Genomic DNA, 144,179 nt, shown 5'->3' on the forward strand with positions numbered 1-144,179 from the left:
AACATCGGGGAGGAGCACTACAAAAAGGGAAGAAGGGTAGCCCTGGGTATGGGATGTTCTGGTGGGGTCGAATGGAAAGGAGGGAGACCAAGATACCAGGTTGAGGAAGTACTGTGTGACAGTGTTTGTCCGAAACTGTGGTGTAGAATGTTACAGGTAAGATGTTGGATTGTGAGAGATTGGTGTAAGGTGGGAGTGAGGATTAGCAAAAGAGTAGGTGAGAGTGAAAAGAGTGCAAAGGAGAGTGAAAGGGGTGATTGTGAGGAGAGGAGGTGTGGAGAGTAGTATAAAGGGGAGCAGTGTAGAGAGGAGAGTGGAGGGTAGTGAAGAGAGGAGAGAGGAGTAGAGAGGAGAGGAGACTAGAGGGTGAAAGAGTAGGGCGTAAAGTAGTGAGAGATTGCATGCCCATCAAAGTGACAGGAGGAGGAGGAGTATAGAGTGAGTAGATGAGAGCGAGGGAGATCGAGAGAGAGAGAGACAGAGAGAGAAAGAGAGAGATAAAGAGAGAGAGAGAGAGAAAGAGAGAGAGAGAGAGAGAGAGAGAGAGAGAGAGAGAGAGATGTGAGGATCCTGAGGGCATCCGCACTTCTCTTCCCAATATATCCTCCACTCAGGGAGCCAGGGAAAGTCCACCGCTGTTGGATCTTGACCCTGGGGGTGGATATGCAAAGGAGGATCACCTGGGTGGAGGAGACTTGGGGCTTGGGGAGGAGGCACCCTTGGGTGAGACACAGTATCCCCCATTTCCCTTTTCTAGTGAACCTAATGTCCCCCAGGATTTTGTAGGTTACTATCAGTACCTTCCCTATTCTGTGCCTAAATTATGTCTCAGTAAACTCCACTCAGATACTGGGAAGAGTAAGAGATACAACAGAGTCACACATCCTCTCTTTTGAGATTCTTACTCACATGAACACCACTTAGGTACTGAGACAAAGAGGCCACCATTAATACAGAAGACAGACTGGAAGAAGAAACATGATCGGTTTACTTGTTGGACTCATTATCTTGGAGCCGGGTACTTTAAAAGAGGATCAGCTGAGAAGCTGGAAGAGAGGCAAGAACAGAACGAACCAGAGTTCCAGGGCAGAAGTTGTGGCGTTAAGAAGGCACCTTCCCAAGATACTGATAGGTATAGAGAGCATGATCCGGTGCTTCGAGCAAGAGGGGCTTGTTTGCAGTCTGAGGCGGTGCTGGGAAAGCAGTGCGGCATGGAGCAAAGGTACTGAGAGTGGTGGATAGACTCCCAAATGCTCACATATGCAGGACCACTGAATGCAGTCCACCGGAGCTTTGAGATATCCAGTGGGGAAGCGAGGAAGCCCTGGATGAGGTTGTAGGACAGAAGGAGCAAGTGCAATCATACCACGAGCAGTGAGATTTCTCCAGAAAGCCCCAGAAAGTGGAAAGCAGACCATGAGAAGACCAGTGAGTCCGCCTGGGAGAAAAGAGGGCCCCAGACACAGTAGATGGGAGGCTTAGTGCCAAAGCCATTACCATTTGAATATCTGAATTAAAAATAAGCAGGCATTCTCAAGAGTCAAATGTGAAAATGAAATTAACACAATGAGAAGTTGAATCAACAAGCATTGCCAAAAGTCAAATGCTAAAATGTAATTAACACAATGAGGAGTTGAATCAACAAGCATTGTCAGAAGTCAAATGTAAAAACATAAATAACACAGTGAGAAGTTGAATCAGCAAGCATTGCCCAGAGCAAAGAAAAGTTGTGAAGAATAACTGTAATAGTAATCAAGGAAGGTCTACAAGAGAAACTTGGTGATAGGGTGCCAGATGTTTTGATCCAGAAATCTGAAATAAAGAATATGTTTCCTAGCAGGAGAGTGTACCGGGAAGCTTATAATGGTGTGCACAAAAGAACTACAAAAGTCTGCATGCAAGGGAAACCTGATGAAAGGGTGCCATGTGCTTTGATCAAGGAACTTGAAACAAAGAATATGTTTCCTAGCAGAAGAGGGTACTGGGAAGCTTATAATGGATTGATCTAAAGAACTATACAAGAGGGCGCTAGAGTGCCGACCATGATGGCGGCTCTTCTGTGAGCTTCAACAGAGCTCCCGATAAATCCTGCTAAAAAGAACGTTCCGAGGTGCCAGGCGGCCTCAAGAAGTGGGATCGTGGCAGCCACCATGTCCCCTGCTTTCTGAATGCTGCAGCGGAGCGGGGTGTCCCCTTCGCCAGTGAGAGTGAATTCAGGGGTATCTTGAAGAGACGTGAGGCCTGGCCCTGCATCCCTCCCCCTGCCGGGGCTTGCGCTACCAGCGCGGGTGGCAACGGAGAGGAGGCACCTCCTGGTGTACCAGTTGGGGAGAGCAGCGCCTGCTTTCTGTGACAGAGACCCAGTGAAAAATTTCAGCGAGCCGGCGAGCTCTGGGCCCCACCAGTGTTCGCCAATGGACACCGCGCAATGTGCTTGGATGGTGCTGCGGCAGGGAGGTCTCATGTCCTTGCGCCCCGAGGGGGCTTCCATCCTGAGCGCCGCCTGCTACTGGAGGGCGTGCAGCCTCGCAGTGGGCGCCAGGCGGGGGCTGGCCCAAGCGGCTCTGTGTCCCACCCCCATATCTTGGAGTGCCAGGCAGCGGGACACCAACACGCAGCCGGGAGGCTGGCCCGCCCACCAGGCAACAACCACCAGAGGACCCGGGCCAAGCAGCACTATAACATGGCAACGGGTCGCCTGAGCAGAAGAGAAGGGCCTGTGGCCCTAACCACTGAACAACTGGGCACCCTGCACACCAGCCATTACATCAGCTCTGCATCAGCCAACAGAGCTCCCAGAGCCAGAGGGCAGAGACAGATCCTACAGTGTCAGGTGAGCGAACTGTGCGCTTCCAACCGCCTCCTTACACCCCCCTCTCACCCTGTCTGTGTGGGCCCCCCGGAATTTCCCGGGGCACGGCACTGTCACAACAGTTTCAAAGATTGGTGCACCCAACCCCCAAGACCATCTAGACAGCTCTGAAAGACATAGACACTATAGAAAAAAATTTAAATAAACAGATTTGTTGTGAGTCCCTCATGCCCCCAGGCCTGTATTGCAGACTGCACCCCAAGGCAACTAACCACCCTGTCGACAGAAGTGGGCTCTGAACTAGCAGCGTATGCGGGGCACACCTTCCCCAGAGGCGGAGCTGCGGGGTCCCTACAATCCACCAAAAGCCCCCTGGTGCTTTCTCCTGATGAGCCGCCCCCCCTACTGGGGCACCGACCAACAACTGAGGCACATCCAGAGGCCTCGCATGACCACCCCGTTAAACCCACATTAGCAACTATAAGAAGTTCCTGCAGTCCAAGCAGCCACACGGCACCCCACCTTGTGGACTCAGAGACATAGGAGATCTGAAGTGAGAGAGAGCCTACGCTTTGCCCTGTCCCGGCCAACATCACAACAGGGAGTGGGACAGAGGGAAGCTCAGTATATCAGCCCCAGGATAAACGAGGGATGACGCCTAGGCCCTGCAGATCAGCGGGACCCCTTACCATCTTAAGGCACCACATGGGTCCACAAAAGTCGTCCCGAAAACAATTGCCAACTTACAGTAACAGTCCGCTCTTGTGGTCCGGGAGTCCTGACCCCCGGCAGACGCTCCACAGCGGGGCTTCTCTCCTTCTCACAGACACCTACCAGCGCCCAGCAAGACACCCAGGTGGCGGGATCCCTACGCCAAACCAAGGCACCAATAGCTAACTAGTACAACAGACCAGCTATCCACCTGAACAGGACCTAATAGGTTCTTCCTGTCCACCCGGACCGCACCTGAAGCGCTTCCGGTGGGTGTACGCATACTCAAGATGGGGAAAAAAGGACACATCTCAGAGAAAATTAAACTTCAAACTCAGAGCAGTCTGTAAAACCCCCAAAGCAAACAACCAAATGGAACTCCCCTCCTCAGAAATAGAACACGAGGACGAGTCGGCCCAGACTGTAGACATCCGTGAAATCCTACTCGACTTGAAGGTCGGAATTGGCAATTCAAACAGCAAGCTAGACACACTGTCATCAAAGGTCGACTTGTTACAACATCGTCTTGATAAAAACAGTGACAGATCAGCTGGACCCCTTACCATCTTAAGGCACCACATGGGTCCACAAAAGTCGCCCCGAAAACAATCGCCAACTTACATTAACAGACCGCTCTGGTGGTCCGGGAGTCCTGACCCCCGGCAGACGCTCCACAGTGGGGCTTCCCTCCTTCTCACAGACACCTACCAGCGCCCAGCAAGACACCTAGGTGGCGGGATCCCTACGCCAACCAAGGCACCAATAGCTAACAGTACAACAGACCAGCTATCCACCTGAACAGGACCTAATAGGTTCTTCCTGTCCACCCGGACCGCACCTGAAGCGCTTCCGGTGGGTGTACGCATACTCAAGATGGGGAAAAAAGGACACATCTCAGAGAAAATTAAACTTCAAACTTGGAGCAGTCTGTAAAACCCCCAAAGCAAACAACCAAATGGAACTCCGCTCCTCAGAAATAGAACAGGAGGACGAGTCGGCCCAGACTGTAGACATCCGTGAAATCCTACTCGACTTGAAGGTCAGAATTGGCAATTTAAACAGCAAGCTAGACACACTGTCATCAAAGGTCGACTTGTTACAACATTGTCTTGTTAACAAAACATTGACAGGCTAGACACCGTGGAGCAAAGGGTCTGCGACCTTGAAGATGGCTCCACCTCGCTTGCCACCAGAGTGTCTTTGTTAGAAACCCAAATGAAAGCAGTAATCGCCAAAAATGAAGACCTTGAAAGCCGCTCAAGACGCAATAACATCAGGCTGGTCAGGGTGAGGGAGAAGCAGATCCCAGGGAAAATGGAAGACTTTGTTGAGAAGATATGTACAGACCTCTTCGGAGCCACAGCTCTGTCTCAAATATTCGTAGTCGAAAGAGCGCACAGTCCCATCCAATCAGCCCATCCCAGGCACTGCCCCTCGGTCGATCATCACCAGAATCCTCAATTATTAAGATCGGGACACAATCCTCAAACTCGCAGGGGAGAAGGGAGAACTGCAATACGACGGCGAAAATATTCAACTTTATCCTGACTTCTCCCCAGCCGTCCAAGCCTTGAAGAGATCCTTCTCCAGAGCCCAAAGACGCCTACTAGAAAACCAACTGTCTTACTCTATGCTATTCCCAGCAAAACTACGGGTCCAACACAACGGAAAAGCCTAATTCTTCAATTCTCCAGAGGAGGCAAACTCCTTCCTGGACGGGATCGGTTGTAGACCCCCTGAAAATCTACCACGTCTACCTAGAAGAGACCGCTGTCATGATGCCTACCCCCGGGCATCCGGACCAGGCCCATCAGTCCTGGGAGCACGCATCTAGATGCTTAGAAAAAGCCCAGCAGCCTCGGCTAGGGGCTCTCTGGGTTCAGTCCTGACCAGTAATGACACATCTCGAGAGCGCACGATCGGCCACGATCGTCCGGGGAGGGGATTTAAATACAGCACTCGATCCCCAAAAAGACAAATCTTGAGGCCAAGCAGTCCCCCCTCCAAAGCAAGTATGCAAGTCATTTAGATCTGCAACGCCTACAACCTCATCAACATCTGGAGGCACGAACACTGGGAGACCCGTGAATATTCCTTTCACTCGTGTGTTCACAACACAAGCTCATGGCTGGATTACCTGCTGGTGTCTTCTCAAAGTCAATTCCACTGCGGACAGAGTCATATCCTGCCGAGGACCCTCTCCGACCACTCTGCAGCCACCCTCCAATGCACAGCAATAGACAACAAGAAAGGCAGCTCACACTGGAGATTCAAACCAGGTTCTCTCCGAGAACAGGTCTTCACAGATGAACTCCGATCAGAGATAAGTGCCTTCATTGAAATAAACCAAGATTCGGTGGCATCGGCTGGTACCCTATGGGAGACCCTGAAATGCTATGTAATGGGAGTATGCTTGGCAAAGGAGAACGGGATACTGAAGCTGATCAGGAGAGAGCTGGACACGAGCAAAGCCAGGCTGAAGGAGCTCGAAGTGGAATGTGCAAAGATAAACGAGGATCAGTACAAGGCGGCCCTCAAGGCAGAGCTAGTAACATTTCTAACTAGAGGACGCAATGTACGTCAATACGGCGAAGGTCAGAGGCCCGGGGCACTCCTGGCACGACTGGTGGCAGCAGAAAGGAAACCAACCCTAGTAGAGAGGATCCGGGACCAACATGGCACTTTAGTACACACCGAAGACAAAATCTCTGAAACCTTCCGTGCATAATATCAAAAGCTCTACAAAGCCGACTCCACCGCCGACCCAGCAGACCTAGCTCAATATCTTGAAAATATTGAATTGTATTGGGTAAGCGCCGAGCTGTGGGAACCGCTCAACAGGCACATCACGCTAGAAGAAATTCTTGAAGCAATAAAAGAGCCCCCTAACATCAAAGTTCCAGGGCCCGACGGCCTAATTGCTGAATTTTACAAACACTTCGCCCATCTGCTGGCACCGCTCTTGCTGCAAATTTACGAAGAGGCACTTGATACAGGAATATTGCCATCAACCCTATGTGTGGCAAACGTCATCCTACTACACAAGCCCGGGAAACCACAGGAAGACTGCCTCGTACAGACCAATCTCTTTAATTAACCTAGATAACAAAATATCAATGCCTGCCTTAGTGCTGGCTGACCAGGCAGGCTTCATTACCGGCCGCAACACCACTTTTCTTTGGTGTAAGGAGGATGTTCGGAGTCATGGAAGCTGTTAGGCAGAATCCTGTGCAGATCCCTTAGGGAGCACTACACCAGATTAGGACTACAGGTGAGAGCAATGAATCCCCTTTAGGATCAGTTTGTACCACAAAGATTTAGTTGGTAGCTGTGGCTGAGCAGTCAGACCTATCTCAAGAGGGAGATGAGCAGTATTCAAGGTTTACACAATAGGCCTTCAGTATTCTGGCACAAGGAAACACTGACCAAAGCTTTGTATTAAAAAGTAGTTATACATTTATTTTATACACTTCTAGATAAACACATTTATCACAGTTCTTAAAGCAAGTTAAATAAGTCAGAGGAAAAATATACACACTCCCTAGTTACATTGTAGACCCAGTGAACCAGAGTGAAAACTGAGCAAAACTGCACAGTGTAAACCACACACAAGGGATGCTCTATCAATATCTCACAAGGGAGGGAAAGCACAAGTTATATAGAAATAGTTTCTTACACACCCTAGCAACACTTCTCCTAAATTTGTGAACCAGATTAAGCAGGACAGTGCATCAGTATAGGCAATACCTAAATGAAAACTGAGCAAAATGGCATTTCACAAGGTTTAGAAAGGTGAAGAAAAGGGTAGTTATAAGAAGTAGGTGCATCAACACAGTTCTTGTTGAGAATCAATCTAAAGAAGGCAGATCTAACAAATGTAGCCAGAGTCAGTAGGCCTGTTCCAGAGTCAGTGGTACAGGGCAAGGGCCCAGGAGCGAAATGTTCTTGTAGCTGCAGTCAAATCTTTGGTTAACAATTTTGAAAAGGTGGATGCAGAAGTTGAAAGACAATGTTAAGAGAGAGGGGCGGCCAACCCAATAGGTAGGTAAAGGATTTAAAACACCTTTAGTGCTACCGCGAAGAAAGGGCGGTCTGGCAGAACAATGTACCTTTAAAATGAAGAAGTGGCTCCTGCGGTGGCAGGTGTTCCTGGTAGTTCCTGCAGTTTGGGTGATCCAGCAGAGGAAGAGAGGCTCTTGTCATGGAGGAAGGTTCGATTTACTGCACTACTCAGGGATGAAACAAGCCGCGGTGCTGCCCGACGAATAAAAGGTACGCTCCTTTAAATCGCGGTCCGGGTGGACTGGTGCCTGGCTATCTGGCCTCCGAGTACAGGAATGGGAGATTCGACCAAGGCAGGTCCGGGAAGGCGATTGGCAAACTGGTTGGCCCCACCAGCTGAAGGGAAGAAGGCTCTTGCAGGTGAAAATCTTCTCTCGTCCGGTGGAGAAAAGTGGTGAGACGCTGCAGCAGGGCTTCACCAGTGGTTAAGTCGTTGCAGATGTCTTCGGCTTCTCTCCTCTTCGGCTTCTTAGTTCCAGTGGGATGTCTTGCCCTTCCAGTCCTCAGGACCCTGCTTTTATGCAAAAAGATCCACAGTCATACAGCCTAGCTGTCACTCACACAGTGGAGTGGTCATCTTGGCGGGAGACCCTCCAGCCTATCAGGATAGAGTGCGACATGGGTTGCGGAGGCAACCCTGTCCAGGGGTCCTCCTCCCACTCCCACACAATGGACCCACCCCAGACTCAGTGGTGCCGAAAGGAGGGTTTCTCGGCAGAAGCCCGCCAAAAGGACGAACAAAGGATCCTCGACCTGGGTTAGGAGTTTAGAGAAAGACACGAAAAAGAAGTTAGATTAAAGTTCTGGCAAATAAAACCTACCGAAGTAAAGTTAATATTAAAATACACCGGCGGTATGTTAGAGGCTGTCAGAAAAAGTGGTAGCCTCGAACAATAAGAAAATCCCATAGGAAAATATTTGCGTTTGAATATTTTTGGTAGTAACCACTGCCACCAGCCAGAAACTTTTCAGAGAGGGACTGTACGGTACCCTCTCGAAAATGAACATAAGGGAAAAACTATTAACCCTTCCCAGTACCTCCATAGTAAGATGGTTTGTACTGGTTTAGTTCATATAAATTGACTAGTAAAGTCAATTGGGACTTTACATGCCCTGGGAGACAGTAGTCAGTCCCAGGGTATGGAGTCTATGTTTGGGGGTCGCTGCAACACCCCTGGGTCACTGTACGGAGGGTGCTGTGTAACACATGTGAATAAAGATGGTTCCTATGGAGTGGAGAGAAACTCCATAGGCATTAAACATACAAATAGCCTAGAACACGCATAGCAAAAAGGCTTAAGAGTGTGAAAAAGAGTCTCACTCTTAGCAGGAGAAAAAAACAAACCCTTCAAATCCAGCAAAGCTGCTGGGGGACTCTATAGGTAAGGGAAATTAGCCATAAGATGAGAATTCTTCCTAACAGAAGCGCTCGACCCTGAGTGCCAAGCGGCAGCAGTCCTACTCGATGCCGAAAAGGCCTTTGACTCCATCGAATGGCCCTTCCTATTCGCTATACTGAGACACATGGGCCACGGCAGCTACTTCCTTAAGTTGATTGCGCTCCTGTACAAGCTCCCGGCTTCCAATATCATCTTGGGGAACACCAGGTCAGCCGACATAAAATTACAGAGGTGGACAAGACAAGGTTGTCCGCTGTCGGCTGTCCTGTTCGCGCTGATAATGGAACCCCTGGCATCAGAGCTCCGAGCCAACCACATGGACAGAGGTTTGTCTCTTCGACCCCACAAATTAGTAATCTCCCTGTACGCAGACGACGTGGCCCTCTTCATTAGCAACCCAGCAGAGAACCTAAACCCGATAATGAGAGCAGTAATCAAATTGGATGACCTCTCAGGGTTAAAGATCAGCCACTCAAAATCCGTCATCTTCCCCCTAACCGCAAACACCAAACAATTTGCTGATGACTTTGGGTTCCATTGGCAACGCTCGAAATTGCAATACCTAGGTATTCTCCTGTCTAGATATCACTAAGACATCATGCTGGACAATTACGAAAAAACTGTTGAACAATTACGATGCTCCCTGGTTAAAATTGTGTTGCTGCCCAAACTGCTCTATTTATTTGTAAACATCCCTATTCTATTAACACAACAATTCCTCCACCATATCCAGAGTATGATTCTCGACCTACTGTGGGCTGGCAAGGTGGCAAGAGTAGCCTACACTACGCTCATTCAACCCCTGGCAAAGGGGGGCTTGCACTCCCAGACATGGAACATTATTACTGGGCCAATCAGGCTCAATTCCTTGGACATTGGTACGCTACTTGCTTTATTACACCCCACGTCCAGGTCTCCTCAAAGCAATCATCTTTGGTCAGCTACAAGCTCTGCGCAATACATTAAACATTGTACAGGTCACTTATGCCATCTGGAAGAAAATTGCGCGAAAATGCAACATTCAATCCAGGTTCTCCCCCGCTACTCCCAGCAAGATTCATCCCTGGAATTCCCCTAACCACTGAGAGGATTTACCTACAATGGACAGACACAATGCAAATTAAAACACTAAGCGACCTTTTCCCCGAAGGCACATTTCTAACTCCACAACAAGCCAGAGACAAGGGAAGCAACAACACCCTGGACTTGTTTATCTACTTACGATTACGCCATGCACTCCAGTCCAGCTTCACCACTTTTCCAAGACAACCACCTACATGGCAACTACTCCAAGTGGTGATACAATCACAGGGCGAAGGCAAGCTGGTCTCCAATATATACAAGACACTACAGGCTGACAGGACCCCCCCTCTCATAAATCCTAGAAGGAGATGGGAGAAAGCCTTGAAGTCCTCATTTGCAGGTGACGACTGGTCCTACATTCTGAGACAAACCCAGAAGGTGTCACTCAACACTAGCTATAAACTAATACATTTTAACTTCCTGCACCGGTGTGTACCACACGCCAATGAGACTCCACGCACAACGTTCGACAATATTGGATACGTGTGACCAATATGGAGCACCAGAAGCGGACGTTTTGCACCTGGCCTGGACCTGCCCACCCATTTCCCATTTCTGGAGCCAAGTATTCAAAAGGACCTCTGCAATCATCAGGGAACATCTGAACCCCGAACCCACCCTGTCACTCCTTGCCTTAACAAGACACCTTCTGTCATCTGTACGCAGGTTAACTGGCCTACTACTGGTCCTGGCACGGAGGAGGATAGCTGTTCCTGGGGCCGTGGACACCCGTCAACCCTGCAGAGATGGCTAAAGGATGTGCCCCATTGCCGTGATGTAGAAACAGACTTCATAAAGAACTTGCCACTTAATGCCAGACCCCCAGACATCTGGGGCCCATACATCTCATACCTACTCTCAACTATGGACACGTCCCCTTCTCAATCCCAGTCTCCAAATATAGACTCCAGAGGGCGTTGGCGATAAATGGAACCACACTGACTATGTATAATCTGTTGATATATAAATCCAATGGACAATGGCAGACCTGGGACTGGGTGTGGGGGGAGGGAACTGGCGCGGGAGTTTGGAAATATTCCCATGACCGGTGCATGTTTTTGTGTTCTGTTGTAATAAAAGACCAAAAATAAAGGTTTTTAAGAAAAGGACTATACAATCTGCATGTAAGAGAAACCTGGTGAAAGGGCCCGTGGTGCTTTGATCAAGAACACTTGAAACAGAGAATATGTTTCCTAGCAGTAGAGTGTGCTGGGAAGCTTATGACGGAATGTACAAAAGAACTCTGTTGGTCTTGCAAGTGAAAACTACTTAACAAGTGAATGATGACAAATCAAGTGATGATAAAGCTTCAAACGCACTTGAAAGGATATTAAATCCAGTCCCACTGTGAATTTGAAGCTCTGGCAAGATATCAATGAAACAGATGCAAGTAAGTTATGTCGGTTGCGTGTCCTGTAATGGTGACCATGTCATCCGACAACTGCGTTAACACCGAATACACCCACTTAAGGTAAAGCCACATTGGGACTGAATAAAGGAAACATCTGTGAATTGAAATTGATGAACTGAATTTTCTAAACTTTGTAAATTGGTGAAAGGTATCCACAACCCAGAGAGCTGAAAAGCATTGAATATCCTAAAGAATTGTGTTATTTTGAAACAGTGGAAATATTGGAAGACTTGAAAGCATGGGGAAGGGAACCCCTCTTTTGAAAAGTGAACTATTGAACCTTGGCGAAGGGAAATCCCTTTTCCATCTAAGAGATGGAGTAAGCTCGGAACTTTTACTTTGAGCACTTCTCATTTGATGCTGACATCCCTGAACATTGTACACAATTAGGTGTGAGGGCAAGTATATGTTTTGGACACAGACAGACATTTGATTTGGACATCCTGACCCAGATTATCCTTAGTTTTATTTAGGTTGTGAAATCCCATTTTAGCATTGGGCAAGTTAGGCCTTTCTCCCATCCTCCCTTTTTAGTTAATAGAAGTGTGTATCACAAAAATTCCATTCAGTTGTCTGTGTCTACTTCATGATGCCTTCACAGAGAGAGAGAAAGAGAAAGAGAGAGAGAGAGAAGTACATGAGAGAGGTGAAGGATCAGTAAAGTAACATCAGGGACAGGAACGCAAGGACATGGAAAGCCGAATGCCAACAACTGGGTGGTTAAAAAGGCACCAGACCATCTTGAAGAACCAAACATTACGGGAATGCTTGGATAGGTTTTCCCCATAGGAAAACCACAGGGAAGTGAGAGAGAACGCTGATGCCTTTCATCCACCACTCTAGTCAGAATATAGAAAGAAGGTGTTACTGCTCTCTAGTTACCAACGCAAGAAACAGGGACACCTGGCCTTCGGGGGTGGGAAGCCTATGAGAGACGAGAGAGGGGTGGCCATTAGCATGTCATAATGTATTCACATATTCATCCGTTCAAAATCACTTGAGTGCTGTTTAATAAAAACCCTTCTACCATCTTCTGGCGTCTGGATATTCTAGCCATCTGTGACACTTAGTAGAAAGAAGGGTGGAGCTCAGTGTGGATAGTTACGACAGAGTCATTTGTGTCACCTGAATGAATTGTGTGTTGGCCACGAATGCTGTAGCATAACTTACTGTGATAACTTGTGTGTATCAAGCTCTGTTTGCCTAGCTTGGGATGAGAGGTTATGGGTGATTGATAGGCCGGTTAGTGCCATCCATCAGAGATAGAGTGGTGTGGAAAGAGGAGCTTTGTGACATTGCAAGAAGGTGTTTCTTGAAGAGGAGATTTTTGCAGTATTTTCCGTAGTGGGTGAGGCTGGTGCACAGTGTGATTTCATGGGAACATAGTTACAAATGTAAAGAGCACTCCCAGAGAAGGATTGTCTAAGCATTCAGTGTCTTTTGAAGGAAGGGATTTTGAGACAAAACCCGTCCTTGCCGAGTAGTTTCTGAGAGCCTCCGGAGACAGTGCTTTCATCCTTGAAAAACACAGGAGTGCTTTGTAGGTTTCACAGGAAGTAACTGGAACTTCTATATGTAGCCAGTGTGTAGGGAATGGGGGATGTGATCATATTGGTTTGTGCCTGAGATCAGTTGTGCAGCTCCATTGTGTACCACGTTCGGCTAGACCAATCAAGACAGCATTTTCATAGTCCAGTTTTGATGATCACGTGTAAGTTGCCCACACATGGCTGCTGTGGATATTGTGAGATGATCCATGAATACAATTTTGAATTCTACCAAGGCTGCTTCCCGTGATATAAACACCCCTTATTATACAATCCCACCCGAACATTCTGGGACAAGAAACAGGCTGTGTTTGAGATTAATATTCGCTTTGTATTAGAATAGTGTATCAAAACCAAAACGTGTCACCTAACTTCATACCAGGGAAGTCCCCAACATTGTTCTACTTTTTACTGATAGCTTGTCTTGCAGACAAATAGCCTGCTTGTAAAGGTCTTGATAATGTATACAATTCACAACCTCCACCCATACAAATCAAATCTATATTTAAATATATTACTAAATAATAATATGGTGTTCAGTTTCAACATTGCCGCTTATCAGCCTGGGTGAGTTAATGATTTCCATAATAAATAAATAAATACTAAAAACCCTTCTGTTCACATAATTGGCCGCCGTCTAATGCTTGCCTAAACACATGGACAATGGCCTCCTTTGCAAAAGACACTGGCAGCCTCTTTACTTGGAATGTACAACTATGATATCTTATGTATTACACAGTATGTCTGACATGTAACTGGTCTTGTAACAGTGCCTTGATGCCTTCGGGCCTAGCGCGCTTTTGTAAATGTAAAAATAAATAAATAAACAATAAGCAGTTGAACGAATCTTTGCTTTTTTTGTATAACAGATGATTTAACAGATTATATTTTCTCTGACATCAATGACGACAAGTGTTGGTGTCAAAGAAAGTTTTTCAATAAGCATTCAATTGTTTTCATTTTCCCTAAGCCATATGACAAATATTGGTGTCAAAGAAACTCAGCATAAACAAAAACAAACATAAACAAATATATTCACTAACAAAAAACATTGTTAAAGGGGCGTTATGGTCAAATTGCACTAGCAAAAACCTATGAAATTCACTGGAAAAATGTTGTTACAGGGACGTTATGGTTACAGGTAAAACCGAAAAACCCCATAAATTCACCCGTTATGGTAAGCTAAGCAACCATAACTCGCGTTACCACTGTGCACTGCAAGGACTAACACCCATGACATCAAAGATGACATCACAAATGTCATTGATGGCATGACTGATGACATCACATGTGCATCTAGTTTTCATTAAAAGCCTCCACAAGGGATTGGCATTGTACTGTTGGAAGAAAACTATCCGAGATCATTGGAAGAACTATTAGGACATAAACAGTTCATTAACCAATGCATTTCTATAAACAGCATTGCATTACAGCGTTCTTTCCAGTACATGAACCAACTCATGTACAAACGTAGGCACTGTCTGCAGCATGCATCATACAGGTGCACTATTCAAAATCTTCCCATGTTGGACAGTGAAATGATGAATGATTTTGTTTCAAAGTTTTGTGTACTGTACAACATGTACTAAGTAGCTAAGAATGCCTCACTTACTACATAATGGTACTACTATACACAAAATATAAAGAGACGACAACGCATACAAATATGAGCATCTACAAGGACAGTACAATTAGCAAAACAGTACCAGTACTACCAGAAAGTGTTCATACCCTAACTGATTATCTTCATGCACAGAAATGCTTGCTGGTTTTCAGGCTTACTTCTTCCCCTATGTATATGTATCATATCATGTGCCTGAACCCAAAGGAAAGTAGTGTGAGACCATATGAGAAGGGTAAGGTCAACAAATATAGTACCTTTTCAATTTTTAGTTCCTGACTCCCAGTGAAGAAAAGCACCCGGTGTATATATGGCACTGAACAAAAAAAGAGGGAGCCACGCATGTGATGTCATCAGTCATGTCATCAATGACATTTGTGATGTCATCTTTGATGTCTTGGGTGTTAGTCCTTGCAGTGCACAGTGGTACGTGAGTTATGGTTGCTTAACTTACCATAACTGGCGAATTTCTGGGTTTTCGGTTTTACCTGTAACCATAACGTCCCTGTAACAACATTTTTCCATTGAATTTCATAGGAGTTTGCTAGTGCAACTTAACCATAACGTCCCTTTAACAAGGTGTTTTGTTAGTGAATTTCATAGATTTTTATTAGGGCACTATAAACATAACAGTGCTTTAACATAGTGCATTTAACAATGATGCTATGTAGCAATATTTTGTGTGGCTCATTATGATACAAAGCTCCTTTCAGAGTGTCACAATGTAAGTGCCAATGAAGGAAGGTAGTGTGACGTGTATCGTATATACCCACCACACAATTCTATGCTAAATGGAAGGAACCGTGGTACTGTGGAAAACACTGCAGTGGAAACAGGTAGAAATGTGTGGCTGTTGAAACATATGGTTCTGCGTGTTGCAGTTCATTTTGAACAGCGCAAGTGCGCAACAGCAAGCACAAACATTATTCCTAAGATTAAGGACAAAGGGCTCCTGGTCAAGACCCTGTTCTGCCCAGGAAGGCTAAACTGTCATAGACACAATCGAAAGGGTTGGGAAAAAGGAATACATGCAGACCCACCACAGGTCTATGTCAAAACGGTAATTTCACATCAAATAAGGAACATACCCCTTCTGTTGTTTCAAAATTTTCATTGTGATTGGAAACACATCTGTGGCAAGTGTCCATTCAGAGACGCAACACGGAACAACAAGATAATATAGATACAAATACACATAGATTGCATCCAATATAGTCCCAAGGTTCAGTGTCTGGGCTACAGTACAAACATTGTGACACATACATTTCCTACTGTCGATATATACAGCGACAGGGGTTATAGCAATTGCACTAGTTCAAGCATAACAAAATACAAAAATACATGGTGACAAAGCATACAGTGAGTTTTTTTACAACACTGGGGCTCGAAGAGTCATAGTCTACACCAAGATGTTTTGGCCCTGGTGGGGTTCGGATGTTAGCCTTTCTTATGGGGCCTTCATCAGGACTGGATGACTGAGGTGTCAGGTGTTCTGCGTGTGCTGCCAAAGAGAAATGAGGCAAAATGAGGAGAAATCCTAGAACGGTGGGAATGCATGAGAATGACGCTAATTCATAGAACAATTAATGTAATGGTTCTGGCCATCGGTCTAAGTGCAATGGGCAGAGCTTACCATGTCTGTTGAAGACTCGTACCCGGGAAGAGAAGGCACCCTGGATCAGTTGGGTGATGTGTGGGTCACTGTACCGTAGACAGAATCAATCTGTAAAGAACATCTCTGTATTAGTATATCAGAGTGAGGATGTGATCAATGGATACATGATTGTAATACATGATTTTGACAGACATGGTTGCTCTTCGACTAGCAGACGGAATCTCTCAGCTGACTGCGGAGTCCGTACCAACTTTCTCCACAATAATCAGCAGCCAGGTAATGATGCTTATACTTATAAAGAGGCACACATTCTTTTGTAAATCACGCAAGTGTTCCCAAAATGGCAGCATCCAGATAAACCATTTCACCCATGCTTGCCTTGCAGGTTAGCAATCAGCATTTTCGGAAGATTCCTGACACGGATTCGGCTGCAACTGTTGAAACACAAACCATGCCAGGTAGGTTTGATGAATAGTTTATTCAATATCTTCTCATATGCAGGACACAAACATAAAGACCCCAACCATCTCTGCAGCCCACAACCAACTGCTGTTAACTAAGCAATAACAATGCTGGGGATTCCATACTCTAGAATCATCTGACCTCATATCTACAGCAGATAGGAACTTGCATGGGAGATGTTTACAATCATAATATATAAAAATGCAAAGCATATATACAACACAAACAAAATCAAACTTTGGTTATCTGTTACTCTAATGTAATTGCAAAAATTTACAGAAAACAGTGTGAAAAGTAAAAAAAAAATAAAAAATAAATCTATATTAAACATCGCCCTATGTAACCAATGCACAACAGTTAATTGACATAAGCTTCATCATCTTAGCAACTCTGGACATATTCCATATTTGTCCACTTTCTAGTCTCACAGCATTCTCAAATACTTGGCAACTCTAACCGGATCTGAATAAAGAGGCTCACCCTTTCTGGGAATCACAGCCCTCCTTATCCTGATGAGATCCCCTACTTCAACAATCGTCCTTTTTCTAGGAAACCTCTCATTAGTCTTTTTGACCCATTTATCTTTTCGGACATCCATCCTTTTTCTCACATCATCCACTACATTGTCCTTTTCTCTCGCCCTACCCAGCCATGCTGGAGACAATAAGGTATTACCCTTTCGACCTCTCATCAATTCAAATGGACTGATTCCTGTTTCAATACATGGTGCCACGCGCAAAGCATATAAGCGTTCTTTTACAGCAACTTTCCTATCCATGCCACATGCACTTGCCCCTCTAATTCCTTCCATAATGCACCTGTTTACTCTCTCAATCATGCCATTTCCTTGGGGATAATAGAGCGCAGTCCTTTTGTGCTTTATTCCGCACTTGTTCAAATACTCATGAATTAATCTCCCAGTGAACTGTGGACCATTGTCCATAAGAATACTCCTAGGCAGGCCTTCCCTCAAATACACTTTCCAAGAATCTCACAACATTCTGGCCTGTTACTTCCCTCAGCACTTTGAACTCCGTCCACCTCGAAAATGCATCTACCAAGGCAATCACAAATCTTCCTCGCCATATCAACTGGGCCTAGCACATCTATTGTAAGATCCTGCCATACCCCATTGGGTGCATGTACTTTCGTCACTGGCTGGGCCCAGTTGACAAATTGTCCCCTGATTTAATACAATCAGCGCATTCTCCAACTCTTCTCTCAATTTCTCGTTCAAGCCCTGGCCACCAGTAATCAGCTTTTATTATTTCTTTGGTTTTGTATACTCCAATATGGCCTTGATGAGCATTTTTTATCAATCTCTCCCTTAAACATCCAGGAACAACCAACTTGTCCCACCGGGACAATAACCCATCCTTCACTGATAACTCAAACCTCACCTTCCATAGTGGTCTCTCTTCACCAGATAACAGCCTCTTCTCCGGCCAATCCTCTCTGACAAAACTCGTTATGCGCTTCCACATTTCATTTGACTCCAACACATGAAGCCATTCCTCTCTCGGTATAACACCTTCTACGGTTGCAAAAAACATATTCCCTACCTCCACAAACTTGTCATATTCATCTACGTTAGCCTCTTCTATTCTTACTCTGGGTGCATGATCGGCTTGCACATTCTCTTTTCCCGATACTACCTCTATGATAAATTTGTGACATTGTAGCCTGGTTACCCAGCAGGCAACTCTCCTCGAGACTTTATCAAGGCCCTTGCTTTCAATTATTGCCTTGAGGGGCGTATGGTCGGTTCTCAGGATAAATTCCTGACCCCACACAAAGTTTTTGAGTTTCTCTATGCCCCAATGACATGCCAAAGCCTCCTTTTCCAAAACTGAATAGTTGGGTCCAGCACCTTTCAACATGCGGGAGGCATGCATCACAACTGCTTCAATACCATCTGCTCCCAACTGGGACATCACAACACCTATTCCCATATCGTTTGCATCTACAGAGAGAATGGTCTTCTTTCTGGTATCATACATAGCTAAGGGTTTTGCCATGTCAATTTTCATTTTAATTTCACTGAATTCCTTCTCATATTCTTCGTCCCATTCAAATTCTACTCCCCTTTTAACAATGCCCTTTGTCTAGTCACACTGTCGGCATAGTTTTCTACAAAACGATGATAAAATTCAATTGTACCCATAAAAGATCTCAATTCTGCTTTATTCCTCGGCGATTGCATTCTCACAATCCCATCCACTAAGTCTCTTTTTGGTCTTAACCCATCCTCTGATATTTCATGACCCAAATATTCTACCACTCGGGTCGAGAAACACATTTTTTCCCTCTCAACGTTATACCTCTTCCTTTGAAAATCTCCAGCACCACCTCAACTCTTTCTTTGAATTCCTCCTCACTCTTCCCACATATCAATACATCGTTTTGAAAACACCATACACCACACACATCTTTCAGAAGCTTATCCATAACTTTTTGAAAAACAGAGGAAGCTGATATCAAACCAAATGGTATGCTGCGAAATTGACAGATCCCTTCATACGTAATAAAAGCTGTAAGCTTGCGAGACGCCACATCCAAATTTATCTGGTGATAGGCACTTGCCATATCTAATTTTGCAAAGAACTTTGCATTTCCAATTTGACTTAATAACTCCCCCATATTTGGAAGAGGGTGTCAATCCACTATCACACACTGATTCAGTTCCCTCAAGTCAACACAAACTCTCATATCGCCATTCCCCTTTTTCACCACTACCACTGGGGAGATCCACTCCACAGCTTTAGCAGGCTCAATAATGCCTGCTTTTTCTAACTTCCTTAGCTCCTCACGCACTGCATTCCGTATTGACATTGGCACAGGTCTGAGTTTGGCCGCAACCGATACACTACCATCTTTCACAACAATTTTGTGCACCATCTCCTTGAGACATCCCACACCTTTGTTAAAAACTTCTGGGCATTCCAGAATTGTATAATTTCCTTCACAGACAATTATATCCGTTTCTGATGTCACATTCAACACTTGTTCTTTACTATTGGGGTCTAATCTGATGCTCAGACCCCTCTGCTCCTTCCAACCAAGTAAAGTTTCACCTTCTTTAGTGACGTAAATTTTTCCACTTGTCATCCTATCTTTAAACTTAAATTAAGCATTACAGCATCCCAACACATCTATTCTGCTGCCATTGTACCCACCAGGGTTCTTATCTGAGGGCTTCAAATCTTTCATACGGCCACAAATTATGTTTTCATCCACTGCCCTGGACATTAGTGTGATTATCGAACATGAATCCGCCAGCATTTTCACCTGATGACTATTTATTTCAACCCACACAGAAGGATGTTCAGACTCATCAACTCCAGTACATTTTACCATATTCACCGTAACAATCTCATTCTCTGATATTTCACCTTCCTCCGATGACATTACCTCACACTCATAAACCAACATGGTGCCTCTTCCTCCACCAATGCGGTAATTCTTACAACAGTTTTCAAAATGTCCCCATCTCTTGCAAATACTACAATTGGCTTGTCTCCCGGGACATATAGGAGACATAGATATATGGTGTGCACTTCCACACCGGAAACATAACCTATCATCCCTCTTGACACCTCCCTGCACACCATCCTTCTGGGCGAGTTTATTCCCCAGCTGACTCCCCCCGCCCTTGCCCTGGTTAACCTCATAACGCTTGGCAGGTCTGGGCTTCTGTTTCTTTTTGTCCTTCATGCCATCTTTCTTTTTGTCGCCCACTCTCAGCACCTCAATTGACTGAGAGGGCTTGGTCTCTTTAATCGATAATTTGGCTACACACTGTAAGGTATGCTCAATTATCTTGGCTAGGCCCACAACTTCATCCAAATTTGGATCGTCCTTTAGCCACACTTCCTCACGGATTTTGTTGTTGGCACAATGCAACATGAATTGATCCCTTATGTGCTCCTCCAATGTTCCGCCAAATTTGCAGTTTATGGATAGGTGTCAGAGCGGTAATATAGTCTTCTACAGACTCCCCTTCATGTTGGAACCTCATGCCGAAATGGTACCGTTCAAGCACAGTGCTTATTTTTGACTCAAAGTGTTTATCCAACTTTGCTAGCGCCTCATCAAAATCATTCGCCCCACCTTCCATATCGAGTTCCACTGTGACTGGAAGTGTATCATAAATCCTTTGGCCTTCATAGCCAATGAAGTGCATTAGTATTGCTACTTTTCGTTCCACCAACATTCCGTTACCACATGTAGCTTTGACATAATGGAGAAACCCCTTCTTCCAGGGGACCCATTTAATCCTAGGAGGGCCTGGTGTAAGCAAAAATATTTGGGGCCCGGGGACACCAGACAAAGCCATTTTTCTCTGCGCAGTACTTCTTTCCACCTATTCCACACAAATGTTGTTTAAATTGCTGAGGGTTTACTGGATGTCAGCAAATGCAGGCACAACGTAGCTTCACTTCTTCAATGCACCAAATATGCACTCATTCCATGAATTCTACAAATATGTGATGTCTCATTCACCCTCACCTGTGCCTTGGATGAGAGTCTGCATGCCCTGCAACATACGTAACACACGCGCCAATACCGCCTTCCCAATCGGGCCCTGGACGGGTAAACAAACAAAACCGATCCTCCTAATGCAGGAGTACTTCCTGGTTCCTGGAGCAGGACGCGATCACGTGCCGCGGCCGGCAAATCAACGTAGCTCCTGCACGTGACAACGGTCACGGAGGTGGGCAGAGACACTTTCGTGCCCGTCGGGCAGCTTCCTAGCCAACGTGACTTCGGGTACCCACCCGCTTCAACACCCCCCTCTCGGGTGATGGAGGGAGGGGCAATCGCCCACGGGAGCGCCTCTACCCAATCCGCAACTCCGATGGACTCGGGGAAAGAGGGGGAGGTGATCGCTCACGGCGGCACCCCTCACAGGTCCGCAGCTTCCATCCAAGTCTACCTTTCCGCTGGCAGAGCAGGAGGGCAATCACTTACGGGGGGCCTCCGCTCCACTGCTCCTTTGCTGGTACGCGTACATGTCTTCAACAGACACGGTAAACTCTGCCCATTGCACTTAGACAGATGGCCAGAACCATTACATTAATTGTTCTATGAATTAGCGTCATTCTCATGCATTCCCACCCTTCTAGGATTTCTCCTCATTTTTTATTTTTTCTTTGGCAGCACACGCAGAACATCTGACACCTCAGTCATCCAGTCCTGATGAAGGCCCCATAAGAAAGGCTCGCATCCGAACCCCACAAGGGCCAAAACACGTTGGTGTAGACTATGACTCTTTGAGTCCCAGTGTTGTAAAAAACTCACTGTATGCTTTGTCACCATGTAATTTTGTATTTTGTTATGCTTAAACTAGTGCAATTGCTATAACCCATGTCGCTGTATATATCAACAGTAGGAAATGTATGTGTTACAGTGTTTGTACTGTAGCCCAGACACTGAACCTTGGGACTATATTGGATGCAATCTATGTGTATTTGTATCTATATTATCTTGTCGTTCCGTGTTGAGTCTCTGAATGGACACTTGTCCACAGATGAGTTTCCAATCACAATGAAAATTATGAAACAGAAGGGGTATGTTCCTTAGTTGATGTGAAATTACCGTTTTGACATACTTAGACCTGTGGTGGGTTTGCATGTTATGTAACGTTACAAAATCTGCCTGGATGTTTGCTTTTATTGGAAAGCACGTCCAGTGGAAACTGCAGTGAAACATTGCATGAGTTATGCATGCACATTCATGCACATAAGCACCCATCACCACAAAAGAAAGGTATGAACAGATTTTTTGCAGTATGTTCACAACTCTGTTATAAGTGGCTCTGCGCACGATATCTGCCTCTAAGCGTCCACTAGGTGTTTAAAAAGCATACTGATGTTCCTCCCATCTCCTTCCATAAAATGGCAATTTGTTCGTATGTGCGTGCAACGTTTTCATTTACCCATATCATGCACTATATTAGCGAAACAGGAACTCTGGTCTTTCCTTCCGACAATGCTATGAAAAATTGTTCCCCACGAATCCAACTATTACATAACTTGTAAAAAGAAGGCATTGAAGCCACCACTAAATGTATCTTAGCAACCTACAGTCACTTTCCAAAAGGTCAGTGTCTGCACGACTGTGGTGCTGTGTACGCTGCACTGTTGCCACAGGCTCTTTTTAAATCTGCCAGCTTCCACTCTGCGCCCTCAGCAACTCATCCGTAAGAGGAGTGCACAACTTGTCCTTGGCCTGAACGCCAGGGATCGTATCTCTGGTAGACTAAAATGTCTGCAATACCTCACAGTGGCTGTGAACAATAAACCAAAAGCCCTGTGCATTATGCAGAAGGCCTTCTGGTCCCTGGACCTCAATACCTTGCACTCTGACTTCCTAAATATCTGCTTGCTCCAGCTCTTCCCTCATCCGCCTCGTACTCCCTCAGGGCCAGTTGCTTGTACACGCAACCACATGGTGGTAGATGTGTTTCTTCTGCTGAGGCCTCCCTGTGGAACACGCTCTCTGTCTCCCTGGACCTTGAGGAGAAGCATCATAGGGTCTGAAAGCACCAGAAAACCTTTCCATGTGCTTCTTATTTTTCCCCTCCTCTCCCCTACTCACTTTCTGGCAGAAAAGTATTGTGCACTGCTTTTCTACCCACCCTATAATCTGTGCCCCCGGCCACCTCCCTCCCCACAGTTCCACCCCTCCACTGGCTTTCTACCAACCCTCATACTTGGGGACTGTTTTCTATAACCCTAACAGTGCAGCCACCACTTCATGTCTACACTTATCCTTGCACTTGCCAGCACCAGCCATAGTTGCATGTGTATATATTTTTCATTGTTCCCATGTACTGCACTTTGCCCTCCCCCTTCCCATTCACTTGCGCACTGTCATTATCAGTTGTCCTAGAGGAATCAATGTCTCTGTGTGGCCTCCGTTCCGCCTCCTTTCCTCGACGCACCTTCACACACTTGTATGTAGGCGTGATACAAATGGCACAAAATACAATAGCATATCATATTATATAACACACACACTGCATTCATAACAACATGGTGCCTGCCACATACCTTGTAAACTTCCGAATATGTTCTTCCCACTGTAATGCATGCACTACAAATGTCGGAAAAGTGAACGCACAAAAGCAACAGGGAATATTTATTAGCAGCGTTAAGCAAGTGCGTGCAGTGCATGCATACAAACATGATGCATGCCCCTTACCTTGCACACTTTCACCATAGCCTCCTACATTTATCGGTACAAACAAACCTTTTGTCACAGTGTTTATGTACACACCACAACCAGCCACCACATTGCCCAACTGCTTAGCCTCCACATGGCCAATGCCATAGGTGCCATCCTAAAAAGAGCCGGAAATGCCACATCTAATCCTCAAAGTGTCCCGGAATCTGCAGCATTACCGTGCTAGAAACTGGAGGTAGTCTCGGTTCAGAGGGTGTTGGGGGGGAGAGTAATGTGAAACAGGGGTGGGAATTGTGTCTTTAGGATTGTCTCTAAAAACACTTATATTGTTTTTTTCTTTTTTCGAGTTTTTGTTATGTACGTGCATTCATACCATTTTTTTTTCTTATTTTTCTCTCTTTTGCTCACTGTCTGTTTGCTTCTGCTCCTCACATTTTTCTCGACTGAAGATGAACGCTTATACATTTCTACAGAATTCTCTGCAACGCTTCGTTCAGAGTGGCAAACAGAACAGCATTGTCAATGGAGGCCATTTTTTGAAACCACTGAAAATCTAGATGGCTAATAATCCTTTCATAGTCTGTGCCGAACATCCCAGCACTGCACATAAAGTCGCACATGCTTCTTTTTATCCAACATCTCCCAACCTCTCGCTGTGCAAAATTTACACCGGCATTCTCCCAATTGTCATCTTGGTGTCATCGATGAGAAAATCACTTTTGCAGTAGGAAACATCTTCATCACAGCTGTCATCAACTTCTTTAAGTAAGCCAGCAAACGAGAGCACGACATGTGCACCAAATGTAGTCCTCCAAAATGCACGACCACCACATCTACAGTACCATCAGAGGCCACACATTTGCAAAGGAGTTTCATGCACCCCAAACCCCACTCATAAACTTTGCCCCAAAAAGCCTGCACTCCTTCCAACTGAAAGTCAGTATTGAAGCCTCTTTTCACAGCATACCTGTGCAGATCGTGCACAAAGGTATCACCGACTATCAGTACTCGCCATCTGTCCATCTCTGCCAACCTCACAGCATCGAACTTTGGGTGAATATGTCACCGCCACTTCCGGTCAACCACACCCTCGAATCCTCATTAGAGAATCTCCACAGTTCCATTTGCAAAGCCTCCATGCTCAGAAGGCCATGATGTGGCACGTGCGCATTTCCAGCTACAGCTAGGGCCACGCCCCAGTAAAGCAGACACAATACTCCTTCCCTTTGCACTCGAACTTTCCAACACTAACTCAGTGCCGCCTATTGGCGAATATACAATATCAAAAACGCCTGCACCAATCACATACTGAACCTCGGCTTTGCACACTATCATTTCTGTACAGAACTCCATATTTCCTGTTAAACACTCTGAGAGCACGTTCCCTTTCCTTCCAAAGCCCCTGCACCAGAAACGTTTCCTATAGGATGCCCTATTTCAGCATCCACAATGATCCTGCGGCGCACCCTGCACACCTTTCGTCATGCACACAACAGTCCACCCTTGCCCACACCCAGCACAACACTATGAATCCCCATGCATGCGACCATATGGGCAGCTAACATTGTGCATAAACTTAACATAAGTAACGGCACTGAAACCCAACTCCCTCACACCATAAAACACCCATTCACGAAAACAGGTCACTATTAGCAGCATCCACAAACATACCACAGCCTTCATCACCCCTACCCGCTGCCATTCACAAAATAGTGTGTCACTACCAACCTAACCACAACATTTTCACAACATTGGCCCTACTTCAACAAATCTGCACACAGCATAGTATAGAACCCATACAAACTACACTTCAACCATATCCTCTGCCATACTGCCAGTATGCACACAGTGCACCCTGTACCCACACTGCGTGACTTTTCATTGCACGATCTGCAATCACACATCGAAAACTTGTGCTACCAGCGACCTCACCTGCATAACCAAACACACACCTGCCAGCTCACCTCTGCTGCTCTATGGGGTCTTAAATGTACTACACAACTATCCTTTAAAGGTCACCATTCTCTACCGCATACACAGTCAAAATTGCAGTAGTGGCGTGCGTTTCCTCAAGTGCTAGGCTCTTCAATACATGGCCTACGGCCTTCGGCCACGCATTGGCCCTACGTCAACAAATCTGCACACAACATAGTAAAGAACCCATACAACCTACACTTCAACCATCCCCTCTGCCATACTGCCAGTATGCACACACTGCACCCAGTGCCTACACTGCATTACTTTTCATTGCACCATCTCCAATCACACATCCAAAACTTTACCATGGTCTACCAGCGCCCTCGCCTGCAGAACCAAACATACACACCTACCAGCTCACTTCTGCTGCTCTATGGCTTCTGAAATGTACTTCACAACCATTCTTTACAGGTCATCACCCTCTACCCGATACACAGTCAAAATTGCATTAGTGGCATGGGTTTCGTCAAGTGCTAGGCTCTTCAATGCCTGGCCTGCGGCCTTTGGCCATGCATTGGCCCTACTTCAACAAATCTGTACACAACATACTAAAGCGTGGGTTTCCTCAAGTGCTAGGCTCTTCACTACATGGCCTACGGACTACAGCCTTCGGCCATGCATTGGCCCTACGTCAACAAATCTGCACACAACATAGTAAAGAACCCATACAAGCTACACTTCAACCATACCCTCTGCCATACTGCCAGTCTGCACACACTGCACCCAGTGCCCACACTGCAAGATTTTTCATTGCACAATCTCCAATCACACATCCAGCGCCCTCACCTGCGGAACCAAACATACACACCTACCAGGTCACCACCCTCTACTCGATACAAAGTCAAAATTGCATTAGGGGCATGGGTTTCCTCAAGTGCTAGGCTCTTCAATGCATGGCCTACGGCCTTCGGCCATAGGCTATGCCTTGAACACAGGCACCGCAATGTAATTCCACCATGCACGTGACCATATCACCAACTACACCTATCCACATACACACCACTACCAGCAGGACTCTTACGCTCTCTTGTAGATGCACCCACCAATCGCATACTGAACCTCTCTGCAATGCACCCAATCACGAAAACAGGTTGCGATCTGGACAATCCACAAACATAGCACAGCCTCCACCACCCGTCCCCACACCCATTCCCTAAGTATTGTGTCACTATCAACCTAACCGCAACTTTTTCACCACATTGGCCCAACTTCAACAATTCAGCACACACCATAGTAACCAAGCACAGTCAAGGAGCACTTCTACCATATCATCTTCCATACTAACAGTATGCAAACCCATCACCAAGTTCCCACACTGCAGTACTTTTCACAGCACCATCGCCAAGTACACATCAAAAACTGTACTATGTTATAACTGTGTGCTCACCTGCAAAACCAAAACATTTACGCATGGCAGCTCACTTCCCCTGTTCTATTGCGTCTGAAATATGCTCTACACCCACAATTTACAGGTCACCACCCGCTAACTGCTGCACAATCCAAAATGCAGTACTGCCGGGTGTGTCGGAAACTCCTAGCCTCTTGAGGGCATGGCCTTTGGCCTACGGCCTTCGGCCATGCACCCAACAGTCTAGGCCTTCAACACTCTCACTGCTACAGAATGGCACCATCCATTGCACCATGTCACCAACTTCGACTATCCACATACACAGCACTACCACCAGCACTCCTACCCAACCTGTGCACTGCCATGTAACTATGTAGCAACAAATTGCAGCAGTTACCATAATATCGAAAGAAAACACTCTCTCCTGTACCCCTCTGCACTTTCATTCACATACTATGGCCGTCCCCACTTCCATTCACAAACTATTGTGTCACTGCCAAACTACCCACAATCGGTTTGCAACCTATGTCATGTGCACTTCATTCCCTTTCTAAAATAGCTATACCACCACTCACCACGGATAGAGGGCTGCGCAAACAAGTGCGGCCCAAGCTATCGGGCCATTACGACACCTGCCTCCAATCACCAAACAAAGTACTCACCTGTCTAGCTACCTGAGACTTGATGCAGTATGTGCAAAAACTGCAGGCACTTTTCTGTCTTCTTCCACCTACCTACCTATGTCACATGAACCACTTCTCACTCCCCCACCCGTTACCTCCCTTATTGCCACCAACACATGCCATACGGTACATTTTCCAGACCCTTCCGTCACTGCACTGTCCTACGATACACCATGCGCCTTTCCCAAAATATGTTGACGCATACCACGCTTCCCTCCAGCCAACTACCAGCCACGTCCAAACATCTCTGACAGCACGCCGTACCGCCAGCCAATGACACTTCTGTCCATGGAGTGAACAGCGAAATGGGTCCGCAGAGCAGACCCAGATATCACTAGTTTTTTTGTTTGGGACGTACATTTCAGTTCTTTGCAACAAAAGTACCAATCGGATTTCAACCAAACACACAAAATCTGTCAAGCTGTTCGGGCTGTAGCCAAAGTTTATCCCCATTCAGTCTATGGAAAAAGAAAATGTTTGGGACCCCCTATAACTTTGCCTCCCCCTCATGAAACCTCGCCCAACTTTCCGAAGCCTTCGTACCTAGGTACAAATTTGGAAATGCACTCCAGAAAGCAGCTTAGAGAGCATAATGTCCCCACAGCAATGAGAAGAAACACCATAGCATTCCTGTCAACAAAATATACTTTATTGTAATGTGCTGTGGAAAAAGGGAAGCAACAAGAAGACGACGCGTTTCGCGGTTCACTCACCGCTTGATCACGTTAGGGGATTAGACACAAAAAAGAGATTTGTTGTAAGCACAAATACCTCTATGGTCACAGACTGAGGGAGAGTATCTTACTTCAGGTGTTCTTCTCACTTGAAATAATGTTCAATTTTTATACAATGGACCCTCGGTATCTCGGGTCCTCTGCAATACCTCTTATGGGAGACCAAAGAAAGTGAAACTCCTTCCAGAATACAGTGGCTGTATGCATCAGATCCACCGGAACAGTCGGACGCTCTCCTCACCCTCCTATGAGGGGAACTAATCCGTCTGTAAGCGCGGCTGGTCCTGCTACACACACAGACACCAGCGCTTCACAATGCTGAGTAGCCTTGGTCTTGCCGGAGCATGGAACGTGGCTCTAAAATGGAAAAATTAGATGCCATGCCACACTTCTAATAGTGGGCGGGTGCAAGCTCCAACGCTGTTCTTCCCTCGGTGTGAATAATATTTGCGAAGCCTTCAAAACCTAGGTACAAATTTGAAAATGCACTCCAGAAACCACCTTAGAGAGCATAATGTTCTTGCAGCAACGAGAAGAAACACCACAGCATTCCTGGCAACAAAATATCCTTTATTGTAATGTGCTGTGGAAAAAGGAAAGCAACAAGAAAACAACGCATTTCGCAGTTCACACACCGCTTGATCACGTTAGGGGATTAGACACAAAAGAGAGACTTTTTGTAAGCACAAATAACTCGATGGTCATAGACTGAGGGAGAGTATCCTACTTTAGGTCAAGTACATTTTCAGGATGAAATGTCAGGCATCTTGTAATGTATTAGTTGCCACCAGTTACAATACTTTCTGACTTGCGTATGCCACACTTTTGAATGACCCAATGGAGATACCACTGATTTGATTTCACAGGAGACTGTCAAAGTTAGTATCAAGTAATCATTGAAGATAATTTAAAGATGTATAGGTTGGTGGGTGGTTTTAATAAATAAAAGAAAAGTAACGTGTAAGGAACCACTATGATAGCCCAGGGGTAACTGATCAGGCTGCACTAATGAAAATCTACTTAAAATAAATGGAACACTTCAGCAGCCCATGCTTAATAGTCACATGGATATAAAGTTAAAACCCACAACCAACACTATCTAATAATGTCCTCAACAATATCCGAGAAACATTCTCTGTATTGCATCAATCAGAAAAAAGTGTGTGCCTGGTATGCAATGTCTGACCATATCCTATACATCAACAAATATAATACCTTAGGATATTTAGAGCTACTGTAAACACTTATTCATGTTCAAATATGCAAAGCAGCATTCAATTGAAATATGCAATTTCATGCATATACAACTGCAATTAGAGTAAAGTACATAGTGCCTGAATCTGTGCAAACTGCTTTTATGATAAAGTGCAAGTGCATGCACAATTGCCAATATAAAGTGCCTAATGCATAACTGTAGTAATAAATCCATAAAGCTATATATAACAATGTCTAAGACTGCAATATTGTAGCATATTTATAAATCTCTAAAAGGAACTGTCCATAGTCAATGTGTTTAAGTAAAAAGTAATCTGTGGTCTTTGTGTCAAATACAGTTCATAATAGAACCTCCCTATGGAACAAGAACATTTAAAAACTTCATATGAGTTAGGTAACAAAGGGCTAGTGAATCTAATCAAAATCTTAGAACCACCCCGAACTCTTAGTCAAATAATACCTAACTGACATATGAGAAAAGCAATCAAACAACACACAGAAATGATAATTAACAATATGAAAAACCACTATCATAATGAAAAATGGGGTTATATAGACAAGGTGAAACCTATTAAGAATTGCAGGAGAGAATTTTGAGTAAAATTAGCGTCCAAATGCCATGATTATATTCATTGAAGAAAAACAGTTTAATATAATGATGGGCTGCCAGTATTTGAAAAGATCTTAAAAACAATAGGCCAGTTAATCTTAAGTGCCCAGAAAGGTGTAAAGTTCCTCATCTAAGTTGTGTCCTCTTGGTGTTTTAGTTTCCAAATCCAGGATTTATTTGTTTTCTAGTTGTCTAAGTGAAAGCTCCTGGTTCCCTCCTCTGGGATGTTTAGGAACTGTGTGAATGCCAAAATAGGAGAAACAGTCCAGCTTCCCTCCATGTATTGTTTGAAAATGTAGTGCCATGGGATATGTCGGGTCCACGTTCCTAATAGCACAGATATGTTGGAGCACTCTAAGCTTTAATTTGCCTATAGTGCTCCCAACATACCGTTTGTCACATGGACAAGTCAAGACGTATACAACATCTACAAATGTGAATAAATAAATACTCAGTATCATACGTGATACGTGACCTTATTGTGATTTTCTTTGCCAAAATGGGATGCAAGTAATTCGAAGTGTTAATGGCATACTGGCAAGCCTTACATTTCATACATTTGTAAAAACCACTTGTTTTCGTATTGAGCCAACTTTTGCATTGTGGCATTACCATCACACTCATGAAACTGGACACTAGATTGTCTTTAAGCGAAGTACATCGCCGAAATGTAATGCTCATTTTGTCACCCAGCATTTTCCCCAAATGTTCATCTAACTGAAGAACATGCCAATGTTTTCGCATTATCCGTTTAATATACTGTGATCCCTTTCCAAAGGTCAAGATAAGCAGGTTCCATGCAATAATGTCGCCACAAAAATCTCGCCATGCAAAAATATCGCAGAAAAATGGCAGTTTTTTGTGGCGACATTATTGCATGGAACATGCGGAGGACAACCCCCAAATGTATTTATTTTTTTATTTTTATTTATTTCTTTTTTGCCCCTGTCCCCATATATATAGTCACCCATATAATATCACCACAACCTTTTCCCGGCGATATTATTTACGGCTAACATATATATGGGGATAATATTACCTGATACTGATAAGCAGTGTCTCACTAGTGGTTGGAGCGGCTAAGGGCACTACATTGGATACTACCTTTGTCCCGTGCTTTATTATAAGCTCTTTCGAGTATCTTCTTCGGGTAGCCACGTTGCTGAAACCTCAGAACCATGCGTGCAGATTCCATATCTAAGATTTACATTTTTGAACAATTTCTTCTTATGCGGATGAACTCCCCATAAGGTATGTTCCACTTTAGGGCTGTCGGATGGTTACTCATCGCATGTAGGGGTATGTTACAACTGGTGGGCTTTCTGTAAAGTTCAGTAACCAGTTCTCCTTCAGCCACTGTCACAAGAATATCTAGATAAAAGATAGCAGTCTTGCGTTGGCTCTCTGTGAATTTAAGATTTAACTGGTTTGCATTAAGTATTTGTACAAAGTCCAGCCATTCAGTGCTTGTCCCATCCCAGATAATAAATAAATCATCAATATAACGCAGCCAACGTACAATTTTGGCTGTGTGGTTAGTACTATGTGGGTGCCATGCCACAAACTCCTCCCACCAGCCCATCATTAAATTGGTGTAAGCGGGAGCAAAAGTAGTGCCCATGGCTGTTCTCTGAAGCTGTACATAGAATTCTTTGTTGAACAGAAAACAATTTTTAGTCAGAGATTGATCATGTCCAATATCATCTTCCCATGTCATAGAAAGTTCATGGATATAGTATGGAGGAAGTACTCACACGCTCATAGAACATCGGTGTGTTTGATTGAAGTGTAGAGAGACACTACATCCAAAGTAGTCAGCAAAAAGGTTGTTTCCCATGGTATGCAATCTATTTTGTTCAGGAAGTCTTTGGTTTCTCTCAAGTATGATGGAAGAGTAGTCACAAAGGACACCAGTCTCATCCACGAACTTTGAAGTGCTCTCACATAAAGCTCCACAAAGTGTCACGATTGGTTGCCGTGGAGGTATTGTCATACTTTTGTGCACGTTAGGCAAAAAAATAGATAGTCGGCATAACTGGGAATTTAGGATGTAGGAATTTGCAAATTTCATCATCAAGCAATCCTTTCTCTTTACATGTAGTTAAAAGCTTGAAAAGTTTGACATTTATTCTTACTGTAGGTTCTTCTTCTAGTTTGGCATAACAGGCTTTGTCTGTTAGTTGTCTTTCAGCCTCTTTCATGTAATCCAACCATTTCATTATGACTATATTCGTCCCTTTGTCTAAGGGTTTTATAATACAGTCATCAAGATTATGCAGTTGTTTAAGAATACTCTGTTCATGTAAGGTAAGATAGTTGTTTGTTGAAACTTTTTTCTTTCTCATTTTTATCAAATCACTTATTACCAAATCCTGGAAGGCTTCGATATGACCTCCTGGGTTAAACATAGGGTTAAATCTAGATTTCGATTTGAGTTTACTAGTGCCTGGCCAGTCCATGTGTATATTCATCGAATGCCAGTCCAGATCTCTGATATCTTCATTCTCCCGACACTCTAGTTCTAGACTAATGAGGTTACCAAATGTTTTCATATCCTCTATGGGAACAGGCATGTACACCTGCAGAGATTCCTTTGTGCTGTGCTTGGGTGGATTCATGACAAAGGCTTTCTTCAGCCAAACTTTGCGCATGTATTTATCAAAGTCAATGCGAGGTTCTACATAATTATAGAGAGACGTGGGAAAAAACTGAGACCCAATTTCAGTACTTTGAGTTGGTCTGGGGAAAGGAGGCGAGATGAAAGATGGATTACGAACGTGTCTGGCAGCTCCATAGCTGTTTCTATGATGTTTTCTTTCCAGAGCGTGTTTTCCTTGCAGATTTGTCCATGTCGCCAGTGTCTGAAGCAGTTGCCCCTCCTTGTTTTTTCCCCCCTCTTTGTCCCGTGGATCTTCCCCGTCCTCTGCCTCTTGGTTTTTTGTTGCTGTTGTTTCTTACATCCATACCCAACAGTCCCGTCTCCTGTAAAGAAATGTAACTTCCATGGAAGCTGCTCACTTTCACTTTCCGTGGTATCTACCTCTGAGGATGATTGATCAGTGGGTATTTCAGCCACTGAATTTTGTGGACCGATGGGGAGCTTGAGTCTTAGGGTGTCAAAACGTTTAGCAAAAGTAAACACCCTCCCCTTCTCGTAATCGTCCTTGTCCCGTATAAATTTACATTGTTTCCTTAGTTTGATATCATCCTCAAACGTCGTGTATCCTTTTTCCATACTGATACGAATAGATTTACATTCTTCACTGGGATTAATGGACTGTAACTGATCTTCAACTTCCTGTATCTTGGACAGTATCTTCTGTTTGTCTGTCCTGGCATATTTAATTAAAATGTTCAAAAAGTTTACAGAATACACATTACTGGATTCTCCCTATTCTTGCAACATTACAGGATCTTGTTCTTCAAATGTTGGTGTGGCGAGAATACGTAAACCTCTAGGGATTTTGTATTAGTATTTGTTTATTATTTGTATCGTGCACCAAACCCTGGAATAGTTACAGGACGAGTTACAATGCGGACTCTGGTTACAGATGGGTCAGTACACAATTAAATGGCAGTAAGACGGTTATGCAGGAGTCAGAAAGGTGGTAGTGATAGCCTTTGGGTGGGAAGGTTTGTTGTGATTCTCCCCACATCTATGTAATTCTGCAATGAGAATTCTTTCCACCACTTACTGATCTCACGCCGTTGCAGCTTTTCCAATTCTCTCAGTAATCTTACTTCATTGTTGGATTGGTTGTCCCCTTGGTTTGTCCCCTTGGTTTGCTAACATTCTTGATAGTTTGCTTTTCACAAAATAGAGAAACAGCTTGTTCCCTACAAGCACTCTCTTTATCCACCTGTGACATCATGTTGAATATGCAGAGGGTTGTCCGGATCAGATGTTCTTCTCACTTGAAACAATGTTCGTTTTTTATACAGTGGACCCTCGGTATCTGAGGTCCTCTGCAATGGCTCTTATGGGAGACCAAAGAAAGTGAAACTCCTTCCAGAATCCAGTGGCTGTATGCATCAGATCCACCGCAACAGTTGGACGCTCTCCTCACCCTCTTATGAGGGGAACTAACCCGTCCGTAAGCGCGGCTGGTCCTGCTACATACACAGGCACCAGCGCTTCACAATGCTGAGTAGCCTTGGTCTCACTGGAGCGTGGAATGCGGCTCTAAAATGGATAAAGTAGATGCTGTGCCACGCTTCAAAAAGTGGGCGGGTGCAAGCTCCAACGCCGTTCTTCCCTCGGCATGAAACATATTTGCAAAGCCTTCGTACCTAGGTACAAATTTGGAAATGCACTCCAGAAAGCAGCTTAGAGAGCATAATGTCCTTGCAGCAACGAGAAGAAACACCATAGCATTCCTGGCAACAAAATATCCTTTATTGTAATGTGCCATGCAAAAAGGAAAGCAACAAGAAGACGACGCGTTTCGCGGTTCACACACCGCTTGATCACGTTAGGGGATTAGACACAAAAAAGAGACTTTTTGTATGTATGTATGTATGTATTTAGTTTTATATAGCGCCGGTAGCCCGCAGGCATCAGGGCGCTTGTACATAAAACACTGCTGCTACAAGACCAAAGACAAACAACACGTAAGGGACGAACAAATGGTACAGCTAGCTAAGAAGCTTCACGAATTCTAACTAAGGACCTGCGTCTATGGTCACAGTCTGAGGGAGAGTATCTTATTTTAGGTCAGGTACATTTTCAGGATGAAATGTCAGACATCTAGTAATGAATTAGTTACCACCAGTTACAATCATTTCTCACTTGCGTATGGCACACTTTTGAATTACCTAATGGAGATACCACTGTGTTGAATTCACAGGAGATTGTCAAGGTTAGTATCAAGTAATTATTACAAATAATTTGAAGATGTATAGGTGGGTGTGCGGTTTTAACAAATAAAAGAAAAGTAACGTGTAAGGAACCACTCTGATAGCCCTGGCGTAACTGATCATGCTGCACTAATGGCAATCCACTAAAAATAAATGGAAAACTTTAGGAGTCCACACTTAATAGTCTCATGGATATAAAGTTAAAAACCGCAACAAACACTATCTAATAATGTCATCAACAATCTCTGAGAAACATTCTCTATATTGCATCAAACAGAAAAAGGTGTGTGCCTGGTACGCAATGTCTGACCATATCCTATACATCAACAAATATAATACCTTAGGATATTTAGAGCTACTGTAAACACTTATTCATGTGCAAATATGCAAAGCAGCATTCAATTGAAATATGCAATTTCATGCATATACAACTGCAATTAGAGTAAAGTACATAGTGCATATATACCACATTCAAATTACATTTTTTCATTTACACACTATTCTCATATATGTATCTCATGCTGTTGGTTTCTAGTGTATGTACGTACGATGCACACCCTGGTGGGTTGCATTATGTATCTTTAGGCTTGGGTTTAAGAAAGCTGTGAATTAATTTTGAAGAACACAAAATGTTGATCACACATCAGAGGAACATGACATTATGGATTTCTGAATGTACAGGAACTATCCTCTCCCTGTTCCACATCACATTGTTATTCCCCTTAAGGAAGGACTCTTATCTTTCTGCTCAATGTCATTAGAGAGACTTAAATGTTCATTTTAAATTGCATACTTTTCTAGTGAATGGAAGTGGACATGCTAATCTCCCTCTAAACCCACTAGAATGAGGTGGGTCTCATAGAATTTCTCTGTTTAAATGGCTATGGCTTCCACAGGTCCAAATGTATTAACCCACTGTAAAGCTGTTTAATGTTGTATATCAGTCCACAGGCTCCAGTCTCAGAATACACATGTGAAAATACAGGATTTAATTTAGTTAGCTACTGTTAGAAGACAACACACATTATGGGCAGAATAGTTTAAAACAGTTCTCCATTTGCTTTGAATATGCTCTGAAAGGAATATCTATTCCACACTGAAAATTGCTACAAAGTTCTGTTTTAAATTAGTCCCTCAGTGACTTCCCCTTCCATTCCCACCCCTTCAGTGGGCCTAATGATAAAGGATTCTTGAGGACTTATATTGCATGGGGCATTTATACTCACTTCTTGGTGTTTCTGTTAAGGTGCAGAACCAGCATGCCACCTCATAGCTCCAGGCAGCATCCACCCAGTCAGCTATGTTCCCAGTCTGTACTTACAAACCGTCTCAGGGAATCAGATCCTGTTTAGGAAAAGTTCTATGTCGGACTTCCTCTGGACAAGGTTATTGGAGCCCTCCCATCATTTCAAGATATTATCCTACTTCAGTACTTATCCTTGTGCAGGTTTTCCCTGTCTGTAGACTTTCCAAAATCACATAGATCTCTCCACTTTTTATGGATTTGATCTTATATAGAATCTAAATGTTCCCACACAGTGTCATCTGGCATCATGAATTCCGATTGGTTGAGTCTTCTCATTGGTTCCCTTAAGAGTTTGTCACTTCCAGAAAAAATGCACCCTTCATAGATAGGCCCAACACGTTTAGACATGTGACAATGTGTGGTTCTGTTTAATATTGTACTCAAATTGATATTTCTTCTATCCCGTCCTTGGTTCATAGATTTTCAGAATCACCAATCAAACCAGGATTCAGGCAAATGTCCCTATGGAATAAAAGATGACAAATTTGTAATTGTTTATTTGTAGAGTGCTTATACACAAGTGAAGTGCTTCAAAGTTATTTAAATTATGTTAATTATCATTTATTGATATATATTAATATGTATTGTTTATACTCATTTTGTGGGCTGAGCTTCTCATAGACCAGAACTTTCTTTGCTTCCTCAGTAGACCAAATCATTGTGTAGTTATAATGAAAGATGTGCTTTTCATTATGGTGAAAATATGAAATTACCATGGGTTTCATTCCATTGATTTTGTACATGGAGGCCTCATTTAAGCTTAATTATTCACTTGAACAGAGCTTTTTGGCTCTCTGGGGTTAGACGTCATCCATTAGTCCTGCACAGATGTATTTTATGGCTGAAGTAAAGTTCAGAAAAGATCAAACCAAAATGGAACATGTAGTTTGATCTATTAAGTGGAAAATCAGAACCCCTCAGAACATCATGCGCCCTCTCCCCTCAAGCACTGGAGAGAGGTTGCATGATGCTCATGGCACAGGCCCACAGCGTCAAAATGAGTATCTTGGAATGTGTAATTCATTGTTTTTGTTTCTCTTTTTTCAGTGTTCTTTTGCTGCTGTGAGTGCAGTCCACCAATGTATGTGTTTTTGAACGAGGAATGAAAGACTTGACTTTAGCAGGTGACTTCCAGATGTTTGATTTTAAATAGCAAATTTGAACCTAGGCCCTCCTGTTATTGATTTACCTAAGAACAAGCACAGCAAATAACTTATCTATTGGCCAAACTATCTATAATACAAATAAATACAATGTATGCATTATTTCTAAAATTCTAAAATATAAGTCTTAGTTACTTACCTGTAACTGTATTTTTCCAGCATTGGTATCTTTCATAGATTCACATGCTTGAATATTCCCCGTCGTCAGACTGGGAATCCTCGGTGATAAATTAAATAATAATAATAATTAAAAAAATATATATTTTTTTTAATATATATATATATATATATATATATATATATATATATATATATATATATATATATATATACACTGCCACCTAGCAGTGCATGTACATAGCCCATTATAGCCTATGAGCCACTTCATTGTGTAGTCCCTCCACCTCACTTTGGTCCTTATGGCCCCAGCCAATGAGGTGGCAGGGCTTAAGCTCCGCCCCCGGCAGCCATCTTCAGATTTTGAACCGTATAGATTACAGTATGATGGATGCCGAGCATAGGAGCAGCCTCTCAGGGGAGGCGGGCGGGCGCATGTGAATCTATGAAAGATACCAATGCTGGAGAAATACAGTTACAGGTAAGTAACTAAGACTTCTCCAGCATTGGATCTTTCATAGATTCAGATGCTTGAATAGAATACCAAGCAGTTAAAACATGCCACCATTATGAACAGATATGCATAATTACAGAAAAACATATTTCTGATCAAACCTTTACCATGCAGCAACACAACGGTTACATATTTCGGGAAAGGTGGGAAAGGAGGCTGGTCCTACCTTATACAAAGAGATGGCGGAGCACTGCCTGTCCAACTGCAGTTTCTTTGTTGGTATCTTCAGTCAGGCAGTAGTGTTTCGTGAAAGTATGCAGAGTGCTCCACGTGGCAGCTCTGCATATGTCTTTCAAGGCCACCCCTGCGTGGAATGCTGTTGACGCCGCCCTTCCTCTGGTGGAGTGCGCAGACGGCGGTCTAGTTAAAGGGTCGCCTTTCAACTGATGACAGTGGGTGATGCAGGACGATACCCAGCGTGCCAGGCTTTGTTTGGATATATGTTGGCCCTTGGTACGGCCAGAGAAGGAAATGAATAGCCGGTTTGAGGAGCGGAACTCCTTGGTTCTTTGCAAGTAAAACTTCAACACCCTAGAAACGTCTAGAGAGTGTAATGTCCTTTCCGCTTCCGAAGCGTGATTCTGGAAGAAGGTTGGTAAAACAATGCGCTCAGTGAACGACATCTCCGAAAGTACCTTGGGGAGGAACTTCGGGTGAGGCCTTAAGATGACGCGGTCCTTCTGGAACAAGGTAAAAGGAGGTTCCGAAGACAAAGCTTGCAACTCACTGATCCTTCTGGCTGATGTGATGGCTACCAGGAAGGATGTCTTCCAGGACAAGAATTTCATATCGCATCTATGTATGGGCTCGAAGGGAGGTTGCATGAGGGCTGTTAAGATGGTGTTGAGGCTCCAGTCCGGAACTGGTGTAGGTGTAGGCGGATAAGTACGCATCAGTCCTTTCAGGAAGATCTTGATCGCTGGTAAGGAGAGTAAGGCTTGCGTCTCCGCGGTTACTGTGTAGGCCGCTATGGCTGACAGATAGACCTTGATAGAGGACAGTGAGAGCCCTGACTTAGCCAGGTGCAACAAGTAGGGCAGAATCTGATCAACCGAGGCCAAGAGGGGATCGATCGCAGAGGTCTCGCACCATTTGGAAAACCTGGTCCATTTCCTGGTGTAGGTAAGTTGCGTGGATGGGGCTCTAGAGGCCCTGATGATATCCCAGCATTCTGATGGTAACTTTAGGTGCATCAGTTTGCGCTGCTCAGGAACCATGCTTTGAGAGACAGGCTCCTCGGGTCGTGGTGGAGGACCTTGCAGTTCTGTTGTGTCAGTAGATATTGATGTGATTTGAGACGAATCGGGGTTTTGCAGGATAGATGTCTCAGCGTCGGGTACCAGACTTGCCGTGCCCAATCGGGTGCAATAAGAATCAAGGAACAATCCTGTTCTTTCACCCTGCGAAGTACCCTCGACATGAGGGGAATGGGTGGGAAGACGTAGAGGAGCTTCCCCGACCAATCCACTGAGAACGCGTCTCCCAGCGATTGGTGCTCGGGGTATCTTGACGCAAATATCTTGCATTTTTTGTTGTTCCTGGTGGCAAAAAGGTCGATCTGCGGATGGCCCCATAAGGCAAATATCCGTCGGGTTTCTCTGTCGTCCAACTCCCACTCGTGTGACGCTGTGTATTCTCTGCTTAATCTGTCCGCTAGGACATTGTCCACTCCTGGAAGGTGCTCTGCCCTGATCTGTATCCCGTAGCGCAAGGCCCATGCCCATAGCTGTTGGGCTTCTTGCGACAGGATCTGAGACCTCGTGCCTCCCTGCTTGTTTGTATAGTGCATGGAGGTCGTGTTGTCTGTCTGGACTGTAAGAACTTGACCAGCTATAACCGGTAGGAAGGCTTTCAGCGCCAACCTTACGGCCCTGAGCTCCAACACGTTGATGTGGAGCTGGGACTCTTGTGCCGACCAGGATCCCTTGGTTTGGAGGTCCGCAAGATGTGCGCCACAGCCTGATAAGGAAGCGTCCGTCCGCAGCAGGAGGGTCGATGTCGGTGCTTGAAACGGCATTCCCTGTAGAAGATTCCTCGGAGCGTTCCACCATCGAAGGGCCTTGTGCAACGTCGATGGAATCTGGACAATGTCTTCCCAGCATCCGAAAGCTTGTTTCCATTGGTGGTCCAGAGCTTCCTGAACCGGCCTCATGCGAAGCCTGCAGTTCGGTATGAGGAATATGCATGATGACATCATGCCCAATAGGGATTTGTAAGAGCGTACAGATGTTGTCTCTTTCTGTAGGAAGTTCGAAGTTAAGCGTAGAATCGCTGCTATTCTCTCTGTGGATGGTCTCACTCTGGGAATGCTGGAGTCGAGCTCGGCTCCCAGGAAGAGAGCTACCTTGCTGGGAACGAGGCAGGACTTCATCTGGTTGATGGAGAAACCTAATTCTTTTAGGAGGTTGACCGTCCTCGACACTGCCGAACGAGCCTTTGCAGCTGAACTTGCCTTTATCAGCCAATCGTCCAGGTATGGAAAAACGTCCGTTCCTGCTCTCCTGAGACTTGCCGCTACCGGTGCCAGGCATTTCGTGAAAACTCTTGGCGCTGATTTTAGACCGAACGGAAGCACTTGAAACTGAAAGTGGAGCCCTCCCACTGTGAACCTGAGGAACTGCCTGTGTGCTGGATGGATCGGAATGTGGAAGTATGCATCCTCCAAGTCTAAAGTGGCCAAGAAGTCGTGCTTGTTTAACCAAGGTAGCACCCCTTGTAGAGCTACCATCTTGAAAGTTATGCACTTGATGAACTTGTTGAGAGCCCTCAGGTCCAAGATGGGCCTCCATTGACCGTTTTTCTTTCTGACGAGGAAGAATCGGGAGTAGAAACCTTTTCCCCTCTGAGAATAGGGTACTGGTTCTACTGCTGCCTTCTGGAGCAGTTTTTTCACTTCGGACATGACCTGTCCTAGCATATGCACTCTGCGGGGAGTTGGAGGCAGGGAAGGAGGTTGGTCCAGAAATTCCAAGGTGTGACCCTTTCGGATCACCTGTAACACCCATTTGTCCGATGTAATTGACCGCCAGCGCTGGAAAAACTGGCTCACCCTTCCCCCCACCGGGGTGTGGCGAAGGGAGGGGGGAGATTGGTCGTCAGTTCTGCTTGCCTTGTGACTTCCCTTGGGCGGAGCCACGTCTGCCTCTATGGGCGTATCTGTTTGATGACTGATATTTATTGCCTTGGTACGTGCCGCCTTGTGCTTTTTGACCATAGGAGGAACGACTGTATCCCCTGAACTTGGAAGATGAACCTCTAAAGGGACGAAAAGACCGGTGGTCCTTACTTTTGTCCTTTAAAGAACTGATGGCTCTGGCTGTGTCAGTGTCTGTCTTGATTGCCTTCAAATGGTCGTCTATCTTTTTCCCAAAGAGATCTTGGCCGTCAAATGGCATGTCTAGTATCTGCGCCTGAACTTCAGGTCTAAAGTTAGTAGCCTTCATCCAGGCCTGCCTTCTGAGCACTGTGCCGTGCGCCATCTGCCTGAAGCCTGATTCGGCCACATCAACTGCTGCGTCGATCATGTGATCCGATGTTGCTTCACCATCCGCGATTATGGATTTTGTCTCCTCCTGGAGCTCCGGTGGTAATTGTTTCGCCAAGTTAGACATGCGGAGCCAAAGCTCGCGACGATCGAATCTTGCGGTCATGGCCAGTGCATTACCCGCTCTGATTGTAAGTGATGCAGAAGATGATACTTTCCTGCCCATGGCTTCCAATTTACATCCGTCCTTATCCGGTGGTGCCGACAACGGTGAGGAGGGGTTGGCGAGTTTCTTTCTGGCCGCCACTGTAATAACTGAGTCCGGTTTAGTATGACCCCTTAAACAAAGCGGTGCTGAATCCGGAGCTTTATATTTCTTTTCTGGCCTGGACACCAACGCCGGAGTCGATAAGGGTGTAGATAGGATCTTGGATCCGGAATCCCAGATGGTATCGAGGAGGGGAATTGTGGTCACTGTCCTCCTTCGTTTGTCCCTGTGCTCATAGAGCACTGATTGCCTTTCCTCCGAAGAAACCTGAATTTTAAACAGTTCTGCGGCTTTACCTATTATGGTATGGAAAGAGACGAGATCATCCGGTGGTGAGGCCTTGCCCGGCGAGTCTCTCCTCCTGGGCTTCTCGACGACGTAGTCATCCCAATCACTGGGTGCGTCTGGCTCCTGAGTAATTTCTCCTTCTTCTGGTTCCGAAAATTCACCAAAAGGATCCTCCTGCCAGTCTGATACCGAGATGGTGGACGGTACCATGGTGGGATCTACGTCCGGAGATCGCGGTCTGTGCGATGACTGTGGTGACGGGACTCTTGTAGGTGAAGCACTGTGGGTGCTGCTCCTCGGTCTTTGAACAGGTGATCTCATCCGTTTTTGCGGTCTACTCCTGTAAGAAGAGCAACCCGATGTGCCTCGAATCGGGGATGACTCTCTAGGAATGGGATTAATCAGAATTTGCTTCTCCCTTTGCCGTTTGTAAAATTCTTCTACAATCCTCTGCACGGATAACATGAGCACCGGGTCATGAGGATATTCGGATTCTCCCGTGGACGGGTGCCAAGGAGGGCTGTATTGTTTCAGTAAGGGACCGATGGACTCTTCCACCACTTCCGCATCGGAGAATTCTTCCTGAAGAATTATATCCGGAAGTTCTGCCATGTTCCCCAAAGGTGAAAATTGCTGCACCAGAGGTTCAGTTGCAGTATTCTTCTCAATGATATTGCAAGAGTGAGAGGCAGTAATTCCTCTGTAACTGCCGAAATTTGCGGTGCCTCTGAAGGCGTTATGGATGATGTTATTCTCGTCGACGACTGAGATTTTCCCGTCGACGAGGGCTTCGCCGCCGACTGAGATTTTCCCGTCGACGACTGAGATTGTCCCGTCGACGAAGGCTTCGCTGTCGACTGAGATTTTCCCGTCGACGACTGAGATTTTCCAGTCGATGAGGGATTCGTCGTCGACGACTGACATTTCCCCGTCGACGAGGGCTTCGTTGACGAATGTGGAGTGTGTTCCGTGGACGACTGCGTCATGGACGAATGCTTCGTGGACGAGTGGTGTTTCTTGCTCGTCGACGATTGCTTCGCGGTCGATATGTCCGATGACGATGATCTAACTGTCGACGATGTCTTAAGCGTCGTCGATGCTGGTTTCGTCGACGGTATGGCCGATGACGGGCCTTTACCTTTCCCTTCATTCGTGGGCGGTTTAACCGTCGACGACTGCCCCCCCCCGTTTTTTGCAAACTCCTCCTTACCTCTGGAGGCAGATTTTGCTGACTTTTTCTGGCTTGACAGGTCAGCTGGAGGCAGAAAGGGTATCAATTCCAGCTTCCTCTTTTTGGATTTGGGAGAGGAACTCCTTTCCACTGAAGAGGCCCTTCTCTTTGAAGTTTGCCTCTCAGATGGAGTGCTGGATTGGACAGGAGCTGTTCTGACAGACTCTTCGTCCGAAGATTGATCCCTGGATTCCAGGTATGAAAGGAGTCTTCTATGCCTGTCATGAAGGGTCTTGGTGGAAAAGGTTTTACAAATCTCGCATTTTTTAATGTCATGTGGGTACAGACAATAAATGCAATGCTCGTGGGGGTCCTTGTAGTAAACCAATTTCTTCTTGCACCTCGTGCAGTCCCTGAACAGGGAAGGCTTCCTGACAGCCTGAGGTGCCTCCATTTCTGAAGAGAAGTTCAGTCGACGATTTTGAGAGGAAAACAACAAGTTTTGCCACCAAGGTTAATTGGAAAGAAAGCCCCTAAGAAGGGGAACAAGATGGAATATATTTTACAAATATATTCCACACAAAAGTAGAAAGAATTTGAAAAAAGCTCAGAGAGCTTGAGGATTCCCTGTGTCTGATAGACTGCGGTGAAAAATCTGAAGATGGCTGCCGGGGGCGGAGCTTAAGCCCTGCCACCTCATTGGCTGGGGCCATAAGGACCAAAGTGAGGTGGAGGGACTACACAATGAAGTGGCTCATAGGCTATAATGGGCTATGTACATGCACTGCTAGGTGGCAGTGTATATATATATATATATATATATATATATTTTTTTTTTTTTTTTTTTTATAAATTTTTTTAATTATTATTATTATTTAATTTATCACCGAGGATTCCCAGTCTGACGACGGGGAATATTCAAGCATCTGAATCTATGAAAGATCCAATGCTGGAGAATCTTATATTCCTCGTGTGTTTAAAAGCACAGAGGCCTTAATTTATAGATGCACCACAACCATTTCTGCAATGTGACATTTATATGGAAAAATGGCACACTACATATTGGCTTATGAAAATAAAGATTATTTCAATTCATTCTCGGTTGCCACATGATTGTAACAAGCTGCACATTTCAATACTACAGACCGGCCTTCATTTATGAGACATTAGGCCTCATTACGAGTGTGACGGTCCGGAAATAAGGGTGCCAGTTGCCCTGTACTGGCACCCTTTGCGGACAGCCACATTCCAACTCTGCCTTCCTGGGCCATTGCACCCAGCAGGACTGACCTGCCGGGTGCAACGGCCCGGTAGGTTGCGTTGTCAAGGAATCACTGGCATTGTTAGCAATGGTGCCAGTGCTTTGGTGTCCCCAATCCCGCGGTTCCTATGGGACTCTACGGGAATGGGTACTGACACTTTCCTCCGCCTCATTTCCCGGCCCACCGGGACTTGTAATGTCCCAGTAGCACTGGGATCTGAGGCGGCAGAGTGGTGTTACAAATTCAGCGACAACCTGCCGGTAGCAACGGTGGGTTACCGTTAAATTGTAAAATTTCTCGCATTATGTGCAGATGTAGAATACCACGCCTTGGTGCCTATTTCTTCACGTTCATCAAGCGTGGGATCCTCGAGTCTTAAATAAATGTTTGTTGTAGGTTCCATACCATTTGTATGGAATGGCAGATTATATAAAGAAATATCAGTATGGACTTCACAATTTCAGAACCATTTTTGGGGAAAAAAGCATGTTGTATATGAATGCAGTAAGGCACTGCCCCAAAGTCTTGCGTTTAGGTTCAGCAAACTGGATGCCATTTTTTTTAAAAATGTTCCTATATCTCCCCTGGAAACATTCAGTCAAAGAGGGGGTTAACATCTATGCAGGGTTCATAGTTTTCTTATTATTACTTGTGTGTCCTTTTTATTTACGGTCCCACGTCGAATTCCTTATTTCCTTTTTGAGAGGGTGTTGGTACCCTCTCCATCTCACCCTCTTTCTCCCGAGACTATGAATAACCTCAAGTTATTTAACTAAGAGAGAATGGGAGAAAGGCTGGTTTCATATGAAATATTGACACAGAGGAAATGTAATTTTGTTCATCCTACTCTATCCTTTAATAATATAGAATTTAATTTGAACAACAATATAAACCACACAATCTGTTATGTAACAATAACATTCAAACATTCCCCCTTTCATCTAAACCTCTTTGCTTACCATTCTAACACCGATTCCTTTTTATCCAGAGATCATGTTATCCATAGGATCAGACAGTTACTAGATTTGACTAACAACTGTTCATGGATGACAAGTTTGGAGCTGGTTCACCCATCATGCCTCTGTCTATTGCCCTTTCGGGATTTTCATTCTGTAGGCAGCCTCTGCCCATTCCACTTTTGGGATTTGTATTCTGTAGGCAACCAGAGATATGTATATTCTCAAAAGCGCCCGTACAGAAAGTCAGAAATGCCTGCTCCTAGATTGGTTCCTCTGGAAATTATAGATATGAACTCAGTCACCTACCTCATATTCTTTCTTTGATTTATTTAAGCCAAAATAGGTTTTAATACTTACCACACATTTTCCAAGTTTCATTGAACATAAGCAAATGCATGTTAAAGGTGTTTCTGAAGATTTTATACATATTCAGGAGAAGAAAAGGGATCGATCAATGTCTGTTCCTGTGTTCGATATAAGAGATATTGAGGCAATACCATTTGTCAACTGGTCATGAGTTCAAAAGGAGACCTCCTAGAAACAGAAGTAGAGGTAGACTTCAGAGCCATTGGGACTACTGGTAATCACAAATACCAACTGGGTCCAGAATCCACCACAGACGTCCAGGTCGTAGGCAATATTTAACTTTCTTTTGACTCCCTGAATTTCCAACATCTTAGTCATTATCTCACCAATTAAATTACTTCCCCAGTCAGACTCGATCTTTGGAGGAAGGACGAAACATGAAAAATGTTGGTTGATTAGTAAAGTGTCAGCAGTCTCTGCCTTGCAATTTGGGTGGAAGACATGTTTGTTTCTTTGTTTGTTTTAATATTTATAATGCGTGCAAGACCCGGGGGTATCAGGGCGCAGAAGGCAAAAGAGGGTTGATCAGCTTCGGTTACATTGCTTTAAAGTAACATAGATTATATACACATTAAGGCATTAAGGGTTGTTCAGCTTCGGTTACATTGCTGTAGAGTAGCATACATTGTATACATAATTAAGTCAGGTTACATCAAGAAAACAAATATATACAGGGTATACAGATATGGCAAGTAGTGTTGTCTGAATGCAGTAATGTGTCACTGTCATTTTCCTTGATCCAGTGGATAAGGTTGGATCAAAAGCGAAGGTAGGGTAGGTCTTCTCTTAGTGTCGGTGGGAGCGAGTTCCAGTATTGGGCAGCTTTGACCGGAAAACTGCTTCCACCAGTCTTCATGCGATCAAATGTAGGCACTAGTAGGAGGCTGGCGTTGGCTGTTCTCAAAGGGCGAATGGAGGATTGTCTGGAGAATCTGGCAATGAGGTATTGTGGGGCAGAATGGTGTAGGCATTTATCTGTCAGGTATGCTGTTTTGAGAAGAATTTTATCTTTTGTAGAGAGCCAGTTGTTGAATCTTCTGAAGTCAGATATGTGGGCTTTCTTGGGGATGCTTAGGGATGCTCTCAGGGCATTATTCTGAAGAATCTTATTGGTAATGTATTAATTACTCCCCACATATAAAGCATTACAATAATCCAATGTGGATAAGACAAGGGCTCTTGCTAAGGTAAAGCAGTTATTAGGTGAGAGGAAGGGCTTGGCTGCTCTGATTAGCTTGCAGGTGTAGACTGTAGCTGAGGCCATATAGTTGACTTGTTTTTTGAAGTTTAAAGTAGAGTCTAGATTGGTTACTGTGATATCATCGTTGTCTATTTTAAAATTTGAGTAGAGATGGCCTAGTTTGTGGAGATTAGCAGCGGTGCCGAGAATTAGGAGTTCCATTTTGTCATCATTCAGACATAGACCATGAGAGGCCATCCATGCCTAGATGATGAGGTACACTCTATTCACGAAGGCCAAATCCTTGTTGTAATCTCCCGTCAACGGGATGAGGATCTGTCTATCATCCACATAGTTAGTGCAGGTGATACCCAGGCCATCTAGATCCTCAAAAAGGGCTTTGTAAAGATGTTGTACAGAGTAGGATAAACGCAGGAGCCCTGGGGCACACTGCAGGTGACGGGTATGGGGTCAGCGGCTGCTGAGGGTGAGAAGACCCGCATTGTTCTATTGTCAAGGAACCATTGAATCCATCCTATAGCTTCTTGTGAGAAGTGAGCAGCAGAGTCCAAATGGTTGCAGAGAATCTTATGGTCGACCAAATCGAAAGCCGCTGAGAGATCAAGTAGCAGTAATAGTGCTGTTTTAGCATTGTCTCTCAAGGCATCTATTTGTGCTTTGAGGTCGATGAGCGCAGTTTCCGTTCCATGTTGTGGTCTAAAACCTGACTGACACACTCCTAGGAGATGGCTGCATTCCAGATATTGTTGGATTTGGAGGTACACCAGCTTGTCTAAGATTTTAAGCAGGAACAGAACTGTGGTAATGGGGTGACAGTTTGTGGGTATGGAGGGGTCAAGTGTTTGTTTTTTGAGGAGTGGGAGGACCCATGACTGTTTCAGGTTGTGAGGAATGGTGCCAGTGGAGAAGGAAGCATTTATAAGTTTGGTAATAAATGGGGAGAGGTCACGTGCAGCATCTTTTATGATTTGTGCTGGGCAAGGGTCACCGTGGCAATTAGATGGTTTGAGGGTAAGGATGACTTTTTCAACTTCAAGGATGGATACTTTTACAAGGAGGAATGGTAGGCAGGGTGGTCAGGGGACGTGTGCAGAGATTTTGTTTGGATTAGGGGCGAGGAGGAGGGTTTCTTTTTTATTATTAATCTTGGCTTGGAGTGTCGATATTCTGCTAGGTAGGGTGTTCTAAATACTGGTGCACCAACTTTTGTCTTTAAGGCAAGTATCTGGGGCTTGGATAGGCATTTCTATCTCTTTGAGAATAGTGAACAATTCCTTAGTATTAGAGTTGGCTTGGTTATGCGTAGGTTGTATGATTCTTGTTTGGCAAGGATAATCTGTTTTTTGTAAAGGGAAGCTAGATTGTTAAGGATGTTTTTGTTGGTGTCAAATGGCTCTAGTCTCCAGATTTGTTCGCATTTACATTTCTCCAGTCTGATTGCTTTCAGGTGGGGAGAGAACCAAGTATTCACATGTTTTTTTGGTTTACTCTTTCTGACTTTCAATGGTGCTATGGTGTCTAGGGCAGATAGCATTGCTTTGTTGTACTCTTCTACAAAGATGAATGGGTCTGTGAGGGCAGGAAGAGAGTTCAAGCTGGGTAGAATCAGGGGGATGAGTTTATCGGTTGTAATATTTTTTTTGTTTTTAGTGGGAATGGCAGGAGCTATGCTATCGGTTTGTAGGGGGGCTGTCACCTCTAGAGAGAAGGAGATCAGGTGGTGGTCAGTCCAGGGCAACGGTGTTGAGGAGGTGATGAAGGTCTGGCAGTTGTACTCTGCTATCCAGTCGAGGGTACTACCTTTAGTATGGGTTGCACCTGTTACATTTTGGGTGAACCCTAATTCCTCAAGGGAATCATTGATCTGCGTAGCGTTATGATCTGATGGGTCTTTGAAGCCAATGTTAAGGTCTCCTAAGAGAAGGCATAGTGAGGAGTTTTTAAGGTTGTCAGATAGGATATTAGTAAGATCTTCTTCAAAGAAGCCTAGTGGCTCTGGAGGTCTGTATATGAGGTGAATGTTTAGAGTCTGGGTATCAAAGATGGTCAGCTTGGCTGTGAGGGATTCACAGGAGTCTACATTTAGTGGGGGTGTGAGCCTCAGTGCTAACTAGTTTTAGCAATTATGGCAAGGCCTCCGCCTCGAGAGGTAGTGCGATCTATTCTTAGAAGGGTGTAGTCCTTGGGGATGGCTAGCATGATCGCTGGGCCGGCCGCTGAGTGCAGCCAGGATTCAGTGATAGCGAGGAAATCCATTTTTTCCGTGAGGAGGAGGTTGGCTATTTCGGTAGCGTGGGCTACCATAGAACGGGCGTTTATTAGAGCTCCTTTTATGCCGGTCTGTGTGGGCTCCAAGAGTATCGCCTGGGTGTTGAGGTAGCACCTAGGGTGGGTGTTGTGGTCTCGATTAATTTGGCTATTGAGTTGGAGTGGGTGCTGAGGGTTTGTAACTTTGTGAGAGGGGGCTACGGAGTGAGGCTGCTGGCCTCTTAGGTTTCTAATAGTGTTATTAGGGAGAGGATATAAGATGGTGGCTAGAGTTTCTTAAATTTTGGGAGGTCTGGCGCAGAGTTTGAGTTTTGTTTGGAGGAGACAACAAGGTCTTGTAATCGGGCCATTTAGATAAAGGGGTTTGTTGTGGAGCGTTGCATATGCATGCGTTGATGAAGGCAAGGTATGTGTCATGGTATGGTCTAGTATCCTTAATAGGTATAGGATAGCCCTCAGTAGGACAGTGTAGGTCAGAGGCATATACATAGTTTGTGTGTGACGTTGCTGGCTAGTGGTAAGTGTGGCATTAAAGTTAGTGGGGGGTGTCGAAACGCGGGTGTCAATGGCTAGGTGAGGTAGTATCGCGGAGGCTGTGGCAAATGTGTAGATGGATATGGGAGATCTATCTAGGGTAGAGTGATAGAAATGAATCAGTAGTGGCACAGATGTTTAGATACTGTGATTTCACAGTGGTGTGGGCACAAGGGCTAGGTTCAAGGTATGCACAAATGTCTAAAATCAGGGTAAGCGCAGATGCACATAGATTCATAGATACCTAGATGCAGAACTGGTGCAGTGGTCACAGAGGCAAGGGTCAGCATAGGCATAGGAGGTAGATTCAAAGTATGCACAGCTATCCAGATTTGAAATGGGCACCAATACACAAATATCTAGATTCAAAGTAGGCATAGATGCACAAATATATAGATTTGAAATGGGTACAGATGTGCAGATATCTAGATTCAAAATAACCACCAATGCATAGATATCTAGGTTCAAAATGGGCGCAGATGCGCACATATCTAGATTTAAAATGAGCACAAAAGCACACGTGTCTAAGATCAAAGTAAGCACAGATGCAGAAATATCTATATTCAAGATAGCCGCAGATGCCTAGGTGCAAACCTATTACAGTGGTCACAGAGGCTAGGTTCAACATAAGCACAGGAACTAGGTTCAAGTATGCACCGCTATCTAGATTCGAAATGGGCAGAGATACACAGGTATCTAAAATCAGAGTAGGCGCAGATTCCTAAATGCAGTACTGTTAGCATGGTCACAGTGGTCATAAAGGCTAGGGTCAGCATGATCACAGAGGAAGGATTAAAGTGTGCATAGCTGTCTAGATTCAAGATAAGCACAGAAGCCTGGATACAGTGCAATTACATTAGCCACAGTGGTCACAAGGTTAAGGTCAGCATGGTTACAACAGGGCTAGGTGCAATACGGTTACAGTAGCTGGGTTGACCAAACATGTATGGTAAACAGTAATTGCTGTGAACACATTTTTGGAACAAGCAAGATATGTAAGATATGTTTTAAGAACGTTCATAATAGTCATGACATGACAGGTGCCAGTAGAGATAGAAGGTTTAGTAGCGTAGTTGCCGATGTTGCAAAGGGTGAGATACAGGTGCAACGGTGGGTCGATGGAAGGCAGGTGCTGATTTTTGAAAGTTAGACTCCGTATGTCTGCGCTGCGGATATGTGAAACAATGCGCGTGACATTTCAAAGTCGTGCCGTGTTGGGCACGGGGATAGGTACGTTTTATGGCGGGAGGCGATAGTTAAGGGCTTGCAGGAGGCAAATGAAACAGGTGGTCTGGGGTCGCTGATGTTAAGAAGTAAAAGGAAGTCCTTACCAGATGGAAGCGAGCGTGTGGGGGTCCAAAGCCCATATGGCTCCAGACAGGCTCACGACAGGCAGTAGCCTTATTGTTCGTGCCTTCGTGTGAGTGCCAGCTCAAGCCTGCTGGCTCACGATTGGCTGAACAAAAAGGGCTGGCAGCCAATAAGGATTGGCGCTGAGGCCTGGTGGAGTACTTCACCACAAAGAAGGAAGTGTAGAAATGCTGGCAGCCATTTTAAAGGGGTTTTTGCCTCGTGGCATCTGGTGCATAATATTGCACTACGGAACAAATGCAAATTATTTAACTTGTTTTGGAGGATGGGTGGGCCATCCAAGGAAACGGCATCAGATTAAATGCAGAACCTGGTGAATTAGTTGATGGATTTACTGTTGTTGTGCAGCATGCTATGGAGTGCTGCAAAGTCAGGCAGTAAGCCTGGCATTGATCCAGGTGCCTCCCAGGGCACCTCTAAGTGGGGCACTGCTCCTGCAGTGCAAGGGGAGCTCCGGCTCCTCCTGGGGACAATGCAGCATATGGAGCCTCCAGGCTCACGACAGGCAGTAGCCATATTGTTTGTGCCTTCGTGTGAGTGTCGACTCGAGCCTGCTGGCTCACGATTTGCTGAATAAAAAGGGCTGGCAGCCAATAAGGATTGGCGCTGAAGCCTGGTGGAGTACTTCACCACAAAGAAGGCAGTGTAGAAATGCCAGCAGCCATTTTAAAGGGGTTTTTGCTTCGTGGCATCTGGTGCATAATATTGCACTACGGACCAAATGCAAATTATATAACTTGTTTTGGAGGATGGGGGGCTATCCAAGGAAACGGCATCGGATTAAGGGCAGAACCTGGTAAATTAGTTGATGGATTTGCCGTTGTCGTGCAGAATGCTTCGGGGTGCTGCAAAGTCAGGCAGTCAGCCTGGCATCGATCCAGGTGCCTCTCAGGGCACCTCTAAGCAGGGCACTTCTCCTGCAGTGGAAGGGGAGCTCCGGCTCCTCCGGGGGACAAGGCAACATATTTAATACATTTTGTAAATAGGCACAATCATGGTTATAATATATTTGTTGCTGCATCCAGAATTAATCACCGGACCAATAAAGCCGATCTGAAGATCAGACCATGGTAGTGTCAGCTCTCTCTTATGTAAAGGAGCCCAGTGAGTGGGAGAACTTGGTTGGAACTGAGCACACATCAGACACACCTTTAAATAAATGGTTAGATCCTGAGTAAGTGTCTTTTTAAATCCCTGATGGCCAGCTGTTGTTGCATTATGGGCATTATTTAGCATTATTCTTCAGAACAACTAGGTACTATCGACTGATCACAATCAGATGGGGTTTCCTTACCAAAAGTCCATCTTGGACTTTTAACATTTTCTAAAACTTTATAAGCACTCAGAGATCTTGCATACCCTAACAATCTTGCTCAGCTAAAGGAAAATGTTCTGGATCTTTTAGATATTGATAAAAGTATCCAATAATTAGTTCTTCCTTCTGAACAGTAATTTGATCTTGATCTGGAGCTTCTCTACTGCATCAAAGAGAGGAAAGATTACTTTCAGCTTCAGTATGTGACCAAGTTACTACTGTTATTTCATATCAATGTATTCCCCTTGGAGTGCTCCAGTTTTGACTAATTAATCTGCTAAATAATTTCCTGTCTTGCCAGGACCCTCACCATTTGACTGCCTCTTTATGTATTCCAAAATAAAGTTATGTTGTTTGATATCACTAAATCATGCATTGTTTGGATTGGCTTCCTGTGTTTCAGGGATTTGTTTTTGGCACACACACAGCATCCCTATGGTTTTCCAATGAACTAAGTTAGCAACATATCCATTTCAGTGATAGTCTGAAACAGTTATAATGACTAGCTACAGATGTTGATGATTTAAGAAAGTAATGCCAGCTATATATTACACCACTTGACTACCAAGTCATGTTGCCCAATTTTATAGCCGGCTGAGTGTGTAGAAATGTCAAAAGCACATTTCTGATGCCAGCTACTAATTCCTTCTCATAATTTTCTTTGATATGGTAGAAACATTATCGTAATAAACTATGTGCATTCCCTGACAGGTGTTTTCTTCATACACCTTGTGAGCAGCAGCTAGATATGTGGCAGGTCAGAATCAGGAGATGGACAAGCATGCATGATTTAAAAAAAAAAAGTTTATTTCCTCTTCTCATTCAAAAATACCTAATATTTCCCTAACTTTGTGATTCCCACAGCCTGGGATTCTTTCAGTCTCTTCCTGCCCCACTCTGGGGCTCACGCTTGCTTATTTCCCACTCTGTGATCCTCAGTTCTTTCACCCACATCAGGCTTCTCTCTTTCTCTTTTCCCCACTCCAGGCTTCTTGCTCTATCTCTCCCCACTCTGGGGTTTCCTGGCTATTTACCCACACCAGGGCTTCTGCCTGCTCAGTTATTTCCCACTTCTCTTTCTCTCCTCACACACGGGCTTCTTTTAGTATGTCTCCCGAATCCTGGCTTCTGCTTCTCTCTCCCCACTCTGGGGTGTTCTCAATCTCTCCCCACTCTGAAGCATCTCTCCTTCATCCTCCACACTCTGGTGCTCCTTCATTTGGTCTTTCTGCCCGTTGCTTGGAAGCCACTTTGTACCTGTATCTGATGAGCTGTGCTCCCTGGGAGGGCTATGTAGGCCAAAAGCCTCTTGTCTAATTGCAAAGCCGCTTATGTGACTCCACAACTGGAATAAGCAGTGGTGGGCTGTTCCTCCTGGTTTCCACTTACTCAGTGCAGGAGCTTGTGGGCAGCTCTGCAATGGTCCCGAGGTACTCCGTTCTCGCTCGTGCTGCCATACCCCACATCTCCAGTGTGGACCTCCGGGTTGGACACCACATCTGGCGTTCTGTCTCTCCCAGCGTCTCTCTACTCACTGCATGCTGCGGCATAATTAAACTCTCCGGGATGCGTGGATACTGCTTCCTGATTGGCTCCTCGCCTGACGTGCCTTCAGAAGGTTCGTTTTTCAGTCGTTCTGCTGTTTATTTATTGTATTTTTTATTTATTAGACATTTGTATGGCACATATAGACAAGTGTTTCCAGGTTCCACAAGACAAATAAAGGGGGGGAGGGGCAGATGGAAAAACCAACAGTAATGGTTTTACTAGGCCTTGTGACATTGTTACCGTGCAAGTGCAGAGACAAAAAGTGCAAGAGAGAGTGGAAGTAGGGGGCAGGGCTGAGGAGTGGACAGGGGGGAGGGGTGAAGTGTAGGGGTTGGGGATACAGGGGGCTGGGCAAGTGCTGAGGGGGGCTACAAAGGGCAAGTGCAGGGGAAGTGGGAAAGGGAAAAGTGCAATGGACGGGGTGGACCAGAGCAGACTAATCCAGGAAAGGTGCCCGAGGACAAGTGCTGGTAGGGATGCTGGCGGGGGAATGGTCAAGGAGGGCCTGACCCCTGTAACACTCGTTAGGGACCAGGCACCAGTCGCAGCATCAGAGGCACATTAGCACGGGAGGGGGAGGAAGGAGGAGGAGAAAAGCAAAGTCTCCAGACATTTCCAGAACTTAAGAAGATCTGGCTCAGGTCTGAGGCAGGCTAGTAGGCCATTCCAGAGAGAGGCTCTTGCTGAGGAAAAGATATTCCACTCTCTGTTTGGAGAAGTGTCTGACCTGCAGAGAGTTGGAGCTACAGGACCGAAGAACTCTAGCAGGGAGGTATTTAGGGAGAGAAAGCTGGATGTAGAGAGGTCCGAGACCCCAGACAGCCTTGTGGATTATGCAAAGGGTCTTCAATTTGATCCTTGTGGTCACTGGGAGCCAGTGGCGAGATTTTAGGGCTGAAGAGATGCAGTCCCTGGGCTTGAGGCCAAAGATAAATCTTACAGTCCTACTCTGGATTAGTTGAAGAGGGTGAAGGGAAAGAGGCAAATTGAGGAAGATGATGTTGCAGTAGTCCAGCCTAGATAGAACCAGAGCTCTGGAGACATTGAGCTTCTGGGAGAAGTTGAGAAAAGGGAGAATGCCTATGAGGAGGTGGAGCTGAAAGTTGGACTTCTTGGCAAGGTCTGTGATGTGCAGAGTGAAGGAGAGAAGAGACAAGTCAAAGATGACCCCAATATTTGTAGCCTCACAAGAGGGTGAGGTGAGGAGACCAAAGGAGGGTGGCCAGAGAGTGGGGGAGAAACAGGGAGCAGGTGTCCCAATGAGAAGGAGCTCTGTCTTACTGGAATTAAGGCAGAGATCATTAGCAGAGCACCACCTCTGAATAGCAGTCAGGCATGAGAGAGGAAGGGGAGGAAGTAGAGGATGGAAGCTTAAAGGAAAGCTGAGTGTTGTCTCCATAACACTGGAAATGAGGAGAGAAGGTGGAGATCAACTGGCTCATCGGGGCAAGGTAGATGTTGAAGAGCAATGGTGATAGGATAGAGCCCTGATGGACACCACAGTTAAAGAGTGAAGTGGAGAAAAGGGCCCAATTGCACTTGAGAAGGTCGGTTTAAAAGGAAGGGTGTCAGCCATGACAGTGCTCGGTTTGTGATGCCTACTGTAAAGCTTACCTGATCTCTGCTGGGGCGTTAAAGGCCTCCTCTCAGTGGGTGCTGTGGGCGGCCTAGCCGAGGTTATATGCAGTCTTCTGCAAAAACACCAGATACTGGTTACTGTCTTATGGGTTCCAAACCTATCCCCCGCTCCCGTGACCAGCCCCTTGAACTACCTGGGACGTTATCTGAAACTTTAGCTCACCTACATGTTATGGAAGGTGAGCTCTCCATCCTACTATCTTGCAGGGGTGCTGAGTTCCTGGAGAAGGCTGTTGCCCTTTATTTCACTGGAGCTCTAGCCCAGTCCTGCTGTGGCATGAGGTACATAAATACAGGGGCGGGGGGGGGGGGTCCTTCCCTTAGTGTGTTACTGTTTTCCTATCAATTTGTTAAAACAGACTTATGTCTTTGTCATGAGGGGTACACTGTAAGGCAATTTAAGTGTAACATGCACATTATCTTCAAGCATACTAAACAATAGAATACACAGGTTTTTATCAAATTGACCAGTATTTATTGGTGGTCTTGTTCTGTTTATAATCTTAAAAAATAGTTTTTTTGGTGATATGAGCAGCAAGAACTCAGTCATGAAAAGTGCTAATTGGGAACAAATCCTTCAGCTCCAGTGCACAAAAGACCTTTGATTAGGCCACCCTTTTGTGTCCGGCTTTTGTAACTATGTGCTCATATAGATTGCTGTAATGTGACTGTTATCTACTGTAACTGATGAACTACACAACTCATTGGAGGTGAAGGATTTGTTCACATATAGCACTTTATACAATTGAGTTCTTGCTGCTCATATCACCAACAATACTCTGTTTTATGATTATAAACAGAACAAGACCACCAATAAATACTGGTCAATTTGATAAAAACCTGTGTATTCTATTATTTAGTATGTTTAAAAATAATGTGCATGTTATACTTAAATCGGCTTAGAGTGTACCCCTCATGACAAAGACATAAGTCTGTTTTACCAAATTGATAGTAAAACAGCAAAATACTAAGAGAAGGACAACCCCTCCCCCCCTTGTAGCTATATACTCTGTAGGCCCATAGTCCTTTTCCCTTTCAGGGCTGTCCCTTCTGTTTCTAGTGGCTTGAGGTATAGCCTTGTTGTATTTATTCAGTTCAACTTTACACAAGTTTTAGGTTCTGTCTTCTCTTCCTGCTGATGCGTTGAGCGCTTTGCAGCTGTCTTGTTTGAAGTTGACTGCGCCTTTGAAATGCGCGTGCTGGTTGCGCTTTGCAGTTCTCTTGTTTGGAGTTGAGTTTGCCTTTGATATGCGTGTGCTGGGAGCGCTGTGCAGCTGTCTTGTTTGCAGGTGATTCTGTCTGTGATATGCAGGTGTTGAATATGCGCGAGGTTCGGGCTTCACTTTAATCCCCTGTGTCTGCTTCCCCTTGTGCAGGTGAAGCCTGGAGTATCGCCTTTCAGGATGCGGGCGTTGCTCGAAAGTAAGTTCTTCTACTAGCCTAGTGATGCGCGACTTGCTGTCTCGGATACAGTTTTTGCTAATGCTCGTGTTAGTGGCGCAGTGCGCTTTGCTGCCTTTTTAATAAGTGTTCGTAGCTGTGCTCTTTACCTCTTTTCCTTCCTCGTAGGTGGCAGTGACTGGAAACCGAAGTTACTTGGAGCAGAGAGCGCTGGGAGCCGGGAAGCAGAGGATCGGGGCGTTGACTCTGAGCCCAGGTGTAGACAGTAGCCGGAGGATCAGCGACGTGGCGGGTGAGTGTAGATCCTGTTGTTGCCAATTTGAAATGTTCGTAAAATCTGTTATTTTTCCTTACAGGTACGATCGGGAGCTTTGGAAATCATTGCGCTGCAGTCTGCAGTAACAACGCGAAGCATGGGATTAGTGTTGGGCGTGGCTTAAATAGGCAGCCAGGCTCAAAGACTAGCGCCCAACAGAGAAATGTCTGAGGCCAGCTGAACGGCCATCTTAAGAGAACCAGGAAGTTCTTAACCCTCAATGGTGTTGAATGCTTGTGACCACAAAAAATGCCAGGAGCGCCAAGCTAACACCCATTTAGCCCCCATATGAGTTATCTGGGGCCCCTAATGCCCATATGAGGAGAATGCCCTTGCTGAGTCCTAGTGATCATGACACCTACAGTAAAGAGTATGAAAAGAAGTTTGGGTCAGGAGCTGAGCCAGCCATTGTTAAAGGGTTCTTACACATCTAAGTTCATGAATATCCCATAAAGGAGTTAGTCTCTGGGGAAAAGGGATGGTGACTTAAGTCTCTCTCTGGGTTTTGTCTGTTTCATTGGGTGGAATCGCCTCCAGTGGTATCCCGCTTACCCTGTTCCCTAGGTGTGTTAGGAGTAGTGGGCTCATTTCCCTAGTCCCAAAGGATCCCCCTTGAGGAGAAATGACAAACTCCCTAGATTCGTCACAGATGTGACTCAATATTATTGGTTGTGTTTCATTCTTCATCATGTAAACAGTAATCCTGGACACAGTCATGTACATCTACTAATCCTTGAGCCATCTGAATCTTTTGATTTTGATCATATCCGATTTCTACAGGATACTCCTGAACTGAAAAAAATCAGGAATTACTCCTTGAATTAGGGACCTTCCCTGGTCCATCTTCGATCACTGTGTCAATATTGTAGAGACTGGTGAGAGGTCGCTACTATGACATATTTATTTATATATAGCGCCTATACACAATGTGTTTCAAAGAGCTTCAAGGCAAGGGCGGGAACAAGGGGAAAAAACAATGAAATTCTTACAGGCCATGAACAGTAAGGATGTGAAATGAACTAAGTACTAGGCCTGACGACATTTCAGATAGTGCAAGAGCTAAGACATAGATAAGGAAGGGAGTGAGAAAGTGGGAAAGAAATTGGTAACAGACAGGCGATTACCGTACTAGACCTGACGACATTTTTGGTAGAGCCGGAAAAAAACAGGAGGTGAGGGAGAGGGGTGCAGAAAGGTAGGGGAGGAACAAAACAAGTGACTATCATACTAGGCCTGATGACATTTCAGATAGTGCTGAAGGGGGGGTGGGGAGGAAAAAACCAGTAAGGGGAATGAGGAGGAGACAGACTAGGTCCAGGGAAAATTCTGATAGAGTAAGTGCATACAAGAAAGTAAGGGGAGGAAATAGGAAAAGGGAGAAGGGAAAGGAGGGGAGAATAGAGAGTTAGCAGTAAAAAGACCAAAGACCAAAATGTTCTCCATGGATCAACAGACAGTAGTTTTTACACAGCCGTAACATTGCCAGGAGTGATTTTTCATTTTCATTAAACTAAATCTCAACAGGTGATCATTATTTACTCACATATGGAATCACCTTAATAACCTGGTCATGTTTCTGATATGAAACCGCAGTTAAACACGTGTCAGAAAATCCTGTTGCCAGAAAAAAAGTGTTTATTTTTAATAAGGTAAGCCATGCAAAGAGTTTGGGAAAGACGTCTTTTAGTTGTTCCACAACCTCTGGTTGGGAGTCATCCCCACTCCTGCTTCACCCCTGCCTTCAATTGGTGGAATAAGGGCTGAGTTGTCTCAATGTAATTCTAAATTAATGTATGACTGTAGTTGGTCAATCCTAAAATACTCCGTAATTCACAAAGATTTATGGGATTCTTCCATTTCCGCAGGACCTCGGCATTCTTTTTCTGGAAATTAAGTCCCTCAGGCTTTGATTTAATGGCTTCGAAGGGTTATTTTAGTTCTGCACCCAATGTGCTTTCTAAAGAGATAGTTTTGCCCCTCCATTCCTTAATTTTGTCAACACGTGGTGGATATCCATCAAGTGTTCTTACACAGTTGTACTTTTGATTAGCAATTCATATACACAGGCAACCAAAACCCTCTTTCTAGAAGATCGACATGGTTTGGGTGTAGGAATATGTCAAACACATATCTGCTGTTAATGTACACAAGCAGGGTATGAGTCCATGCATAGTTTTGCCCCCCACACTAAAGTTAAGCGCACCTTGTTTTTCATAGAATACGAAGAAAGCCCAATGTTTATTAGTTAAATGAAGGGTAGAATGTACCCTAGAGCCCTGGATCTGTGAAAGTCCTTTGTGGATATAAGGGAGAGGCCACCTTGACATTTGCAACCTCTTGCTTGGTTTTCTTTGGTCTGCACAGAGTCTCCATTGTCCATTGGGGTTCAATATACCTAGAACTTGGTTATTAAAGGTACTGTATATCGGACGAATAATCCCATAGAATTCCACATTTTTGATAATCTCCTAGAGTAATTCAATGGACCCTAGAAGCAAACTGTACTGTCTTACAAATACTGGCACCATATTAGGGTCCATATGTATGATTTGATTTGATTTAAGGAACTTGTGTAGCGCACAAGGATGAACCTAATCATATAGAGGGGTAGACGGTAAAATGAACAAACAAAAAGACAGGACAAGAAACAGCCGAGAGGGGCCAAATGCACAGATGGGGAGAAATCACGAAGACCTCAAGCGGTCCCTCATTTATAAAGAAAGGTTTTTAGGGCTCTTTCGGAACTTCTGAAAAGAATCAATGGCTCTGATTTCTCTGGGGTTGCTGTTCCACAGCTTCTAGTCATATAGAGCAAATAGCCTGTCTCCCCTCGTGACACAGTGAGATCGGGAATATGCAACAAGTTGGGCCCCTGACCGTAGCACCCTGGACGGTTGATACCAACTGAGTTTATCCGCTAAGTATGATGGTGCCAGGCCCCTTTGGCCCTGAAAGATCAGGCAGGTCACCTTAAACCTTATTCTATCATACAGTGCCAGCCAGTGGAGGGTATTACGGGCAGCCGAAACATGGGTAGACCTATTCAGATGACAGACAAGTCTAACGGCTGCATTTTGGGACCTTTGCAATGTCCGAGGCTTCATTGCCAGAATTCTAGAAAGGAGGCTGTTGCAGTAGTCCAAATGTGAATTTACTAATGAACCCACTGCAACAGCATTATCACTACTAGGAGTAAATGATAAGACTTGACGTAGCAAACGCAGGGAGTAAAACACAGTCGGCACTTTAGCACTAACCTGGCCAGGTTATCTTGCCATATAGATCCCACGTATTTAATTTTGGGGGGAATTTAAGATCTTCCCCCATATAGTGTGGATTTTGGGGGCACTTCCCTATGGCAAGAAGATTTATTGGCCCAAATAGGGCGATCTCAGTCTTAGCCGGATAAAGCTGCAATTGATTTTCTGACATCCAGAGACTGACTGCGTCAATACACTGGTTGATCCTATGGTATGTTTCATCGACATTCCCTATTTTGATACACATCTGGGTGTCATTGGCATAGGAGTGAAAGTTAATCCGTTGACTCCTCAGAGTGTTTACAAAGTGCTGTAGGTAAAGATTGAAGAGCAGGGGGGACAGGAAATATCCCTGCGGAACACCACAACCCAAGAGAACTGGATCTGACAGAAACTCCACCATTTTTACCAGCTGACTTCAGTCAGAAAGGAAAGAGCTAAACCATGTCATGGCATGTTCAGAGATGTTTCCAATCTCTTTAAGAAGACTGAGCAAAATCGAGTGATCAACTGTGTCAAAGGGTCAAAGAGAAATCCAACATCACCAGTAGGGAGGGAGCTCCTTTATCCGCAGCCTCCAGCAAATCGTCCTGAACTGCCAGAAGGACTGTTTCAGTTCCAAACCTCGGTCTAAAGCCCAACTGATGTAAGAAGATTCAATTCAACACTACAGCTAAGTCAATGCCTAGTCTGGGATTCTGAATGGAAACCCTTATTGATATATCTTTATGTCCAGTTCATGAGTTCTGGATGACTACCCCTATATAACACCCCTCTCTTAGAATCCCCCTGACTCCACTGAGCCAAGCAGGAGTTCTGTTTTGCAAGTTTAAAAGGTTTATTTGAGAAATAAAACAAAATATAGCTACCACTAATAATCGATATCGCCCTTATAAATATAATGTTAATCAACAATGGGTAATCTGACACTGGCACACTTCTTTACAATCAATGAGGAGTTAGTATAGGATACTTGATAGGATTTTAGCAAAAGACAAGATAATCACTTTTCTCTGGCAATTCACCCCCCTCCCCTATGCAATGTAAGAAATGGAAGGAGATGGAAAGAGGAGCACACAGTTCTCAGGAATGCAATCAAAATACAATTCGAAATTCAGTTCCCCCCCAGCAAGCTTAGAGGAAACAGGTAGGAGTTTGAAACACAGGCCCAAAATGCTTTTTAAATGTGATGGCAATGGATGGGAAAATGTGCCAATGCTTTTAATTCCCCCTAGAAATTCAGGGTGAGTGAGAGATACTTGGGATGAGTTCAGGCTCACTTTAGCAATGATTCAGAGATGGTGATTAAGAGGCAAACGATTTTTAGCGAGGAAAGAAATGACTGCTGATGGTTACACGTGGCTGGATTTTTAACCAAATCGCAAATCGGGGTAAAATTCGCAAGTGTGTGAATCGTGATTATGGCAAAAAGTATAAGGAGTAGCAAGTCTAGGTTTGTCGGAAAGCTGAGATTCTAAGCTTTCAGGGGAAAGTTAAACCAAGTTCCTAGGACAACCGGTTCCAGAGATATGAACGATTAAATAAAGGTAGTTTTTCGGATTTAAAGTAAACTCAAAATGACAGGTGACAGCTTGCAGCTTCAGAATTGACAGGTGACAGTTGTGCAGCTTTACAAATGACAGATGACACGATTTCTAGGAGGCTGTTCTACTTAGGTTAAAATAGTTTGGATTAGATTATTTTAACTAAGAGATTGGTTCTGCATAGTTCTGCTAGGTACTCACAATATAAATTTGAAATAGGCCTCGCCACGGATCTGGTCAGGTTTTGGACTGGGCTCCGGTTCTGGTCTCGGCACTTCACAGTGATCTGGGTCAGCTCTCTGGTTCTGCTCACAGCGGTCTGGGTCACTCTGGAACTCTGGTCTGATCTGTCCGGATACAGCGGTCTCTGCACGGCTCCTGGATCTCTGCACTGGTCCTGGCAAAAGTTCTTGGCAAGGGATTCAAGCAGCTCGCCCGGCTGTGAGTAGCTTGCAATTATTTGAGGCCTGCTGCAGAGAACTCAGCTTGTGGTTTTAGGCCTCTGATTTAGGTTCTAAAGTATAAGTTCTAGGTTCTGGAGTATGTAGCTGGAGTCAGTCTGGAACTGGTATCTTCTGGATGTTGTGTGGTCTGGCAAAACGCTCCGCAGACACTGGATTTGAATGTCCTCTCTAGCTTCCAGTGGCTCTTTTTATGTCTTTTGAAAGTGGGTGTGTGCGCAGCATCACTAAGCCAGCCCCTCTCTCAACTGATCATTGGTCAGGCTTTTCTCTCTTCCTTGGTAGGGGAAAGGAAATGTGAGTCATGGTGATGCTGTGTTATGGCCTGCAGAAAGGACACTCCCCTGTCAAATTGCATGTAAATCTATATTTGACCCAAATACATATTGCACAGATACACAGTTGTTTAAAATTACATGCACCCATCACATATCACATGAGGTATACTCTGTTCAAACTCTGCTCTTCCTGGGGGCTTGCATTCAGAAATGGCAACATTTTGCACTTTTTAGTAGCTTTCCCCATATCGGATTTTTCTCCACATTTATACAATTGTGTGCAAGGCATGTGGGCATTTAGATAAGGAAGTGTCAGATTTTTAACATGCATACATTTAGAGTAACAGCCTCTTTTCCGCTCGTAAACCCCCAGATCATATGACCGGGTCCTAAAACCTCTTAAAATGTGGGCAGAAAAATCACAAGAATTATGGTATCATTTAGATAATTTTGACAAGTCCGCACCATGAGTTATACATATTTCTTAAAATCATATTCTGGCCAACAGGGGTGTGTCTTCCCAGGTCACATGGTTGAGAAACCAGTTTATCCACTTTCTTTAAGCTCAGCCTGTCCTCAGAGGGGGCTGCCCCTCCCCGTTTCTGCCAAGAGGAAGCCACTTTACAACCTCCCCTATAAACCATCTGCCTGAGTCAAGGAAGGGCTTTGTTCAAAAGGAAGCCATTTACGACCCCCCAAATAAACCATCTGCCTGGGCCCTTTGTTTAGTTTCCTGCAATCCCCTGGTAATTCAATCAGAGAGTGTGTGACCTCCTTTTGGCAGGGGCAACAGAATGCAGCCAGGCCTGGGAACCTGTCAGGCAGAATTGGAATCTCTTTAAGCCAGTTTTTAGCTACATGTCATTTTTTTTTGTTCCCCAGTTTAAGTCAATACAATTTTTACATATGCAGCTAGAATGCTGATTCTAAGTTCAAAACTATGACATTTTAACAGTTACAAACTATGTGACACTCAAAAGTAGGTCACTCAGTTAATTTAAACATTTCGATTTTGGTGATTTTAATCCAGTTTCAGTTAGGCTGCTGACATGCATAGCTCAGCCAGTTTTGTTATGAACATTGTTTTGGGCTCTTCATCTTCCCAGATTTTGTATGCACACATACTTCATTCTGCCAGATGTCCGCTGGTGTTCGGTGAGATTTTTGGATGTGTTGCAATGTTTGAAAATAGGCATTTTGAGCTGGCATTCAGCGAAACCAAAGGTAATTTTAAAGCGTTTTTGAGCTAACAGGCGCTGCTGTTTTACCTTTGGCACCCATTCCACTCATGGCACACTGGCCCATCATGCTCGCACTGGTGGGTGGCAAGTTAGGCAGCCATTTTGGTGTACGCACAAACTGCGTGGTTCTCCTGGATTCTGGCGCACATGTGGGCTTTTTGGCCATCTTGGATTTTCTAAGCCCACAGCACCAAATGTTGCAGCATGATAGCTCAAACGTGGGTCAGGACACCCAACACTGAAGAGAGTCTAACAAGGAGTCCTTCTCTACATAACCCTGCAGTTGACTTGTGACTCCCTTTTTTGTCCAGCAGTTTGCCTCGCCATGGAAGACCAGCATTAGGTCAATAATTCTGAAAAATAGATGGATCGAAGTTGGGTTTTAATAGAGGCATAAGAACCACTTTCTTGATATCCAAGGGTACAGTGCCCTGCTCAAAAAATGTATTTATGTAGTTTGTCATAAAAGGAGCAATCTGAATCACCAGGCGCTTCGCCGTGCATGACGGCAATGAAAAAAAAGAGATTGTTGGTTGGTTTAAGTGAAGTAATTAATAAGTGCACCTCTTCCTCTAGAACAGGGCTAAAATCAAAAAGCTCTGAAATATGAGATACTAACAGTTGAGCTGAAACAATATGTCTGGACTGGGTCAGACTGGTATTAAGAGAGGATTCAAGATTTAACAAAATGTTTCCGTGAAAAGTTTACATTTTTTCTTTAAAAAATGTATTAAACCGATTGGCCGGCCTTAAAGAAGGCTCCATTTGGGAGGAGAGGCACTTTAGGTGGAAAAGATTTGAAATAGCAGAGACAAGCTCTCTGGAATGATGTTCAGCCATATCAATTTTCTCCTGGGTATAAGCTCATATAGTTGTTGTATGGTTGTATATAGGAATCGACAGAGAACATTTTCCAGAAATCCAGAAATACATGCCTCAATTATTGTCTTTGTTAATCTGTCTCACATACACTTGCCATACTTATCTGTTCCCTGACCATCTGACAGAAACCTGATATATTCCTCTGGTTGCAATTTCTAAAGTATCTTCTCGTTGGGTAGAGAGATCTTTTTATGGCATCTACCTGGAAGGATGGTTACTTGGTGTCAAAGTAGCTACTAATGACTCTGGATATTATTTCATCTTCCAACATATCACAGGTAACATCCTCCACCCCATAAAGGTAGACAGAGTTGTGAGGAATCAGCAACCAATTCAGACACAAGGTATATTTATTTTCAAACAACGACATTTATTAAAATAAAAATGGGTTAGTAGACTGCCTAACTGGTCCTATTCTAAGAGTAATTTCCTACCTAAAAATCAAAACTAAAGATCAGTCTGTGTTAGGAAGTCAGTAACTGAAAAGCCGTCCTTGTGTCCAAAATGTCCTATCCTGACCCTCATACTATAAGCAAACAACAAAGGGGTGCAAGGAAATGTCTTTTTCTTGATGTTAACAAAAGGTGTTCAAAACCAAAATGTAATAATGACTCCTACAAATATTTTCTCCACGGTAAAGACCCTTGTATCCAGAGGGTGACTCCCTTCCCCTGGTTTCTTAAGTAGGATGAAAAGTTCCACTTTAATTAAACACAAAGGGCCTCATCACGAGTTGGGCTGTAGCCCTTAAATGCGGCGGTAATGCTATTACCGCCGCATTTAAGGGCCGGCCTGATCACGAATTGGGTGCTAAATGGGCTGTATTACCTCCAACTTTTTGCTGGAGGTTAAAATCCTATTTTAGCACCCATTTTCGGTGCTATTAGCGCCCCTCCAGCCCCATTGGATCCAATCCAATGGGCAATGGGGTTTTCCCCCCTTACCACTACCTGAGAAGCTGCAACATTCTTTGCGTTGGGCGGTATCCTGGCAGTATTACCGCCAGGATACCACTCAACTCGTGATCAGGCTTACTGTTCCACTGGGTGCAAAGTATGATTATGAACTAAAGTGTAAGTAATTAATGCAAGAATAATGTGCGTAATAGTGATTGTTATTCCTGAAAAAGTGATTCAGCATTGTTGCATGTAATTTCGTAGCAACACACAGGTACAATCCAGAAAGAACATCATCGCAAATGTCAAAGCGCAAGTCATTTTGCAACGCCCCCCACCTCCCAATAGGCAAAAGAAGGACTCAACAATTATGCCAGCACAATACATCAGCAAATCATAAGTACAATCTAGCAACTACAGTAAAATATCCCTGGAGACATTAAGGACACGATTCATGGAATAATCTGTGTGGAAAAACGCAAATTTGCGTGCAAAACTGTATGTGAAATCCCATTTGTCGATTCATGGAATCGACCGCACTGTACTTTTTCGCACTTTGCCTGGACTTCGCGCAGCCTCAGCATGTCACCGCAAGAGGCCGAATGCCTTGCGTGAGACACCACGCAGAGCGTGGGTGTAGGTTGCGCAGAGGGCAAGGTAGAGGGAGAAATGGGGAAAATGGGGAAGAACAAGGCAAAAAGTGGGCATTACGAGGCACGGCCCGCAGGCAGTCCATCGCACAGTCACTATTGCATGGAACAATATGTATTCATGGATCCGAGTGCAACCTCTCTGCAGAGAAATAGCCACGCAGAGCCCTCATACTATCCACCACCCGAAGGCAGGCGTACAGACACTTGCGCATAGGATTCATAGCGCAGGAGCAAGACCGGGTGTTGGATTTAGGGGTGCATGTATGCAGCTGTGGTTCTGATCTCACTTAGGGGTATGCGTGCGCAGTTTAGCGGGGTGCAGGAACAGTTTACGGGGGTTCACATGCAGATTTTTCAAGTTTTACCTGAGTTATGATATATCGTACGCATGTTGTCTTGGTGCTGGTCACAGTTACGGGCGACCCCATTCAGGGTCCCCAAGATGCAGGCCTGCTTGCAGGGGACCCCACACACTTTTTGAAGGGTACATGTTTTCGTGCCCGGGAGCACGCCACAGTAGCTGCTCTGGCTGTTTTTGCTTTGCATGGGGGCATGTCAGGGGTGTTCCGGCCACAACCTGGATATACGGTTACTTTGTGCAGACAATTCCATGAATACGTGGAGCAGGCATTTTTTATTGTGTGCGCAGCTCGCGAAGTGTAATTCTCGATGCGCAGACTTTTCAGGTTATATGCACAATTTTCCATGAATCAAGCCCTAAATGCGCAAGTAGATAGTAAAGCTGCTCCAAGGGATGAATTAAAGGATCAATACAAACACAGACATCACAGATATGCCAATATATGGCAGCATTGACAGTGAAATACTTGTATGATGCCATATGCTAGCATGCCACTGTAAAGCACCTTAGTGTTCTTGGTAGGGCCCTATTCCATCAAACACACATTTACGCAACACACACATAGACGTACACACACACACACAGGGCAACACAATGGATTTAGAAGGTAGGCTAGTTCTTAATACGTATGTTATGTTGTCACATATTTGTACTGTGGCCACCACCGTAGTGGTCTCACGGTGCTTCGCCCTATGCAATCAATTACTGTACTATTACACGCAAGGGTGTTGCCAGATCTTGGTCTGTGGATAAGAAGAGTAAGGTTAGGAGAGGTGGAGCTAGAAAAGGTGAGGAATGGGGTGGGTGGTGATGGTGAGGTGTAAGGATACAGAAGAAACAAACACATTATGAGGGCATAGACAAAATGGTTGAGTCTGATGGGATATATTGTAGTGCCAGGGATGCATGTGAAATACTTGATGATAATTGACTCTTGTTCTGGAGAGTCAAGATGGGCATCAGCCCATTGCTATCAGGTATTCTAGACTTTGCGCTGGGTTAGACATACTGTGGGATTCAATATATATGAGGCTAAATATGTGCTAAAATAGTGAATATTTTTGATGACCATAGCTCTCAGCATAACTTATAAATCATAGAGTGCATAGCAAAATGATAAGCTAAGGTTATATTGATGAGGTCAGATAGAACATGAACTTCCTGCACGTTTGAGTTTATGTCCAAAACCTGTCAGTTATTATTTGAACAAGTTGGTTATAGTATTGTCCAACTGGAGATATGAGGAGCGAAAAGGCTAAGCCCCAGACATTGAAGCGTTTGCCCCAACCGAGGTTATAAGTAACACATGGCACGTGTAGGAAGTTGTTTGTGAGTGGTTATTTGTTGTTGTTAACCTAATGTAGGCATGCGAAATGGAAAATGAAATGCACGACTGTAACTATATAAATGCCAATAAAAAACATGTAAAAATAAATAGTAGCAAGTCAAACATTGGCAATTTGTAGTAGAGAGTTAATTTATGGTAAAACAATCAATTGGGAATGTGTTTCTGCAAGACGCTTAAGGGAAAGTAAAAGCAGTGATTGAAGGAGAGTAAGATTTGCACCCTCATTACAAGTTAGCCGGTCCGTTAATGAAGTGCTGGTATCAATGTGCACCAACACTATTACCGGGCTGCACAATTACGAGATAGAATGCTGGTAACACCAGCATCAATAGGTACAATTCCTGAGACAAATGAATTTCCGGCAAACCCCAAGACACATGCCAGAATCACCAGCTGCGCAGAGCCACCGGCTTATTACGCCCATGGCATTACCGGTTCCACCAGCATAAAAATGCCAGTAGCAACAGAAAAAACATGCCGGAAAATCTGGCATCACGGACCAGGCAGTAAATGGCCCCAGGTGAGCCCAAATAGGCCCCAAGCACCGCAATTTGTCCCAGATGCACCCAATACAAACAGAAACACTATAAAAGGACCACCCCCACACCCAGCACATTCCCCAAACACAACAATGCTGCCTCTCTTAGTGGTAGCAATGGAAAGGGAGGTGCTGCAGGCTGCAGTGCAGCTGAATGAGCTGGAGCAGCACCAACGGTGGCAAGAGGCCAGGGAGAGGTGGAGGAGGAGGAGGAGGCGGAGAAGGAAGAGGATGAGGATGATGGCTGGGATGCAAGTGGTGAGGCGGAGGCTAACAGTCATACCCTGCACAGGGGCCACACTCTGGGCCTTTACAGATGGCCAGATACATACCCTGTACCGGCTAAACAGGAAGACAGTACAAGAACCCTAATCCAGGGTGACATAGGGAGTAGGATCGGCATCGGACAACCTTACCACCGCTGCTGCAGCTAGTGTTGGTACTGCACTTCCTAGCCACAAATACGTTCCAGCACTCTGTGGGCCAGCTGCATGGCATATTGCAGCCTGCGTTCTACAGAGTGCTGGCGCAGGTACGGGAGGCCCTTCGGCGCCATGTGGGCCAGCACATCGCCCTCCCAACCACCATGGCACAGGTGAATCCCACCAAGGGCCACTTATTTGTGCTTGCAGACATGCCAAACGTGTTTGGAGCATTGGACTGCAAACATGTGGAGCTGGTGCCCTCACACGCCACAGAGGAGGTGTACAGGAAACGCAAGCAGTTTGTACCATTCCCCCAACGTACAGATGACCTGTAATGCTGACCCCACCATCACGCACTGCTGCACACGGTTCCCAGGGTCAACCCACGACTCCATGGTTCTGTGGAACATTACCCTGCTAGCATACATGGCACGGTACAGCAGAAAAAGAACCTGGATTTTGAGTGAGTACATGGAGTACTACACACACATTGCTTCATGGTGCACAGGCCAAGGAGGGGGGGCATGCCACCAATGCATGAATCGCTATCACCAAGCATCATAGGGTACAACCAGTGCATATCCAAAAGCCAGTCCATAATGCATGGGTGTAACAACAGAATGTTGCTCTGTCACTCAGTAACAAGTACAGACATCAACCCTGAGGAATCAAACTGGCAACATACTACAGGTACCAGAATGCAACAATCCCACACCTCCAGTACACTGTTCCGCCCAGGCGAATGAAGGCATGACCTACCAAGGTGCATGCATGCACAGATAGCAGCGTGGGTGTCATGTGGCATGTGCAGACACTTTATGGGTGTTGCCGTGGCGATTGGCACGCCACACCATGGGGATATGCATGCTGGGACTGTTGGTCGCATTCCCACCAACATCAATCCACCCCATTGAGTACTACACATCGCATCGCAGATGACTCACAATTGCCGTCACAGGGTGCCTCACAGTGCATGACTCATATACTTAACATGGTACTGGATGCATGGGGTATCAGGACATTTAACAACATGCCATTACAATTTCAGACCGGCCACATGCATGGCATGACTCACCTTGTGTCCACCCCCTTTGCAGGTGATTCTGGATATACACTGCTGCCCTGGCTCATGATCCCACTGAGGGATCCACAATTGCTCGAGCATGTGGCACACAACTGTGATCATGTGCAAACATGGGCAACAATTGAGCAGACATTTTGACTCCTGAAGGTATGTTTCAGATGCCTACACTGGTCCTTGGGGCACTTATGTACAGGCCAGAGAAGGCGGGGTAGATGGTCCTGGCCTGTGCAATGTTGCATAACATCTGCATAAGGAGAAACATAGCCCTGCTCCCAGACCTCGACATGCCACCGACTGAAGGTGGAGATGATGATGACGGTGACAGTGCTGGTGAGGCAGCACCAGCCAGGCATTGGCACACGTACATGATCGCCACGTACGGGTGCATTGTATGACAAGAAATCATTGACAACTACTTCTGCGGTCCTCTCACAGTGCACCACCCATGATATGACACTGTACCAAATGTGCTCACTCAATAAAATTCATACACATGTTGCAAGTGACAAATTTAATGTATTAACTATTACTACATACTAAAAATGAATTACTCTGATCACACTCCCCAGACACCCACCGCCCCCTGTGGAGCAGTCTGCTGTTATGGGGCAGCTGGCTGGGCCTGCAGTGGTTTCTGGGCCTCCTGGGCTGCTGGCTGGGCCTCCTCAGCTGCTGGCTGGGCCTGTGTGGCTGGCGTTGCCACAGTTGTTGGACGGGTGGGCTTTTGGGTAGCTTGGCTGGGCCCTGCATGGCCTGTGAATGGACCTGCACCGTTGCCATCGCTGACAGTGAATGTGCCGGTTAGGGTGAGAAAACATAGCAGTTAGAGGCCTGTGTGTGACTTCGAAGCACTTGCATTATGCGACTTGGACATTACATGTTCCCCGGACTGGTCAAGATGGGAGGGAGTGGATTGTGCACTGCTGTGTGCATGCATGCATGGGGTGTGTCCATTTTGGTAGGACTCATGGCACGGTGGTTTGTCTTTTGTGTGTTCATTCAAGTAGTACTAACTGTCCAGTCATGCCACAGTGCACATGACATGTGCACATGGGCATGATTGCTTGTTGTCTACGATGGTATTGCATGTGTTAGATTGGGCCCAACGCCTGTCTTCTATGTGTGCACAGGAACTTAAGATGTTGATGTCACTGCTACTATCCCTTTCCTTGTGATTGTTTTTTACCAGCCAGGCCACAGGTAAGCGTTTGCTCCGGTGCCCCCTAGGCTTGGAATCCACCTGCCAGGCCGTCTCTCGCGGCCTCCCGCTCCTCCACCGCTCATTTCCTCATTCCCAGGCCCGCCTCCCCAGCCCCCCCCCAGGCTCTGATTGGCCCCCAACCCCGGTGTGTTCCTGAGGCCTAAACCTCTGCACCAACGCTCCCTGCGCCATTTACCAGCCAGGCCACAGGTAAGTGTCTGCTCCGGTGGCCCCTAGGCTTGGAATCCACCTGCCAGGCCGTCCCTCATGGCCTCCACGCTCCTCCACCGCTCCTTTCCTCATTCCCAGGCCCGCCTCCCCAAGGCTCTGATTGGCCCCCAGCCCCAGTGTGTTTCTGAGGCCTAAACCTCTGCACCAACGCTCCGTGCTTCCGGGCAGTGCAGGTGAGTGAACAAGTGCCTGGATCCCCCCCTGCCTTATTTCTAAAAATTGCCTAGTGTATTCTGTGAGCCCCCAGCACCGGTCTCCTCCACGTTGCTGCTGTGTCCTTTTTGGTCTCCTCCTCCCCATCCCACCCACCACCCCGATTGGATGCTTCGTGCCTTTACCCACCAGCCCCAGGGCAGCCCTCTGCCTGTGTGGCTCCCCGCACTGCTGCCGTCCAGGTAAGGCTGCCCACAGCTCCCAGGCCCCGGCACCACCATAACAAAAAAAAAAACACCTGCGGCCAAGCCCGCTTCCCTCCCCAGCTCGCCACAACCCTCCCAGCTCCCCTTCCTGGACTCCAGCCCTCCCGCCTCCCATCCCACCCCGAGCCCTGATTGGAGCTTAGCTCCGTGTGACATCTTGATTTGGTCCAGAAGCACGGTGAGAGTCGCGCCCTCCTTCAACAGTCTCACCCCACCCCAGAGGCAGGTAACTGCGGCCGCTTCCAGAGAGCCCCTGGGCCCATAGCTTTTACTTCCTCTGCCCATTCCAGCACCGTTGCTGACCACTGCCCCTCTCCCCCGCCCTGGCTTCCTTCACTGGGAAGCCTTCTTCACTGGTCTTCCAGTACAGCCCTCTGCCCGGTAGCCCCAAGGCCAAGGGCGGCTCCAACAGAGGCGGCTCCAGGAAGTGCCGGCAGGAGTCCACAGGGGAAGCCAGGTGCCAGCCGTCAACCATCAACTACAAGGACCAGTAAGGTAGGAGAGGCCTGGGTTAGGAGTAGATCAACCACTCTACCCTATAATCCTAGCCACTTAACAAACCGATATAAAACCGTTCCAAACTGTATCAGAATTTCTGTTCCAAAATTGTATTGTAAGATATTCAGATTGCATTGATAGGCCTCTCTCCCACTATACAGGTCTCCAAAAGTTATCAGGGACTCTGTTCCATAGTTGTATTGTGTGAAATTCAGATCGCATAGATAGGCCTCTCCCCCAATAAACAGGTCTCCCAAATTTAGGAGCGTTTCCATTCCGAAATCGAATTGTATGATACTCTGATTGTATTTATAGGCCTCTCTCCCACTATACAGGTCTCCCAAATCTATCAGAGGTCCTGTCCACATACTATATTGTGTGATATTCAGATTGCATTGATAGGCCTCTCTCCCAATACACAGGTCTCCCAAATTCAGCAGGGTCTCTATTCCAAAATTGTGTGGTATAATATTCAGACTGCATTGATAGGTCTCTCCCCCACTATATAGGTCCCCCAAATTAATCAGGGGTTCTGTCCCCATACTGCATAGTATGATATTCTGTTTGCATTGATAGGCCTCTCTCCCACTATACAGGTCTGCCAAATTTACCAGGGGCTCCTTTTCCCAAACTGTATCATAGGACACTCAGATGGCATTGATAGGCCTCTCTCCCACTATACAGGTCTATCAAACTTATCAGGGGTTCTGTCCCCAAGTTGTATTGTATGATATTCTGATTGTTTTAATAGGCCTCTCTATGCAGGCCCCCAAATTGATCAGGGGTTCTGCCCCCAAACTGAATAGTGTGATGTTCTGTTTGCATTGATAGGCCTCTCTCCCACTATACAGGCCACCCAAATTGATCAGGGGTTCTGTCCCCAAGTTGAATTGTATGATGTTCTGATTGCATTGATAGGCCTCTCTCCCACTATACAAGTCTCCAAAATTTATCAGGGGTTTTACCCCAAATTGTATTGTGTGATATTCAGATTGCATTGGTGGGCCTCCCACCCACTATACAGGCCTGCTCCCAAACTTTATTGTATCAAATTCAGATTGCACTGATAGGCCTCTCTACCACTATACAGGTCTCCCAAACTTGGCGGGGGTTCTGTCCCAAAAATTGCATTGTATGATGTTCGGACTGCATTGATGGGCTTTTCTCCCACTGTACAGGTCTCCCGGATTTAGCAGGGGTTCTGCCCCCAAAATTGCATTGTGTGACATTCAGATTGCATAGTTAGGACTCTCTCCCAGTATACAGGTCCCCCAAGTCCATCAGGGATTCTGTCCCAAAGTTGTATTACATGATGTTCGGTTTGCATTGAGGGACCTCCCTCCCACTGTACAGGTCTCCGAAAACTATTAGGGGTTCTATTCCAAAATTGCACTGTATGACAGTCAGATCGCTTTGATAGTTGTATTGTATGATATTCAGATTGCATTGATAGGCCTCTCTCCCACCGTGCAGGTCTCCCAATTTTAGCAGGGGTGCAGGTCCCAAACCGCATTGTGTGATATTCAGTTTACATTGATAGGCCTCTCTCCCACTATACAGGTCTCTCAAATATAGCAGGGGTTCTATCGCCAAATTACATCTTGTGCCATTCAGATTACAGCGATAGGCCTCTCTCCCACTATACAGGTCTCCCAAATATAGCAGGGGGTCTATCGCCAAAACTGCATCTTGTGCCATTCAGATTACAGCGATAGGCCTCTCTCCCACTATACAGGTCTCCCAAATTTAGCAGGGACTCCGCTCTGAAATTTATTTGAATCATAAGGATTACAATACTCCTTAGGGTCCCTCCTACCACACAAGACTCTAGAACTCAATCAGAACTAGCCTCAAGCACAAACTTAGCTTAACCACCTTAACATACTCCCAGAGCGTAGCCGCCCTTATCCTTTCAGAGAGACCTACACAGACAGCACTGAACTTTGACCTACACCCCTGACAACAGTACGCCCAGCACCAAAAACCCACCAGACAGCGCTCGGAGGACACAAAAACCAACCCAACGGAAGAACAGACAGCACAAAATCTCCCAAGCCTACCAATACAAGAAGAAATACCAGCACTCCCATCACAAGACACAGCAGCCAACCACTCAACCGGCACCTCCGCACTGAGCACCAAAATGCCCCAGACCAGAAAGGGACGCCGAGAAAGGGCACAAGACAAGGCCGCACTGGAAACAGGCACACAAATCCAACCTACCACCAAAGCAACAACCTCAAATAGAAGAAACACAACGCCAAAAACCAAAAGGACCAGAACAAAACTCCAAAGGGAAAACTCCCTATATCTCACACCAAACCTCGCAACAACCCCAGAACCAGGATACCCCAACGACACAGAGACATCAAGACAGACAAAGAAAATCCCGAGACAACCAGAAAAAAGATGGGAACACTCAAGAAGAAGGTGGCCAGAGTCCGACCCCATACATCACAAAAACAGAAGGACACCCCCAACACCTGCGCCATACTGGACATAACGATGACGAAGATCTTATAACCAACAACCCAAACAGGAACCTAACTGACCAATTCAACAAAGAAGAAGCCTTCACGGACCTTCACCAAACCAGCACAAACGTAAAAGCAACACCACTGAACAGCCAAGCTTTCTATCTAGCAGACCACCCCAATGTAGATGCAGCCTCCGCTGATCCTCATACGCCCTCCTACAATGAAGATACAACCTTCGCTGATCCTCATCCACCCCGAATCAACGCCAACAATGATGCACCGCAACCAAACAACCAGAAATCAAAACAAGGTACAACCAACAAGCAAAACCACACTAATAAGATCCACTGCAACCTCATCAATGCAAGATCAATGTCGAAACATGCCACTGAGATATACGATCTGCTCTGCGACGGAGGGATCGACATCCTATTTGTAACAGAAACCTGGCTAGACGATAATTACAAGATCACCCTCAACAACTGCTTACTTGAATACTTCAAATGAATCCAATCAAACAGAAAAACCAAAAGAGGGGGAGGGCTGGCAAGCATTCACAAGGAACACCTGGATATCAAACTGGAAGACCCACTAATCATCGACAAATGCTAATCCCTAATCATACGTCCAGCAGTAACAGCCAAAACAAACTTGAAATTCGTACTTATATATAGACCACCAACCTACGATGCAACCTTCGTAGACTCCTTCACAGAAGCAATCACCGTCCTAGCCATCAAACACAATCACCTGATAGTCCTAGGAGATTTCAACATCTGGTTTGAAAGAGAAAGCACAACCATACAAAAATCGCTAACCAGCCAACTAGCAGCAATGAACCTACAACAACTAGTCAAAGGAGCAACCCACTCGGCAGGGCATACACTTGACGCAATCTTCACTAACAAACTACTCCTCACCACGGCACCCCCAATTCAAATACTCTGGAGCGACCACCTCATCATCCCGTTTGTAATCAAAATGACCAGGCTAACAAACAATCAACCGGACAAAACAACGAAAACCATGAGAAGAAATTGGAGAACCATCAAAAACTCCAACCTGCATGAACTCCTGGAGCTAAACAAACCACACCCAACATTCATGGAAGAAGATGACCTGGACAAAAAGGTAACCCTGCCGCATTCCTGGATTATAACGACTATAGACAACATCGCCAAAGAAAAACCCTTCACATCTTCTAATAAACGGTCTATGGCAAAATGGTTCACCCCACTACTTTGCACCATGAAAAGACTAGAACTTGATTGGAGAAAACAAAACGACGCGGCGAACAAACTGAAATTCCGACAACACATTCAGGCTTGCAAAAAGGAAATACAAAAAGCAAAGAGGAAACACTACGACAACCAAATCCTCGAAGCACCAAACACCCAAAAAGAGCTCTTCAAAATCATAAACAAAATCAAAAACCCTCCAGGATGTAACAACACACTAACTCCACCCGCGAAACTCTGCAACGACCTTGCAGACCACTTCAAAAACAAAATCACCAACATCCAACAAACCATTCAAAGCAGACCGTCAGATCTGACAACAACCCCAACCTACACCCGGGAGGAACACCCAAACAAACTATGAAGCTTTCCAGAAATATCAATGGAGACATTCGTCAAACTGGTGAATGAAAACAACAACTCAGGGTCCCCCAAAGACCCAGGCCCTCCAGACATATACAAATCAATTCTTAAACAAGGAACGCCCATGGAATATCACAGGAACGTCCTGAACCATTCCATCGTAACTGGGAAAGTGCCACAAGCCTTCAAAACTGCATACATCAGGCCACTACTCAAAGATACAGCGGGAAACGTAGAGGACCTCTCCAACTATAGACCTATCTCCAATATCCCATATACAGCCAAGCTGCTCGAAACGTAGATATACAAAATGACCCAAGAGTTTATAGAAGAGCACGGCCTACTAGACCAGGCACAAGTTGGCTTCAGACCACTGAGAGGAACGGAATCAGCTCTACTCTCAATATGGGACGATCTAAAAATGAACGCAGACTCGGAAAACAGCACTGCCTTAATACTCCCAGACCTATCTGCAGCATTTGACACAGTCGACTACGACACCCTCATAACGAGATTAAAAGCACTTGGAATAACTGACACCGCCCTACTATAGATCAAATCTTTCCTAACAAACAGAACGGAAACTGTAAGGATGAAACCCTTCAAATCCAGCCAGAGGGATTCCACCTGTGGAGTACCACAAGGATCATCCTTCTCCCCGCTACTATTCAACATCTACCTGTATCTACTTATCAGAATCATCAAAAGCCATGGCCTCACCTGCTACAACTACGCTGACGATACACAAATAATCTTCAAAATACAAGACAACCCGGAAAGAAACTCAACGTTAGAAAACTGCCTGCGCGATGTATTCTTCTGGATGAACTCCAATTCCCTCAAAATCAACCCAGGCAAAAATGAAATAATGATTGTCACAAAAAATGGAGGAGAAAACCAATTCATCCCTTGGCCAAGGGAACTCGGAACTTCCCCAGCACCCTCGGCGATTGTAAAAAACCTGGGGGTTCTGATGGACAATAATCTCACGCTAGAGCCACAAGTAAACGCTCTCCTCAAGAAATGCTTCTTCCTGCTAACCGAGCGGCAAAGAGAATCTTACCGTTCTTATCGTTCGCCAACAAAATGACCACCATCATCGCCCTTGTCATGTCCAAAGTAGACTACGCCAATAGCCTATACCTAGGCATGCCTGAACGACTCCTAAAAAAACTACAACGGATTCAAAACGCGGCAGCCAGACTACTTCTGAAACTACCCCGAAGAGAACAATCCGCACCAGCGCTGAAAACACTGCAATAAAACAACGAATAAAATTCAAAACAATGTGCATTACGCACAGAGCAGTACACAACGAAGGGGCTGAGTTCCTAAGAGACAAACTGCGCCTACATCAACCAACAAGAACGCTCAGATCAAGCACTGACATCCGCCTGGAACCGAAGCCCTACAGCAAAAGAAAACTTGGAGGATCCTCCTTCTCTCACCAAGCCCCGAAAACTTGGAACGACCTTCCGAAGTACATACGTAACACAAGAAACCACCTATCATTCAGGAAATTACTCAAAACCTGGCTCTTCACGTCATAACTAGAAAGACTGGCCACAGGGGCACCGACATAACTAAAAACATCAATGAACATAGAGTGACCACGATACGCACCGATAAATCAATGGGAAAAGCTGAGGTAAATATCCCACGGCATACTAAAGGACCAAACGGGAGACAGTCGCAATACGACCAAAGACAGCAAACATAGCAAACTAAGACAGAAAGACTAGAACGAATCATCAAGAGGACCAGGACCTAACTATGACATTCCCCAATAGCCCTTAGAACAAAACATAGAGAGGGGAAGAAAGCACTGCACCACGGGCCAATGCAATGGGTGAGAAACAGAATGTTTCATCACTACACACGGTCCACCAATACAAAGCAGGAAGCACAATGCCCCACCACACAAAACTACAACTAAACAACAGTCCCAAGGATGTTCGACCCACGGAAATTAAAGAACCATTCGGGACAGAAGGATACGAACGTCTGAATATACACGCTCACCAAGACGGATCCACTAGGACAACACTTCAACACGACCCCGACCGTGAACCACCCAAAGCCTTAACCGACCAGGGTCACACTAGATCACCTGAGAATAGATATCACCCACCCAATCCCACACCTGAAGATTAGGTTCAGACGCACCCACCAATCCAAACTATACTCAATAAGATACAGTTGGATCAGCGCAACACCACCAAATCAAGTCGGCCCACGAGGAACCAACAATATCCGAATCGACAGGTATACATCTCTAATGGAATCATAAGTACCTGAACCAGGATACAGACCCCACTAACCCAACCCTCAATCTTCTGCATACTTAAACCCACGCAAAACCACACAACCATCTCTCTCCCAGCAATCAGCACGCACTTTACCACACCGCACCAACAACACATAAAACTTCACCCACAGCACTCGAGGCCTTCATCCGATCCGATACTAGCACCAAAGCCCAGCACTCGGTGTATACCGAGCTGAAGCTGCCAACAGCACACCACTTCTCCCACTCTTCTTCTTCCCTCCTCCTGACTAACCCTACCCCATCCTTTCTGTTTACAGATCCGCCAGAGTGCCTGGGGACCAATTCTGTTGGTGACGGTGCGCTATACAAGTACCGCTAACATAACATAACATAACATTGGTTCCCTGGCCAGTTTATTGTACAGCTTTTGTGTAGCTCATTGTACTCACTACCATCCCCTTGGTCCCGGCTCCAGCCTTTGCTGCTCCAACGCGCTCTATGCCCCCCAGATGCATAATTGGGCTGCGTCAGTCCTCCCAGATCATCAGTTGGATGGGTGACACCGTCCCACCTCCTGTGTCCATTGATTCATGGTGGTGGGCTGCCAGCAGGTTCCGCACCCTCAGCCACAAGTCATCCCACCTTTTGCGGCAGTCCCTGCGGGGGACGGACCTCACTGAAGTGACTTGATTGGCCACCTCCAGTCATATGGCTGACTTGCGCCGCTGGCTGGTGTGGCGGTTATCCCTGCAAAAGAGGGTTTCAGCCTTGTCCACTATGTGGTCTGTCAATGCTGTTAATTCCGCCTCGTATAAGAGTGGCTTCCTGAGCTGGACTTCTGGGACCCTGCTTTTGCTGCCCTGGCAGTGATTCCTGGTGTGAATGCCTACAGGAAATGCCGGATTTAAATTGGATTGTGTTTTCCAAAATGGCCACCGGCAACTTCCAGTTCCTGCGATGACGCTCTTTCTGATGCCAGTGTTTCTGGCATCATAGGGCCAGATCCGCTGTTAGAGGCATGTTTCCTGGCGGCGGCACTGTCATTTTGAGTGTTTGGGCCTCATCACACGGACGGCGGTGGACCAAGGTGCTGTCAGCACCTTGGTCCATGCCGGTAAAATACCGGCACCGCCTTGGTGGAAAGGGGAATTACCGCCCTATTCCAAGGTTGTTGGGCGGTAATTCCCCCTTGCCCCATTGCCCTTCCCCATTCCCATTTTTGCCCCATAGGGCATAATGGGAATGGGGAAGGTGCTAATTACGGCACCGCAAATTGCGGTACCGTAATTAGCTCCCTCGTCCCTTTGCGGGTTGCTTTTTAACGTCTGCAAAAAGCAGGCGTTAAATTCTACAACCCGCAAAGGGACCTCGTAGTAAGGCGGTAAGGGTTTACCAGTACCGGTAAAATACCGGTACCGGTAAACCCTTACCGCCTACCGTGTAATGAGGCCCTTTATCTGCTAATACCGAATTGCCGGTGTCACCGTTTCCGGAACTGACAGATACGTGCGTGCACTGAGGTGTCATAATCTGCCGGTGATTCCGCCATGCTGGTAGCCGGTAATTGTACTACCGGATTGGCGGAATCAGAGGCATCGTAAATTAAAACTTGTAATGAGAGCCCTATTCTCTAAATCAAAAAGCCTGTTTGTTTTAGTCTCGTAGCAGCTCTGCAAGATATCCGTTAGGTGTCACTGTAGGCTTACATATAGTGAGTAGTTTGTAAATAAACCGTACCTTTTGCGATACGGAAAATAACTTCAAGACTCGAATACATATTACAAAACACAAAGCACTCTCAGTAGTAATAATATAGCATTTACATAGTATTTAATTGTTTATATGCAGGATGTGTAGTTATGACATGTGATTTGATGATAAAAGGTAGACGGCTGTTCTCCCAAGTGAAAGGCACTGCAGTCACTGGTAGGGTCTGATAAATTAGGTTTGGGGGCCCAAACGTGGTACAATGTATTATTTAACTTTGGTATTCTTGTTATCTGTTTCAATGTTAATGCAGCAGGTGTGTTTGCAGTGTAACTCTAAACTGTGAGGTTTTTGTCTTTGATGTCGTCCAGGTGTTAACTGAGCAGGAGGTGCTGAAAGACTGTAAGACATGGCGACTGTGGTGGGCGGGGTGCTGATCTCTGTGCGGGGATGTGGGACAGGTGAGTGTCTTGCTTACAATAGTTGGGGGCTGAAAGAGGCTGTGGATGAAGAGAAGGGTGGGAGTACCTGATGGAGCGGAGGGGGGTTCAAAGAGTTGTTCAGTGTTGAGGTGCGAAAGTGCCACTGAAATGTTAGAATGGAATAAGAACTATTATTTTATCTTGGGGTGTGCTGTTTTCTAACAAAGCTGGGTGCTGTTGTGTGGGTTGAAACTGGGGATAAGTCTGGGGGACACAGTTTGTGAAGAAATGAGGGTGGACCTGTGTTAGGTAAAGTTTGTATGCAGTGCCCTCTGGGAACACTACAAACAACACTGAGCACAGGTATAGGCAACCCAGCCATCCGTATAAGTCGGAACTACACAGTTTTGGTAGCATGCTGAGCAGCCGGGCTTATCTCAAGAGGGGAAATGTGACTTGCAGTGGAGTTACACAGTGATTTACAGTTACAAGTATTCAAATAAACTCTTACTCTCAAGGTTTCTTGCATAAACAATTATTAATTTATTTGTCAGTCAGTTAGAATAAGCCTTCTTCAGAAAGGAGCAATATAATAGTAACACTCAAATACACTTAATGAAATACACTCTTAATATCTCTAAATCAGTATATACCCTTTTAGGTTGGCCCACAGACACTACCTACACCCTCATGTGACTCCAATTGCCAGGTTGCTGGGGACATTAATATATCACTGTTGCATTTAGAATCATATGGTAATAAGCCAAAAGGAAAAGATTATTTAGAATATACAAGAGACCACAAATATTCTTAAGCAGGCAAATACTTTTGGATCCCCCCAGAAAGAGTCATTCAGTACTATAGGCTAAGCCAAAGTCAATGGGCAAAAGTCTTATATAGGATGAAGCACCTCTGGTAGGTAAATGGAAAAGTCTTTGCATAATGTTCCAGAAGTCTTTGAAGAAAAATATGAATCAATGTAGGGCCACAAGCTGTTAGACTTGTGAGTGGTAGAAGATGCAAGCAACTCTACAGCAAGAGGTAAATTCTCTCAGACGTTGTACAGTACCTTTAAAATGAAGAAAAGATGCAGCAGATGACTCCTTTTCCTGTGCAGCTCTGCAGGTCTCGCTGTTCCTGGGCCTCAGTTGTGGGGACAAGAGGGAGGACGTCGGGAGACTCCTGCAATGCACTGGGACAGTCAAAACTCGCAATCGTCAAACTTCACTTTCAGTGGCTGTTCAGTGTTTTAGCTCCTCACGTCTACCGCAAATAGGAACACTGCGGTTCCTAGCTGTCGAGATGGACTTTCCTTAGTTCTGGGGTCCCGCACTCTGCTGAGGGGGCTCAGGCCTGGTCAGTCCTGCTTCCTGGGAGTCCGGAATATCTTCCTGGAGCTCTTGGCCATCTTAAAAGCAACGCACACTTTCTGGTGTTCCTCTCCCTGGCTATACGATTTCCAGCAGCAACTGTGTGGAAAATCAACCAGCTCTGAGATGGCTGACCAGGTGGCTTACTTTGGAATTGATTGGTCCAACCAACTCAAGGGGAGAAGTCACCCTTGCAGGGGCTTCTCTGTCGATGCAACTTGGCGTTTCGGCACTGCAGCAGGACTTCACCGGGCAAACCAATGGTCCAGGAGTTGCAGCAGGCGTCCTCTTCAAGTTCATCTTCGGTTCTTTTGTCCAGTGGTCGACACTGCCTTCCAAGCCAAAAGACTCACCTTTTATTCAGTTCTCTCCCATTCATTCCAGCCTAGCTGTCAATCGCCCATCAGGGTGGCTGTCCTTTCTGGACAGTCACCCGGCCAATCACCACAGAGTGCATTTGGGTCTCCTAGGAGGCTAAGCACGGGGAGGTACGGGCACCTCCCTCACTTGCTGCCTACCCCAGACACCCTGGAGCCAGAGGCAGGCTTCACCTGTGAATCCCACCAATGGCAAAGCGAACAATTGGACCAAACCTGGTTTGGCGCACAGAGTAAATCTCAAGAAGGGAAACAGACATTCTATTTAACATGGACGTCACTAGTCTGTACACAAAAATCACACATCAATGTAGACTGGAAGCAGTAGAGTGGATGTTACTGAATACAAAGGAAACAGTAAGAGCTGATCACATCTTTATTTTGAAATTGTTGAAGATCATTCTTAACAACTTTTTCCGATTTGAGGACCGCTTCTTTATACAAACATCGGGCACATCGATGGTTGTCGTGATGGCACCAAGTAATGCAAACATCTATATGTCCCACTTGGAAGAAACACACGTACTGAATAACCCACTTTGGAGAAGCAAGCTGCAATTCTTTGTGAGGTGTACTGATGATCTATTCGGGGTATGGAGAGGTACAGTGGAGGAACTTAACAGTTCTTTTCAGAATATGAACTCCTTATCACCTAGAATAAGATTCACCTACAATTACAGCAAAACGCAACTTGAATTCCTAGATGTGTTAGTGTATTGCAAAGGAAACAAATTGGAAAACAAAAATTACAGACAGGAACAGCATATTACTGACATCAAGTTTTCATCCAAGGTATACTATCGAAAGCATCCCACTGAGTCAAGCACTGAGATATAGGCGTATAATCTCAGAGGAAGAAGAGTTTGAGAAGAAATCAATTCACTTCATGAAAAAGTTTCTGGCAAGAGGTTATGACCAACATGAAATTCAGATACACTCTGAAGAAGTTAAGAAGATGACAAGAGAAGCAGCATTGAAACCAAGTGCCAAAGAAACAGGTACAGATCTGGTTTATGTCACAACAGTCAAGTGAAGAAAATCATGAAGAAGAGCCGGAAGTTATTATCGTTTGATCCTACACTGGCCAAATTGTTTCCAACAACACCTCTGTTTGCATACAATAAAAGTAGAACTATTCTTGACTTCATTATTAAGTCAGACTTTAGCCACAAGAGAGGCACAACACCAGGGAATTACAAAGGCACAACACTGTGCAATAATTGTAATTGCTGCCATAACGTTATTAAAGGAAACTATGTCAATCACCCGCGCAAAGGGCAACCCATACCTTTAAAGCACACGTCAATATGTGATACTACTAATGTAATTTATGGGATCAAATGCCCTTGCGGGTTGTACTATGTTGGCCTTACTGGAAGAAAGGCGAAGATAAGCTGGGGGGAGCACAAATCAAACATCAGGCAATCCTCACCAAAGTCCCCAGTAGCAAATCACTTCAGAGAACAAAAACACACAGTGGTACAAATCAAATGTATCATTCTGGAACATGTGACCTCGCCCAAACGTGGGGGTAGCCTGACTAAACTTCTACAACAGAGGGAATTATATTGGATTGACAGACTCGATTCAGTGCACACAAAGGACCTGAATTTAGAATGGGACCTGAGTTGCTACTTATAATAGAAATGATACATGGCTGAATGTCTGTTAGGGACTTTGTGACACCTTGATGTTTAAACAAAAACTAAAAGAGAATTAGGATCGAAACAACATACCTCTTAGAACAAACTGTTATATAGCTAAGAAAGATGTATTTCATGCTGTATGTTTATAGAAAAGTGTTCAAGAAATATATGTACGAACTAGGAGACTAAAATGTCTATATGTACCATATGAGTATTGCATCTGATCACGAGAGCGCTATAACATAGTGCGAGGAATGAACAGTATACCTGTGTAAATGTTTTTGTTACAATGGTTATTGGTGAAGAAATTGATGCACAATTACCCCAATATATGCACAACAATGGGTAGATCAATGAGGAAATATACAGCACGTGACTCGCATATAATTATATAGGCACTCCCCACATCTTAAACAAATTATCAATATCGAGCTAAGCTAGAGTTCAAAGATACACGTTGAGTGTTTAAAGTACCTTCCAGCCATCAGATACTAACAAAAGACACAGTAACACACATCAAAGATGGCAGACGTAGTGCCTAAGAGACTGAATGAACACAGTCGCGCTAGACTTGTATAAAGGGGATACTACCCAGTAACACGGGAGTACACAAACAGAGTTGGAGCGGGCAGGAGAGAAAAGAGCGGAAGGTTCAAGGTAGAACTACTATCTTTCAGAATCACGCGTTTCGCGTGTATGTGAGAAGGGACACACAGTATTGGTGTGGCCGCAATAGACAAGGGGAAGAGGAGTGTGTAAAGGGAATCACCACGCCACGGGCGCTTACGAAAGAAAAAGTAAATGCAGCATTGAAATATAGGCAACGATCACCAAACGAAGGTAAGGGATTAATTAGGTATGGTTTTGGAGAATTATGCGGGTATCATTTCCTGGCTAGATAAGGACCCTAAGCATATATTTTCTGCTCATGATAGATGGAGCTTGAGAAAACGGAGGATATGCATATGCTACTAAGAAAATAAAGTTGCAGGGTGTTCAAGTACCCTGCGCAGATTAGGTTGAGATCTGAGGGACTACCTTCAACACCGAAACAAAACAGGTATGACCATGTAAGTGACAGAATTAACCACGTAACATAAATTATTTTGATTGGTAATTAATATGAGATCTATGAATCTCATTACAGCAACATCTTCCCAGACAGCTCAGTGAAGAAGAACTGGCACGTCCCATTCTAATCCAGTCCCAACGACTAAAACAAGTGAGTACACTTAGCTAAAAATAAGTGTAGTAAGGAACAACTTGAGTAGTAGGAGTTGTGTAGTGGGGCATAGCGCAGATTTATGCGACTGATCCCACACAAACTCCATTTTGTAGAGGCTAAGAGAAATACCACGTTTCTAACTAGGATATATTTCTTTACAGATTCCTCGAATGAAATAGAGGAAGGAAGTAATCAGTGGCCAAACACAGCCACAGGTTAGTGCAGAGTTGTTGTTTACTTGTTCACAGTTTCTTTTAAAGTAAACCTATAGGAATTACATTTGATATACAGTACTTAAACCTATTATTTTTCTGTTTAAACTTACAGAACTTTAATATCCAGATAATCCATACCTGAAGAAGGGCGTGTGATGCCGGAAATGCATCGGAGGGACAGGCCCTCCGTATCCTTGTCCTTTACTGCCTTTTTAATCGTGCGTTCTGTCATATTTTCCACGAAGGAGTTCATGTGGGACTCCTGGCGGTGCAGCTCTCTCTCTTTTGGTTTGGTGAACAGACCCGTGGGATACCCTTATGGCACCCATAGGTGGGGGGTACAACCCTGTGCCCCTAGTGTATGTTTTTGGGCACCTGTGGGTGGCCCACAGAGCAGGGTATGGGCTGGTGGCAGCTCCATGCTGACTTTGACAGGTGCGCTAAGTATCCTCCATTTTGGGGATCCCCAGGCCCTGCCATTGGAATCAGTTGATTCCTGATGGAAAACAAGATGGCCCCTGTGGCCTCTTGCTTTCAATTACCTATTACCTTGTTTTCCCAAAGTCCTGGGAAGCCCTGACTCTGTCCCTTCCCCCTGACTGGCTGTTGGGTGGAAGTTCCATATATGGTGTTGTTGTGAAGTTCAGTCCAGAATGGAGTGTGTGACCAATATGCACTTCTTGTTGTGGCTGTCTGGTTTCTGGTATGAGAGACAAAGACTGAGACAGCCCTGCCAGAAATTGGCCTGAATGCAGTGTGTAGTGTTGAATGGCTGAGTACTTGTCCCAATCCACATTCCTTGTTGTGAGTGTCCCGCCGGAGACGACCAACCCGCCGAGGAGAATCCGCCGGTGGGTTTCCCGCCACCTAAAGGCCACAAAGACTTCGACGACTCGACGTCCTTGCAGGGCCACAGTTCTTCTGAAACTCTTTGAGGTCCTGAACAATACATCGCCGAGGTGCCCCGCACACCTCATCCTCGCAGGACGTCGCTGACGAGCACCGCCTGGATCGACATCGGGGTCTCGGCACCCTTGAACTTCTCATCGCCGCTGTCGATGCCAAGTTCACCATCTTCGACGCCTCTCGACGATCCGTGGCTCCTGCTTTAAAGGGAGTCACTCAAGAAGGATTCGAAGAACTCTACTCCACCAGGTACATTGGGGGGGTAAAACATTAATAGGAGGAAATAAGACTAGTGAACAATATATGGACTGGGTTTGTGCTATATATCTTTATTTTACAGGTTGCCCAGGTGGGGGGATCTCCACACAGAACTGTGCTTAAGGGTAGAGGCCAGTACTCTGCCTATTGTTTCAACCATCTTGCTTTCCTTCCCATCTCTATTGCTGGTTTCCTCGTTATTGATCTGTGTGACATTTTAACCGTACAGTTGATGCACTTTAATGAGATTCGATAACATTGGTGGTACCACTTTAGAATTGTATATATTTATCATTGTTGATTTCCGAGTACAAAGTGCGTTATTATGATCGTGTACATACCTTTGAATATTAATTATATAAAGACTGTTTTCAGTAATACAGTGTGCGGACATTCCTTTGTGGGGATTCGGGGACTACACTGTACTTAAGAACCAGCCTGCATCACCTCCTGAGAAGCTAGGCCTTGATTGCTCGACTACGTTACCAATAATAGAGAATCTTGGCTGGGGTCCTCTGTGCCTCTCCTCTACCATATAGAGAGCGGAAGTACAGACACTCCCCTCCAGTCTTCACAGGGCGAACTGACGCCCGAAATGCGTAGTAAAGGATAGGAACACAACATTCATCAATCAGATTATCAGGATAATGTGTGTGGAAAAAGGGAAATACTGTAAACATCAGTTAGGCTGTGAAAACGAACAAAAATGATTTTCTAACTGTATATTCAACAATTTTTTCTTGATGTTAAGAATTTTATTTATATATGTTTTCAGATCAAATGAGTATATGTATATTTGTAAATTGTTATATTGTCTGGTACAAATAATTTTCATTTAAAGCAGATAAAAAATGATCTAAAGAAACACATAAGATAAGCTGTGTCTCAAAGAGTTTTGTTAATCAAAGCTTATAACTTGTGAGTGATTGTGTGTGCCCCTGATTGTATCCCGTCTATTACGAGGTACCTATTGTGTGCATAAATCTCAAGAAGGAGCTTTTCGACAAAGAAATGTCGAAAAAGGAAGACTGGGGCCATTTTGACAAAAATGGCACCCTTGTGTGCTTTACTGCAGCTGCGAACGCAGCCGGCGGTAAATGCACACCACGGTAGTTAAAACGTAACCACTACCACCAGCCATTCATTGAGGAAAGGGTAACATAAAAAATGTTACATAAGAAGCTAGACAAAGGGGTGCTGGGTCTAGAAAGTAAAGTCAATTTCATTTTACTGCTCTTGGAAACAGTAGTTTATCAAAGAGAAGGTATTTAAACCTTTGGGAAATCTGAAAGACTTCCCTGGGCCACTGCACTGAAGGTGTTGTGTGACCCAATGTAAAAGATCATGCCTACGGAGTTTGTCAGACTCCATAACCAAAAGAAACACAGTGTACAAAATCACATTAAAATACATGAGAGAGTGGGAAAAAGGGTCTCACTCTCTCCAGGTTAAAAAAATCAAGTCCTCAAAATCCAGCAAAGTTGCTGGCGGTCTCTAAGGTGGTAGGAAATAGCACATTTCTGAGAATTCTCTCTAACAACCTGTCTTTGTTTTGATACAGGTTCAGCGAACAAACAGGTGAACGGTGAAGGGTGGTTGCACACGGTAGAACTAATAACCCACTGCATGTAAAACGCATTTATATTTATATTCACATCTTTATTAGTTTTATTATTTATTATAGTACAAAAATACATCAAAGTGTAAACAATACATCAAAGTGTACACAAACACAGGTCGGGACGGCCAAGCACAAGTCCAGTAATCTTATCATCTACAAGGACCTCCCCAATAGACCTTTATACAGGTTTGATTTCTTCCAATCCAAGCAGACCTGCAAGGAAAGGTGACATTTTTCAATCCCTCAGAATGATCTTTTTTGCTGAAATGGCTGCCCTAAGACACAGCACCTCTGTGAATAGCTCAAATCGTCCAAGAGTGTATCACCCCCAAAAATTACAGCCTGAACGTCAAAATCAATATCCGTTATTAAAACTCTATTCATGGTTCTAGTGACTTCCAACCAAAACGACCTTGCCTTCGAACACTCCCAGATCATGTGTTCAAAGGATCCCTCTCTGTGGCCACAGCACCAAGAAACATCTGTATCACTCTGACCTCTTGCAAACATCTTAACTGGAGTCCAGTATACATTTTTCAGTATTTTGACCTGACGGACTCTCGCCCCTAGACTCAGGGAAGTGAAGGCAACATTTCCACACATTTGTTCCCATCTGCCTGCTGTTACATCGGAGCCCAGGCAATCCGACCAAGCCCGGAGAAGTAGTTCATTCGGGCACCTAAAACTCATCAAGAACTTGTACATACTAGAAGCAGAATTACCTTTTGCTTTCAGGGTCATCAAATGTCTCCTTAGTACATCATCATCCAACACTTTCAGCTCAGTAAATTCTGGTCTTAATTTGCGGTATTCATCATAAGTGCTACCTCAGAGGTCTTCTGTGGAAGGCAAAGTGTGGAAGGGTATACATTTATTGTCCGTCCAAAAACGCGGTTTCTCATCTAATCGTACACGTATTCAGCCAAACAGACAGCCTTGCCAGAACTGTGTCTTGCTCGCAAGTCATTTCCTGCAACTTCTGCCATGTTTTCCTCAAAAAATCCATCTTCACTGATGCTGTAAAAACCTTTATGTTTATGGATGACAAGAGTGCCTCAGGAGACAGTGGCATGCTCAGACCAGACTCTGCCCACTCGTCTGGCGTTTTCTCCAGGAACACTAGCAGGTGGATGTCAGAGAATGATAGATGGTACAATGCAAAATCTGGGATCCCATGGCCACATTTTTTCGCAAGGGAGTTGTAATGTCCACAGTTTTAGTCCTGGCTGTTTGTTTTCTCACAGGACGTTTTGCAGCAAGCTGTCGATTTCTTTAAAGCTTTTCTTCTTAACATGTAGAAGCAGCATTCTCATTACATAAATGATACATGGTGCAGATGACATTTTGTTGGCATTAACCTTCCCCCAAAGTGATAACTTAAATTCAGGCCATCTTGCCAGTTCAAACTTCAATTTAGATATTATGATTTTCATGTTAACATCCACCATCAGAAGTACCTAATTTGTTAGCCAGACACCCAGATATTTCATTTTCTCTGGACACCAACTAAATCCGAACCTTGTGACACAAGTGCTGGAGCAGGCAGACGAAGCCGGCCTTTCTTCAGACTTTTCCTAATTGATTTTATACCCTGAAGAAGAATGAACATTCTTAATTTTCCACATGAGAGCCACCAAAGGGGAGTCCAGGTCCGTAGAACCAACAGCATGTCATCGGAATATAACCACACCTTCTGCAACACATCTCTGTACTGAACTCATTCAACCTCCTAATCACACTGGATCCTCACCGCCAGCGGCTTCATTGCCAGCATGAAGAGCAGTGCCGATAACAGGCATTCCTGACTTGTCTCACGGCCCAGTTTGAATGGTTCGAAATGCCCATTCATTAGCATTTACAGCAGCCATTGGTTTCAAATAAAGCAATGATATCCATTCTATGAAATCTGTACCAAATCCCTCGCTCCTCAGTAGTGCAAACAGGAAACTCTACTTGATTCGGTCAAATGCCTTCTCGGCATCCAACGATAACACGGCCATGCCGGAGTCCAACTTATTGCATTTCTGCAATGTCAAAATCAATTTGTGCATGTTGGTGGAAGGGCTCCTCTCTCTCTCTCAAACCCAGATGGATTAGGGTCAGTTAGGTGCTCTAAGGTGTTCTCAACCCACAAGGAAAGCGTTTTGACCAGTATTGATCAGACTGATTGGCCTATAACTCCCTACAGAAGTCGTGGTTGCCCATTTTTTAATAGGAGCTTGAAGACTATCCTTGGCATGATTCTGTAGATCTCTGCAGGGAGCCTGTCCAGACCAGGACACTTTCCACTGTGTAAGTGGGACACCTCCCCCATCAATTCTTCCACTGAAAGAGCTAATTCTTCTGAAGTTTTTACTGTGTCTGGTATTTTCTTCAAGCCACATCCATCCAGGAAATCCGTTAGGCTTTTGTCAGCTGGGAGACCTTTGGAGGTATACAACAAATATAGAAGTCTTGGAATTCCTTATTGACTTTAGCAGGGTCAAAGTCAAATCTTAGCCCTCATGAGGGTCGAGTGACGATACTTATGGTTCGATCTGCCTCCTGGGACACTCAAGTGTACCAGCAGTCTGTCACATCTTTCGCCCCTTCATAGTAATTGCACTTGGTTCTAAAAAGGAGTGTTGCTGCTCTTTCAGACAATAACTTATTCAGGTGATATTTGTTATGGGTTAAAACTTCCCTGGCATGTATTATTGGATTTATCATATACTTTCTCTCTAACTCCAGGACTTCAGCCTGTTGAACGTTCAACTCACACGTCAACACTTTACTTCTCTTGCTGGATATACCTATCATCAAGCCACACATATAACATTTAAAGGCTTCCCAGGTCAATATCACACACACATCTGGAGACCAATTTACACATATAAAGAGTTCTGCTTCCTTCACAATCTTATCAACCAATTCAGTGTCATTCAACAAAGTAGTAGTCATCTTCCAGTGATTGAATTTTGGTATTATGAAAGACAATGGGCCTCATTATGAGTTTGGACAAACTCGGGTTGGGTCTCGATAAATGGGAATTACCTGGCCATTCCGACCTTTGCAGGCCCAGTAATTCCCAATCGCGGGACCCGGACCCGGTACATCCCCATTCGAGCCCCCATAGGGCTCAATGGGAATGGGGAGGATGTTAACAACGGTCCCGTTAATGACGGGACCGTTGTTAGCATCCTGTTCTGCTAGCGGGTCGCGCTCTGCACATCTGGTCTGACCACGCGTACAGAGCGGCCCCGCGAGCTGAACTCGTAATGAGGCAGTGAGCCAACAACGGCGCCGTTAGAACTACCAGTGCCGTTGTTGCCTTACCGCCAGGGTTGTAATGAGGCCCAATGACATCTGAATCCAGACTGTGCATGGTCAGAGATTAGTATAGCATCCACATTCAAGAAATGTTGTGTACATTGGCCAGCAATCAATAACTTATCAATTCATGAAAAAACATTGTGGAATCCTAAGTGTATGTATAACCTTTAACAATAGGATTAGCTAACCTTTACACCTCCACAAAATCGAACTCATCAACTAATACATGTAAAGATATATGATTTACCACCCATGCTGCATCCAGGCATTTCTGGACCCCGGCCCCTATGGGGAAAAAAGACATCAGCGTTAGTGAGCGCATTGATACAAGGACACTGAGAGAACTCTCATCAAGCTCACCAGAGTCTCATTCTTCGGTTCACAGCTCTTCTCGGAATAGTTTCCGCACCTGAAAAAGAGACAACGAACAATTATTATTGCGGAATCATACTCATTAACAGAATCGTTACGGTACTAAACCGGGAAAACAAAACTTGAACCCTCTACAATCAAAATCCCAGTGAAGTAACTGGATACAACGCACCCCTGCATGAGAAGCAGGATGGGGAGCTCAACCTTTCAAACCCTAAGGTGAGACTTCACGTGGAGGTCGCAGGAGGGTTTCGTAGAGAGGTGAGAAGGGAGCGGGAGGCTTATACTTTCTCCCGCAGATTGTTAATACTCCCTTTTCACATACAGAAAGATATTCCTGCGAGCCAGACAAGCCAGATTCGAAGGTCCGGTCCAGTCCATCTTCCGGGTCCTGCGCTTCACCATAGAAGAAGCAACAACACTCCAAACCAGACCTGCGCCTCCCTGGGAGTCAGGTGAGCGTAACAGAACGCGAAGCCTACCTACAATTTCCCACCAGGACGCTATGGAAACTTCCGAGACAGACCAGCTGGCTCAGCTTTTGGGGGAATTAAGGGCAGAAGTACACTCCGCCCGCCAGGAAACTAATGCTCTCAAAAGAGAATTAATCTTATCCAAGGAAAGAACTGATGACCTGGCCCAACGATTGTTGCAGGGTCAAGCAGGACAAACTCCTTTACCTAGTTCTGGGGGTAATGCCTCGTCAATGGTTTCGAATAACCCGGTACAAATCAATCTACCTGGAAACATGCCTTTGGCCCCGCCTGAACGTTTTGCGGGGGACACCAAGAAATATGCCGTTTTTATGAACAAATGTCGCCTACACTTTCTATGCAGACCTGGGGCCTTCCCTAATGATCAAACCAAGGTAGCCTTTGTATTATCTTATCTCAGTGGCTGTGCTGCCGATTGGTCTGTTCCGTTGGTAAGTCAGGATGACCCAATTCTCCAGGATTTTCAAAGCTTCCAGGCGGGCATGGAAAGTTTATTCGCTCGACACTCTCAGGGACAGGCCCTTGACAACGAACTACTATCCTTACGACAAGGTAACCAAGATCTCTTATCTTATATTGCCACCTTTAGTAGGCTGGTTGTAGAAACGGGGTGGCCCGAAAATAAAAGGATCACACTATTTCATCGAGGCCTGCGCGGAGAACTTAAGGATGTTCTAGCTCAAATAGTTAATCCACCTCAAGCCTGCGCAGAATACATAGACTTAGTGGTCCAACTTAACCACAGACTGCAAACTAGAAAAGCAGATCGGTCCAAGTTCGAAACTCGAGTACTGATCAAAACTCACGCTAACCCTAAGAGTACCGACGTTTCAGAACCTATGCACATCGGCGGAGTTAAAGGACCATTGACGCAGAAGGAACGAGTGAGAAGACGGCAAAAGCAACTATGTCTCTATTGCGGGGCTTCTGGTCACTTTCTACGAGACTGCCCGGTAAAGCCACCTAAGAAGGTGGTTGGAGCCACGGACAACAATTTAATAGAACCTTATTCGGGAAACGGTCAAGCCGACAAGTGTAGAGTTCCGCTTGCCGAGCTTGAAAACAGACTCTTTGACCTCGTATTTTGTCATGCCAATGGTGCTCATTGAACAGCCTCAGCGGTTGCATGCTATAAAAGCATACATCGACAGTGGAGCTATTGGAAACTACGTAGACCGTGAATTGGCCTCCAGGATTAATCTTCCTCTCCGTCCGAAAGTTAACAAGGATGTCATTACTACAGTAGATGGGACCGAAATAGCCTCAGGGCCGGTAACACATTCCACTACAGAAATGACACTAGTGGGACAGGATGGACATTGGGAAGCAATTGTGTTCGATGTAATCAAGGCCCCACAATTTCAAGTAATTCTAGGAATCCCTTGGTTAGAAACACATAATCCTCGAATTGACTGGCGAGCAAAGAGAATAACCTTTCCTGATTGTGAACTGACTTGTTATCCAAGAAATCCAGATACGGGTCTGGCCACAGTAACTTCCACCACGATATAACTACCGGTTGAATACCAAGAGTTCCAAGACGTTTTTCAAAAAGAACAGGCGAACACGTTACCTCCCCACCGGTCGTACGATTGTCAAATCGACCTGGTACCCAATGCTCAACCGCCCTGTAGTAGGATTTATGCTCTTACTGAACCTGAGAACGTTCATTTGCGTCAGTATTTAGATCAGTATCTTGACAACGGTTTTATTCGCCCGTCAAAGTCTCCTGTTTCCTCAGCTCTGTTCTTCGTGCCGAAAAAAGAAGGCGACCTTAGAACATGTATTGACTACCGCGCCCTAAATCAAATAACGATTAAGAATCATTATCCTCTGCCTCTGATCCCTGAACTTCTTGACCAGGTAAAAGATGCTTGTATATACACCAAGTTAGATCTCCGAGGAGCTTATCACCTGGTACGTATAAAAGAAGGCGATGAATGGAAGACTGCATTCCGCACCAAATATGGGCTCTTTGAATATCAGGTTATGCCCTTCGGATTATGCAACGCACCTGGCGCCTTTCAATATTTTATGAATGATGTTCTTCGGAACTTATCGATGTTTGTGTCATCGTATATATCGATGACATCCTGGTATACTCCTCCTCGGAATCCGAACACAGAAAACATGTCAGGGCAGGTCTTGAGAAATTGCGTCAGCACAACCTGTTTGCAAAACTCGAAAAATGCGTTTTTCATACCACAGAGGTCGAGTTTCTCGGATTCATCCTGACACCTAAAGGAGTCCGAATGGACTCGCGAAAGGTAGACGCCATCCTCAAATGGCCATCTCCTAACTCTGTTAAGGGGGTTCAGAGTATGCTTGGCTTTGCCAATTTCTATCGAAGATTCATCCCGGAATTTTCTCGAGTGGTTCAACCCATAACAGCCCTCTTACGGAAGAATAAACGTTTCGAATGGACTCCTGAGGCAGAACAGGCCTTTCAAGACCTAAAGACCAAATTCACCTCTGCCCCTGTATTGAAGCATCCGCGTCCAGATCTCCCTTACATTGTTGAAACCGACGCTTCCAGTTTGGCCATGGGTGCTGTCTTGTCTCAAAGGGATCCAGAAACTAACCAGATGCACCCTGTAGCCTTTTGGTCCAGGAAATTCACGGCTCCTGAAATCAATTACGCAATCACCAACAAAGAATTACTAGCTATTAAGTCCGCCTTCAAGGCTTGGCGTCATTACCTCCTCGGCGCAAGACACACCATTACGGTGATTACAGATCACAGGAATTTGCAATATCTAAAAACGGCCAAAGCCCAATCATCCCGCCAACTCCGATGGGCTTTATTCTTTGCAGAATTTGATTTCATAATCACCTACCGCCCTGGTTGCAAGAATGGCAAAGCGGACGCTTTATCCCGGATTGGAATGGATGAAACAAATTCAAACTTAGAACCAGTACCAATTATACCCAAACAAAGAATTTTAGGCTTGACCTCTTTACAATCTATAGAGGACGTTCAAACTCGAGTTAAACAACTTTTAAATTCCACAGCCTTGCAAGAATGGACTCAAAAGGGGTCACACTTTTCCGTTAATAACGATTTACCGTACTTCCAGGGGCGGTTATTTCTGCCCAACAAAGAACTGCAAGAATTGGTCATTGCTCACTATCATGATATATTAATGGAAGGACATCCTGGTATCGCAAAAACTGAGGAAAAGAACAAACGACAATTCTGGTGGCCATCCTGGAGAAAAGACATCAAATCTTTTGTGATGTCTTGCGGAGTTTGCGCCCAAAATAAAGGTCAAAAGAAGAGACCAGCCGGTCTCCTACAACCCTTGGATATTCCACCGGCCCCTTGGCACACCTTGTCAATGGACTTTATTACCGACCTGCCTCCTTGCTATGGATATAACACTATCTTGGTAATCGTGGATCTGTTCTCCAAGATGGCCCACTTTATCCCTTTAAAAGGGGTACCTTCAGCCTCCATCTTGGCCAAGGAATTTCTGGAAAACATAGTTCGTATGCATGGTTTTCCATCCATATTAATCTCAGACCGAGGAAGTCAATTTATTTCCCATTTTTGGAGGAAATGTTGTCAACTGGCACAAATTGATGTACGCTTATCCACTAGTCACCACCCCCAGACCGATGGTCAAACCGAGAGGACTAACCAAACCCTTAAACAATATCTTCGGTGCATGTTGCATCAATCTGAAAACAGCTGGAAAGATATTCTATGGATCTCAGAGTATGCATATAACAATTCTGTACATTCTGGAACAGGACAAACCCTTTTTACACCTTGTATGGTCATCATCCTAGAACCTCAGACCTAGACCCTCCTCAAAACCTGGAAATGCCTGCAGTTGATCATTTGCATTCTACTATAACCCGAGCCTTCAAGGAAGCTACAACTCATTTGCAACAAGCCAAGAAAAAATACAAAGAAAATGCTGATCTACATCGGAGTGAAGCACCTTCGTACCAGATTGGAGACCAGGTGTGGCTGGCAAACAAGCATTTGCCTCTCAAAGGACCGCAGACTTTTAATCCCAGATACATTGGACCCTATCCCATCAAAGCTATAATTAACCCGGTGGCCTTTAAACTCGATCTACCAGCCAACATGCAAATTCATCCCGTTTTTCATGCATCACTGTTAAAACCGGTGCAGCCATGAACCAGACTAAGCAAACCACCTGAACCAATTCAAATCGATGGGAATTAGATTTTGAAGTTAAGGACATATTGAATTCCAAAATGTTAAAATCAAAACTCTTCTATATAGTTGATTGGAAGGGGTACGGACCTCAGGAAAGATCTTGGGAACCAAGTGACCATGTACACGCCCCGCGATTAGTGCAAAGATTCCACCGGAAATTCCCAAGCAAGCCGAAACCCCCGGAAAGGACGACCTTGGGAGGGGCCTTGGGAGGGGGTACTGTCATGATGCCTACCTCCAAGGTGCCAGACAAGACCCAGCTACCCCAGAGGCAGACATCATGTCTTCAAGGGAAGTCACAACAGCCTCAAGTAGGGGCTCTTTGGACTCAGTCCTGGCGCCTTTGGTGCCAGGCTCATATCGGGCCAAAGTCCTGGCGCCATAGGCGCCAGGCTCATAAAAGGGGACTTTGTGTTAAAGGTGCTTAGTGTTAACTTACCTGATGCAGACCATGCTGCAACATCCAGGCCTTCTGAGGCCTGAATGGGACTACTTTATCTTTGGAACTACTTAACCACATGGGTGTGGTCAGGGGAGGAATACATACCTGAGAGGAAGGATAAATACCTGGAACTACTTTTAAGGCTATTTAAGCCACGCCCAAGCAGCAACTCACGCTTCGCGTTGTTCTGCATCTAGCAGCTGGACGCTCACCGTGTTTGCTCCTGCATTCTGTCTTCTGCCACTCCTGCCAGCATCCTGGAACACCTGCAAAGAGAGAAGAGAAGAGAAAAGGGTAAAGGAGTCCTTAACTGCTAAACCTGCATTCCGGAGACATCTCGCCGACGGTCCTGAAAAGGAAGACATCCATTTAAAAGCATATAGCATCGATCGCTGCAGCGCCGCATCTCACTCACCTGTACAAGGTACCACCACGTTCTACGGCGACATCTGGACTCGCAGCCACATCACCGCGCCTAGGGAGAAAAAGACAAGAATAAAGGTGAGATGGGAAAGAAAACAAGGAAACCTTAATTTCCATTTCAAAGCTTACCTGTTGGGTTATTCCAACTTCATTTCGGGTCTGTGCCGCATCCTGGCATTTCCGGACCCCGGCCCCTAATGAGAAAAAGTGACATCAGCGTTAGTAGGCACATGAAAAGACGTTACCCAACGCCCATTAAAGACTTACCTGATTTCTTCTGGATTGATCTTTGTTTCAGGTCGGTGCCGCATCCAGGCATTTCCGGACCGCGGCCCCTATGGGGAAAAAAGACATCAGCGTTAGTGAGCGCATGAAAAGACATTACCCAAACGCCCATTAAAGACTTAACTGATTTCTTCTGGATTGAGCTTCGTTTCGGGTCGGTGCCGCATCCAGGCATTTCCAGACCCCGGCCCCTATGGGGAAAAAAGACATCAGCGTTAGTGAGCGCATTGATACAAGGACACTGAGAGAACTCTCATCAAGCTCACCAGAGTCTCATTCTTCGGTTCCACAGCTCTTCTCTGAATTGTTTCCGCACCTGAAAAAGAGACAACAAACAATTATTATTGCGGAATCATACTCATTAACAGAATCGTTACGGTACTATACCGGGAAAACAAAACTTGAACCCTCTACAATCAAAATCCCAGTGAAGTAACTGGATACAACGCACCCCTGCATGAGAAGCAGGATGGAGAGCTCAACCTTTCAAACCCTAAGGTGAGACTTCACGTGGGGGTCGCAGGAGGGTTTCGTAGAGGGGTGAGAAGGGAGCGGGAGGCTTATACTTTCTCCCGCAGATTGTTAATACTCCCTTTTCACATACAGAAAGATATTCCTGCGAACCAGACAAACCAGATTCGAAGGTCTGGTCCAGTCCATCTTCCGAGTCCTGCGCTTCACCATAGAAGAAGCAACAACACTTGGGAGTCAGGTGAGCGTAACAATTTGTAATACTTGCACCAATTCAGGGCTGGTGCTGTTGTTGATCTAGTCGCATAGAAACTCCACCATAAATTCCTTCTGCAATGGCCTCAAAGAGATTTAACTTCCAGAATGAGAACCAAGCAGATCTGTAATGGGGGAAGATCACTTGAGTGCTCTGAATAGAAACTTACAGTAATGTCTCTTGCCGCTGAACTTAAAGTAATTTTTTGGGAAATGTAAACTGACAGTCATGCCGCTAGAAGCAGACTCTTATATTTGTGTAGGTTACATTTCTTTGGGCACAGCATTTTTTTAATGGGGCAAACTGAAAGTGCAATGCTACTGTTCATTTAGTCATTTACAATGTGTATTTTCAATTCCTTTCTGCAATCTGGTTTTATTTTTAGCATACTCTTTGTTTCAACTGCAGAAAACACACAGTCTGGGGTGCATGGCCAAGATAGCGAAGAGGTGAAATGTGAGCCTCCAACCCTCTCAATTCACCAGACCAAAGAACACTAAATGTGGCAATTGATAAGCCTTGCCAGGGACCATCTCAGTGCTCCTATTGTGGGGAGCGTCTGCGGTGACTATCTGGCCACTCTGTGACCCAGATATGAGGAGGAGGGGTGGTGGACAAGGGGGCCCGCTGCTGTTGACATGGCGGCCTATGGCAGGCTCATGAGACCGCTGGTGACTCGGTGCCTACGGTGAACCGCCTAAGAACTGCAGTCGACACGGATATATTGCAGGCAGTGAAGTGGCCCAGAAAAACTATAAGAGCCCAGGGAGTGACAAGGGACCTGATCACCAGAGTCCTCCCGGGCCCGCTGCCAGGCTTTGAGCCCTGCCGTTGGGCTCAGCGGGGACCTCCGGTAGCATGGTGAGGTCCCAGTGTGTGGCAGCGGTTAGTGCCGAGTCCCACTGCCCACCAGATAGCTTCTCCCCACTGGGGGGAGGCCGGTCCAGGTATCCGGTGGGGAAAGCAATCCTGAAGAAAAGCAGCTGTTCCGAGCCAGGCTGCAGCATCCCACCTGCAGCACACAACCTTCGCCGCCTTGTGAGATTCGGCGGTAACTCAAGACAATATAATCTCTCAAGCAGTTGCAAGGAAACATTTATGGGTCCTGGAAGAACAGCGGTTCCTACAAGAATGAAAATAGGCAGACAAGGAATATAGAAAAGCCCCGACTAGACAAAACTTCAAACTACTATTACGAGGAGTCAACTTAAGATTCTTAGGTCAAAAAGGGTGACATGTCCTCTGCACCACCTGCTGCAAAGGTTCTATGAGTTGGGCAATGTACCAGGGAGGACGGTCACTCATCTTCCTAGGCACAGGCCGAACGTGCATTTATACAAATCCTGTCAGATGCTCAGGGCAGAGAATGGGCCATGAAGCTAAAAGATGGAGTTGTTCTACGACTAGTATAGCTCACTATACACCTTGAGTGGGACGAACAAACAAGACCAAATCGCCTGCCTCAATGGGATATAATTGAAAGAAATCACGCAAAGGGATAGAGATTTTCTAAGCTCCTCAATCGACCCCTGGAGGTGATCCAGGCTATAAATACTGTGAAGCCAAATAAATCCCCTGGCCCAGATGGCTTTACCACTGTCTTTTAGAAAACACTTTCCGAAATGCTTGCAAAGCCACTGGCAGATGTTTTTAATGCCATTTGTGAGGGGGGAGCTCTCCTGGAATCCATGAAGGAGGCTGTAGGGGAGGCATGGTATCACAAGTCTGACACTGACACAATCGGTACAATTTGTAAAACCTTTATTGAAGTTGTTGGGACTGGAAAAACTCCTATTTGTTCTATAGTAGTTTCTACCATCAAACGATAAGCAAAACAGTCCTAGTGGAGTCTGTCAGATTAAAATGGCCTATTCTAACAAAACCTAATGTCTGCCCTACCTCTGGTACAAAAAGTGTATAAAGGAGAAATGTATGCAAAGAAAAAATCAGTGTTCAAAATAATAAATGTAGTTGAACCAGCACACCTTCCCACGATAGGCCTCACAGACTAAGGCTGTCCCTGTAGGCAAGATGGCACACTGTGGCTTGGTGTCCAACACAATAAACAGTTCAACAACATGGATTGAGAGCCGCCTAGCCTTCCACATAAAAGTCTCTTTTCCTGACTTCCAAATAATGTTTCAACAAAAGTGTACGTAGGCCCCCCTCTGTCGGGCTCAAACCTTTCACACCAAAGTTTACGTAGGTCCCCCTCTGTCAGGCTCGGACCTCTCACAACAAAGTTCATGTAGGTCTCCCTCTGTTAGGCTCAGACCTTTCAAGATAAAGTTTATTACACTTTGGGTCTCCCTCTGTGGGGCTCGGACCACTTTCAGATGTCGAAGAATTTTGAATGTGTTTGGCTTTTTTTACAGACTGTCTCAGGACCACTTTTCAAGGTTCATGGTTTAACTTTCACTCTCCCCTTTTCTAGGAGTTAATTTTGCTTCATTTTTTGACGTTCATCCGCTTTATCACTTCAAACAATGTACCTTTCACCGACACCTTCGGTGGGCTACTTCCTTTTGCCAGACCACTCAGTTACTGAGTATAGCTGACTTCAGAGCTGTCCTTACTTCAAAGATCATTCACAGGTCTGCCTTTATTCGTGTCTCATTACAAATGCGTGCAGCCTTCACTTGCGATATAATGTTGCTACTTCAAACTTTAACACACACTGGTCTCTTAGGTCGCTTGCCAACTCACCAGCTGTGTGTTTATCTTTCTTGCCGTTCACCCGGGAGGGTCACTGGTGTCCTTGAAACACAATGCAGCCTTCTGATGTGGGATCTGGCCTTCACAACGGCCTGTCAGAGGCAACAAACTCTGGTAGGGAACTCTCAGGGATTTTGACCCGTTGATCTCGTACCTCGGTCCGTCGCTCTGCTCCAGTAGGTTTGCCTTCGCCCTGGAAGTTCTGCTCTTATTCGTGCTCCCCCTTGCTCAGAGTATGTCTCTAGGTTTTGTCTTTTATTCGTATGAGGAGAGCTAATTGGTATCAGATGTATGCACTTAGAATCAAGTGCCTGACTTTGCCTGACCTGATTAGCAGGACATGTCCAGTACAATGTGTGAAAGTTAATGTTGTTACTCTCAGTCACCCTCTTCCTCAGCCCAGTGTTTGTGTAAAAAAGGGCAGTGGGGCTGGAACCTCGGGTCATCCTAAGAAATAGGATGGGTTAGATGAACAAAATAGTGGAGAATAGTGCATCTCACCATTGGCTACCTCACCCCCACTCCCGAAGACCCCTCACCCAGGTGATCCTCCCGCACTGGTCCACCCCCAGGACCTGGATCCAAAAGCAATGGCCGTGTCTGGGCCACCTGGATGACAAATCCATGAGAACTAGCAGGTGAGACACCCTTTGGTTTCTCACATACCCGTCCCCTATGCAAGGTTGATAGGCGTGTTCTTCACCAAAGTCCTCTAGTCTGAGGGATCTTGAGAAGAAAAGTGGAAATTCTAATAAGGGACGGTTGGTTATCCACAGAGTTTCTTTTCTGCTGTGCTGGTAGGGGATGTGTGTTAACCTTAGTTCCCTTTGATTAGCCTATGTACTAGGATGGAGGGTTTGCGATACCCTCGGTTCTTCTCTCCTCAGATCTTCCTTACTCTTTATATCATTTTTGTTTTATTTCTACCTTCTCTTTCAGGATCCACTCTCAGGTTTTAATAGCTGCCCCAAGTAGCATTTCTTTAAGTTTTCACCCTATCCCAGCTGTTCAGCTAATCGCTCAAAATTCAAAAAAGAATTGCCTAGGTCTTCTCCTACCTGGTAGGGTTGTAATATCCTTTGAGGTAATAGGGGTCTGGCTTATAATTCAACTAATTTTGTTAAATGTTCTTGAAGGCGGGCTTTGGCCAGAATCTGATGGGTGGCCAGTTGAGCCATGACTGCTTCAATATCATCCATATTTTCAGGAGGGGGAAGGGATCCCTCTGTTGGGTTTTGGGACTCACAGAAGAAAAGGGTCTCAACCTCTTCAGAGAAGGTTTCAAATTTGTCTGACTCTTCCGAGTTTGATCTTTATGAAGGGGGTTGGCCCCACAAAAAAAAGGTTCAGGAAAAGGTGGGTTTAAAGCACTAGATCAAATTAATAGATGTAAGTGTCTTATTTTTAAGACTATTCGGTCCCACTGTTATATTTGATAATGGGTTATCGGTACCTACAGCACCTGGGTTTTGAACAAAAATCTTGTTGGCTAACTGGGATTTGGATTTGGTAGAATAAAGTCTCCTTATTGTTGGATATTATATCAGAATCAAGATAATCGACAATCCTATTATCCCCTTCCGGTGGGATGACAATTATTAACATGGATTTTCAACTTTAATTAATTGAGTCAGACCTCACGCCTGACACCATATGTAGGGGAGGCATGGTATCACACTGACACAATGGGTACAATTTGTAGTTGAAGTTTATTGAAGTTTATTGAAGTTGTTGGGGCTGGAAAAACTCCTACTTTGCCCTATAACTAAGATGGGAGAAGTCTCGGGCATCAAACGATAAACAAAACAGTCCTAGTGGAGTCAGTCAAATCAAAATGCCATATGCTAATAAAAACCTAATGCCTGCCCTATCTCTGGTACAAAAAGTGTATAAAGGAGAAATGTATGCAAAGGAAAAACCAGTGTTCAGAAGAATAAATGTGGTTGAACCAGCTCTCCTTCCCACATTAGACCTCATGGAGTAAGGTTGTCCCTGTAGGCAGGATGACACACTCTGGCTTGGTTTCCAACACAATAAACAGTTCAACAACGTGACTCGAGACCCGCCTGGCCATCCATATTAAAGTCTCTTTTCTTGATTTCCAAATAATGTTTCAACAAAAGTTCACGTAGGTCCTCCTCTGTTGGGGTCAGACCTTTCACAACAAAGTTCAACAGAGCTTGCAAGGGCGCTCCCTTCCCCAAGCTTATTACACTTCAGTCTCCCTATGTCAGGCTCTGACCACTTTCGGATGTCGAAGACTGTCAAATGTGCATGGATTTCTTTACACACCATCTCAGGACCACTTCGACTCAAGGTTAAGGTTTTAACTTTGACGCTCCCCTTTTCCAGGGGTTAATTTTGCTTTATCTTTGCCGTTCATTCACTTTAAACAATGTACCTTTCACAGAGACCCTCAAGTGGGCTACTTCCTTTCATCGGACCACTCAGTTACTGAGTATAGTTTATTTCACAGCTGTCCTTACTTCAAAGTTCATTCAAAGGTCGGCCCTCCTTCATGTCTCATGACACACGCGTTCAGCCTTTATTTGTTATATAATGTTGCTACTTCAAACTTTAACAAACACCAGTATCTAAGGTCGCTTGCAAACTCACAGACTGTGTGCATTTCATTCTTGGTTTCACGATTTCCAATTCACGAGTCAAGGTTAGTACCACAAGCTTCACCTCGCCTCCCTAACTCTCCGTTCACCTTGGAGGGTTGCTGGCATCCTTGAAGGACAATGCAGCCTTGTGATGTGGGATTTGGCCTTCTCCATGTATCTTTCACAGCCTGTCAGAGGCAACAAGCTCCAGTAGGGAACTTTCAACGATTTTGACCCATTGCTCTCGTCCCTTGGTCTGTCGCTCTGCTCCAGTAGGTTTTCCTTCACCCCGAAAGTTCTGCTCATACTTCTGTTCTGCCTTGCTCAGAGTGTGTCTCTAGGTTCTGCCTTTTATTAGTGAGAGGAGAGCTAATTGGTATCAAGTGTATGCACTTATAATAACATGCCTGCATTTGCCTGACACTATGACGGGACATGTCCAGTACGATGGGTGAAAGTTAATGTTGTTACTCTCAGTCACCCTCTTGCTCGGCCCAGTACTTGTGTAAAAAGGGGGGGGGGGTTGGAAACTCAGGTAAGCCTAAGAAATAGGAATGGTTAGATAAACAAAATAGGCTAGACTACGCGCCTCACCATCGGCTGCCTTACGCCCACTCTCCAAAGAACCCTCACCCAGGTGATACTCCCGCACTGGTCCACCCCCAGGATATGGATCCAAAAGCGATGGCCATGTCCTGGCCACCTGGATGACAAATCTCTGAGGACTAGAAGGTGAGACACCCTTTGGTTTCTCACAAGACCCAGGTGGTTCTCACTCCCAATCCGGGGAAGGACCCAAGCAGGGCTCCTCCTACAGACCAATAGCCCTCTTAAACCTAGATTCTAAAATGTTCACAAAAATTCCAACAGGTAGGTTCAAAAAGCTGATACTGGCAATTCTAGACCGAGACCAATCAGGGTTTATTTGGGGAAAGGGCACCATGAAGAACAATAGGAGGGTCCTGCTCCTAGTGGACAAGTCAGACAGAAATCAGGCGGATTCACTCGTGCTGGATGCCAAAAAAGCCTTTAATAAGGTAGAGTGTGGATTTTTGAGGGAGGACCTGGTGAAATTGAATATGGGCCCTAAAATGTGCCACATGATTTTAGCAAATTATGTCACCCGGTCAGCTCGTTTGATGGTAAATTTAACCCGTACACCCCCAATTGGGTTGGGTAAGGCACGCGACAAGGTGCCCCTTATTGCCCTTACTTTTTGCAATGGTTATGAAACACCTGATTGCAAGTATACAGGATAATACTCATATATCGGGCATGACATTTTGTGTCATCCTGTCCCTTACTGATCCATCCACTCCAATCTCTGGCCCGTGTGGAGGAATTACAAAGGTGTGGCGATGTCTCCGGGTTTAAAGTTAATGACTCCAAGTCAGAAATAATAGGGCTTACATCCCCCCCTCATTGAAGTCCGAACTGGAACAGAAATTCCCCAACTAAAACACTGTGTTGACTGGGACTAAACATACCAGGAAACCAGTCCCACATGTATAAAACCAATTATCCCAGTTTGGTGCACACTATTAAGAAAGATTTGGAATGGTGGGACTCCCTTCACTTATCCTGGTTTGGTAAAATGGCACTAATAAAAATGAATATACTCCCAAGATTTGTGTACCGTTTCTAATCAGTCCCTATCCCTGATCCTAAGAATACTTTAGGGAGCTGGGAAGCAATGCGATTGAGTTTCCTGTGGAGGGGGGGCTCACCGAGAGTAAATAAGCGCATGCTGTATGCCCTCAAAACCCGGGGCGTCCTATCTTTCCCAGGCTTTAGAACTATAACCAGGTCGCGCATTGGTTGACTGGGTGCAGAAGGACTCAGAGGAAAATATAGGTGTCTACGGAGCAGGCTGTAGTGGAATGTCACCTGTGGACTCAACTGTGGCTACCCAAACAGCGGCATGGAAACTGCACTCTCAAAGGTCTGCTCTTAAATCTCGACTCCAGCTCTCCCTCTGTCCTCATTCTCCTCGACCTTTCCTCCACTTTTGACACGGTCAACCAAAACATCCTGATTGCTCGTCTCCGCAAGACCCTTGGCATCACAGATCAGGCTCTGGCTTGGCTGACCCCCTCCAAGGTCCAGCTTGGTTCCTTTCTCTCCACCACCTCTCTCTCTACATATGATGTTCCCCAAGGCTATATCCTCTACACCTGGCTATTCAATGTCTATCTGTCCCCTTTGTCCCTCCTGATCTCTACCATCACCTTGGTCCCCTCCTCTTCCTCACGCATCCCTGACTGCCTATCTGCTATTCAGTCATGGTGCGCTGCTAACAATCTCTGCCTCAATGCCAGCAAGACTGAGATACTTCACATTAGGACCCCTGCTCCTGATATCCCTCTCTCACTCTGGCCACCCTCATTGGGCCCTCTGCTCTCACCCTCTGGTGAGGCAAAACATTTTGAAGTGATCTACGACTCCACACTTTCCTTCTCTCCACACATCACAGACCTTGCCAAGAAGGCCCTTTTCTCACCTTCCCCCAGAAGCTCGATGTCTCCAGAGCTCTGGTTCTCTCTAGGCTGGACTACTGTAACAGCCTCTTTCTCAATCTGCCTTCCTCTACTCTTTGCCCTCTTCAACTCATCCAGAACAGGTCCGCAAGACTTATCCTCGGCCTCAAGCCTAAGGGCCCGCATCTCTCCGACCCTGAAATCTCTCTACTGGCTCCTGGTGGCTGCAAGGATCAGGTTTAAGACCCTTTGCATCGTCCATAAGGCTTTTTGGGGCAGTGGCCGTTACTACCTTCAGCTCTCTCTACCCATGTACCTTCCTCCTAGAGCCCTTTGGTTGTCTACCTCTAACTCTCTGCAGGTGAGTCACTTCTCCAAGCAGAGAATGGGGTGTAGAACTCTCTCCTTTGCAGGTGCATTCTCTCTTTTCCTCAAGGCAGTGCAGGTTGAAACCCCCCAACCCACACTGACTCTGAATTTTGGCAGCCCTACAGCTCATTTTTGGGACAGTCCCCCACCCCTTTTGGCAAAGCCGGATTTGGCTGAAACAGACTCCATGCGCCACCATAATGACGAGTCCTCCATAGAAAGGCGAGTCATCCATATAACCGCAACGCAGAACATGGTCTCTCCTCTGTTGCCTGAGACCTGCAACATTCAAGCTAATGTCATTGAATGCTCCCCATCCTCGAGCCTAAAGCCTGATCCCTCCCACAATGCTACTCTTAAGAATTCAGAATTAGCTACCTACAAGTTGCTCTACTGAACACCCGGTACCTTGTAAAGCATGCAGTTGAATTTCATGATTACAACCCGACTCCAACTTAGATCTCCTCGCAGTTAGCGAAACATGGCTTCACAAGGCAGCTGCCCAAGATGCCACCCTGTCTACCCCAGAGGGCTAGAACTCTGCCACAAGCCCTCTAGCTTATCAGATTTCGGGCTCTTCCGTATGGATAACATACTCCCAAGTCTCTTCACCAAGCCCAGAGAAAGCAGACTGGCACACAGACAGAAACCAAGCACTTCCAACTTGCACCCACCAACACCACAGGTTTCACAACTGCCTCTCCTCACGACCCACCCCCATTCGTCTTACAGAGCTGCATGCTGCCAGGCCACCCAAAGTGGCAGAAGGGCGGCTATGCAAGAAGCTTTGGACTGGGCTACAGGGTACTCTGGAGATTTCCCAGTGGGCCACTGCACCCTGGGCTTCTGGTGGGGGTACCATGGTTTTCTGCTTTTTTTTTATTCTGTCTCCTATGCACACTGCCCTCTTCCTTCCATCTCTTGGCGGGGGAGAACTCCAAGCCCTATTCGACTCGGGCTTGCTCACACAGTTGAATATGGGCCCCTTTGAGAAGCATTTCCAGGGCCACTTTTGGTTCTCAGTCCACCCCTGTATACAAGGCCATTTACAGCCAGCGTTTAAAAGGGCCCCCTGTCACCCCACTTTCAATACAGCCCTCTTTCTTAAATTGATCATCCTGATTTTAGCAAAATACCACCACTGATTTGGGCAACAGCAAGACTTAAGATTTAATTGCAATATGATCATTTATTGCGTTCCGTTTGTTGTATAAAGTGCTGGGCAGAGGAGCTCCAAACCGAATCCCAAACAAAAACCCAAGTGTAGTCAAGTTACTGCATGTGTCTGTACCAGGACGAACGACACTGGCAGTGCATTCATGGAATCAGGTGTGTGTCCCTGGTGGGCAAGCTGGAGCCTGGGTAGAGGCAGGCGTGTCCCATGCATAGCTTTGAAATGCATCCCTGCTCGCATTCAGCTATCTCTGGCCATCGCTGGCTGAGGGAGGTCTTGGGCTGCTAATGCATCAGCATTATCATCGTATTCGATGTATTCATCACTGTTGCTGACAGAGTCTATTGTTTGCAATGTCGTCCGCTCTCTATGCACAGCCCGGTAGAACTTGGAGGACAGGCGCTCCCCTGTCCCTTTCTATTGTTGTGGTGGGTTGCGTCCCACCTTGTGAGTTGGAAGCGGGGTTACCACCTCACAGGCTAGTTTCCGTTTTGGAGATTAAAGAATTTACATGTGCGTTTGCAGTCACCAGTGTCTTATTACTGCGTCAGTATTATTCCTGGTTTTATATTGCATCCGCAAGCACAGATTTAACATTGGCAACAAGGAAGTCTCATCCACCATGCCCGCAGCCTAGCAGCTCAATGCTCACATGCTGCGCGTCGGACAGCCCTATAAACCATTAAGACCGCACTTTCGCACAGCGGTGCATTCAGTCAATCAGAACTAGAAGTAACATTCCACCTGCACCGCCATGGAGGAAAATTGGTCATTTTGGACACAACTCGTGTCCCACGTGTTTTCAGTGCATCGCCACAGAGGAAATTCAGGGGCATAACCAAAGCAGTCAACTCCAGGAGAGCACGTGATTGGACAGCCCTATGTGGACAGTGCTGCCTCCCAAGATGAGCACATGTAGCATCTACCATCTACAAATCCAAATCAAGGTTAGAGCTGCAGTCAGTTTTGTGTGCTAGAAGTTCATCACCATGTCAGATAAACCCACTCCTCGAGCTGATCCCCTTGCAACCCTGTGCCCAGGTAGGACATGAATCCCCACACCTCCCAGCCATTCAACCGTTTGACATTTCAGACACTAGCAGCCTGGCGCCAAGGTGGAACAGGTGGCTAAAGGAATTGAATATTTACATTGATGCAACTGGTGCCAGGGAAGAACACCACCTCTGAGGCACATTGCTACACTCGCTAGGTCCCATCGTGAGAGACATCGGGCCTCATTCCGACCCTGGCGTTAACCGCTATCATTCCGACTCCGCCATGGTGAATGGCTGAATTACCGCCCCATTCCAAGGTTGGCGGGGTCGGTAATTCCCCATTCACCATGGGCCCTTCCCCATTCCCATTTTTGCCCCATAGGGCTCAATGGGAATGGGGAAGGTGCTAATTACGGCACCGTAAATTACGGTGCCGTAATTAGCTCCAAGTCCCTTTGCGGGTTGGTTTTTTAACGCCTGCAAAAAGCAGGTGTTAAGTTCCAACCCGCAAAGGGAACTCGGAATAGGGCGGTAAGGGTTTAACGGCACCGGTCTCGTTACCGGTGACCGTTAACCCTTACCGCCCGACTCGCAATGAGGCCCATCATCTTTTAAATGCCAGAAAACTCGACTGACACTTTTCAAGGCCTAATAGACTCATCAAATAATTATTTTGCCCTGCTAAAAAACGTAGATTACGAGCACCACATTTTCCACACTTCTACGCAAGACAAAAGGGAAAGCATGGACAACTTGGTCATGAGACTGAGAAAAAGGGTGAAATATTGTCATTTTGACCGCAATTCCACAGAGCAAGCCCTAAAATCACACGCCATTGCAGGATGTGAATCACCTGATTTCAGAAAGAAACTATTGCAGAAAAGCAGGACCCTTGAGGAAATTCTTTAACTCGCCAGAGCTGTTATAACTGCCAGTAAGTTCAGTCTGAATAATATCAACACACCGTATTCTTCAAAGGGTTTACACTAACCTGGTTGAAACTGATTGGTTTTGAAGCAGCAATAGCAACAGGCAAGAATTGCCCTGAGATCCTTGCTCCTCCCTCCACCCTCCACCAGAAACACAGAACCAGTGGGGAAGAAGCACAAACCCCAGGGAAACCCTCTGGGGAATAAAACCCTGGGTGGCGATGAAGACCCGTGCCTCAGATGGAAACCTCTGATGTGTGATAGCTTGGCGAGTCTGAAGCTGGAAGTCTCCTGAAGAAAGAAATGACAGGTGAGTATCGGAATATGATAAGTCCACGAAAATAGAGGGAAGGGAGTACGGATGCTTACTGAAGGTTCACAGATGAGTTTGAATGCTCTCGGAGAGAAGAGTCTTTTCGAGGGAGCATGGCGTGTGTAGGAGCAGCTCTGAATCCTCCTGGATTTACTAAGAGAGTAGAAGGGGTAAGTAAAGGAAACAAGGAAACCAGAAAAGAGATCTCGAAACCAAGAGGGAAGGAAACTCACTGCTGGTAGCAACTCGGGGATTTCTCTATTTACTGGAAGGAATTTTACTGTGGGCGGAACGGGAAGCAAATGCAAACCCGGAAGCAAAGATGGATTCAGAAGCGTTCCTGAAGGCAAGCACGGGAGGGAAATTCTAAAGTGAACGTTAGAGAGAATGGGTTAGATCAGATCACAGGTTACTCAAAGAAAAGAAAGGAACCTAGGCTTCGAACTTACAGAGCGTCATCCGAAGTAGCGACGCATCGCAAGGACCGTTTCCGATCCTTAAATATGATCATGTGATTAGTCGTCGACTTCTGTTGGAAGCGTGATGACATCATGTGACTTGTAGCAAACGTTCCTTGAGAACGTGAAACAACTAGACTGCAGATACTTGAATACTCCGACTCTCCAACTCTTAGTAATACATCAGGACGAATCGATCCACATATTCGCCTTTGATGTAACCATGTCCAACGCCAGAAAGGTGTAACAAGAGCAGACTCTGCATTGTCCTTGGAGATGGAATCACTAAGCAACATTAAAATCACACAGACTGTTTCATCAGCATCCCTGTGCCCTGTTCGCACCTTAGAATGAAGTCAAGAGCAGAAGAAATGCTATAGATGTGGCTACAATTTCCCGCATGTTGGTCCATGCCCAGACGTAGACCACCACTGGGACAAGTGTGGAGGGGAAAACCATTTGTGCAAAAACATTGAGTTCTTTCAGACAGCCGAAAGAAACAGAGACACTAGACGGTGGGAAAGCCATCGCCCGAGGCGGGAAAGCCCTTGACCAAGAACACTGCGGTCTCTAGCACCCAGCAGACACAGCTCACAGAGAAGAACAAGAGACTCGGCTCACAGGGACAGGCGGAATGACAGCAGAAAAGGAGACGCTGAGCAAGTCGGAGGCAAGAGTCAATCACAGATATCTACACCACGACAGAAACTTAGATACCTGGAAGCTTTGCCGAGAAGGAGGCATGAGTCTAATCCATCGTCATCGAGTGGTGCCCGGAATAAAGGATACGTACATGCCATAGTAAATGCCACAGCAACTCAATACAGCCCAACCTTGCTGCTGCAAATAAATGGACAGAATTGTGAATTCCTAATAGACACCAGAGCTACTGTGAATCTCATCAACGAAGAGACTTGCAAGTCTCACAATTACAAGAAGGAACTAAATAAGGCGAACATCGATATATATCCATATGGCACAAACAGACCGCTTGATTGCAAGGGAGTTTTCAATGCCACGTACACATAGAAATACAAAAGCCTGAAGATCATCATCTATATAGTCAATGGTGTAGTTCCAAGTGGAAGCATTCTTAGTTTCTGTTCACCCATCAAGATGGGCTTGGTGCATGTAATGTATCAGATCATCTCAGCCTACATGACCAGCCCGAAAGAGATGATGATGAACATTTTTCCGTCACTATTCAAAGGTCTCGGAAAATTAAAAGGGAAGAAAATCAAGTTGCATATCAATACTCACATTTAACTGATAACCCAACATTACTGAGGAATACCCCTCAACATTCAGAAGCATGTGGATGACAAAAATACAGTCTTTACTAAATAAGGATATCATTGAACCAGCCTCGGGACCCACCCTCTTGTTGTCCCCCATTGTACCCGTACCAAAAAAGGAAAATAACACAAGCATTGCATTTGTGTGGACATGAGGGCACCAAATGTGGCAATAGAAAGAGAGCAGCATTTGGCGGCTCGGATGACTGATATGATGCACTTGTTGCATACGGCAAGTGTCTTTTCCAAGCTCGAACTAAACAAAGGCTTTCATCAGCTCGAACTACATCGGGACTCTCTTTATAAAACTACTTTCTCCACACACTTGAGGCTCTTCAGGTATAAAAGACTTAGCTTTGGGGTATCTTCCACTGCAGAGATTTTTCAAAATGAGATACACCAGGTCATTAAGCACATTCCTAACTGCCTGAACTACAGCAATGATATTAACATTTTTGGAGCGACACAAGAAGCACACAATGACACGCTCAGGGGGGTGTGTAAGGCTCCCAAAGAGCAAACCTAACATTAAACGCCAGCAAGTGTGATCTCAGCAAATCAACGCTCAAATTCTTCAGGCATATTTTCTCGCACAAAGGTCTACAGTCAGACCCGGACAAGGTGCAAGCGCTCGTAGAAACTCCCACACCAAACTTGGTGTCTGCTGTCAGATTGTTCTTAGGCATGGCAAGTTATTGCACCAGGTACATTCAGGACTTTGTCTCTGTCAGCACGCCCCTCAACCTACTCACCGGCAAACGGCAGGAATTTTCCTGGTCAACTGACTGTGAGGAGCTGTTTCAAGAAATTAAAAAACATATTTCTTCTGCCTCATGCATGGCCTACTATGATCCAGCACTAGAAACTGAATTGACAGTAGACGGTAGCCCCGTTGGTCTTGGGGCAATCCTAGTGCAAATAAAACCAGGCACATCACCATTATCGGCAAGACGTATAGTGGCATGTGCAAGTTGCAGTTTATCTCCAGCTAAGTGTGCCTATTTGCATCCAGAAAAAGCGAGCGTTGCTGTTGTATGAGCGTGTGAACATTACCATCTGTTATTATACGGTCAACCATTCAGCATTGTTACAGACCATCAAGCCCTAACAACCATATACAGCAAACCAAGACTATCACCGCAGTTATTTAATCTTTATTTGAGGTGTCTCTGCATAGTGCTCGATAAGATCAGAGATTTTTTCACAAACTATGCAGACGACACCCAGCTGGTGATAGAACTCAGTGGGTGTTATGTCAGAGATTGTGAAGGAGAAAAACTGGATGTGCCTTAACAGGAACAAAACAGAGCTGATGATGTGTGGTTCTCCACAAGCCCCTGCAAAGCTCAGTGAAGAGTATAAGGCCATTAACATCAGAGGCTCCCCGATTACCGTGGTTGAGAAGGTGAAGATGCTGGGTTTATACCTGGAAGCCTCAATGGGTGCCAAGGCTCAGGTCACTTACCTCTCAAATAATTGTCAATATTACGCTGCTTAAGTCTATTAGGCCATTCATGAGTGAGGATAACAGTGCTATCATAGCCAGAGCCACAATTCTATCTGGGCTCGACTATGGCAACACACTTATGATTGGCACAAGCAAGGGCTGCATAGCCAGGTGCCAAATCCTGCAAAACAGCGCTTTGAGAATCATAAAGAAAAAAGCCAGAAGAAATCACATAACTGAAGACAGGAAAGATTTGCATGGGCTGACAGTGGAAGACAGAATTCAGTTCAAAACCTTAACGTTGGCACACAGATGTGTATCCGGAAAGGCACCGCCATATCTGAAGGAAAAGATCTCAGGGTCTGATTAACTGCCCCAAATTTAAAAGTCCAATGAACTGGGTCGTGCTTTCCCAGTGAAAGCAGCCCAGATGTGGAACAGTCTACCAGCACAGCTTAGGCTCGAGATGAATTACTGCGTGTTCAGAAAGCCATTGAAAACTAACCTATTTAGGTAAAGCTCTCCATGAGAATCCATCCTTAGGTACGAACCTGTACTGTTATATGTGTTAAAGTCTGCGTCTACATGTGTGCTCCCGATGCCCGCAGGCTTTTGGTGAAATATAAATGTATACATTTAATAAATACGATAATAAAACAATGGCCTAAATACCACTTTGCATCACAAGATGGGAACTATGCTTACAAGAATATTCCTTCACCATCATCCATCACCCGGGCAAAGACAGCAATCCTACAGACTTCCTGTCAAGATATCCTTTACCTGCCAAAGATGAGAGACAGTCCATCAATCCCAACCAATACTTACCTCATGAGCAATGCACTGCCAAAGTCCATCACGTTACTGCAAATACTTGATGGCCCAAAGAAAGACCAGCCGCTCACAACTGTAAGGAAGTGTGTGACATTCGGCAAATGGCATCACAAGAACAAGCACGAACAGCCCCCTGGCAGCAGCAGAAGAGAAACAATTCCAGACATTACCCCCCCATAAGGCACACCCTGTCCATCTCCCCGGAAGGGCTAATTTTAAAAGAAAACAGGATAGTCATCCCTGCAAGCTCACAAGACCAGGTACTTGCTTTGGCACACACAGGACACTGTGGCATCGTTTCCACAAAGAGACAACTCAAAAGCAAAGTGTGGTTCCCACAAATGGATGAGAACGTTGAACAGACACTAGGGAAATGCGCACATTTCCTGAACCCCTCAAAATGACAGCAATGCCACTGCAAGTGTGAGACAAGGTTGCCGTTGATCCGCTTGCGAATGGCATATACGTACTGGTAATAATGGATGAGATGTCTAGATTTCCGAAAGCTCATTTGTTCCACTCCACAAGTGCCCATGCGGTCATTCCAGCGCTACACAAGACAATTGTTGATTATGGAATCCCCACTATTGTCAAGTCAGATAATGGACACCCATTTAGTGGGCATGATTTTGCTATGTTTGCAGAACACCTTGATTTCCAGCTCCTCAAATTCACGCCCCTGTGGCCACAGGCCAATGGAACAGTAGAAAGATTAATGGCCAACCTAAAACGCACCCTTTAAATCTGCTCGATCATCAAGGGATCATTCATGCAGGCCATCTGTACACTTCTCTGGGACTACAGGAACACACCACACAGCTCCACAGGAACCTGTCCATCACCACTCATGTTTGGTCGCGTGGTAAGTACCACCCTTCCCCACAATGCCAACAGCTTGCCATCCAGAAAAAGCCTGATTGTGAGAGCAAACGCAAAATGAAGGAGTATGTGGATCACAGAAGGAGGGCATAACCCAGTAACTATCAGATAGGAGACCAAGTAGTTGTACGTCAAACACAGGACTCCAAGGAAATCCCTGCCTTCAAACCAGAACCCATGACAATGACTCACATCCAAGGCGCCATGATACCAGCTGCCAGTCCCACCGGCAGTGTCACCAGAAATTCTTCATTCTTTCGGCCATTTGAAGATGAGCTGACTCATGCGAGATATGAATCAACAAAGTGTGACGACTCGTCCGACGCGGACTCTGCAGTCATGGAAGGCGATGTGGACACAGATGACAGTGAGAGTGATCGCAATGGTCGAGGCACTCCTGCCATGCGAAGCCCCTCTAGAAGGGTGGTTCACAAGCCATCCAGATGGATAGAGGAAATGGGGTAAGCGCCGAATTTCACATTGTTTGTAAAATAACATGTGTTCCGTTTTGAACATGCATGCATTTGTCTTTGCATGCTCTACGCAGTATAAACAAGAAAAACAACGCAAACAGGACTTTCATTTCATACATTTCTATATTTTCATCGACTTGTACATTTTCCGTTCTGTTGATTTTTTCATGTGTGTTCTCGTTTTCTTAGTTTGGTGTTTGTAGTTATTGCAGGCAGATAGAAAGTGCACAGTTAAAAAAAATTAAGATGCATATGGAAAGGACGTTGCAGTCCAAAAAGGACTGTGCTGTCCTCTACATTATCCAGACTATTTATTGAGGTGTAATGTTCGATTATTGTGTGGTTATCGAAGGGCGTCAGTGAAATATGCTAGAGATGTGGCGCCACAGATTCTGCTCTGGCCCATTGAAGTGCAATGGGAACCGGTTTAAAAATATGTAGAACTTTCCTGACACCAAGCGGAAAATAGAGAAACTGCAAGTCAATTAAACTGTCCTATATCTAATTTTCTAAGAATGACTGTGAACACATTTCAGCCGTTCTTTTCTAAAATTCATGCGTCTAGAAACCAGAAGCAAGACCGGCCCATACGCTCCAAAGGAATGACAGATGTTGCTTTCATTTAATATCCGTATCCGTATCCTGAGGCTGTCCAAATGAGTATACAAAGTTCATAGTTACGAAGAGTGTTGTGTTAGGGTGACTGTTGTGACAAATGTATGCGAGTCTCTTTTATTGATACTTCTTCTTACCGTCTGTTTGTTCATGGGACTGCAGGGGTTAAGCTGATGTGTGGCAGGAGTCGGCATCTTTACCAGCCATACTTTTTGAGGCTGTTTGCTGATCGGTGGTTGAGACAGTCCAGCTGGGACCGACCACACGCGCTGCCCCACCTTGCCCCGCGTCAATGGGAGGACCAGAGCACGGGGATAGCATGTCACTTACACGCTTTGCGTGGTACTATTTCGCTGAGGCCTGTAACTAAGTGATTTCAGGTGTTTTATGCAGTGTTTGTATTGTTTTAGCGCATTGATATTGTCTTGCCGCTGATACTATTTTGCTCTTAATAAATATTTTACGTACTTTTTTTGTTTTACTTAGCAAGCTCAGTATGCAGCGAGTACTTGGTAATTCAATAATACAATAATTTTGTGACAGAAACATTTGAGGAATATAAAGATCTGTGGTCATTTCTATGTCCCCAAAATGCTGTTTCATTAAAAGCAAATCAAACAGTATGTGGCACTACTGACTTCTGCAATTGTATTCGCTCTCCCCTCTTGCTTCTCCACTCTTTTTGGCAGCTTATTCTCTGTTCTCTCCTCCTCTCCCTTGTCCGATCTCCTCCCCTCCTACCCTTACTTTCTTCTATGCACTTACTCTATCAGAATTGTCCCTGAACCTAGTATGATAGCAGCTTCCTCTGTCTCCTTCTCCTTCCCCTTACTTGTTTTTTTCCTCCCTCTACCTCTCCAGCACTATCTGAAATGTCGTCAGGCCTAGTATCATAGTCGCTTGTTTTGTTCCCCCCCCCTTTCTGCACCCTTCTCCCTCACCTTTTGTTTTCTCCGGCTCTACCAGAAATGCTGTCAGGCCTAGTACGGTAGTCGCCTGTCTGTTTCCATTTCCTTCCCATTCTGCCCCTCTGTTCCTTATCTGTGTTTTAGCTCTTGCACTATCTGAAATGTTGCCAGGCCGAGTACGATAGTTAATTTCACATCCTTACTGTTCATGGCCTGTAAGAATGTCATTGTATTTTCCCTGGTTCCCTCCCTTGCCTTGAAGCGCTTTGACACACATTGTGTATATGCGCTATATATAAATAAACTATCATATCAAACAGGAACCCTCAATTTTGTTAGTTTCCTCTTTGTCTTATTCTTAGGGATGTTTTGACAGAGTACAATTGGAGTGTACTAGGCTGTCCATCTTGGAATGAGAACCTATCAGAAATACTGTTTTTGATTATTCTCGGTTTTAATACCGCAATTTATTCAGACAAGTGTGATTTTTTTTTTATGCCTACAATATACAGTGGAAGTAATAATTACAAATTAATATCATGCACTTTACATTGAGGCACTTTTCAATGTTGGCACACCTACATTTTTTTGCACATAATGCACACCATTTTGCTTCTTAAAATGTATTTACTTCGGGGAAAATGTTACACATTGATTAGGAACAATGATCTCTTTCTTCTGTGAGCACCAAAGAAATGTATAATCTTCAGTAGGTCATTGATACATTGGTAGTGCTGTGAACACCCACGTTTTTGCTACAGTATGCACAAACGTTAATAATTAGAAAAACATCGAAAATAAACACTGTTGTAGACCCTGCAGCCTGGTCCTCTAATCCCTCACTGTAACGCTCACCTGATTCCCGTAGAGGCGCCGGTCTTGACTGGGCGTATACCGTATCTGCAAAGGTGATGTGTAACACACGGCTGGCTCTTTGGGCTGGACCTCTGTGCACTGTATGTCTGACTTGAAGGGTAAGATGTCTGCAGATAGAAAATATGGGATTAAGGAACTGGGTTATTGAATGTCTCTCTCTTCTTCCCTTTCTCTTCTCCTGTAGAACCCCAAAGGTTAACGCTCTCACCTTAGGTAAGTGAACGCCGTGCTCTCCATCTGCCTCGGGGCAGGGTGCTGTAACCAGTTTCTTCACTGGATAAGGGGAGCAGGCCTCTTGACTTCAGAGGACTGCTGTCCGTCGTTTACTGCACGAACGGTAAGTTTCGAGTAATTCTAATGTCTTTAAAGTCTTTAGTAATGATGTTTCTTGTTTTGCAGGGTTCCGGCGATGGCGGATGACTGGCTGAAGTGAGTTGAAGATGGAGCCCGTGTGATGAATAGAAGCGCCTGGAAGCACGTAAGTAAGCGCTTGTTGCCTGCTTCACGATGCGCTCTAACTGTCTTTTTATTTTGCAGTTACAAGTTCGGAGCGGCTGCAGGGTGCCGGAATACCCACTGGGTTAGATGTGGAAAGGAGTAATGGCACGTGAGTATTAAAGTTCCCCAATGTCTTTAAACGCACCTTGTTTTGTCTTTCAGATGCGGGATGCAGCGCCGAAGGCCTCCGGAGCGTGCGAAGAGTTGGTAAGCTTTTGTCTTTCAGATGCCGGAATGCAGCGCGAGGCGTTGGTGACAGCCGATGGACCAGGTAAGTGAAGAGCTGTCACTGAAGACCGTAATGCTAACCTGTTCTTTCTTGTCTTTATAGGTGTTGCTGAAGACTGGATTCAGGATGGTAAGCCTTTTTCCTTAGGCCCAGGATCAGATGCAGAAGACACGATGAGCGTTCTGCTGCAGAGGATGCAGAATAACGCAAAGCAAGATTCATCCATCGGGTGTGGTTCAAATAGCCTCCTGTAGTGCTTAGGTGTCTCCTTCCACAGCCACGCCTAGGTAAGAAAAGAGTTCCTGCTTTCCAGAAGAGTTCCAGTGTTCTGAATCTAGGGAGTGGCTCCTGCCCCACCCAACAGGAAAAGTAGTTCCAAACAGAAGAGGATCAGAGGCTCAACTGGCAGGCAAGTAAGCAGCATGGTCTGCTGCAGGTAAGTCCACCCAAGCATTATGAGCCCGGCGCTTCCAGCGCTGGGACTGGGCATATTTATGAGCCTGGTGCCACTGGCGCCAGGACTGGGTCCAAAAGGTCCCAATTGGGACTGGTTGGCACTCGGAACCTGGGTTATGGATCTGCTTCCAAGGGAGTTGGGAAAACCCTGACCTTTTGGAAGCAGAGATCATGACACTCACAATGTCTATCTGTGTTTGACAGTACCTCCTACAAATCTTATTTGTATCCTCTTCACCTTTCTTTGTATGGATTTTCCATAGAAAAAAGACATTCTTGCAGAACACACACAATTACAATGGATACCACTTCAATCCCCATACCGAGTGACGCCTCTGTTTTAACCATAAAAGATGTGCTTTTCTCTCTGCGCACACTGCTGTCTGCAATTGCAAGGGTTGCTTTAGCAAATGTGCCCTGGACAATGTGACACGCCCCTACAGTGAGCGAGAGAAGACAGAGTGAGACATAAAGAGTGTGAGGGGTCAGTAATGCGAGGTGGACAACTGCTTGTGTTTTTCACAGAATTAAACATTTTATTAAAAACAAAGGTTTGAAATAAATACTCGCTAAACCTACTCTATAGGGGAATTATCTACCTATTCTAAAGGCTAAGATAATAACTCCTAACATAAACAAATTGTTCCTCACACTAAACAACAAAACATTCAAAGTGAATTATAAACAACATAAAAGAATAAATGACAAACAACCAGTAATTTGGATGACCTTCACCTGTCCTGGATAAATCCCTTCACCAGGATTATTCAAAGTCAATTTCCCCAAATGTTCAAAAAGAAAATTAAAGTATTGAACCAGTTTTTGTAATCTCCAAATGAAATAAAAGTTCACCAAACAAAAATCCACTGGTAACAGTTCTTCAGCTTTCCGTTGAAAAGATCCCCTTCCAATTCCAGCCAAAATAATTGCACCAATGGTAATCCTTGATATCTTGCTTACAAGATTGCTTTGCCACAGTTCAAAAAATAGATTAGCAACTTCTCCTTCTACAACTCTATAAGTGTTCTTAACTTCTGCAGAACATGTGTTATAATTGTCGGTGTGGCTCTCCTCTTGACAGCCAAACTTCTACTAGTGTTACTGTGAAAACAGGCTCCTTGGTTACACAGTATTGCACTACTTTAACCAACTTCAATGTGACATCCACTGACACTATTATACACAACCACAGTTCTGGTATTTCTACTTCAACTTTATACTTGAGGATTGTCAGGCATTTTAAAGACAAGACACTTCGACCTCTAAAGGTAGCCTCTTCAGCCTCTTCTGTCTGCATTACTGCCACAAGGATAACCTGCCTTCCAGACTGACTTTCTCTCAACTTCAGCAGTCTCAGCATTACAGGTTATATATTCAGTCTTTTTACAAGCAGCCAGTTCCCTTCCCCAGCTTTGTTCACACCTTCTTGGTTCCAGTAGCTACCTTGAAGCTGTATGGCCCCACTTTCAACTTCAGATAAAAATATCACACTTGTATCAGAAGACACTGGGCCTTTCACACCTTCATCGGTTAGGTGGCTAGTTTTAAACAGGATTTTCTTCTCTATAGAAAGGGTTCGCCTCTGGGCTTGGGTAATGTTTGTTCTTCTTGCTAATACAACAACTTCTGGGTTTAAAGAATACTTGGTCTTAATGTTACAAAGTTCAATCATCGTAGGAGAAACAGATTTAGGCACACACGACCACTCTTTAAGGTAGATCTTCAACCTTAAGTGTCTGTAACTGTTTGTATTCCCACGTATTAACTCAAGGACGCTTTCATACTCCATTTGTGAATCACAATTGGCCATACGCGACCATCCTTTCATGCCGTAGGATCTTGTAACAATTGTGAAAGTCTGTGTTATGTTTTTTGGGGTCATTTAGAAAGCATTCTCCCTTTTATTAGAGACACGTAGCCACTCCGGCAACATTAAGAATTCAACAATGGAAATGAAATGCTTTTCTTCGTATGTGAGCACTAAAACCTTTACTAGAAGTGAACGTGATACATTTACATTGTAAAAAATAGCTTTCATGATGACTAACAGTTTATACTCACTTCTACTCTTACGCAAGCCACTTTAGAACTGGTAACAGTTTCTGACAACGGTTTCTGAGTGAACCTGAATGCCAAGCCTAACTCACCAGCCCTAGAAACACTGCGGTTGTGGGCTGCTTCCACCTCCCGACTTCTTCTTCTTCTACCACGACTTTAGGCACGCTTGGAACCCACACCCCTCTGAAGTAAGGGTTTCTCCGGTCTGTCCACGCCAACTGGGAGTCTCCTTCACTCCTCTGTCCCTCAGCTGGCTTCTTCTCATGGGCCTCGGCTTCAGCATGGTAACGGCTCCGCAATTACAGCCACTAGGCGCACCTGGGAAGACCTTCACCCTCAGCATGTCTCTCTCAGTGCAGCCACGGCAAGGCAGGGTTTGTGAACACAGGACCCTCTCAGAACTTGCAGGTGAAATCTGCTTTCTCCACGTTCCGGTGTCCCTTAAGTGATTACACTTCCTTTTGAACTGCCAGCCTGATGCTCTTCTGCTTCTGCTACTACTGCACTTCCAGATCCTGCTCCTGCTCCTTTCCCCTTTCCTCTCCTGCTGTAGCTTTTATGCCTCATACGTGGGGCAATTGATTTCAGGTGCAGGCCATTACTGTCAATTGCCTGACCTTTGCTAGAGCTGTTAGACTTAATTGCCTGTCCTCCACTTCTACATGCCTCTGCAGCCCTCTTCTTCGTCTCTGTACTTATGGCATTCTGGGACATGTATTTGATGTTCCTACTTCTTTAATTTGACACAACGCCAGCAAAAGGGAGGGATTACGGGGCATGTTAAAAAGGGGTTCCCCCAGTCTGCCTGGTCTAGTTCCCTCCCCCATGTGATCCTCCCGCAGTACACCACCCCCAGGGTCGGGATCAGAAAGCACCTGCCTTTCTCTAACCACATGAGGAGGGTCCCAGAACAGGTCTCTGGCAAGAATCCCATCAGATTCTTCACAAGAGGGGGATACCAAGAGAGAAAGAGAGCACAGAGGAGAAAGAACTCTAGATTAGTGTCTGATCCGCTCAGCATAGCCAGTGTAAGTCTTACCATATGTAGGCAATTCAATACCGCTACAGCTCAAGCAACAGGTAATAATGACGGTCTTTGGAGTATGGAGTTTTTGTTCAATCTCTTTTTTTCCTTCCTAATGATGCCCAGTCTGGTAGAAAGAAGACTGCTAGATTTGGGCTAACCAAAGAAGGAGAAGATTAATGTAAAGGAGTATCCAAAAAGCAAAGTGCACTTCAAGGAATTGGCAATCTCTATTAGAAATGTCCATTTTGTTTAACAACAGCTGATGCAAACAAATGGAGTACTATGTCTCCTTAATGATGGTCAGGCACAGCTAATTATGAATCTGCACTATCAGGCTGTTAAAGGGCTGCAGGTGTATACAAATCCCCACCAAATGAGAGTGGGAGAAGGAGTTGTGAGAGGAGCAGTGGTAGTGAAATTGCAGCAGCAGCAGAGAGGCCAAGAAGAACAGCAAGAAGCTGTCCCTATGGAGCATGCTTATGATTCAAGGAAAAATTGCCCGGGAGCTTGGCCTCTGTGGTACCAAAGGAAGCCTTTAAGGGGAGCCGTGCTGGGGGCTGCCCCTTTTTGTATTGCTCAAGATGCTTGTTGTCCTGGGGCCAGAAGCCGACCCAGGAGTGCCTGAGGGGCAGGAGGTGGAGCCCTGAAGCAAAGACCAGAATGCCGGGAGATCTGCACTGCAGGAACTCACATCAAAGCAACCAGTGAGCTTCTATACAAAAAGAAACCCGGTATGCGTATGTTTGAAGATACGCGCAAGGATATATTGTATCGGAGTGGTCACGTGAATGGTGGCACGTTATCAAGGGTCTCCAAGTGGAATCCTTGTAAACCAGCAAACAATAAGACTTGTTCATTTAGGAATTTGCATGACTACTTTGTTACAGAGTAGTCGTGTGCAGATAAAAGCACGTTGTTGAAAGTCTCTGAACTTAAGGCAATCCTAAGACTTTTTAAGAACAGCTTTATACTTGGGGAAGGGAGCTGAAAGACAGCTGCGAGCTGGGCGAAGCTCAGAACTTTATGCTGAACACTATTTTGTTGGTTGCTAACATCCCTAAATGTTGTATAAGATTAGTTGTGATGGCAAGTATACATTTTGGACACAGACAGATTCCCAAATTGAACTTGTGGACTATGATTGTCCTTAGTTTTGGTCTGGTAGGACAATCCCAATGTAGTATAGGGCAAGATAGGCATTTTTCCATCCTGACATTTAAGTTAATAAAAGTGCTTACTTTGAACTTTGAATTTGTTGTCTGTTTCTTACTCCAAGATGCCCTCACAACAGAAAAAGTGTGCAGCTGTTGTACACCTTTACGTCTGTTTGCATGTGTGTTATTTCTATGAGTGCATTTCTGTCAGCCAAGCTGATTAATGCTTGTATGTGGATGGATCAGAACTGATTGCGGCTACATTTTAAAATTTGGGATTTCATGGCCATGGGCCCTTATTGAATCCTTTGGGAGTAGATTGCTGTTTGAATGCCCCTTTTAGGAATGTAAGTGTTCCAGAATAATTGTTGAAATGTTATGCATTACGACCGGTTGACTCCTAAAGTCAGTCATGAATATCAGTTCCCATATGTTAATGGACCTACTCTTGTGGGAGCAGGACTTATTGCATAGATTCCAATCTTTACTGCAACACTTCGGCAACACCCAGTTTGAGGAGCTACAGAAACTGCTTGATTACATAATGATGCTCTTTTTGTATGGTTCCTGTGTAAAACCTCTCAACTTAGTCAATGAGGTAATCTGAATTTGAGTTCATGAAAGTCATTTCATTACAATTATGAAACTGGGGGGATTTTCAAGAAAATGACCGGTTCTTTCACTTTATCTTTTCCAGACAAAGGTGGGGAGAGAGGGCAGAAGAGGACTCCTACAGCCATTTATTCAGATCAGAGCTGGAGCCAAGTATCCTGCGTAGCCTGATCCGAAGAAGACTCCCGAAGAGGCCCAGCATCCCATCTCTCTCTCTCTCTCCAAGGCCCCTCTCTTCATAGGGATTGGACTTCTGAAGCTGGGGCCAATTTCATGTCACTTGGTTCCATCTTACAGCATCACTTACTTTCTTTTGTTGATTAGGTAATTGAATGCATTTATAAGAACCTATGTTGACTGTACATATTTATGTAACAAATGTTTATTATTGAGTGTTTTGTGATATTATTACCTGCTTGTTTAATTTTCTAGTGTGTGTTTTGCACCTAGAATAAATATTTGATGTTTGTATTTACCTGTCTAAATTGAATTATTGTGTGGTTCACTGTGTGGACTCATTGTGGACCCCTGACCCAGCCCCCCATACCCCTGTGAATAGCCTTTCAGCGATCCCCTGTTCACTATATCTAGAGTGGCCTCCTAAAATCTGTCCACCAGGCCAGATTCTAGAAATCCATCTGAACAAGTGAGTGCTCAGTGGTGAGAATAATGTCTTGGGTACCTCAGTGTTGTTCACTGGTGTAGTATCAGAATTCTAATTAGACAGAACACTGATTTGAAGTTAGTAGTTGGTATAACTGTTGCCTACTCTTTTTAAATATGGAAACATTCACCATGTCTACTCTTAGGGCTCTCAAAGTAGAACATTTAAGGAAGTTGTGTGCAGTTAGAGGTTTGAAATCCTCTGGTATCAAGGCGGATCTGATACAGAAATTGCTATATCACTAGGAATCTTGGATTGTTACTTTGCCATTAAATAGTGATGCAGTGGATGCTGTGGAAGGTTCCAGCAGTAGCAATGGGCTTGGGTTACTGCCGCTTTTGTGAATTCAGAAGAGGAGGGGTCTTCTTATGTTTCATTGTCAACCTCAGAATCCGAGGCCTTGTTTGAGCTTAAAAGAGAAAATCTTAGGCTCAGGGTGAAGGAGGTGACTTTAACATGCCTAAGCTGGAGTTTGACATGATTGACAAACAGAAAGACAGGGATCACCAATTGGAGTTGGCCAGATTGCAAGGGTTTCAAGGCTCCTCCAGAGTTTCTCTGAATGGTTCTGAATCCTCTTCTATTGCATCATTTCCTAAGGATCTGCTGGTATGTATGATGGAATGAATGATATAATTGTTTGCCTTACAGCTTTTGAGTATGCTTGTGAGGTGCAAGAAGTAGGTGAGCCTGATAAGAGTGCTTGGTTGCTCAGCAGACTACCCCATTCAGGCAGCAGTGCCATTTTAGATCTGTCTAATGCTCACAGAAAATAATTTGACACATTGAAGCAGGCTCTCCTCTTACAGTTTGGAAAATCTCCTGCCCAATATATAAAGAGGTTCAGAGAATTCAAGCAGAAAGATAATAATACTTGGGTGCATTTTGTGACAGATTTCTTGAAGAATTTGAGTGGCTGGGTAGAAGGTCATAAAGTAACCACTTTTGAAGGCATGATCAACCTGGTCATGCTGTAACATATTTTTGTCTCATGTTCCCCATGAGTTTAGGAAGCATTTGGCAGATTCAAAGGAGTTAGATTCTAAGACGCTGGCCATTGTCAATGATCTTTGGGTTCCCGTAGAGTGTCCATAAGGACAAACCTGCTTCTCGTAAGCATGGGGAGGGGAAAATGCTAAAAGAGAAAGAGGGTGGGTCTACAGATAACATTTCTTCCCATAAGGCCCACAAAATGTTTCATGGGGGGAATAAGTCACATGAGGATGGAAAGGGTAGTGGGACTAACTATCCCAAGCATAAGAGTGGACACTCTAAGCGTCCCTACATACAGAGATGCAGTGGACCTTGTGTAGACTTTGGAGCAAGCAACCATGTGAAGGTGGACCCCGGATGTAAGGGTAAGACATTGTGGGTCCACTCTGTGAATTTGGCAATTCCTTATGAGGAGCTAGAAAAAGTCACAGGGGCATCCTTCTCCTCAGATTCCTTACTCTATGGGATAGGATCTGAGGTTGTTTTAGTTTCTCTGGGAACCTAGCATTGCCGAGACGTATGCCTCCATATATGATAACACTAAGCATTATTTTAAGGATAGTGTGCTGGTTGCTGGTGCACACATCCCTGCCATTGGGGATGCTGGGGCCAGTCGAACCGGCAAGAGCTCCTCTGATGCCCACTAAGTTGACTGATAGCCCCCCTCCAAAGTTCCCAGGTATGCCTGTCACTTTAGCTGTGAAAGTGGGGTATTCAGAATACCTGTTAATGTACAGTAGTAAGTCCTTGGAAAAGTTCTGTTAGGGAATGACCCCTTGTCATGGGAATAGATATGTATAGATGGGGCAGACACATGTTTATTTGGAAGGCGTGAGCCCCGCAGTGCAAAGGCCAGCACGAGCAAGGGGGTTGTGACGAGAATCAATTGGCATCTCTTGACCACAAGGAAGGAAGTTATGGTTTGCATTCTCCATTGTCGTGAGTAACAAATGAAATGTCCTGTCTAATGCATTTCAGACTAAGCGTGTTGGTGTGAAGGCATGAAGGTGTTGAATGTGTGCTTGTAAAATATTTTTAACCAACAAAACCTGTATATACACCTAATAATTATAATGTATAGCATGTTTTCTGTTACAAAAATTCTAACATGAGAAGTTGTCCCATCAAAAACGTTATTTGCATTTGAAAATGAATCACTGCTGTTTTTAATAAAAGGTGTGGTAGTATTGGGCGTCTTTTCTATTTGAGGCCTATCTAGCAAGACCTGTTAATCTATACTTGCTAATATAAAGATTTATGAACCTTTTAGATTTTTTCACAAATCTCAAATTTTATTATTCATTTGGTTAGGTGTGCATTTTAATTATATTCAAACAGGAGAAACAAACAATAATTATAAAAGTTCTAAATTTGTTAAGGAATACAAAGGTTACACAATTTGAATATGCAGAAAAATTAGCAAAAACAGAAGGAGCAATCAAGCAAGAATACAATATAATTAACTGTCAAGATGCTTCTCTATCTAGCTAATAGATGTTAGTACCCGGCGAGAGTCAACCAGAATGTAAAGCACATTCTGATTCGCTCTCGCCAGGTCTTACCCGGCCGAGAATTCCTCGGCCGGGATTCCACTGCTTTGTCCACGACAGGGATTCAGGTATGTTTTTTTTCTTTCTTTGCATTCCCAGCCCCCCACCTCCAGCCCGTCCCAAACCCACTTACCTTCTTACCTGTCGTTTTTCGGGAGCATCGTTTCCCAATGGCCGCCATGGACAGGGAAAATGGACTCCGTTTTCCCTTCCCCAGCGGCCATTTTCTTTGTCATTTTTTTTTTCTGTCACGAAACACTGCAGAGTTTCGGGACAGAAAAATATGCTTTTGGTACCCCGGTCTTGCAGGCCGGGCTATTAATAGCAATATGCCCCTGTGCGGCAGAGGCATTACTGAGTCAAGTAATCCCCCGGGGCTCCACTCGGGCCTATAACTTTGGGTCCAGGGCATTACCTGACTCGGTAATGCCCCCACAGCTCGGAGCATATTGAATAAAAAATCCTGGCAATTAGTCAGTTTATGCCCCTGAGCCCTGATTCATTTTCAGATGCAAATAACTTTCTTGTTGGGACAACTTCTCTTGCTAGAATTTTTTACATTTCCCCTGTCCCAATCAGAGTAGGGAATGGTCCTCAATGACTACAAAAACTGTTTTCTGTTACGCCTATGCCACGCCTGGACTGCCATTCTAAATGCTTTTATGATGCACACACATGCTTCGGAGTCTCCCACACACATTAAACTAGACTGAATGAAGCACTTACTCTGTATCATTCATTTAGTGACACTGGGGGTCATTATGAGTTGGGCGGTAAGGGATTACCGGCACCGGTAAGGAGACCGGTGCCGGTAATCCCTTACCGCCCGATTCCGAGGTCTCTTAGCGAGAACCGTAAGGAAGGTGTGGTCTGGCCACACGTCCCTTGCGGGTCCCACTAAGGGACCAGGGCGCTAATAACGGGCTTGCTAGTCACAAGCTCGTTATTAGCTCCCTCCCCATTCCCATTGAGCCCTATGTGGACTCAAATGGGAATGGGGAATGGTTTGTTGAATGGGGACTTGCCAGTCCCTCCAGGGTCGGAATGCACCGGTAAGTCCCCATTAAAAAAAGACCGGTGCCGGACCCGGTATTGGAGGCAGCCATGGCACAAATAGCACCATGGCTACCTCCAATCTCGGAATGAGGCCCTCTGTCTTCTACCGCTAGCTGACCCCTAATTTATTATTTCCAGACTGAATGTTAAATGTGCCTGGCAACAATTACATAAGACAAGTAGAGCGTACCCACGTGCAGTGGCAAGTACCTAGGACCAAAGCTAAGCACGATGACCAAAGCAACTAATCCCATTGCCTAAGGTTGACACAAAGGATAGATCATGTCACAGCGGGGTGCTCATTCACCCCCGGGTGCAGTGGGCCTGTCAATGGTGACCTCTCTTTCAGTATGCCTTGTGGGTACAATGGATTGTAATGATCATTTAAAGGTGCATCAGCTGTGCCATGGGCGGTGTGGCAGACCCCTGCTCCCTACCCCATGAGAGGACAGTAACTGCTAACAATGTAATCAGAGATCATGACAGCATTGTGGCGGAGCGCAGCCTACTTTAACAAAAATAATAACACTTCTTATTTGTGCGCTTACATTCCCCCATAAATCAATGTTGAATCCTTTCATCACAGGGTCATCTCTATGAAAACATTATGCACTTATTTTAATGAGTTTCCATTTCTGCATGTGTTAAAGATGTACTTTGGAGGACGGATGACATTCCATGGCTTGAAAAATATGTGTTGGTCACTCTGAACATTCTATACTTCTATATGTCAGAAGGGTGCCATTAACACGATAACATTTATTTTTCCAGCGATCAGCACATTTGTAGACCATACTGCAGGGTTCGACATTGAGGGGAGCTGGGAGAAATGTAGCTCCTACTGGTGGCCCAGAAGAGCCTGGTTAGCTTGACACCAACAGCCACCAGCAGCTACTTTTGGCTCCCAAGGACAACTGCTGCCTAACAAACATACCTATGTGAATAATAATGTGTGCATTTGGGATAATCTAAATATAAGCACTAGGACACATCTATATAACATTTAAAGTATAAATGGTAATAAATTAAGGACAACATGATAGGGTTGCATCTTATGTGGAAGTTAGATTTGTGGAACACTAATGTACTAGCTTCTCCGTCCCCAGTGGGAGGCTTCTGCATTTTTAGAGGAGCCGTCCATGAGTGGGAAGGCACATTACGTGGAAGTTTATCCCATGAACTACTGGCCTTGCAACTCCAGCTACCTGCCCTCTGCTTTCCGCCCCCATTTCTCTCCCGTCTTGGCAGGAATGTCTTCTCATGGGGAGGCTTCACCACCCAGACTCCCCTTCTGACACATTTTTCACTTGCTACCCCTGTCAGAGTCCCTCTTTTGAAGGGTCTGTCAGCGACTGTGTGCACTCATTTGCAGTGTGGGGAGGGGCTCGGCCTCTGTTGGCTGGAAAAATGCAGCCAATGCTATGCATTCTTTTATGCACATGATCAATAGATCACATAGAAAGTACTGTATTAAAAGAAATCTGGTAGGATAACATCTTGCTTCTCGTGAAATATAATTGAATCGTTTAGATGGAAGGCAAGTCTGGGTCTAAGAATGATGCAATCTAAACCACTTGGAAGATTATTTTCTCAATCTTCTGCAGCCATTCTCATCAGGTCCTTCCCGCATCCTGGTGTACCTTTCAAGCAATAGTCTTTGCTTAGCTTACCATAACTGGCGAATTTCTGAGGTTTTCCGATTTTACTTGTAACCATAACGTCCCTTTTACAAAGTTTTTTCATTGAATTTCATAGGTTTTTATTTGTGCAGCTTAACCACAACGTTCCTTTAACAAAGTTCTTTCAGTGAAAATATATATATTACACAGCCTGTGGTAGCGGCTGTGTAGTTATGGTTAAGTTGCTAAACTCATAGGAAGAGCACTTTTTCGGCAGCTTATAAATTCCCTCCCCCGGACAAATTTTTCTACCAACTTTGGTGAGGTTTTGTGCAGGGGGTAAAAAGTTATAGGGGGGGCCCCACATTTTTTTTCTCCATAGATTGAATGGGGAAAAACTTTGTGCACGGCTACAGGCCGAACGGCTGGACGAATTTGCACCAAATGTGCGTCAGGACTGGGATCTTGGGTCAGAAAGCGTGCTTTTGACAGGGTAATTCATAGAAATCCACACAAAAATGGCGCACGCGGCTGGCTCACAGTGTCCCCGTGCGATACACTGCGCCAGCCGCGTGCGAAAAAATCCTTTTCATCGCACAGCGTATTCATGGATTTTAGCCTCCGAAACCAGCCGTGGCGCAGAGTGGCGCAGCGACCCTGCAGCAGCGCCAGTTACGCCCCCAAGAACGCCCTCGCGCAAGGAAAAGCCTTCAAAATCCCCAAATCATCGCAAAGGACTGCGCTAACCCTGGACCAGTTCACAGGGCTGGCAAACAGCAAACGCCAAGCGGGGAACATGTATTTCAGTGGTTCGCGGGAAGTTCCACACGCGATTGTCCTGTGTACGTGTACATCAGGGGTGCGTGGGAAGTAACACATGCAAAAACAGCAGGGTACGTGTATTCCAGGGGTGCGTGGGAAGTATCACACGCAAAAGCATCAGGGTACGTGTATTTCAGGGGTGTGCGGGAAGTATCACACGCAAAAGCAGCAGGGTACGTGTATCTCCGGGGTGTGCGGGAAGTATCACACGCGATTCCGTCAGGGTACGTGTATTCCAGGGGTGCGTGGGAAGTATCACACGCAAAAACAGCAGGGTACGTGTATCCCAGGGGTGCACGGGAAGTATCACACGCAAAAGCAGCAGGGTACGTGTATTTCAGGGGTGCGCAGGAAGTATCACACGTAAAATCAGCAGGGTACATGTATTTCAGGGGTGCGCGGAAAGTATCACACACGATTCCATCAGGGTACGTTTATTCCAGGGGTGCGCGGGAAGTATCACACGCAAAAGCAGCAGGGTACGTGTATTTCAGGGGTGCGCAGGAAGTATCACACGCGATTCCATCAGGGTACGTGTATTACAGGGGTGCGCGGGGAGCACCACACGTGAATTGCACGTGTGGGTCCTCCCAGGTGTTCTCTCTACACCCTCCACAGCCCCTGCAGGTGGCCCACACCACAGGGGCCTACCCTGCACATGTCCTGCAGGCACCCCATCCACCATGGCCATGCCCCCCAGCCAACCCACATGTCACCTTGCACTACTGCCCACCAACACATGTCCCCCTGCACCCCCAGCCACCAGGGGCAGCCTCCACCAGGCCCCCACCCATGTCTCCCATCACCCCCACCCGCCAGCAGTGCAGGGGCAGCCTCCATCAGGCCCCCACTCATGTCTCCCATCACCCCCACCCCCCAGCAGTGCAGGGGCAGCCTCCACCAGGCCCCCACTCATATCTCTCATCACCCCCACCCCCCAGCAGTGCAGGGGCAGCCTCCACCAGGCCCCCACTCATGTCTCCCATCACCCCCACCCCCCAGCAGTGCAGGGGCTGCCTCCACCAGGCCCCCACTCATGTCCCCCAGCCAACATGTCAACACAATCTAGATCCCTGGCCCTTATGGTCAGCCTCCAAATGCCAAACACCCACCTGAGTATTGCATCCACCCACTTAGAAATGGCAAAAACATGATATAACCACAATTGTAAGTTTGGAAATGAACACATGTCCCTCACATACACCCAATGGGTGTCAGCGAATGTCAAAACACATATCATGATATGCATGAAACCAATGAGATGATACTACACATTGAAGTTTGAAGAAAAATATGTATTAAACGCAACATAAATTGAACCAAAAATAAACAAACAATAATGGAAATTATTATAAAAAAAACAAGCAGGTACGTGAGATAATGCAAAACCACAAATCATAATGCAAACGAAAGGTGTCCAAAGTCACAGTCCACAAAAGTAAATCCAATGGAAATCATTAAAAAAAATGAAAATCCAAAAGTCAACTATATACAGATAAACAATCCAGGGTCCATGATCCCAACCGAAGAAATGAAAACTATCTAATAACACTACCTAAAAAAAAAAATATATACAAAATTGTGGCCCATTGTCCAAAAGGTCCAAAAAAATTGCTAAACCAAAGGAAACCTAACACTAACTACAGAACTATTTACAAGGGCAGTGGGCTAGTCCGACGGCTCACTTCGGGATGTTCCGGGCCAGGGCACCATCGAACTCCTGCTCAATGTCCCGGAGGCGCTCCTCCTCCATGGCCCCGAGGGTCCACAGGGCCGTCCACATGTTCCCTCCCAAACTCCCTGCGGATTGCCTCGAGGCACTCGGCCCGCCTCAGGGCCCTCCGCATGGAGTTCTCCGCCCTGACCATCGTGAGGCGTGCCTCTTCCGCCCGTTGCCGCTCCGCATCTATGGCGTGGCCCAACCGCTGCCACACGGAAGACACTTCCAGTGCTGGGTCCTCCTGCCCTCCGGCCGATGTCTGCCCCTCCGATGTCGAAGGCCCCGAGCCATCATGGCTCCCACCACGTTGCTGCTGCTGCTGCGCCTCTGCCCGTGCACTGCCTCCTGCTGCCTGCACATCCTCCGCTGGCTGGGGTGCAGTCGTTGATGTAGCCACCCCTGCTGGACGTCCGACTCCCGACTGTGGCAGGGATGCCTCCTCCACTAGCCTGGCCGCACCGTCAGAGGCAGCTCCACAGGGCACCCAGGTGACTGATGGGTGGGAAGATGGCACGGAGGACGACTGGCGCATAGGGGGTTCAGTTGAGGAGGGGGTCTGAGCAAGCCCCATCAAACGGAGGAACCCGGCCTGGGTGACCTGTCCCAGTAGGCCGACGCGGTCAACGAGCCATTCGAGATGACGTGCAGTCTCCTCATGAAAAGACTGCAGGTCACCTCGCATGGCCCGTTGACGCAACGCCACACCAGTCAGGACAGGCTCAACCCGGACCGGGATAGCCACGTCCGCAGGCAGAGGAAGGCCAGTTGTCGTGAGCTCATCCCCTGCCTGAAAACGGGTCTGGACGTAGGCATCCCTGCTGGTGCAAGATGATGCAGTGACAGGATCAGGGACAGGATTGCACACAGGCACCTCCGCGGCGACCTGTGCTGCCTCCTGTCCCTGGTCCTGCACTGCACCACTAGCACCAGTGGAATCCCCACCTCCAGAACCCGTCTCTGTTGCTTGCACGGCCTCCTCCTCCACCAAACCCCCCACCAACCTGGATGACTCCGTGCCATCTTCCCCCGTTGGGCCCTGTGGGGTCCCAGCTGCCCCTTCTGCTGCCGAGGAGTCCAACTCCGACCTCCGCCTCTTGGACCTCCCCCCGGCAGCTGCGGCCTGGTACGCGGCACCGGACTCCTCACTCCCCGGCGAGATCACAACCTGGGAGGGGAGCCGGGCCTTGCGTCTCCGGCTGGAGGTGCGATCCCCGCCGCTGTGCTCCACAGCACCTTCTCCGCCCTCTTCATCAGTTGACGCTGCAGACAGGGAGAAATAAAACACAGGCATCAGGGCACTGTACAATGGACACATACACACATGACAGTTGCACATGAGTGGCATTGGCAAACCTCAGACATGGCATCACAATCGGCAACACACATGTCATTTCTACATGCACACATGAGCCATACCCCAGCCACATCGCAACTGCCAGCACCATCCATACACATACAACAGCATGAGCAGGCAAAGGTGAGCCAGACATCACATGCAACACAGGGAGTGCACTACACATGCACGCACACCACCACACTTGCATGCATGTGTACACCTCAGCCAACTGTTGCAGTGTTCCGATGGGCATCCATGTCACATCTGCCAATCAGGCTTCCACATCCCGCTGTCACATGCATCCATGTTGCATCACTGTTGCACCCTTGTCAAATACACACACATGCACATGTACACAGTGCTGATGCATGCAGCTGAAAACAACATACATGCGTGACATCACAAACATGCCTACTTACATACACATTCATACAAACATGTGTGCCCACACAACTGCATTTGGCATGCAAGCCTACACATACAAGCACCATCCATGTCTCACACATGACAGCACTCGCATGTGTTAGCCTCACGGTCCTGTACACCCCCACCCATACTCAGCCCCACACAAACAGATGTGCAACCGGCACACTACTGGCACATCACCACACGCACAGCTTACAATCATGATGCATGTACACTTACCGCTCGACTGCAGACGGGTCTGCCTCTCAAGGACCTGGACTTGGAGCGCTGGGGATATGCGTTCCAGGACCCTCATCTGATCTTCCGACAAGTGGCCCCGGCGCCCCTTAGCATCCGCTGCCTTCAAGAGGCGCCGGGCCTTGTTCAGGGTCCTGGACCTGAAGTCCTCCCAGCGCTTCTTGACATGTTGGAAGTCGCGGACTGCCACCCCCTCCGCGTAGATGGCAGTCATGATGTCCGTCCAGATCCGAGTCCGTCCTTCCTTGTCGGCGCGCACCCTTCCGTAGAGGGCATCATACTGCCCTAGGACTTGCTCCACCAGGACACCAACTTCCCTGGCACTGAAGCTGGTGCCCCTCTGCCTCTCTGGCCAGGGGTTGTCAGTGGTGCCAGATGTTGCGGTGCCCGACATGACAACCCCAGAGGCAGGAGTGGGTGGGCAACTGGGTCCTGGGGCTGGGCTGTGGAGTGATGGAATCCCAGTTGGGAGTCTTCGGTTCCAGCAGGGGTGGTCACAGCAACAGCACCCCTGGCTGATGTGCAGGCAGCAAATGGAAGGGCACGTGGGCAGCAGGCAGTCAGGCAGCAGCAGATGTCAGGTGGGAGCGTGCACGGGGCTCTGGGGGGCAGTAAATCGGCTTTCTGGGCAGGAGCGTAGTCTTCCGTGTGCTTAGGCGTGGCCAGCTTGATACGGAGTGATTTGGCACGTGAAAAGTCCTGCATGTCTGCGTGTAATTCGAGGAAAGGCCCTTAGCGCGTAAGCGCGTCTGCACGCATACGCGATTTCATTGGCCCAAAGGCCCCCATGCGCAGCTGTGACGTCACGCGCATGGCCGTAGAGAAAGGCACGTGTAAAAAAAAAAAGATACACGTCCGAGTGTCAAAGCGTGTAATTGGTGGAAATGGCCTCATCGCGTATGCGCGTCTGTGACGTGTGTATGAAAGGTACGTGTAGAACGCCATTTCCTTGTACGTGCTTTTCGTGGAGAGCGAGTGGGTGAAATCTGTACTTCTTGTCGGTTCACACGCGATTTATTTCACGGCGTTTCCAGTTCGTACTCCCTGTTACCTCTGACAGCTTTTTCTCTTTTCCTCTTTTTCCTGGGCCTGTTTCCTCAAACAGCGTTCCCTTCTACTGTTGTCCTGTCTCCTCAGACAGCGTACAATTCTTCTTTATTCTTCTTTTGGCGGGGGTGTTGCCAACGCGCACACGTGCATATTTTTCACGCTTTTGTTCCTGGCAGACGGTGAGTCGCGCACGTATTTAACATCTGTGCTTGCCCCGTGTGTCGCGTACCCCTTCAGAGGTCATTCTAGGCTGCGTGTGACACGCATACGTTCATTCGTGTGTTTCTGGGTGCCACAGCGTAGTGCAGGTTTATTTTTCCACGCACGTGGTCTAGGAGGGGTTGCGTGCACCTTACTTCCCTTTTTTGGGGTGCCTGTGCGTTGCGTGACCCGTCATCTTTCCCCAGGGATGACATACAGCCTTGCTAGAGCACTAGGGTACGATTACCATCTGGTACCCAACCCCTTTGACCCCCAATTGCCCAGGACAATAGTTCACATCGACTCCCATACGCACAATAACATCAGTGCCATGGCTGGGAGGTGAACAATCCGTAAGGGTGGCAAAGGTGGCCGAGCCCCAAGTGGTGGCCGTGGTGGATCTGGTAGGGGACGTGGCCGTGACTTGCAGGGTGCCCCTAGCCCCCCATGTGTGGAGGAGCAGTCAGGGACAGCCATGCCCCCCCCTGGTTGTGGTTAACGTGGCTGACACCATCCATGCTCAGCCCTTGTTGGACCAGCCCACTGTGGAAACAGACCTGGCACAGGGTGACTCCATGGCTGACTTCCAGGTCAGCAGGTCTAGGCCACGTGCGCCGGTGAACGTTGGTGTCATCAGGCTACGTGGATCAGGGGCAGCTAGGTCATCTGCTGCCCCGCATAGGCAGGCTGGGGTAGCTGCAGGGGCAGCTGCGGCTCCATCCACCCCACCTCTCACACACCCAGCCAGGAGTGTCGGTCCAAGTCCATCATGCTGACATTCCCCCTGACACCATCACACTCTTGCTAATGCCTGCACCAACTCCCATGCTGAGTGTGCAATCCCACACTCCTAGTACAGAGGCCACCGGGGCTCCTGCCCCTAGTGTCCAGAGCGGCGTAGGACACTCAGGTCCCCACCACCTTCCAAGCGGAAGAGGAAGAGTGCTCGTCCAGTAGAGGCTGATGCCCCAGACACGGCTACACAGTCCGGCCCGTCAAGGAAGCCCAGCTTCAATGAGGCCGAACTGAATGCACTTGTAGAGTATGTGTCCACACATGACCGCAAAATGGTGATTGTTGCAGGATCCAAGACCACACCTGCACAACGTCAGGCACACTGGCAGACCGTTGCGGACATCATAAGTGCCCTTGGAATCGTGAGGCACACAGCTACTGAATGCTACAAGCGCTGGAATGACCTGAAGCGCAGGGCAAAGAATAAGCTGGCCTCAAGTCATGCCGCAACTCTAGTGACTGGAGGTGGGTCTCCAGCAGACGACCTAGAACTCACTCCACATGAGCAGGTTGCTGGGACCTACGTCACGGAGGAACAGATCCAAGGTGTGGGAGAACTGGCAGATTATGAGGCATTGTCCGGTGAGTGCACATGCATGTGTGTGTCATCCATGTGCATGGTGTGTGTGGGAGGGCTTCGGTTTGGGTGCCAGGTGAGGGTGTGTGTGCCTGAGTGGTTTGGGTCACCCATGTGCCTCATCCTATGCATTCTGTGCACCAGCATTTGGGTATAGCATCATCCCTTCTGCCAACATTAGACATCCAGCCCAACACCACGCCAGTTGCCCTTGAAGTGTCATCTTGCCACAACATTGTTGCTTATTTACCTCTGTTTATTCAGGCAGATTGTTTGCATACCACCACTTTTACTCGGGATTTCTCAGTCCTATTATCACATGTCTGATATTATGGCTATGGTACAGTGGACTGGCTTTGTTTCCTGGACATGATTTGTTTAGACATGTCCCTGTGCTATAGGACCATTTTGGACTGGCAGCTCCAGGTTAAACATTTGAACCATTTCAATGAAAAAATCAATTTCATGAGCAAACTGGACTGAATGAACAATTGGCGCCCTCCTCTCCCTCTTCACTTTATGGCTAGGATACATGCCATCTGTGTGATGGCATGTGTATTTGACCTGCCAATCACTGGCCAATGTGTGATGCCACTGCTAGGCAGCATGCAGCAAATGTGTTCATCGTCCATCTTGGTGTCATCAATGTGTGCCATCTGCCTACCCTTCCCACGCAGTGACGGTGCATGCGTCATGTGGGACATGTGTCAATCAAGTACTGTTTCTGTAGCCTCTCAGCCCTAATTGTGTGCCATAGTGCTAATGCCTGTTTCCATTTGTTTTCTTTTATGTCTTTGCAGGGGATGACGCACTTGATACTGCTGGGGTTGTGGAGATGGTGCAGACCCAGGAGGGGTCTGAGGGCCGACCGACCACCAGTGAGGGACGTGGTGTGGTGGTGGGTGAGAACTGTTAGGCGGAAACCTGTGTAGTTCCCTCTGGGACCACTGCAAAAGATTTAGGACTACAGGTGTTTGGCAGTAAACCCACTTGGTAGCAGTCTGTACCACACAGATTCACTTGGTAGCTGTGGCTGAGCAGTCAGACTTCCCTCAAGAAGAGTTAAGCAGTATGTGGAGTATACAATATAGGGCAATTCTTCACAGTAAGACAAGCAAACACGCAACAAGGCTTCAGTGTAAAGATATACAGGTATTTATTTATAACGGAACATCTATAGAAAACACTCTGGCACTATCACGGCAAACAATTCAATTACAATTACTCTACGAAGCAAAAGATCAATCCCCCTAACAATAGTTCGACAAGTCTAGGTTTTACCAGTATCACTTCTTTTCAGACAGAGGTGTATGCTGCCACCTAGATGGCACTCTAGTATTCGTTAGGACAGGAGAGAAAAATAGTAGGTTACAAAATCAACACAGTTCAATACTTCACGGGAAAAATGCAAGGCAAGAAGACAAGAACCACAATAGATCATAAAGTTCAGAGGCCAGGCCCACTCGGAGAGAGGCAAGGCGATATGTCCCAAAAAGTCTCTTTGTGGAAATGCGTTCGAGTCTGTGTAGCAAATTGTTATTGGAAGATTGAACCAGTTCAGAACAATACGCTAGAGAAAGCTTAGAGGCGACCCTATGGAGAGGCGAGGATTAAGACACCTCACTCTATCCGGCAACAAGGGAAGCCAGGCAGACACAGTACCTTGATTGTGGAGAGACAGCTCCGGCGGCTGCAGTTGTTCCTGGTGGTGGATGCACGTCCGCATGCTTGCTGCCATGGAGGAACAGACTAGGGCTTTGCGTGGGCTGCCTCCCATAGTGCCACCACTTCCTGATGCAGCTGCAGAGGGTGAGGAGAGTGACAGCAGTGATTCTCCCACAATAGGGTAGCCGTGTAAGCCATGAGCCCATGGAGGTGTTTTTTTTCTCGCAAGATCCACACAGGTGGGTTTTGGTGTGCACCCCGTCCTCGGACCTCCTGGGTGGCCCCCTCCACCCCCCCCCCCCCCAGGCCCATTAATGGCCATTTTTTTTTTTTTTTAATTTATTTTTTTTTTTGGGACAGTGTGTTGCCTTGTGTGGCTCCCGTGGGCATACGCTGCATTGTGGCTGAGCACATGCAGGCTTGTCATGAATTTGCTTCAGATGCTTGGGATTTTGTGACACACACCCCTCCTGCTTCCCGTTTCTATGGGCTTGCAAAGGGTGTGCCCAAGTGACATTGACGTACCTGGTGACATTGGACTCCCATTCGATGTGTGGGCAGTCTGTAGTCAATACTGTGTATACATTCATAGTGCATATTGTTGTTGTATTGTACACTGCATGGTGTATTGATATGTGCCTCTGCATCCATCTCATCCTCCTAATTGCAGGTCCATTTCTCATGTCTTCACAAGGCGGTCCACCTTGGAACTGGAGTCCATGTTGTAAGCAGTGCACCTACACTCTTGCGTGGCGCTAACACTGTATACTTGGAAGTGTTCGAAGTGCTGGCATCATCAGGTAGTGAGGCTAGCAAATTTTTAAGTCTGTAATGTCATGTTTAAGGTAGGTTGGAGGTTGTGTAGGTGATTGGTATTCTTGGTAAGTATTTGGTAATGTGGGTTGTAGGTCCTGCATTACTGTGAGCATTTCATGTGTGGCCATGTTTCCATTAGGGACCCTGTAGCTGGTGACACTTGGGGCATGTTGTGGGGATTAATTTGTTTGCTCTCACATTGCATGACATGCCATGGTGTGTTGTGTGGCCGTGCCGGGGAGGGGTTGGGTGACATGGCACTGTTTTCCTGTAGTATTTTGCAAGTGGGTATTCATTTCTGCAGCATGGAAGTGTGTCTTTTGATGACACTGCATTGGTGGTGTTTGTGTAGGTAGGGATGCCCACATTGTGACACTTCCACATGAACAATCTCAGGCTGCTATGGTTCTGACAGTTGACTGTCCCTTTGTTGGTCATAATTGTCAGGTCGAGTCATCATTGCTTATCAGATGGTATGTGCCAGGGCTGTGTGCACTCCACAGGGGTGTGATTTCTATGTGAAGTAATTAGCCACCAGCTGTGTGCGGGCTGCCTCACCCCGTGCCCTCTCCCCTCCCATGCGCATCGGGCGTGCATGTGGTTGGGGATGTGGGGTCACCACCATGTCCACAGCCAGGCCCCGGCGTGTTGCAACATTGTGCAGGACACATGCTGCCACTATGATCCTGCACACTACTGGGGGCGCATATAACAGCTGCCCGCCCGAACGGTCAAGGGAGCGAAAGCGTGACTTGAGCACTCCGAATGTGGGCTCCACTATGCCCCGGGTTGCAATATGGGCTGTGTTGTATCTTACCTCGGGAGGCGTGATGGGGTTCCGAATTGGCATCATCATGTGGGTGCTCAGAGGGTAGGCACTGTCCACTGGTGAGGAGGTGATGGGTATCATTAGTGGGGTAGTGACATAACTCTGCATCTGACATGCATGCATGTGCAGTGGCATTCATACTCACCAAGCAGCCATGTATCGCCATGCCGCCCAGCTTCTAGGTCCCGGCTTAGACATTCAGTAAATGAAGCTGTCGTGGGTGGACCCTGGATAGATGGCATATACTGAGGTGATGATTCCCTTGGCATTAAATACTACCTGCACATTGATGGAATGCCAGTGCTTGCGGTTCCTATAGATGTGCTCAGATGCCCTGGGGGGACGTAGTGCCACATGGGTACAGTCAATGGCACCTAGCACTTTGGGGAATTGTGCCACACCGTAGAAATCGAGGGCGGCAGCCTGCCTTTCTGCAGGTGTCCTGGGCAGGTATATGTGCCTACGGACTGATGGGCGTGCAGTGATGATGTTCAAGACCTGGTGTAGGCGGCGTGACTGCGTGGCCTGTGACACCCCACCCACCATGGCACTTGTCCGCTGAAATGATCCAGTGGCCAAGAAGTGCAGTACATTGAGGACCTTCTCCAGGGGGCTGAGTGCTTGGGAGCACAGGGTGGGTGATGTGAGGTCATCCTCCCACTCACTGACCAGGTCCAGTATTATGTGTGGTGGAAACCTGTACCTCCCATACACCTGGTCATCAGGCATCCCAAAAAGGCTGGTTCTGGGAGTGAAAATTCGGGCCCTCACTATCCTCCTCCTCCTCCTTTGGTAACCCACGGCCACTGCTGCTAGGAACGGTATATTCATCCTGGCGTCTGAGCTTGTTTGTTGTTTGTGCGCACTTTTATGCTGCGCGGGTCGACGTACGCCTGCTTCATGCTGGCGTACGTGTTTCAGGATTGGACCATTTATTTTTTGGCGCATCGTAGGCGAGCGTGTGAATCTTCCCGCCCACCCCAGGAATACACGTAACACGCTCTCCCAGGCCCAGTCGCGAGTGAATATTCCCGCCCACCCCTGGAATACACGTACCCCACTCTCACAGGCCCAGTCGCGTGTGGAAGTTCACACGCACCCCGAAATACACGTACCCAGGGCAAGCGCGTGTGGAACTTCCCGCAAACCCTGTAAAACACATAGCCTGCTGGTATCGCGTGTGGAAGTTCACGCGGACCCATAATACACGTACCCTGATGGTATCGCATGGGAGACTACCCGCGCACCCCAGGGATACAAGTACCCAGGCAAATCGCACGGCTGGGGGGTGGGGGTACAGGGGGATATGAGCGGGGGCCTGGTGGAGGCTGCCCCTGCACTGCTGGGGGGTGGGGGTGCAGGGGGACTTGTGTGGGGGCCTGGTGGAGGGTGCCCCTGCACTGCTGGGGGGTGGGGGTTCAGGGGGACATGTGTGGGGGCCTGGTGGAGGCTGCCCCTGCACTGCTGGGCGGTGGGGGTGCAGGGGGACATGTGTGGGGGCCTGGTGGAGGCAGCCCCTGCACTGCTGGGGGGTGGAGGTGCAGGGGGACATGAGTGGGGGCCTGCTGGAGGGTGCCCCTGGTGGCTGGGGGTGGGGGTGGTGGGAGACATGAATGGGGGCCTGGTGGAGGGTGCCCCTGCACTGCTGGGGGGTGGGGGTGCAGGGAGACATGAGTGGAGGCCTGGTGGAGGGTGCCCCTGAATGCAGGGGGTGGGGGTGGTGGGAGACATGAGTGGGGGCCTGGTGGAGGCTGCCCCTGCACTGCTGGGAGGTGGGGGTGCAGGGAGACATGAGTTGGACATGAGTGGGGGCCTGGTGGAGGGTGACCCTGGATGCTGGGGGGTGGGGTGGTGGTAGACATGAGTGTGGGCCTGGTGGAGGGTGCCCCTGGATGCTGGGGGGTGGGGGTGGTGGGAAACATGAGTGGGGGCCTGGTGGAGGCTGCCCCTGCACTGCTGGGGGGTGGGGGTGGTGGGAGACATGAGTGGGGGCCTGGTGGAGGGTGCCCCTGGTGGCTGGGGGTGGGGGTGGTGGGAGACATGAGTGGGGGCCTGGTGGAGGGTGCCCCTGGTGGCTGGGGGGTGGGGGTGGTGGGAGACATGAGTGAGGGCCTGGTGGAGGGTGCCCCTGCACTGCTGGGGGGTGGGGGTGCAGGGAGACATGAGTGGGGGGGCTGGTGGAGGCTGCCCCTGCACTGCTGGGGGGTGGGCGTGCAGGGAGACATGAGTGGGGGCCTGGTGGAGGCTGCCCCTGCACTGCTGGGGGGTGGGGGTGGTGGGAGACATGAGTGGGGGGCCTGGTGGAGGCTGTCCCCGCACTGCTGGGGGGGTGGGGGTGCAGGGGGACATGTGTGGGGGCCTGGTGGAGGGTGCCCCTGCACTGCTGGGGGCTGGGAGTGCAGGGGGACATGTGTGGGGGCCTGGTGGAGGCTGCCCCTGCACTGCTGGGGGGTGGGGGTGCAGGGGGACATGAGTGGGGGCCTGGTGGAGGGTGCCCCTGGTGGCTGGGGGGTGGGGGTGGTGGTAGACATGAGTGGGGGCCAGGTGGAGGGTGCCCCTGGTGGCTGGGGGTGAGGGTGGTGGGTTTACATGAGTGGGTGCCTGGTGGAGGGTGCCCCTGGATGCAGGGGGGTGGGGGTGGTGGGAGACATGAGTGGGGGCCTGGTGGAGGCTGCCCCTGCACTGCTGGGGGGTGGGGGTGGCGAGAGACATGAGTGGGGGCCTGGTGGAGGCTGCCCCTGCACTGCTGGGGTGTGGGGCTGCAGGGAGACATGAGTTGGGCATGAGTGGGGGCCTGGTGGAGGGTGTCCCTGGATGCTGGGGGGTGGGGGTGGTGGTAGACATGAGGGTGGCCCTGGTGGAGGGTGCCCTTGGATGCTAGGGGGTGTGGGTGGTGGGAGACATGAATGGGGGCCTGGTGGAGGGTGCCCCTGCAATGC

At 46.1% G+C, this 144,179-nt stretch overlaps 1 long non-coding RNA gene across 1 annotated transcript; it reads right to left on the bottom strand.

Annotated features, from left to right (window-relative positions):
* Positions 1 to 15,797: 15,797 nt before the first annotated feature.
* LOC138510915 (uncharacterized) lies at positions 15,798 to 57,903 on the bottom strand. Its single transcript, XR_011280463.1, has 4 exons — positions 57,660 to 57,903; positions 36,563 to 37,104; positions 16,281 to 16,370; positions 15,798 to 16,148 (listed from the first exon to the last, which is right to left on the bottom strand). It is a non-coding gene; the product is annotated as an uncharacterized lncRNA (long non-coding RNA).
* Between the last annotated feature and the right edge of the window lie 86,276 nt (positions 57,904 to 144,179).

This window comes from Ambystoma mexicanum, chromosome 6p (genome assembly GCF_040938575.1).
Source record: "Ambystoma mexicanum isolate Mex_15411 chromosome 6p, UKY_AmexF1_1, whole genome shotgun sequence".
Classification (NCBI taxonomy): domain Eukaryota; kingdom Metazoa; phylum Chordata; class Amphibia; order Caudata; family Ambystomatidae; genus Ambystoma; species Ambystoma mexicanum.